Source organism: Lontra canadensis, unplaced genomic scaffold (genome assembly GCF_010015895.1).
Source record: "Lontra canadensis isolate GAN:19392208 unplaced genomic scaffold, GSC_riverotter_1.0 scaffold22, whole genome shotgun sequence".
NCBI lineage: Eukaryota > Metazoa > Chordata > Mammalia > Carnivora > Mustelidae > Lontra > Lontra canadensis.
The window spans coordinates 21,253,538-21,397,716 of record NW_022631016.1 but is presented as its reverse complement, the minus strand read 5'-3'; positions in this window follow the sequence as shown (position 1 = coordinate 21,397,716).

Genomic DNA, 144,179 nt, shown 5'->3' with positions numbered 1-144,179 from the left:
ACATTAAACATTTCAGGCACAAATAATAATATTTAATAGAGAGAATTTTATTCATTTATTTTTATGAGAGAGAGAGAATGAGCAGGGAGAGGAGTGGGAGAGGATTGATGTGGGGCTTGATCTCAGGGCCTGGAGTTCATGACCTGAGCCAAAACCTAAGTTGGATGCTTAATAGACTGGTGCCCCAAAGAGGTTTTACCTTGAATTTAAAAATGCATTATATCAGTTGTCAAAAAAGATAAACTTTCTGGATAATTGCTCAACTTTTCATTTGATTTTTCCTCTGCAGACAAAACCAAAATGCTGAAATCTTCTCATACATGTAAAACTACCACAAATTTTTCATTAACAAGTGTATTGAGACTTGGAAAGGACGATTTGTTGAATGAACTCAAAACAATTTCTTTTTTTTTTTTTTAGGATTTTATTTATTTATTTGACAGAGATTACAAGTAGGCAGAGAGGCAGACAGAGAGAGAGGGAGGAAGCAGGTTCCCTGCTGAGCAGAGAGCCCAATGCGGGGCCCCATCCCAGAACTCTGGGATCATGACCTGAGCCGAAGGCAGAGGCTTAACCCACTGAGCCACCCAGGCGCCCCTCAAAACAATTTCTAATCATTAAAATCCATATTTTAAAAATGTAGTCTGACATTATTTCACCTCACACACAGAAGCAAATTATAAGTCTATTAAGAACTTAAGTAAATAAGGCAAAATCATAAAACATTTAGATTATAGTTTATGACTGAGAAAAGAAAACCCTGAAAGAGTCAAAAACAGGAAATGTAATGACATAAAAAATAAACAGAAAACCCTAAAAGACACAAAAACATAAGCCTTAAAATAAAAGACTGGCACATTTCAATAATATTTCAGTTCATCAGGATTCACTATGCAGAAACTGAAAAGATAGTCTACCAACTAGAAGCACATTTATTTTACACTGTCAACGCTTTTCATCCCCAAAAATATGAAGAATTACTACTAAATTGGAGATTGAGGGGTGCACTTGTTGTGTACCGGGTGTTGTAAGAAAGTGTTAAATAAGTATATGGTACATCTGAAACTAATGTAACACTGTATATTAATTGAAATTAAAATAAAATATTAAAAAATAAAAAAATGCTACTAAATAATAACACAAAGATAACCAGTCAAACAGAAAAAGATAAGCAAAATCTTAGACAGTCATTTTTGGGAAGAAGCAATCTGAAAAGCCTACAGTCTTCTGGAAATATACTAAAAATATCAATGTGGAACATGGAAATTAAAAACAAATAAATTGCATAGTCCTTTCAAACAAAATGTTTAAGTCTGATAACATCAGGGGTTGGTAAGGATTAGAACAATGAAAATCTTATATGTTGCTGGAGAAAATCTATACTTTATAAGCATATTAGAAAATAATTTATTACTATTTGGTAAATCTAGATATTTGCCTAAGAAACACATTTCAGTGTTAAATATCTGCCTGAGAGAAGCTATTGGGCAAGTGAATCTGAAGACAGTTCAATAAATTTACAACAATGTTTATTATAACAAAAATTTGAATTAACCTAAATGACTAGCAAGAGAATGAAAATTTTTTTGATTTATTCAAATATCTATCTGTATCTATCTATTTCACTTAGATAACATTCAAAGGTATATAAATCTATCCAGTTTAAGATTATATATCTTTGTGGCATATTTTTAAAAGGAAATGAATAATTAATGTAAAATTTGGCAAAATTGTTTCCTCCTGAATAGGAGTGAGATGGGATCAGATTCATAGATGGTTTCCATTCTTCAAATTTTTCTCTGTGTGTGAATTCACCTGTTCATTTTACTTCTATTCTTTATCCAATATTAACTATACATATTCTTTTGTATGTATTCATATTTAGGTAAACAAAAACAGAACCCTCCAATCAAAAGGCTTTAAATAAAAAAAGTACATTATAGTGCATAATACATAGATATGATCACTGTATCTATCTATCATCTATCTATATAATTTTAACGCACCAAACTAGGGATTACTTTTTCACCTAAATTTCAATCAATAAAAAATCTATCACAAGCAAGGGAGACATAATAAATAAATATAAGAACAAATCATTGAATGAAACATTCTTACAGATTTAGGATTTCCCAATTCATGATTTAATTAAAAAAGAAAACATCCTAGGCAGAGGAAAATATAAATCTGTATGTGTCACTTAATCCAAATGTTTTGGGAGATCATTTCCTGAGAGAAACATTTTACTTATGTTATATGGTCATTCTATAAATATTTATTGAGTCATTGTTGTGTATGAGGCACTGGTGATTTAACAATGACCAACCATTCCAAATATTCTCAAACTATTATACTGTAGGATTAAACTCTAGTCATGTAATGGACAGTTTCATTACAGTGCAGTTTAGTCACTGAAAGAAGAAAATTTAATTTTCTTGTAAAGTACAAACAAATTTGGAAATTCACTTAATTTTATCTAGTAGAAATAATTTCTAAACCAATTATTGAGTTAGAAGCAGTATTTAACTAGATGAAAAATCAAGGGGGACTATTTGAAATGTGCATATAATATTCAAAAGCTGTAACTGACAAAGAGAAGTATGTACATTGGAGAAACTAATTCAATTTGCCTGTAGAATGAGGGTAAAGGGAGCATTTGCAGGAGATGATGCTGAAGAAGTAAGGATTAATGAATATAAGATTTAGATAGTTACTAGTGTGTTTAGATTTTATCCTGAAGGTAGTAGGGATTCTTTGTAATTCTTTACATAATAGAAGTTCAGGAGCAAATTTGGCTTATAAATCACATTGTACATGTAGAGCCAAAGATGGTACAGTGAACATGGAAGGTAAGAGACTATTACTGTAATGGAAGGTAGTAGGTAAGAGATTATTGCTGTAACCCAAGCAACCTTATTGCAAACAATAACAATGGGGGTGACCAGAACAAGAAATTGGAAGATTAGGAAGATGTTTTAAATTTACAGGAGATTAAGAGGATACGGGGATGGTGAGCAAGAGAAAGCACTCCAAAATATTGTCTTTCTGGCTTGAGTTAAGTGTATGATTGTGGTTACATTAACTCTATAGAGATGGGACATTCCAGGAAAAGGATTGCTTAATAAAAATTTAAAGTTTTACAGGTAGAACATACAAATAAATATATCAGAAATAAATTAGCAATAGAAGCCTAGATTTCAAAACAGACATTAGAAATATTGACATTGTAATAGGGTGGATATAAGAAAAAGAATATGCAAAAAAAGATTAAGGAAGGACTACATAACAAGGACTTACACTATAAAAGAGGGGTCATAGATGTGACAAAAAGTGTTTAGAAGGGAGAAGGACAATGATATCTAATGTTTTTAAGGACTCAAGTAAGGTAAGGATTTTGAAATCCCATCCCACTGAAGTTGGTCTTGGAGAGAAAAATTTTAATAAATACCATATGATTTCACTCATATGTGGAATTTAAGAACCAAAATAAATGAACATAGGGGAAGGTGGAAAAAAAGAGAGAGGGAAGCAAACCATAAGAGACTCTTAACTACAGAGAACAAACTGAAGGTTGATGGAGGGAGGTGGGCAAGGGATGAGCTAGATCGGTGATGGGGATTAAAGAGGGTACTTATTGTGATGATCACTGGGTGTTGTTTGTTAGTGATGGAGCACCAAATTCTACTCCTGAAACCAATATTACCCTATATGTTAACTAATTAGAATTTAAATAAAAACTTGAAATAAAAAGTAAGAAAAGGAATAATTTTTAAATTGACCAAAAAATAATAAAGTAAGTGAAGATTGAAGTCAAATAACAGTGAATTGAGAAGTGATAAAAAATGATTCAGTGGCTTTAGACACCCCCCATGCCAATTTAGACTTGTAAGGAGAACAATTCTTTTGCATTACTGGGGATTTTGGAACTGTAGAAGTTTTTTCTAAGAGACTTGAGCAGGATTTGAACACAAATTTGAAGTTTCCCTGTGAGAGCCAGAGTTTGAAAATAGAGGGCAACTGGTGATGGATGGAAAGACATCTGTGTGAAGTCTTTATAGAATGAAGTCCTTAGCATAGGTGAAAACCCAGTCTCTAACAATTAAATAAATAAATAAAGGAGGAAATAATTGATGTAGAATTTTTTTTAACTCCTCTCTGTCTCTCTGTCTCTCTCATATTAGAGTATGTACAAGATTTTCATATATCACAACTATCTAATTCCAGAATATTTTGTTCACCACAGAAATTTTATAATCATTTATAGTCATATAAATTTTATAGTCACTTCTGATTTCTTCCCCTTACCCAGCAAGCACATGATCGACACTACTCTACTTTCTATCTCTATGAATTTGCCTATACTGAGCATTTCATAGAAATTAAATCTTTGATGTCTGATTCTTTTTTTCACTTAGCATAATGTCAAGGTTCATCTATGTTGTGGCGTGTATCAGTATTTCATTTTTAAATGGTCTTTGTTAGTTTGCTAGAGCTCTGATAGCAATGTGCTAAAGACTGAATGGCTGAAACAACAGAAATAAATTTTCTCACAATTCTGGAAGGCTGGAAGTCCAAGCTGATGTGTCAGCAGAATTGGTTTCTCCTGAGGTCTTTCTCCTTGGCTTGCAAGTCAGGTGGTCCTCTCTTTCTGTGTCCTCATTTGGGGTTTCCTCGACATTCTCGCAGGAAAATTTCATCTTCTTGTAAGGACACCAGGGCTCACATTAATGACTTAATTTTAACTCAGTTATCTCTTTCAAGACATTGACTCCAAATACAGTCACATCTCCAAGGTATTGGTGGTTAGGACTTCACATAAGAGGGGCCACAATTCATCCTATAACATGGTCAATTACCATAATATTGTCTGAATAAACCACATTGTTTATCCATCAGGTGCATGGGGATGGTTTCCATTCTTTACATATATAATTACTGCTACTAAAAATATCTGAGGACAAGTTTTTGCATTACATTTTTTGCCACTTCACCTCTGGATGGAAATAATTTCCTGCTGCTCTATGTCTTGATAGATGCCTGGATAAGAGAAGGCTAAATCTCTCATATTGTGCTTTGCTTTTGATTTTTATTAAATTTAAATCTTTTAAAATTTCAAATTATGCTTCATCAAAATATCACATTTTAAACACACTTAAATTTACTTTTGAGGTAATTTAGGACAAAATAAAAATCAAAAATATTATGATCACATATATTAACTTTAACTTCATAGAAACTGACTTCATGCATCTGTAAGCTTTCTTAATAGTCTCTATACAGAATCTTTTTTACTTAGTTATTGTCATTTTCATTTTATTTTAGATGATTATATTTAATTTATGTGGTATGTTTAAGTGACCTGCATGAAAACGTTGTAGGACTGTTAACACTATTTATAATAAGCTACCACAATGTTAAGTGCCTATTAGCAGCTTAATAGCTACTTTAATGATATACTGACATTTTTAAAAAGTAAAATTATCAGTTAATGTCACAATGAGAACATATTCAAATATAATTTAGAGAGGTAGTGGGTTTAATTTTCAGTTTAAAAAGATAATATTGTACTAGCCTTTGAATACCCTGTATTTTCCTAACATCTATAGGATATATTAATTTACAATAGGTCACTACAGAAAAGTGGACCATGTAAAATGCAAAAATATTTTTCAAATTGATTTATAAATATAAAATAAGAAAAACAAGTTAAATATTCTGTTAAGGTAATTACTTGAAACATAGAAGGCCCATAAATTTGTTATTTATTTTTTCATATCATTTAAGAAATAAATCTCTACATCTACTTGTTCATATTTATACCAGTTTATAAATTATAGATGTTACTATGTAGATAAGGTAATTTAGATTGCTTACTCACATTTTAGCTTTTCCTCCACTTATTTAAGTAAATTTAACTACAACCTTATATATTGCACAAAGATTGTTTTGTGTCCTAATAATTTTAGACAATTTTAATAATTAGGTATCAAAATATAGGGACAAAGAAGTATTAAGAAACTCAATGAATATATGAAAATGATAGTTATATACAGGGTGTATTCTTGGGTCATATACTGGGACATACAAATGAGCATCTACCTCAGGGCATCTAGAGAATGTAACACTTGAGATAAGTTGTTAACAACTAGCATGGACTAGGCACAAAGGAAGAATGTTTGGTTATGTAAAAATTATAGATTATACTCTGGAAATAGAGAAAACATTTGTATAATTGAGTTAGTTCATTTTGGCTAGAGCTGGGGCATGTTGAGAATGGTGGGAGATGAGGCAGATAACTCATGAAAGGTTATGCCAAGCTACAGAGTAGAAAAATTAATCCTAAATGAGAGTAATTAGATGATTTTTAAATGGGGAATGTTATAATGCAATCTGTATTGTTTTCTTGTTTTATCTAATCTATTTTCCCATTTATCCATCCACCCCTCCATTCATTCACTTATCTTTCTATCCATCCATTGATTTATCTACTTATTAATCTGTAACCAAATGCCCCCCCCCATGCATACATAGTTAAGGAGCATATGAGGTAAAATTAGCAATTGAGAGCAAAAAATTAGTGACAACTTTGGAAAATAAACAATGGAGTTAGTATTTTATAAGAAAGGGAATTCACTTTTCTGTAGCTTCCTCAGGAATGGAGAAATAAAACCAGTGGGTATGTCTTGAAGCAAACTCTGCCTCTGGTGTTTGTAACTCTTTTCAATGACCACAGATATGTGAAACTTAGAGAAGTATCCATTAATGAAAAGACGAGAAGCTTGCTATCCAAATACAGCAGAGGAGAAGGACAGCTATTTCCCTGATTTTCATTGCATTAGTCTTCAGGAAGTATCAGTCTCTAATGAGTGTATAATAGTGACTTTCTGTGGTATTCATCCCATTTGCTTTCCTCAGTTTTGTTATCACTTTAATTAATTAATTTATTTACTTTTTAAAAAATTATTTATTTATTTATTTGAGAGAAAGAGAGAGCAAGAGAGAGAGAGAGAGAGAATGGAAAAGAGAGGGAGAAGCAGACTCCCTATTGAGTAGGGAGCCTCACTCAGAGTTAGATTTCAGAACCCTGAGATCAAGACCTGAGTTGAAGGCAGACGCTTCACGGACTGAGCCACCCAGGTGCCCTTTGTTTCCACTTCTCAAAAAGAGAAAAGAAGCAAACTTACCTTTGGTCATCTCAAGATAGCCTTTAATAAATGATTGAAAAGTTCCAAGAACATTAGTTATATCACGGCAATCAGATAATGCAAGATTTATATATTACTCTGTGTAATAGTCAAAATGATGTATTACACGGGTACTGTAATTGAGGGGCATAAATATAGAGTTCTGGGAATGAGTTTAATTTGATCACATAATTTTAAATGTTGCACATTAATAATTAATGTATTATGCTCAAATATAACTTGAGTTATATAAATTTCCACAGAAATGCCATACTAAATTATCATGATTAGCATTACCTTAATAAATATCAAATAAATTATTGTCAGACCAATTACTTTTAAAGCATTTATGATTCATAAATACTGCATAGAGTATGTCAATAATTAATAAATATTTTAAAATAACAATTTCTTGGTGTAGTAGAGAGTTTCCACAGCAGACCACAATAATTCCTCTTTCCCTTTGTAATGTAACTTTATAGATTCTCCCATCAAAGAATTGGATTTTATATTCTCAGTCCTTGAACCTGGGCTGGCTCTGTGACTTGTTTTGTCCAATGTAATGCAGCAACTTGACTCTGTAAATTTCTGAGCCTTGCATATTTGCTCTTAGCTTTGTGGAATGTTTCCCTGAAATCAAAAGGATTTTTACTCTCTTATATTAGAGGTTTAAAAGTCTGATGGAACAAATGTCAATTGTTGGAAGAGCTAGTGTAACTGTAGTTGACCACTCAGCACAGGTGAGTTGTGGAAAACCCAGGAGAGATGACCAGAAGTGCTTAGCTGAGCCCAATCTAATTGTTAAGAAATCATGAGCAAACCGATAGAGTTGTTTAAAGTCTCTAAATTTTAACATTGTTTCATATTCAGCAATATAAATGATGGATTTGTGTAGCATTTAAATGATCATTTTCCATATTCATCTTTATTTAGATAATTTAATAGACAATTTAAGTATGGAAACAAAATATCAGGCAAAAATGAGATAATATAATAAACTATTTAGAACAGGTACTAATATTTGGGAGTATTACTATGTGCCTAGGATATTACTAAATGTGCTTATTTATTTAATTTATTTATTCATTTGAGGGAGAGAGACAGAGAGAGCACAAGCAGAGGGAGTGGCAGAGGGAGAGGAAGAAGCATCTCCCCACTGAGCTGGGAGCCTGACATGGGGCTCTATCCCCAGACCTGGAGATTGTGACCTGAGCCAAAAGCAGATGCTCAACCATCTGAGTCACCCAGGTGCCCCACTAAATGTGTTCTATATATATGTTGAATAATCGCATATGATATAAAATAAACATATAGATACAGTTGTATATAATATGGAAAGCTACATTTAATTTACTTATTCAGAAATGAAGACACCGTAAACATGAATAAATTAACCAATGTCATAAAACCAGAACTGAAAAATATGCCCAATTGTGTCTGATTTCAGAGGATATGTTTTTCTCAGTAAACCAGAGCAAATTCAATCATATTTTTTTGGTATAACTTTATATAAAAATGATTTCTCACTCAGCTAACTGATAAATATTGTGAAATAATAGGAAAAATATATATTGCTCTCTCCCCTCCAGTTCCTGATACAAAGATCTTAAAACCCTTATAATTTCCTAAGTGATGAGTACTAGGAGTAGCTTTTATTCTAATATTTGATCTTTAATCCTAGTTCCTGACAGTTTCTAAATTCCTTAGCATTTCCTGGGTGATAGGAATGTCTTCTGTTCCAATGAGGTGACTCTTGAAATAATAATATTATTATGTTACTATATCCAGGATGGACTGCTGGATAGCTCCAGGATGGGGGCTGGTCACCAGAAACATTAAGCAACTATTAGAAGTGCTGAACTTTCAGCCCTGCTCCCTACCCCTAGCCCATCTTCTGGGAAGGAGGGAAGGATTGGATATTGAGTTTGTGATTCATCATGCCTGTGTGATGAAACCTTCATAAAAATCTCACAAGTACAAGGTTCAGAGAGCTCCTGCGGAGAGGAAAAACAAGCAGTGTGCTTTACCCCAGCTCCATGGGAAGAGAGCTCCTCCACTTGGGACTTTTCCAGGTCTGGCTTTCTGTATCTCCTCATCTGGCTGTTCACTGAATCCTTTATCATATTCTTTATCATATAATAAACTGATAAAAGTTAAGTGTTTCTCTGCATCTGTGAATTGTTCTAGCAAATGATCAAATCCAAAGAAAGGCGGTCATGAGAACTTCTAATTTGCAGCCAAATCAGACAGAAATTGTGAATAGCATGAGACCTGCTACTTGGTGTCTGAAAGTGAAGAATAATCTTGTGGGACTGAGCCCTTAACCTGTGGGATCTGATGCTATCTCAAAGTATTGAGAGTAATTGAGTTAAATTGTAGGACACCCTGCTGGTGTTTCAGAGAAAGATTTGATGTGAGAAAAACACTCACACATCTGGTGTCAGAAGTATTGCGAATGTGGTAATAACGTACAAGTGAAGGAGAAACCTAGGCAGAGTTTCCTAGGTTTTTCAGGTTTTGAACATTACCGCATAATAGCAATCAAAATCCAAGGTGATTGTACCAATTTATAAACTCACCAAAACCACATGAGTTATTATTATCTCAATTTCCTGTCAGCAATTAGCATGATGAATAGTTTCTCATTTCTAGTCTGACAGAAATTAAATATCAACTCATTTTTAATATTTATATTTTTCTAAATGAAATAGTGAGAAGTTCTTAATATTTTATTGAACATACAGGTTGTCTTTTAAATTTTTCTCACTAGAAATATTTTCATCAAGAAGTGCTTGATACATATTTAGTACTTAATCCACATAGGAATGATCTTTGTACACAGTATGAGGCAGAACAAAATTTTCCTTATTTTTTCTGCATTGATAGCCGATTTCTCCAGTATTACTAGAAGAGCTGTTTTCAACTATATTAGTTTCTATTTCTCTGTAACAAATTACCAAAAAATTTTAGTGGCACAAAGCAGCACACATTCATTATCTTACAGTTCTAGAGGTCAGAAATCTTACACAAGTCTCACCAGACTAAAATAAAAACACTGGGTTGGCAGGAATACAGCTGAGCAATGGCGCACTGTTCAGACATGCCTCCCTCACGCCACCCACAGGTCGAAACTGTCTAGAGTATCTCTGTGGTTTCTCAAAGAAACCCTAACCCTAGGCCCTACCCTAGAGCTGGCTTTGGAATCACTTTAGCCCAGCAGTACCTTAGAACCTGTTCACGTTCCCTTATCTGGTGTCAGCTGATGAATTCTTACACATGGAACCAAAAGTACGATCCATTTTTTTTTTAGAGATGGATAAATCAGTCTTCAACAAAACTAAAAATGTTTCCTTTGTGAAAGACAGTGTTGAGCAAACAAGGAGGCAAACCACAGACTAGAAGAAAATACTAACAAATAGCCTATCCAAGAAAGGTGATGCATTGAGAATATAATAGACCCTCAAAACCCAACAATAAGGGGGGAAAAAAACACATTAAAAATGACTAAAAGATACAATTTACCAAACAGAGTATGAAGATAACAAGCATGTAAAAAGACATCCAACATCATCAGCCCTTATGGAAATGAAAAGTTAAAAAGAAAGAGAGAGAGAAAGGAAGAAAAAAAAAAAAAAAGACACGATGAGTTAACAGTACATGACCCAACCCATAGAGTAACTAAAATAAAAATAATGCTGACAATAGTAAGTGCTGGAGGGTGTAGAACAACTAGAATTCTTGAACATTGCTGCTCAGGTTGCCAGAAGTAAAATTAAGTCTATACAAAAAACTTCACACGAAGATTTACAGCATATTCATGTTGCTGGAAACTGGAAACAACCCAAATATGTTACAAGAGACTAACAAATGAACAAGTAAAATACTATGGACAATGGAATAGAATAGAATACTATTCAGCAATAAAACAAATGCATTTTTCATAAACACAACAATCTGGATGAATTTCAAATGGACTGTGCTCGGTAAAATAAAGTTGGTCTCAAAAGGTGGCATGGTTTCACTTATGTTACATCTTTGAAAATAAAAAACAAAGTAAAAATTAAAACTAGAAACTGGAAAGACTTCAGTGTTTGCTACAGGTAGGAGAAGGGGATGAGAATAAAGGAATAGCACTAGGTTGCTTTGGAAGGTGATGAAACTGTTCCATATCCTAACAATGGTGACCATTCACATGAATCTATACATGTACTAAAATTCACAGAATTTTACACAAAAGCAGTCAATTTTAATCCACGATATTTGAAAAAAAAATAAATGCAATATTTCAGATCGGGCATTTAGGTTGCCCCGTTGAAATGTTATTTTTGAAGTTGAAGTTACAGCCCGTTATTCCTCTGGATTCAAAGGCTTTTGTGAAGAACGTTTTTAATTAGACTAACGGCTTGCAATCATCTTTTGTGAAGTTTCAGCCACAAGTTCCATAATCTTGAAACCCTTCTTAATAACAAAAAGGTCAGGCATTTAAAGAGCAAAAGAGGTGAGGATGAGGGTCTTGGGTGAGACCTTGGATGAGAGCTTTAGGTTTTGTTAGTAAAGCAACTGCTTCAAAGCCTTTATTATATTAACACTGCCTAGTCCACTCATTAGATTTTTTTTTTTTTTTAAAGCTACAGCTTTATTTTTAGATTCTTGGTCATTTTAGTAATCGACGGTCACAAAGCAGGAGTGACTCTTTTGGACTTTTTTATCACCCACTTCTCTTATTTTAATTTTTAGACTGAAATATCTTTTTGGTTTAAAATGTTTCCTAGTTTCCCTGAGGATTGGCAATGGCTGTGGGCTGTATTCCTTGGCCATTTGCCTTGTATTCTTTGTTCATCTCTACTTCTCTTTAATTTTAGTTTATGCTATACTATTTACCCCAAACTTCTTGTCCCAACATCTATATTTCATAAAAGATAATACCAAGGGCGCCTGGGTGGCTCAGTTGGTTGGGCGACTGCCTTTGGCTCAGGTCGTGGTCCCGGAATCCTGGGGTCAAGTCCTGCATCAGGCTCCTGGCTCCACAGGGAGTCTGCTTCTCCCTCTGACCTTCTCTCCTCTCATGGTCTCTTTCACTGTCTCTCAAATAAATAAATAAAATCTTAAAAAAAAGGTAATACCAGATATTTATAGTGTACCTATAATCCACCAGTTTGTCCTCAAAATATAGATAGAAGCATATTAATTTCATATTTTACCTGTAAGGAAACTGAACACAAAAATATTTAGAATTGATAGATTATTGGAGAAAATATGAAACATATTTGTTTTGAAAATATAAAATATATTTGGGTTATAGCAAATCATTTTCTTTCCATTGTTCACTGATATATAACTAGAGAAAGCAGAATAGAATGTTATTACTCTATATTACTTACAAGACTTAGAAAAAAATCTATCTTTGTACCAGAGAACTGGAAAAAGAAAGTAAGAACAGAGCAAAGCAAAACATTCATCTAAGGAAAATGTTTTAAAGAAAGTATAATAGTTAGATAAATTTTATTTAAAAATTTTAGTATTTCTCCACTATTGATCTGAGGTCCAAAATCTGTTCATTTTGTAACTGCCAAAACTTATTCCATGAAAAAATTTTAAGTGATGTAAGATTGCTGAAATGAGGATGAGCTGGTGCATTTCTTGAGCAGTTTAAATTGAGCTTTCTAAAATCCTCTAAGCAGTTCAAATCTAAAAATAACCTAAATTATTCAGATCTTTAATAATGTGCAAATACGATTCCATCCTTTCTAAGCTCTAGGTGTGTGATAATTCCTATCATTTTTCATTAAAGTCTGCTGGATTTTGAACATTTAGAATTCTAATCTCATTTCCACAAAGGGCTGAAATAGCATTAATATCGATCTCAAAGGAGATCACACATTTCATGTGCTTAGAGGAAGAAGGCACTTCAGGAGCCTTTGGCAGAAGGAAAGAAGGGAAAGACAAACACCACCCTTACGTCACGAGGCAGATTCTGTCTGGTTAAGATGTTTGGGCATCTCCAGTATGAGACATCAAAACAAAAGTGTACCAAAAAAAATTTACTTTGACAATGGTAAGTTGCTTTTGTAGTTTACCTTCAAGGGGTTACCTTTTATAAGACCATTCTATATTACAACCTATAGAAAAACTAACTACTGCATAGTTTATTTAATAATATTTGATAGTCTAGATAAGAGGGAGAAAAATGTTTTCTATATCTGAAATCAAGGGATTTAAGGAATATAATATTACCAAGTTAAATAGATAGGAAAAGGGCACCTTGCTGGCTCAGTTGGTAGAACAATATGACTTTTGATCTCAGGATTGTGAGTCCTAGTCCCACCTTGGGTATAGAGATTACTACAAAAAAATAAAATCTTTAAAAATAAATAAATAAATGAATAGGAAAACAAGTAATGATTTTGCATCAGACATAAATTTCCTTTAAAAAAAGTTAGATCCTTAAGACATATCAGTTATGTAAGTTAAATATGGTTTTTATGGTAAGGATGAACTTAAGAAATACTAAACTATAGAAATCATAGTAGAGAAGATCATCAAATTCTCAAACTTAGAAAGTATGTACATTATTTCTTTGTATTTTGAAATTTAATTGCACAAATCTTCAGCCAATTCAACTCACAGTTATGTGAGTAATGTATTTATATTAGTGAAAGATTCTTTATGGTTACTTTCCTGAGATTCAATTCACAGTCCTTATGTTAGAAGCAACTTCCCTTACCCTGCCAACTTTTGAAACTATGATTCCACTCTTTTTCAAGAGCTTTCTTTCTTTAACCAGATGAAAGGTAATGTGAGGCCACCATAAACTCAGTACAACACAGAAAAATGTAGTCAGTTCAGCTTGCCTGCAATTTTAGTGCATTCCACTTTCAAACCATGGAAACCTAAATACTTGGGAATTTTCCATTTCAGTTAACTTTTGTCAGCCTATACGATATGGCCTCATTCAGTTAACACCTATTATTGACTTACTATTATGTGCATGTTAGTACTGGCCACAGCCTCCAAGACGAAACAGTAGCTTCTGTTAGCTTCTTCAAATTTTACATCACAGATATTATGCTTTTTGAAATATTCTGACTACGTGAAGAGACAGGGATTCTGACTGTCTCACAAACATTTATTAAGGGCAAAACTTTTGCAAATGCTTCAGAATTTTTAGAGGAGGAGTTTGATGAAGCTTTACTCTAAATAAGATTAAGTTGGTCTATTTGTTATAATGCACATTTCTGGGCATCACAGTAAAAGGGGCTAAGAGGTGGATTCCAGAAATCATCCTAGAGGGTTGAGAGATCCAAGAGACACTTTCTAGAAATTAACTTCCTGATCTGTGACTGGAGAGGTCTGGTGGATTATAATTCAGGACTTTCAACAGGGGTCACCCAAAGGAGTTTATCAAAGTGGTTACAATTTTAAAAGCCCTCTAAATGACTGACTTTCACAATATCTTTCCAGTCCCTCTCCCTGACACACACACGTACCAAAGGACCTGCCTTTCTCTTTGTCTCAGTGAGAACCACTGTTCTATTTGATTCATAAGCTTCCATTCACCTCTAATATTCTCCGGCGGTTCCTTGTCACAATTTGTTTTGCTTAGAACCAAAACAATGAACATGGACATTGCAAAGACATTTCTATTGCAGATTAGTTAAGACTCAGAGAGATTTAGTGGGCCGGGATCAGGTTTGGGGTTTAAACCACTCACTGACTCTGCGACCTTGGACAAATTACTTAACCTCTTTGAAACTCAGTTTCCTGTCTTTGGAAGTTGAATAATGGTACCTAGCATTCAGGTTTATTGCACTGATTTCACAAGATAAAATACAGGGAGTTGTTTTGCAGTGCCTAATACATAACATGTCCTCAAAAGTAACAGCTATTTTTTTGTTTACTATTATTATTTCATTTTTTAAAAAACATGTTGTTACTCATTAAACTATAAAAAACAACAAATATATAACCATGATTATAATAAATTCTTAAAAATGATTATAGTGTTAACTATTTGAGTTTTCTTTTGTCACCTATTTAAAAACCACTTTTATCTTCTGAGCTGCCATCACTAATTATTACTTTGAAGTTTACACATACATGGGGGTGGGTCTCATTTAATCCCTGAGAAAGTTTTCCTTTACCTCTATTTTTGCCTTGTCTTTCAGATTAAATATTTAACATTCTAATTAAGATGCTATAATTGACATAGTAATTTAAAACCTGCTGTTCAAATGCTACCAGTATTGAAGTCCTACTTTGCCTGATATGCATCTGAGGATTGGAAACCAGATTCTTGCCCCGCGCTCTAGGGAAGACTGATTCCCACAATCCACTGCTATTCATTTCTGGGAGTTACAGGACATGTTCTTCCACCTGTCATATATATCCCTTCTGATATCTGCCATGTTTTGCAGGTCTGCTTGTTTCTAGGTACGTGATGTCTCTCTTGTAGACCTCCGTGAGTTTCAATTTTGAGAGGTCTATGTGATGAATTCTATCAACAATTTTTGGCCTTGGTGTACATCTCAATCAGAAGCTCAGCAGTCCCTCAGACTATAACAGCTTGAGGTTAAAGATTCTTCATTTTCAGGTTCACAGGAACATATCAAATTTAAGACAGTGTTTGGATAATTCCCAGGCTACATTGATCTAAAACTTCTTCCTACTGTGTATTGTTCAACCTGGCTATCCGGGTTTGTTTTTTTTTTTTTTTTTTTTTTTTTTTGCGGGGGGATGGTGGTCAGCCCTGGGAACAAGATAAAAAAGGATAGAAAAATTATGAAGCTCATTTCATCACATTGAAAGGCCAAATTGAAATGGGTGATGGGTCTAGTAACTAAGTAGAAGGCTTGGCTAAGCAATATATTGACAGTGAAGCTGTCTGCTGTTGTCTGTAGTCCACCATTACTGCTCCTCAAAGCAGCCTGTCACATACTAAAGTTTGTGTCCCCTTCTGCCCAGCAAAATTTGAAGGCCTGACTTCCAATGTGATGGTGTTTGGAAGTGGGGATTTGGGAAGGTACTTAGGTTTAAATAAAGTCATGAGGTTGGGGCTCCAACCTCATGATAGATAATCCTCATGATAGAATTAGTATCCTTCTAAGAAAAGAGAATTCTGAGCGCTCTCTCTCTCTCTCTCTACCACTTGAAGACACAGCAAAAAAAGCATCCATCTGCAAGTCAGGAAAAGGGCTCTCACCAGACACAGAATCTGCTGGCACTTTGAATCTTGGACTTCCAGTGTCCAAAACTGCGAGAAATAAATATATGTAGCTTAAGCCATCCACTCTGTGGTATTTTGTTATGGAAGCCTGAGCTAGAGCAGTTTACCTAGCATTTCCCTCTTTCTCATTCAAATATTTTACGATCTCCCCTTGTTTACTGCAATATCTTCTGACCTGGTCTCTCTGCTTCTCGCTTCATGACTCTCATTCTATTCTTAATCCAGTCAAGATTATCTTGTTAAAATATCACAGAACATATCATTCTTTGCTCAAAGTCCACTAGTGTTCTTAACTGATATTCTAAATAAAGCCCAGCTTCTCTCTGCAACATCTCTGACTTCATCTCCTACTTCTTTCCCTTGCACTCTTCCATCCACATTAGACCCCTTCATTTCTGTGAATATGCCAGGTATTCTGCTACCTCAGGACCTTTGCACTTGCTGTCCCTATTGGCTGGAGTGTCTTTCACCCAATTACTTACATATTTTGTACCAGTTCTTAGTTCAAATGTTATGTTTTCAGTGAGGATTCTCCCAAAGTCTATACTAAAATCAACCTCCTTTAGTACTCCCTTTCATTTGCCTGCTTTATTAATTCATATCAGTATATGACACACTCAATGTAGTTAATTATTTATTGTCTGACTTCCCCCAAAATGTAAAAACAGAAGGGAAGGGATTTGTCTCTTTTGTTAGCTGTTATATTTCCAGAAAAAAAAAGAGAATTAAAAATTAGTATTGAGAAAATTTAGTTTTAATTAGTGACTTCTTGAAAATGCAAAAGCTGTTTATTCATTTGTCCTTCTTACCTGATAAGCTTGTGTATCCATGCTTTTGGTCAAAATTGCCTTAAAGAATATCAGCTTGACAAGAAAGCTAGGGATACTGTGTTGCATATGTGAAATGGAGGCTGGGGATACAAATTCTTTCCATCTTTCTATTCTGCCATGTTCAGTGTATAAAAATGTCTATTTTTAGGGTTCCAATATGGCTGCATAAGACTTTTTTTCCCTTCACATCTATTTATTTTCTAAGATATAAATATTTCTATTGTGAGAAATAGATCAAAGTTCACTGGAGAACAACACCATGTAAAGGGGTAAGATAATTATGACTAGATTAGATAAATTTTGAGTCATCCTATGGTGCTGGATGCCCTAATCTCAGGGAAAAAAAAGAACTTTTATTTGGAGGACAACAATAAGGAATAGATGTTGGTTAGATAACCTACAGTGTCTAGCAAAACTTGTAAAATATTAGGGCTCACTCATTGGCCAGTATATAACCTCAGTTGTGGGGTAAATATGAACATTCATATCTGTTTTAAAAATTTGGCCAGGATTCATTTATTCATACTGTTATTCAATAGTCCATCAACTAGTAAGTCTTGAAAGGAAGGGATTTAATTAAGATATTGATGTGATATAGTGACTAAAAATTGAAAGAGGAGGTCTTGATAACAATGGAATCAACATTACCACTAGCATTAGTATTTATTCCATGCAATCTATTGACAATGTAGGATAGTGACAATCATTTTGTGTTTTAGGTTTTGAGTGAGACAAGCATGCATTAATCTTAATTCTGACACTTTGGAATCAAGTAATCTTGGGCAAATTACTTAACTTCTCTGATCTCCTCCAAAAAAAAAAAAAATGAGTTTCAATCAATACTCACCTTTTAAATTTAATGAGAACGAATGAGTCAATACGTTTTTCCAAACATGGGGAAACCAAATACAAATAAATAAGCAGTAAAAATTCCTGGAATAATTATCAAAGCACTTCAATGCACAACTTAATCAGTAATCAAGTTTTAAAATCCCTATTCTCATTATAATTTTGCTCTGAGCACAGAATATATATTATGTTGAGTGATGTGAATATTTTATTCTAATCAAAATATTATCATATATTAGAAGAACTGCAGGACCCAGTGGTCTTTGTTAATAATGAAGTTACATTTTAAAAAAGTGCTGGTTTTGATTGTTTTACTACCTGTGCAAATGTGTGTAAGAGGTAGAATGGCAGAGGTGAAACACAAGTGATTTTAGAATTCATAGTGTTCTGAGTTCCAGTCACTTTTTCCTGTTCCTAGCTCTACATGTGTGGTAACTCAAAATTCCTGCACTTCAGTTTTATCATTTTTAAAATGGGAAAGGATTCTATAAGTCCATTCTTCTAGCCAGATCTATTTATTTATCACCTATGCATCTATTTATAGATGTATATATCTACATACCTACCTGCCTACCTACCTATAATAAAGCATCCCAACGTATTGTAGAAGTCAAATAAATTGTAGCTTTATAGATTATTTAATATAGCTGTTTTAACAAGGAAATCCATTAAGACATATAACAATACTGGTAACAATAATCATAATGATAAAAATATTTGGTGGGCAGGGATAATAGTGTTTTAATTGGGAATAAAATGTATTTTGAAGGGATTATTCTCAGAGATTATTTTCATAATTAATTTATAACTTCATGATTATATTATTTTATATTATATATTAATTTATAATATATCACATATATTATTTTATAACATCTATTATTTCATATTTTATATATAAAGATATTATATACAATTAATATTAATATATGTTAATTTATAACTTCCATCCTGCAAATTAGGAGAGGCAAAAAAGCTAAACTGTCTCCCTCTCTTTCTTTGTCTAGAGCACAATATCTGGCAGATAGTAAGCAAAACATATTCACTATTTTTATTTCATTCCTTTTCTAGCATGTCTATTTCAACGAGAAATCTTCTTTTCTTAATGACAAGACTTTTTGTTGAAATATTGTAGTTGTCTTTGGGAGGAAGGCGGCCTGTTATAAAGTGTTAAGTTACCTTGATTTGGGTGGTTTCATCTTTTGCATCCTTGCTGTACTCTAAGCTTTGTTTTATGCCACTGAAACCTAGGTGTTTTTTATCTAAAGTTCCATTTGTTTCAGACTATTGAGGTGAGTTTTGTAAAATTTGAAAACTTGACAATTGTACCTCAATAAAACCCAATGATAAGGTAATTGTATTATTTTTAAAACTTAAATTCAATTAGCCAACCTATAGTATATATTTAGTTTCAGATGTAGTGTTCAACCATTTATCAGTTGGTTATAATACCCAGCACTCATCACATTTCTCAATATGTTAAAAAGAGAGCTACCTTATGACCCAGCAATTACACTACTAGGTATTTACCCCAAAGATACAAATGTAGAGATCTGAAGTGGCACCTGCACCCCAATGTTCATAGCAGCAACATCTGCAATAGCCAAACTGTGGAAAAACCTGAGATGTCCATCGACAGATGAATGGATAAAGAAGTGGAATATTATGCAGCCATCAGAAAGGATGAATACTTACCATTTACATAAACATGGATGGAACTAGACAGTATTATGCTGAGTGAAATAAGTCAATCAGAGAAGGACAATTATCATATGGTTTCACTCATATGTGGAATATAAGAAATATGGAATATAAGAAAGTGCACAGAGGCTCATAGAAGGAAGGAAGGAAAACGGAATGGGAAGTCATCAGAGAGGGAAAAAAACCACAAGAGACTCTTATCTATGGCAAAGTAATTTTAAATAGCTATTGGATAGACTAATTGATCTAATCACTGATACTATAAGTCTATTAAAATAATTTTGATATCCCCAATGAATTCCCTGCAAGTAACTGCCTGCTTAATTTTTTTCATTTTAAATTCCATATTAAATTTTAATTAATAGCTTACATTTCATGTGCCTTTATAGAATTACATGATAAATTATGCAAGTTTTGATGTTTTAGATAAGTTTAGACAGGCTAAATCAAAATAGTTAATGATTAAAATGACTTCTGATTGTCTTCTTCTTCTTCCTAACCTCCTTCTCCTTTTCTCTTTTTTCTTCTTTCTCCTTCTCTTTCTCCTTCTCCTCCTCCTCCTTCTTCTCCTTCTTTTCTTTTTCCTTCTTCCTTCTTTTTTACTTTTCTGGCATTTTAAACTCATGAGGGCTTAGGATTTTGATCAGACTTATTTTGTGACTATTTTCTTGGAAAATATGCACATTACAAATATTAATTGAATACCCACAATAGCCCAAGTACTTTTCTGGAAGATGAGTGCATAATAAGAAAAATGTAAAGTAGCCTAGAAGAGTACAGCAGAGTGATCTAAGTTAATTGGAGTCAGAGAAATCTATGGCTTGAGGCTGAGTATGAACTCTCCAGATGAGGAGAGGGGGAAAGGGATACTGTTTGGAGAAAAACTGGGAAAATAAATAACTTACCAATTTATTAATTATGAAATAAACTAAAATAATAAAATAAAATTTGAATTAACATGGCTGAAAGTGAGATAAGGGGAAAATGCATTGAGGGGAGATCATAAATATAGGCAGAGACAAAGATGAAGTCTTCTTGAACATGTTGTAAAGATTTGGGATTGTTTATATTAGTGCATTTAAAAAGTTATTGAGTAAAGAATGGGAAAGTGATTTTACTTATGCTATATTTTAATTTTTTCTAAATCAAGGAATAGCGAAGGGGGGGTTGCTGTTTGTTTGTTTTTTAATTAATTAATTTATTTGACAGACAGAGATCACAAATAGGCAGAGAGGCAGGCAGAGAGAGAGAAGAGGAAGCAGACTCCCTGAAGAGCCTGATGTGGGACTCTTTCCCAAGACCCTGAGATCATAACCTGAGCTGAAGGCAGAGGCTTAACCAACTGAGCCACTCAGAAGCCCCTTTAATTTTTAATCAGAACATTACCTAGTAATATTTTTAAAAATCAAAAATTGGGGAAAAGAAGACAGAGGAGTCTTGTGTAAGAGTAGATACAAATTTTCAAAAAGAAACTTAGTTCTTGTTGAAAATAAAGGAAGATATTTGACTTTTCCCACCCTTTCCCTAAATAATTTACATTATAAAGTTTGTAATTATAGGTTCTTTGTCTCTTGAAATGTTTGGGAACTTTTTAAAAAAACTAAATAAACCTCTTAGCAGGTTTACTACTCAAGATTGTCTTTTTCAAGTAACTGGGAACCATCTTTTTGAAAGGTAAGCATCAAGGAAGAGGGAGACCCTGTGTCCTAGTTAACTGGGTGGGTAGGAGCCTAACTTCAGCAGATGCCTTGCTTCCAGGTTGTAAAACTACATTATCTCATAACGATCTAGAAGTTTATTTTTCCTGTGAAGAAAGCCAATTATCTAACACAGATGGTCACTCCAAATACCAAGTGAATTTAGGATGAACTGTTTGTGACAAATGGTGCTGTCAAGTCTTCTCACTTAAGGACATATATGAAATGGTTTGTATCTTCTTTGTTACATAAAAGGATGGGATTTCTTTCTGTCTCAGCTTGTGATGCACATTGCATTCAAGTCCAAGGCTTATTTAATAATAAAGTTGCTTTCTTTCTCTTCTACTCTTATGGAGAGATTTTATGGATTGGGAGGAGATTTTGTTTTTAGTTATCTTTTTCCAACACTTGTGCCTCGTCAAATCATACTTGACAAGCAGCTGATTAATGTCATTTCCTCCAGAAGATAAAACTCCTCAAACACTCCTTTACTCTGCATTAGTCTGTAATAGTTGTTTTCTAGGTTTGATACACAGACCCTCATCCATGATATCATTTGGCTGAACAATGTATCACCAGATTCTATATATATTTTCTCTACTGTGGTTCAGTTTTACAAACAATATGTAAACCAATCAATTAATAAATAAGCACATCAAATAAGTCATGTCTTTGGTCCCTACCAGAAATAACTTTCAGTACTGGTTATTAGTATTCTGGGGCTTATGGGAATAGGATTTGGAGCTATTACAATTCTGCCTGAAGAATACTGTTTATGATCTTATTCCTGTCCTCCATTTTCCATGCGTTTCTAAACATGGTTAATTTTCTCCTAAAACAAACTCCTTTTTAGTAATTCCTCACCATATAAAAAATGAAATGTCCTGATTCTTTTTTTTTTTTAAGAATTTATTTATTTGACAGACAGAGATTACAAGTAGGCAGAGAGGCAGGCAGAGAGAGAGAGAAAGAGAGAGAGAGGAGGAAGCAGGCTCCCTGCTGAGCAGAGAGCCCGATGCGGGGCTCAATCCCAGGACCCTGGGACCATGACCTGAGCTGAAGGCAGAGGCTTTAACCTACTGAGCCACCCAGAAGTCCCTTAAATTGCCCTGATTCTATTGACTATATCTTTCTTTTGCCTGTTTGTTAACTTTAAGTAAATTTGTTAAGTATGGACTTATTTTTTAATTAGCTTCTTTTGATAAAAATCATTGTTTTTTCATTGAGATATAATTAACATATAAACATACTAGTTTCAATTGTACAACATAATAATTTGATATTTGCAAATATTGCAAAATGGTCATCACATAAGTCTAGTTACATCCACCACCACACAGTTACAATTTTTTTTTTCGTGACGACAACTTTTAAGATCCACTCCCATAGCTATTGTCAAATATGCAACTTATTATTAATTACAGTCACTATGTTGTGCATTACATCCCCATGACTTACTTATTTTATGATTTGCCCCCTCTGATTCCCTTCACCCTCCTTGTCCACCCCCAACCCTTCACCAATTGGTTCTCTGTATAAGTTCCACTTTTTGTTTTGTTTTTCAGATTCCACATGTAAGTGAGATCAAGAAATAGCAAGTGTTGGTGAGAATGAGAAGAGGGAACACTTGTGCACTATTGGTGAGAATGTAAATTGGGGCGGCCACTATGGAAACAGTATGACGTTTCCTCAAAAAACTAAAAAATAGAAATGCCAAACGATCCAGCAATTTCAGGTTGGGGTGTTTATCTGAAGGAATTAAAATACTCACTTGAAAAGTTATACCCACCCCCATGTTCAGTGCAACATTATTTACAGTAGCTAAGAAATGAACACAGCGTAAGTATTCACTGATGGATCAATGGATAAAGGAAATGTAGTGCAAAGTTCAATGGAATATTATTTGGCCATAAAAAGAAGGAAATCTAGACATTTGCAAAAACATGGATCCACCATGAGATTATGTTCAGATAAATAAGTCAGAGAAAGGCAAATACCATATGATCTCACTCACATGTGGAGTCTAAAAAAATAGTAATATTTTTGAAACTCATCCACATTGTTGCATTTATTGGTACTAGCTGGTTTTTCTTTGTGTTGCCAGGGGTACACCACCGTGTAACAATAATTTCAACATAAGAGGCATTTGGGATGTTTAATTTGGAGATTTATGAAGAAAATTACTACAAACACTTGTACAAGTAGTATTGTGGGCATGTTATTTACCTTACAAAGATACTTTGAAGTTAAATCATGGGGCCATAAGGTAGTTGTGTTTTTAACTTTATAAGAACTGCCAAAATATATCATTTTACACTCTCCAATAAAGACAGAAGATATTTCTTTCTGTTCATAATATTCTGAATTTTTTCCTAATTAGGCATAGATGTTGATTTTCTCAAATATTTTTCCTTCATCTTTGAAATAATTTTGTGTCATTGCTTACCTTTATTCTGTCAATATAGTGAAGTATTTTAGCTTAACTTCAAATAATAAAAATGTAATTTCCTGGAATAAACCCCATTTGCTCTTGATGCATTACACTTTTAATAGATTGCTGTATTTGGTTTGCTAACATTTTGCCAAGAACTTTTCCATCTAGTTTTATAATGGACTTTTTTGTGTGTGATTATCTATCCCTGTAATTTCTTCTTCAGATTTTGATATCATAGTTATCCTGCACTTAGTCTCATAAAATGGGGTGAGAAGGGTTTCATCCTCTATTTTTGAGTTTTACTAAGATTGATATATATATTTTTTTCCTTAAATGTTTAGCAGAATCCTCAGTGAAGCCATAGGAGTTCAATGGTTTTGTTTTTAATTCATTTTCTGTTTCAACATTTTTGATTATACAATCCATTTGAACAACTTAGTCTAGTTGCTCTGCATTTTTCTTTACAGGTTTATAAGATATGTAGCAATATGTCCTCTTTCTAGTCTAGTTGCTCTGCATTTTTCTTTAAAAGGTTTATAATGTATGTAGCAATATGTCCTCTTTCATTTCTGATATTACTCATGTGTATTTTATTTTTTAAAGAATTGTTTAGCATCTCTATTTGTCTCTAAATTTACATTAACCTTTCAAAGAATCAATTTTGAGTTTTAATTTTTTCTCTATATTTATCTTTCTCAATTTCATTATTATTTCTTTATTTCTCAGTTGTTATTATTTTTCTAATTACTTTGGACTTAATTTGCGTTTCTTTTCCTGTTTCCTAAAAATAGAAACCCACATGTTGATTTTAAACTTCAAAAAAAAATGTTTTTACATGACCAGTTAAAGCTATATTATCCTCCTCAACATTGCTTTACTTACATCCTACTTTTTTTTTTTTTTTTTTTCAGGACCTGACTGAAATCAAGGGTTGGATGCCTAACTGACTGAGCCACCCAGGCACCTCCTCCCACTAATTTTTAATTTTTCTTTCCATTATCATTCAATTTGACATATATTCTAATTTTCCCTGTGATTCCTTCTTTGGCCATTTATTATTCAATTTTTTCCTAAAACTTAAGGATTTTTCTAGATTTCATGTTAATGACCTCTTATTTAAATTTGTTAAGTATTTTTGAAACTAAATGCTAATTGTTTTAAAGTCCATCATATGATTTTTGAGGGGAAACATTCCATTTGCAGTAATAGAAATTATATCTTCTAGTTTTACCTATAGTGCTAAAAATGGCAATTAGTTCAAACTTATTGATAATGATGTTTAAATCCATATTTAATTTTTTGGCTACATGTTTTATCAATTACTAAGAGAAAGATGATAAAAATATCTTCAACTATTAATGTGAATTTATCAATTTCTATGTTTAGTTTTGATGGATTTGCTTCATGTGGTTTTAACTCTGCTATTAAATAAATACAGGTTTTTTTTTTTTTTAAGACTTTATTTATTTGAGATGGAGAGAAAGCACAGAGGGAGAGTGGGAGGGAGGAGAAGACTCCCTGCTGAGCAGAAAGCCCTACAGGGGACTCAATGCCAAGACCCTGAGATCATGACCTGAGCCAAAGGCAGAAATTTAACTGACTAAGCCATTCAAGTACCTCAATAAATATGTTTTGGTTGGCTTTATTTCCCAGACAAATCACTTGTTTGTCATTATAAACCATCTCTCTTCCTCTCTGGTAATATTCATATTTTTGAAACCCACTTTTTTTGATATTAACATTTCCATTCTGGTTGTCTTACAATTTGTCTGATAAAATTTATTTTTATTTTTTACTTTCAAAGTCTGTATTTTCGTAGTCAATGTGTACTTGTTCAGACAACAGAGAGCCAGATCATGCTTTCCATCCTGGCTGACCATTCCTACTTTTTCTACCATGACAGTTCATGTTCATGTAATTAGTCATATGGTTTTAGTCAAGTTTTCCTATTGATATATGTTATTTGTTCTAGCAGCCTTAGCTTTTCTTTTTAATTATAGGAGGAATTACATAACACTTGGTCCCCTAGACCTTTCACTATTTCCATCAGTACTTTCTCCTCAGCTTCCTGCTCTTTGAAGAGTATCCAGCAGAGGTCTTCCTGTGATGCTACAAATAGAAATAGGATCTTGGAGTCAAGTCACCACATGAAAGAGAGTTACTAGATCAAGAAACAATTGCATTGGAATTTGTGTAAGAATCAGTTGAAGCCACTGAGATTTGGGGATTGTTTATTATAATAGCCAGTATTATTTTACTATACATTACTAAACACATTATAAACTTATTTTAAAAACATTAGCCCCTCCCCCACAAAAAATTTAGTCCCTTTGAGGTGAACCTAGAGTGCTCCTTTTCTATTCCCATCTAGTTTATATGCTGGCTCATCTGCCCAAAAGCTTATTCCTTTTCCATCTTTGAAGTTTACATCAAGATATGGTTTATTTCCCTAAATATAATTTAAAGTTGAATTTTTAAAGTATTTTCATTTTCAAATATGCCAACCTTTTGAAAACATAATGGTCTTAAAATTATTACATACAATTAGCTGTATTTTAAAGTGATACAAGGTATAAATACTGCTGTCTTGTGTTGAAGATTGTTTGTCACTTCTTCCATTTTTACACAGGATTAATTATCCTGTTCCAAAAATTTCTTACAAAAGTTTTTAAAAAGGTGAGTCTTTGCCACTAAGCTTGTGAGACATTTCAAAAATTTTCCTTGCACATTCTTCATTCCTTGAGGAATTGGTAAATTCCATCTATCTGAAAATATCTGGTCTTATAATTAAAAAAAAATTAGTATAGTTGTCTAGATTTCACTTCATTCATGCTTTTTAAGATTTTATTCATTTATTTGTCAGAGACAGAGAGAGAGAAAGAGAGAGCGAGAAAGCACAAGTAGCAGGGAGCAGCAAGCAGAGGGGAGAAGCCAGATTCCTGCTGAGCAAGGACCCCCATGTGGGACTTGATCCCAGGACCCTGAGATCATGCCTTGAGCCAAAAGTAGACACTTAACTGATTGTTTTACCCAGGCACCCCTGATTTGACTTTCTACTTTACAATGGTATGGATATTTTGCTTTTGTAAAGTAATGAAATCAGCTTTCAGAATGCCCTGCTGTAAAACTTTTAGTGGAGTATGGAATTTTCTCCAGTAGCTTAAGTATCCACAAAGATAAACTTAGCAAAAACATGGGAGAAAAAAAATAGTGTTCTACTTGTTAAGACCTCTACTTTGAAGTAAGGCAAATACAGATTCAAGTTTTCTTCTTCCATTCATTAGCCGTATGACTTAAGAGAAATTGTTTGATTCCTTGTCCCTCATATACATAACAGAAATAATTATGTCAATTATTTTTTGTGAGGTTAAACATAATAGTAATCCTAAAGTACCTTGTATAATTCCTGAAACATATAAGAAGTAATTAATATTCATTGTCATCATATTTATGAAGTGATTTTTTAAAAATTTACATCAAAATTTGTAATTGAATACAGCTGTCAGATGATCAAGGGCAAATAGTCTTTCCCCTATAAGGGAACAACAAACCTGTTACAGATGAATATATGCTCTTTACCATTTCTAAGTAACCATACCACTAACACAATAGAATGACAAAAAGTTAAAATATTAAAATACGTGCAACTGGTTCATTGAATGGGTTGAATTCATTGTAGATACACACATAGAAATTGATTTTTCTCTAGCTTCGGCTTTCAGACGGGTAGCTTAAACCATGGCTTCCCATTCCCTGGGTGTCCTCTTGGGCAGGTCTGATAGCTTTCTGTCCAGTTTAAGTTTTTTTTAGCCAGAGATTTTTCCAGTCCAAAGTTAAACTGCAGTCTCACATTCAATTCACAATTTCCCTGCTTCCTCAGCTCAGGCCACTGAGACTCTGAGAGTAGTGAAGCCTCAGTAGCAGTACTGACTCTTTTACTCTAATTCCCCCCATCGACTGGCTCTTCCAGAGTTGAAAGGAAGGCAAATAACAAAAGATGTTGTGGTAAACAGAATAAGGATTCCCCATGGATATCTGCCGCAGTTCCCCATAACCTGTGACAGTGAACCTTACCTCACAAAAGTGTGAATGAAGTAAAAGAAGCTTACCCAACCTCTGACTGAGGTAAGAGACTTTGGCATTAGATTATCCTAGATTGTTTGAGTGGGCACCATCTAATCGCAAGGACCTTTAAAAGGAGAGAAGCTTTCCCAGCTGTGATCAGAGATGTTTTAGAGAGAAAGTCAGATACATGGCAATGTATGAAGAATTTTATGCCCCGTTCCTTGTTTTGAGATCTAAGGAATTCTGGGAAGAGACCGGAGAGAGACTTCCAGGAGATAGGGCTGCCTCCAGTGGATTGCTGAAAGCAGAACCTCAGGCCTGTAAGTGAATGGAACTGAATTTTGCCAATGCCTGAATGAACAAGAAAAGAGATTCTCTCTTAGAGCCTCCAGAATGAAATATGGTCTGTGGACACCTCAGTTTTAGTCTAGTGCAATCTTAGGGATTTCTAACCTACATAACTCTAAGATAACAAATATGCGTTGTTTTAAGCCACTGGGCATAAGGTAATTTGTGACAGCTACAATAGGAAGTTAATATGGGGGATAACTAACAGTTCATGCTGTTTGTAATTCCCTTTTAGCTGTCCCTCCTTTGCATAGCAGGCATTGAAATTCTGAAGTGTCTTAGAACGAATCTGTGAATTTTTAGAGCCCTCAAGGGTCTTCTGTGTTTCACAGTTCCCAGACATGCTGCAGTATTAAGCAGAAACTGCTTGACCGTACTTATTCAGTTCATCCCAGAGCAGTATAAGGAATTGAGGAAGTCCCCACTTGGGCTGGCTGCTTTCCTAGGAAGAGTCCCATTGAAATCATTTGAGCCTGGCTGTCTGCCAATGGTGCCACTTGACCTACAGGCCACTCTTCACGGTCTTGCCATTCATACGCCAAGGGATATACATCAAGGGCTGCCCCAGCTCCACGGATGTACTCTTGCTTCCCCCCTGGCTTAGTGTGAAGGTGAGGGACTAGGTGGGGAGGAGTAATACTAAAGTAGTTCACACTAGACCTACAAATTCCACGCTTCCCTTTCTTGACAAACTCTACTTTTATATGTGTTGGTGTTGGGGGATTATTGTGCGTAATGTTTACTGTCACGAGTTGGTATTTTGTATAAATTTGAAAGCACCTTTATCTCCAATGCTCAGTTTCTCTAACAACCAAAGCCAAAAACAAACAAACAAAAAACACCCTACAAAAAAACACATAATGTTACACATGCAAAATGTTACATTAACACTGACTTTAAGTGTATTTTAAAGGTAAAAACTATAAAATTAATATAAATAAGATAGAGTTTCAGATTCTTTCATTGTGGCCTCCTTGGTTTTCTCAATGGCTACCCAGGCTAGGAGGCAGATAGGAACCAAACATTGATAATGAAAGGCTCACATTAAACCCAGCTCTCTCCCTAGCATCTTACTTTGCAAGTTCTTCATCCAGGTAACAGAAATGAAATTACCCTACCAGGTGGCCTTCTTTAGCCTTATAAGAAGTGATATTGAAAATCACAAGGCATCTTCAGGGAGAACACAACCGTATGGAAGAAGGAGCTAGAAAACTAAGACCGTGGTTGCCTCCTTTAACCGGAGTCATGTGAATGCAAGCATCATAGGAAACTGACAAGCAGTTGTCACATTTTCATTAGTAGAAAAACTCTCAGTTGTCAGGAAGGAGCTTTCCAGGAAAGAATGAAAGAATGGAAACAACACAGATTGTATGAATTAAAGTGATAGAAGCTATATTATTAGTCTCAGACAAATCTTTATTTTTTCTGTGATAACTCCTATGTTCATCACTGGCTTATATACCACAGAACATGGAAAAAAATCATTCTAAGAAAGTTGAATCCAGGCTTTCATGAATCCCTCACATGAGCTGTTCTCTTCCATATAAATCCCAGAGCTCACATGAAAATTCCTTATACTGGGGCACCTGGATGGCACAGCAGATTAAGTGTCAGACCCTTGGTAGCAGATCAGGTCATGTGAGGTGGAGCCCGTGCTAGGCTCCTGCATTTAACATGTAATCTGCTCAAGATTTTCTCCCTTTCCCTCTCCCCACCCCCCACACTCATGTTCTTTCTCTCTCCCTCTAAAATAAATTTAAAAAATCTTTTAAAAAAAAATTCCTTTTACTTTTTATTATAAAAAGCTGAATTGTTAAGCTATTTTTTTCCATTGTCTACTACCACAAGATGACTACAATGGAACTCAGTAAAACAATTTTCAAAGGCTGTAATAAACTTGTCACATAAATGGATGATGTAAAAATTCCATTTCATTGGCTTTAAGATTTTCATAACTTTCTTGTCCAGGAAGAAACCAATATTAGCACTGCTGGGAATCAAACTCCTTACTTGAAAGAACAGTAGAAACAGCAGCAAAGACTGTGGAAAGATTGAACATGAAAGAGAAAGATTTAGAGAATCAATCAACAGGAAACTGTCCAACATTCTTTCCCTGAAGAAAAACCAGCATATAAACCTGCTGTCTTTATTATCTAGCTTGGAGCAGCTCTCTCAGTGGGTTGAAACTTTGTTTACTTTTTTATTCCCTCTACCTTTCTACCTGCAGCTAATTCCTGGCAGGATGCCATCAGGGTATTTAAACCCTTTTAGATCTCTGTCAGAAAAGAAAGAACAGTTGACTTGTATTGCAATAGATATTATTAAGACTTCCTTCATATGAAACAAGGTTAAAAACACACAGGGATAACGAATAAACCATTTGGGAGATAAATATGACAAATTTTTCAAGATTCTATAATTTTTTTGTCTTTAAGAAAAACTTAATGATGTCTATATATTCTAGGTTATAGTAAGCTAAACTTTAAAAATGGAGCACTAAGGCTTTGTAACATCATGGAAAAAACTATAAAATAGTTTCTCATTGTTTTTCTAGTTATCCATAGGACTATTGAAATAGGTTAAAACAATTTCTTTAATGTTCAGATAATATCTATAAACAAGGTTGTTATTGTTCTAAGAAACACAAATCTCTTGACCTGTGTGAGTCTGTTACTATTATTGCTCCTCTATAATAGGATAAAAATATATACTCACATTACATTTCAATACCAAAACAAAGCAAAAGTCCTTTTTTTTTTTTTAATAATTTACCAAATGATTCTTTGTAACCATTCCTCCAACTACCAAGTTGTAACAATCCCTCCACTATTAGTAGTGGTAGGATTTACAATAGATAATTAACTATATCTGAATTCTTTCCAGTTAACATACTATGTATCTTTTCAGTTTAATCAATCTTTTCTTATGTAAATAGTAGATATTTTTGACTCTTCATTTTTACAAGGATTTACTCTAAGTTATACATGGCTTCCTCTTCCAGTATTAAACTTCAATGCTTAATTTTAATAATTATACATGTTCTCTTTGTTCAAAGCTTGAGGAACATCATTGGTCTTGAGTCTGGATTTACCAAAATATGACTTTTCCTTCAGCAATGTTATCTTGTGAAAGGAATCAAGAAAGGCATAATCAATAATGATGTCTTATTCTAGATGATTTTTCTAGTATGCTTAGACACTCCCCCCCCCCCAGAAAAATGTACCATAAAATTAATTGGAGTGAGACTGCTGTCATCAAAATGGAGACACAGGAGACCCCAGCCTCCTGTCCTGCAACAAAGATCAACAGACAGCTACCCATGACCAGAAACAGCTCTGGGAGACGTCTGGAGTCAGCTTCAGAAATTATAGTAAAACATGGAATAAAAAAAACAACCTGAGAAAAGTCACACAAGAAGAAAAGAAAGACGGCTTCATTTTGCTGCATCACTGCATCCCCCCAACAGTCACTGTTCAGCGCCAAGAAGGAATTTCCCAATGAAAAAGAGTTCTCTTCACCAGGATATGGAATGCTGAAGAGTGACCAGCTTCTCCAGACTTGCAAGGACTGCACAAAGGATCTGCTTCAGTTTCACCTCACCCAGGCCAGCAGACCTGAGACAGCTGGGAACAAGGAAACAAGCAGGGACTACTAATTGCAGCCATGGCACATGCAGTCACAGTTCACAGTGACCAGCTGTGCAGGCAAACCCAGCTATGCAGGCAAACAGCAGTTATCACAGCTGTCCCAGACCCACTGCAGGTCTCACCAGTCTTGTCCCACAGGGACTTGCATTTTCTGACACTAGCTTCCTCAGTCCCTCTTTTTCCCTCCCTCACATCCTCCTGGAGTCCAGGAACTTCATCAAGAGCCCGCTCAGGCCTCTATTCCTGCTCAAGTGCAAGATGTCCCCACATCTGGCACCCACAACTGTGCGTGCACTCAGAGATAGCCTTCCCAGCTGGGCACTTGCATTCTACCAGTCTGACATCTGTCACTTGCCTCTGCTGTGATGCACACACCTGAGGGGAGAGTGTGTGGCCACAGGAGATCACACTGATAGCAGGAGCCTTGAGAGCTACTTGGGGGCCTAGATAAGACATTCTTTACTACCACTAGACTGTCCCTCTCAGCTCACCTTTAGCTTCACCCTGAAGCTGTGCATTTGCATGCTCCTGGACTGACACTTGTCATCAGACTCCAAAGTGGTATGCACAATGGGAGTGGTGGTGGGGAACTGTGCAGCCACAAGAGAGCACACTGAAAGTCAGTGGCTCTTTACTACCAATGAGCTCTTAGCTGACCCTGCCCTTTGCTGCCAGCCTATGTATACCTATAACCACCGAGCTCCTGTCCCAGCATAGGCACCTGTGACTGACCCCCAAAGATGAATGGGTACACACCACTAGATCTGACCACCACAGCTGACTGTTCTAGTCCTTCACAGCTGGACCTGGATGCATGGCTGAGTATCCCAAAATCCCTTATCAGCAAAGACGCTGTGGCCCCACCAGAGTGTTCTCCAAGAATCACACTTTTGATGCTGTGGATCCCAGTGGCCTGAGCCAAAGAGACATCACACCCCACTCAACCCAGGGCTGCCATATATGCTCACACTTGGTGTCCTGTATCACCATACTTGAAGTCACAGATCCTCCTAGTATGTCCTTACCCACCAGTAAAATTCTCCCCTTACTGAAGTTAGCCCAAAAGTGTGGAAGAGGTGACTGCTTATTCAAATGCGCAGACACCTAGACAGTTTATAAGGATCAGGAGGGATCAGAGAAACATGACTCCACCAAAAAGATACAGTAAACCTGCAGTAACTGACCCCAAAGAAATGTAGATCCAGGAATTGTTTGATAAAGAATTCAAACTAATTGTTCTAAATATGCTCAGAGAACTAGAAGAGAACCCAGAAAAATAATTTTACAATATCAGAAAAAGAATACAAGAAACAGAAGTTCAGCAGAGAGATTGAAAATATAAAAGAAGAACTAAACTGAAATATTGGAGCCAAAGAATACAATGAATGACCTGAAGAATTCAACAGAGAGCATCAACAACGGACTTGACCAAGTAGAGGAGAGAATTAGTGATACATAAAACAGATCAGTTGTAGTTATCCAACCAGAGAACAAAAAGAAAGAGTAATGAAAAGGATTAGAGAAAGCTTACCAGACTTATAGACTACCATTGGGAGAAGTAATGTATGCATCCCTGGAGTTGGAAGAGGAGGAGAGGGGAAGAATAGAAAGTTCATTTTAAAAAATATTAGCTGGGAATTTCCCAAACCTGGTGAGAAATTTGGAAATCCATGTTCATGAAGTTACTAAGTCACTCCAAAAACTTCATTCTAAAACAATCTTCTCCAAGATAGATTATAATAACTCTGTCTAAATACAAAGATAGAGAATTTTAAAAGCATCAACAGAACAAAAATATCTCATACCAGGGAACCCCATAAGGGTATTCATAAATTTCTCAGCAGAGACTTTGCAGGCCAGGAGAGAAATGGGGTGGTATAAGCCAGGTGTTGAAAAAAAGAAACTGCCAACCAAAAATACTTTACCCAGCAAAGTCACCCTTTAGAAATAAAGGTGAGATACAAGCTTACCATAGTAAACAAAGGCTGAGGAAATTCATCATCACTAAATCTGCCTTATAAGAAATGCTGAAATGAAGTCTTCAATCAGAACTGTAAGGACACTAATTAGTAACATTAAAACATGAAAATATAGCACACTGGTAGGGTAAGACACTAGTAACACCATGGTAGTTTCATGTGTACAACATGATGATTCAATATATGTATAGATTATGAAATGATCACCACATCAACTCTAGCCAACACCCATCACCACATATAATTTTTTTTCAAAACAGTATTGTTTATAATTCCAAAAATAAAACCAGGGAACAATCCAAATGTGCAAAGCAAAAAAAAAAAAAAAAAAAAAAGGATAAACTGTAGTAACTCAAGACTGTGAAAACAATAGAATAGACACATAAATATGAATCTTAAAAACAATGTCAAGTTGAAAAAAAGTCTCAGAAGACTATATAAAATATAATACTATTTCTTTTTTAAAAATATTTTATTTACTTATTTACCAGAGAAAGAGTGCATACAAGCAGAGGGACGCAGCAGAGGGAGAGGGAGAAGCACACTCCCCATTGAGTGGGAATGCCTGACACAGGGCTCGATCCCACTACCCCAGGATCATGACTTGAACAAAGGCAGATGCTTAACCAGCTGAGCCATCCAGGAGTCTCAATATTATACTATTTCTATAAAGTTCATAAACAAGGAAAAATAAACATTTTATTTTATGAGCCAATGGATTTAGGTAATTGAGGTGAAACTTTTTTTTGAAAAGAAATAAAAGGAATGAAGAAATAATTAAAACAATCAAAAGATTGCTGGAATGTAGCTACAGAGAAGGATCAATGAGGGACACACAAGGAGTTTGAATGGTTTCTAGTAATGTCCTGGTTCTTAAATTAAGTGGTAAGTGGTTCATTTTGTTATTTAGTCTTCCTATACTTTGTATCTATTGCATATATCAAATAATATCCATACAAAACTTAGAAAAATTTGGGCCCCAGATGGGATTTGTCAATAATTATTGTTTTTATATGAGAACAAAAACACAAGCAACAAAAACAAACAAACAAAAGTGGGACTATATCAAACTACGAAACTTCTGCAAAGCAAAAGAAACAACCAACGAAAGAAAAGGTAACTTACAGAAGAAAATATTTGCAAATCATATATCTAATATGGGATTAATATCCAAAATATATAAAGAACTCTTACAACTCAATAACAATTAAATAAATAAATTATCCAATTTTAAAAATGAGCACTGGAACTGAATAAACATTTTTTCTAAAGAAGACATATAAATGGTCACGTCCATGAAAAGATGTTTAATACCACAATCATCAGAGAAATACAGATTAAAACTACAATTAGGTGTCACCTCACACTTATTAGAATGGCTATCATCAAAAAGACAAGAGACGAGTGTTGGTGAGGACCTGGAGAAAAGGGAACCCACTTGATTGTTGGTGGGAATGTAAATTGGTAACAACCATTATGGAAAACAGTATGGAGGTTCTTCAAAAAATTAAAAATAGAACTCCAATATGATCCTGCAGTTCCAGTTTTTGGTATATATTCAAAGGAAATGAAAACAAAATCTTGAAGAGATATTTGCATCCCAATGTTCATTGCAGCATTATTCAAATAGCCAGGATATAGAAACCAGTTAAATGTCTGTCAACAGATGAATGGATACACAAGATATGGTATATATACATTACGGGGTAGTATTCAGCCATAAGAATGGCTGAATTTGCAACAACATGGATGAAGTTTGAGGGTATTTTGTGAGGTGAAATAAGTCAGAGAAAGACAAACACTGTATGATATCACATATGTATGGAACTTAAGGAAGCTGAACTCATAAAAACAGAAAGTAGAATTGTGGAGGAAATGGTGAGATGCTGTTCAAAGGATACAAACTTCCAGATAGGAGATGAATAAATTCTGAAGATCTAATGTATAATATAATGTTTATAGTTAACAAAACTGTAATATATGCTGAGAAGTTGCTTAAAGATTACATTTTAATTTTTTCACTATAAAAAATGGTCATGATGTGATGGAGGTGTTGGCTAACACCATGGTAGTAATCGTTTGCAATATATATGAACCAATGACATTTACACCTTAAACTTACACAATGCTATATGTCGATTACATCTCATTGAAGCTGGGAAAAATTAATTACCAAAGTTTTAGAAAGTAAAATAGACTAGTTACTCCAGTTCCATAGAAAATCATTAATTATTTTACTTTCTTCTATTTTTCCCTTATGTTTGTTATAAACATAAAACCCTCCCACTTAGATCGGTTTCCTGCTTGAATAGCTTCATGGAGTGTTTCAAAAACTATGCCCCTATATCTTAATGGGTACATAATTTCCATTTGGGTTGATGAAAAGACTTGGAAAATAAAGAGTGGTTATGGTTACCCAACATTGTGCATGCAATTAATACCACCACATTGTACACTTAAAGTGATGAAAAATGTCAAATTTAAGGTTTTATATAATTTATAACAGGAAAAGTATGTAAAAATCAGTCAAACATTTCTCAATTGCAAATAAATCAATTTTTATGAATCAATATAACAGACATTAGAACTCTAATATGCATGGACAGCAAGATCAAGACTGTGAAAATAAGAAATTGATTATATTGAGAAAAATAACAGGATGATTATATTTTCTCCTATATGAATTCAGTATGGGTTTCTTTGCAAATTCTCCTTCATATGATAGGTCTTATTGTAGCTGGGTGATTTGAGACTGGTTAAGTTATGTCTCCTAAGGGTATCAAGGTTTAATGCCACCTCTTTCACTCTCCTCAGAAGTGTTTCAGCGATATGCATGGTTCACTCAGTTTAATGATCTGGGACAACGGGAATGTGCACATCTTGCTTTGTGGCACTGCGCAAGTAAAACATTCATGAGTATTTTGACATTCATAAGTAAAATGAGGCGAGCACTACTGTTTTCCTTCTTATAGAAAACCACAAAGCATAAACAGAGTAAATTAAGACATATATTTTAATATACTGTACATCTGTCCTGGATCTACTTCAAAAGGTGAAAGCTGAACAGAATAATTTCCTACCAGTATATCTTAATCAAGATTTATTGATTTTTTTTCTGCTTTAAAACATTTTAAATGGCTCCCTTTCAATATACCAATGAATCTAATATTGCCAGTCACAATTATGCTATGAAAGAAATATAGATTAGGAAACAATCATAGAATTGCTTTTTATTATTCTTCACAAAAGAAATCTTGACGTCTATCAGAGATAGCTTTGAGGTTAAAAAATGAGGCATGTGGTAATGCAATACAATAGTTCATGTTTGTTTTCTATTTAAAAATAAACCTGGAACTAAGGTAGAATCTGGAATAGAACTATTCTGGGATTACAGGATTGTAGAGTGCTGAATGAGTCTGAAGGCAATTTCTCTATCTTTTAACTAATATTGTTCAAATCACATTTAATTTTTCCATGAAGAGGAAACATATAGTCATGGCTACGATAACTTCAGAAAAATCATGTATATTTTACAAATTTCTTCACTTTTATGACCAATGTAATTTAATTTGTTACCACAAAAATACATTTTAGATTATTTGAAAGAGTAGAAAAAGAGTTTTCTTCTCTCTTGTTTGGGAGAACGTTTTGGCAACTGCATAAATGAACAAATTGGTTTAATATGCTTAAAAACCAAATATTCTGTTAGCATGAAGTTCTATTAACCTGTGACCTTTAATTACTCATCAGTCTCTCCTGTTCTTGCTTTTAATGTCAAATTCTAAGCAAACAATATCAAAAATTCTTTTATATATTAAATATTTGATATATCCATTAAAGACTATAATATGCTATATTACATGGTATATTTAATTTTTTGTTTAAAGGTCCAAGTTCAGGGGCACCTGGGTGGCTCAGTGGGTTAAAGCTCTGCCTTCTGCTCAGGTCATGATCCCAGGGTACTGGGATCGAGCCCTGCATTGGGCTCTTTGTTCGGCGGGGGAGCCTGCTTTCTCCTCTCTCTCTGCCTGCCTCTCTGCCTACTTGTGATCTCTGTCTGTCAAATAAGTAAATAAAATCTCAAAAAAAGAAAAAAAGGTCCAAGTTCAGCAATCAGTCCACCATTTACCATCTTGGGAAGGTTTAGTAATTAATAATAACTGTCAGGTTTCCTTGTATCATAACATAATTTAAAGTAAATATTTGTTGTTAAATACACACACACACACACGATTTTAAAAATCACAACATAATAATAAAAGGGGTAGGTCCTTTTATTGTCTTGTATTACAAATGACTAACATGAGATTAAGAGGTTCACTAAAAGATATTGCAATCGTATGGGTATATAAGATACAGAGAAAGTGTTTAGGTCATAGAACTTAGTGACGACTGCTCCTACCTCTAGAGAGAACTGAGGAACATGAAGATTAATAAAGAATTTAATTTTATCAATAATTTAAAAATAAGAATAAAATAAATCTACTACAACTGGCTAGAGAAAGTTAAAGTCAGAAATTCTCCTTAAGACTTGTTTATAGAAAAGAGGTCAGAGCAAGAAAAGAAAATGCAGTCCCAGGCTTTCAGTAGGGTTCTCTGACAAAAATGGGCCAGAACTGTATTCATTTCCAGCAATCTAATGTGAGCAAATATGGTCAGCGAATTGTAATTACAACCAGAAAGGTCATTTACAGTCATCACTCATGTAGTGAAGAAGGAAATGAAAACAAACAAACATGGACACTGCAAAGATGGGGACATACAACTGTATCAATAAATGCAAAATTTGAAGGAGAGACATCATGTGAAGTTTCCTTGCAAATCTACTATATATGATTGTATTGTACAAAACTCCTGACCACTTCTTTAAGAACAGCTACATGAATGACCTACCATTTAGTGTGACATTTCTTTAAGTCTTACTTTAGTTTTATTAAATGTAACTTTCTGTAGAAACCAGGTCTTTTTCTATATTACTGCTCATCAGGATGATATTATTTCTGGGGGGCAGGGTTTCATTTGTGATCTTGGGGTTAAATTAATACAGTGTATTAATCAATATTGTGGCTCAAAAGTCATTTTTCCTAGATTTTAACTAAGGCTTTATATTTCCAACCATGGGCAGTCACTTAACTAACATACTTGAGTGGTGAACACTATAAACTCAAATAAATAATGTGGAGATGAAGTTCTGTGTTTGTATTAATCATCTATTGCCCCAAATATCATGCATAGGAAAACATTCCAAAACTCAGTGGATTTTAATAGAAACATTTATTTCTCATTGTCATTAGGTAGGTCAGTTGGAATTGGATGGCCAGCTATGGTTTGGATTCAGGTCTCTTTCACGTAATGTTCTCCTCATGATAATAGTAGATCAAGATGGCAAGCTTATTTGCATAAACACAGTGCAATTTTTTGTTTGCAGTGCCTGTTCCATCATCCTATTGACCAAAAAAGAAATGATATGGCTGAGTCTGTCCTTACTGGGAGGGGAAGTGTACCTCTCCTATTATGATGGAAGAAAGAAGTATTTGCTGAGCAATATCTAATTGTTGGATGGTGCTCTCTTTTTCATAAATGTTCACAAGTTTCTCATATGAAAACAATCTCACCTTCTTCCCAGGACAACCAAATCTCTTCAGTAACAGCTTTCAGCTCCAAGTCTAGGATATCATGATACATATCAGGTCTGACTGTAGATTCTCTTCATTGATAGATTTGTGAATGAATTTTCTGCACCCCCTCTAAAACATTCATAAACATTTATAAAAAGTACACTGGAGATATAGGGACAGGATAATCATAATATAGACATCATATTTAAAAAAATTAAAGAGTATATATGACACATAGTAATTACTAATTCAGAACAATTCTGAAATTTCACTAGGCAAATATTACCAGGTCCTTCTGCAACAAGGATAGATACTGTTTCTTTCTAAGGTCCAATTTTACTCTTAGGAAGTAGCTCCCCTGTCCTTTGTTTTCCACAACTCTTGCTTCTACTCCTGTTCTTTTTCTGTAAACTTTCTTGACCACTTCTGCATTGGTAAATAAGTCTTCTGGGTGGCAAGTGGCTTTCTCAACCCACATTCTGCCTGTAGGTGGCTGTGATGCAAGATATTTGTTTATTTCTCTGCTTTTGAATCTTGAAATATTTTCATCTTTTTTACGTAAAGATTTATTTTATTTTAGAGAGAGACACACACACAGAAAGAGAGAGTGAAGGTATGCGTGGGACGCAGGGCAGAGGGGAAGAATTTCAAGCAGACTCCCCTCTGAGCACAGAGGCTGACCCGGTGTGTGTTCCCACAACCCAGGAGATCATGACCTGAGTCAAAAACCAAGAGTCAGTGCTCAGAGGACTGAGCCACTCAGGCATCGCTCTATCTCTTTTTTCAGGGCTAAGGTCACATTTGCCATCACAGATCTCTAATGCTGTTTTCTATGTATCTATGTGTCATAGACTACATTCAATCCTTTTCAGCATCTTGCTTCTTTTTCTTTCTTTCTTTGTTAGATTGTTTGTTTTAATCTTCCAAGTGTGCTACACATAGAAATGTAGATGAAATAAATAACATTTGTGGAAATCAAAGGATATAACTATTAACTAACAAACATGTATTTCACTAGTAAACTTGCTATCTGTGGGGGAAAGAAAAAACATTTCTCAAAACAACAACAACACCACCACAGACCTATTTTGGTTAATAGCTTAAATATGATTTGATGACATTTAAAAACAAATTCAACTGAAAATAGAGGAACAAAATTCCTCCATGTCACCATAGTACTGTAAGGAGAATTGAATATCACTTACTGGATAAGAGGCAAGGAATATACAGAGAATAAAGATTAATGCAGAGAGTAACATGCCTGTATATGCCTCCAGTCAAAGTGAAAAGGATATAAATACATGTATTTATTTTCTATTGCTGCCATAACAAATTATTCAAGTGGCTTATAAACAACACAGACACATTAATTTACAGTTTTATAGGTCAGAAATCTGACAAAGTTCTCACAAGGCTGAAATCAAAGTGTTAGCAGGGATAATCTCCATTCTAGAAGCTCTGAGGGAAAATCTACTTACTCACTTTTTCAGGTTGTTAGAAGAATTTAATTCTTCCAGTTTATAAGGTTCTGGGTCCCCCCCACCTTTTTTTTTTTTTTTACTGCCTGACAGGTGAGGGCCATTCTTTGCTAACAGAAGCTGCTTGAACTCCTCGACTCATGGTCACCTTCCTCCATCTTTGAAGCCATCCAAACAACTCAGTCCCTCTCATGTTCCAAGTCTCCTCTTCTGTAGTTGAATGTCTTTGACCTACTCTTGTGCCTTACTCTTCCACTGTTAAGGACACTTGTGATTATATATGTGGTTAATTAATGATAGGCCCTCTAGTTTAAAGTCCATGCAGTTAATGACACCTGCACAGTTTCTTTTGCCATGTAACAAATCCATGTGTAACACCAGAAACCTCTTTGAGGACAGGAGGTGATTATGTTGTCAAGAACAATACATGTAGTCTTCACAGAAGCAGGCAATTACTTATTAAAAGTTGAGATTCAGCAATTGGTAAAAATGAAAAGTAATATGATGTGGACTTTCACATTGGGGATGGCTATATGAGTATTATCATCCCTTCAATCTAAATTTTTAGCAACATTGCCCTGTCATAGCAACAAATGCAAATGGCTTTGCTCAATGATTTCACTCTTTCTGTATGTATTTTAGCAATTTAGTAATTTTAATACTTTAGCAATGACCTATGGTCTTTCACATTTACACAGGACTTAAAATCCTCTCACTGTTGAATCTTTTGTTTTGAAGACAATATTTTAAAATTCATATACTACCCCTTCAACAAAAGGAGAAAATCAGTAAATGTAGACAATTTTGTAAAATAATTCGCTAATTATCACTTGATATCATTAAAGAGAATAATAATTATTTCAGAAGATTATATTCATGATACTCCAAATTTATGAAAAGAACATTTCGATGTATGCAGGCATAACAAAAAAGCAGTATAAAGGCCCTAGATATGTTTGAAGATAAAACCATTAATTTTCACAGTTAACTGATTCTAGAATCCAGGTAATTCTTATCTTTCATTGACAGTAAACTTACTAAACATTTTTCTCACTGAATGCATGACTAAACACCAAGATAATTTCTAAAGTTTAAACACTAAAAGTAAAATCTAAAGTACCTGAAAATCAAGGTAAAATCTAAAACTAAAGAAAAATCTATACTTAAATTGAAACTTGTAAACACTGGGTAATACATAATGCACTAATGTTAGCAAATTATATTAATGTCACGGCTGCCAGCCTGCCTAGTTTTTTTTTTTTTTTTAATAAAATAAGTTTAAAAATTCCATATGGAAAATATATTCCTGTCTATTTGGAAGGTTGAATGAATGACAGAAGAATAATTTTTAGAATAAACTGAGTATTTTCCCAGGCCTTGTTGGGAACTCTTACAAGGACCAGGCTTTATAGTCTTGGGTACCTCAGGTTCATATGATTGAAGTTGTTCAAAAACAGGTCAGACAATTGAAAGCAGAAATAGAGCTTAAGAATCATGTGTATAAAAAAACCCACAGTGTGGATGTCAGACAGACACCCATTTTACATTTAGACTTGTCCGTTGAACTTAAGAACAAAGTGATCATGTTGACAAGGATGGGTGTTATTCATGCACTCAGTAAAATGGAGTTTCCCTGACCAAGGCTGATGTGGCGAGAGCCACTGTTGAGAATGGACAAGACCAAAGCAAAGAGCACCTCTGAACACACAATGTGGCATAATTTCCTAGGGTATCAGCATATATCACCTTGTACATAAGTCACATTCAAGAACTATTATTGTGGAAGCGGCAAAACTTTTTTCGCGCTTAACTAGAAACTTGTCTGGTTAGGTTATTTCCATTTTTCTCCCAATAACACTTCTGCTACACAGCATTGTTTTTAACTGAGGAACTCATTTCTTTTTTTTTAAGATTTTATTTATTTATTTGAGGGAGAGAGAGAGAGAGAGATCACAAGCAGGGAGGAAAGGCAGAGGGAGAAGCAGACTTCCCACTGAGCAGAGAACCCAATGCAGGGCTCAATCCCAGGACCCTGGAATCATGACCTGAGCAGAAGACAGACCCTTAACTGACTGAGCCACCCAGGTGCCCCTTAGGAGCTCATTTTTGCAGTAAATAAAGGTAAAAAAAAAAAAAAAAATTCGGCCCATGGTCATTAAATCCAAGGATTTCACTACATTCCAAATCAGGTTGAAACAGCTGGCCTGAAGGAATGATTCAGTTATAGTGGCAGAGTGAGGATGATGCAATTACCCCTCTATAAAAAGGCTCTCTTCAACGTGGTATATTCTCAGCATCAGTGACCAATACACAGAGTTGTTTCTACCACAGCCAAGATTCACAGCACCAGTTATCAAAGGATAGATATGGGATGGATGGCTCCTTTTAGTATTACCTCAAGCAAGGAAAGGAGGTATACTGGCCAAAGTAAAAGGTCTCAACTACCAATGGGGAGTTATCTTCCTTCTACCTGTTGGAGATAAGAAATTTGTTTAGAATGCAAGGTTTACCCTGAGCCTACTTGTATTCTTGTATAATAATGTTCAGTGGAAAACTACCCTGAGAGGCAGTTTTGCTTATGATCAAGAGCCATCAGGAAGTAATATTTAGGTCACCCAATTAGACAAGGAACCATAACGAACAGGGTTTATAGATCATGACAAAAGGAACACAAATAAAGAGTTACAACCATAAATATCATAAATAAGTTATAATCATGTGACTAATTGCAGAAATGAGGACTTTCATGGTTGTATTTCTGCCTTATTTTAATATAGATATATTTATAAATATATTAATGATCTCTCTCCTTTTTTGTGGCTCCTCATTCCTACTTTGACATTTAACATAAGAATAATTGATAAAAGTTAACTCGTGTTCATGTTTCAATAACCTGAAGGGAAGTAAGTGTGTCTCATCTAGAAACAAAATGAACATAAGTGTAAGAAGAATAAATTGTTTCAACTTTTGGGGAGGTGATTAGTGAAGCTGTGATTTTGTTAAAGATAATTGCATCATGAGAATTCATTTAGATTAGGTTGTGGTGACAAGTTTTGAAAAATTTAGGCTATGGGTTTCACATTGTGTATAGATGTACTTACATGAAAAAATTGTTCATTTATACATTTGTGATAAAAAGCATTCTGCTATTTATTATAAATAGTAAAAAAATTCCTATTTATTACAATTTACCCATATTCAAGGAGATAGTTTCATAATTGTGGCAATAGATTTCTTCAAATTCAAAATTTTGCTATTTCTTGTGCTTCTTTTAAAAACATGGTCTAACTCTAAGGTGGCTATTTGTATAGAGATTTATGTCAGTTTATTGCATTTTGTGTTTTTTCTGAACTCATTTGTATTACTGCATGTGTTTTTGGCTGATGCATTTTATAAGGAACTTGATTATTATGTAATTTAATGTGTTTGCTTATTAATTTCCATTAGTCACTACATTAGAGTATGAACCCTGATTTAGCAGGAAAATCGCTAGGTTTTTCTGCTAGTCTATTTGTAAGAAAAAAAAATCCAGGAAAATAGTATTAAAATTTGCATATTGAAAACCCCTTGGTGTTTTGTACTACTGGGATGCATGTTAAGTAACAGCATAACTTACATAGAAATTGTATTTTATGTAGGTAGTTTAATATCAGTAAAACAAAACTCTGTTATTTATACAGGTCATAAATCAATTTTTAAAAATAATTAACAAGCCAAAATTCTGGCTAAGTCTAAGGGTGAAGGACTAACATAAAGTAGGTTTTGTGGATGATGGAATTTTTCTAATCATTGACTTAGGTAGTGATGATGTAGGAGACAGCACCATATTTATTCATTAAACAGGGAATTTTATGTATTTCTTTGTATCTATGTTATATTGCACTATGCACCTAAGAAGAAAAATTATAATTATTATTACTAAGAATAATAGTAATATTTGCAGTTTTATATTTTAAACTTATTTTTATTTGTTGCATAATATTATTACTATCTCTTAGGACAAGTGCTACTACATCAATATTTCCTTCTTGGATTATAAAAACTAATTTTAAATATAATATAAAATATATAATTCATTTATACTGAATTTATAATTGTTTGTACATATATACTGGTGTAAATATACTACTTGCATGTTATTTTATATTGATTGATGCATAATACTCCACATTTTATACCCAGTGAGTTATTTTCTCTAACTTATTAATAAATTATCATTAAAATGAGAAAATTATTATTCAGTAGGCACTTGTCTTAAAATTGAGTTATTTTCTGCTTTCCTAAGTGTTAATTTTGGTTTATTTAAAATTTATTAACAAGCTTTTCTAAGGATATAGCTATCTAATCAACTAATATGACATACTCAGTCATTTTGTTCACAACACTTTTGACAAGGATTTTTTTGATATTTCAGCATTTCAATATGCATCTTAGAAAACTTGAAAACTCTACTTACAAAATACATGGGGATTATTATCCTAGAACAGATTTATAATATTTTTATTTAAATTGTTGCTTAGAGATAGTTCATTTTAAGGGTTAGAAATAGAATATGGGACTATTTCTTTTATAAATTATATAAAATTATAGATATTAAAGTGTTAACTGTTTTAGAGATTGTCTTCATCAGTGCCCTCAATTTGATAATGAGAAAAGCAAGATCCAAAGAGAGGAAGTGATTTTTATAATTACTACACTAAATGCAAGAAAACTGCATTTTAGATTAATAATAATTTTTGTGCATTGTGTATTATCTAGCAGATGAGTATTTTGGTATGTTTTATTCTTCTATTCAAAAAGCCCCAAGCATTTTGAAATAGTTGAGAGCAGTGTTCTCTCAGATACCCCAATGCAGTCCTCACCTTAAAGTTACCAGTTTAATGAGCTATCAACTGCTAATCAGCAGTTAACCTATTTCACACCTTCTCTGGGACACCGTTTTAATAGAATAATAAGTTGGTGAATCCATAGGGAGGTTACTATGACAATGTCTTATAGAAAACCTGTAGAATAGGACCCTAATAGATCATTTAGGATAACTATTAGCCAACTTCCTTTAGGCTCTGATAAACAAGATTAAGGCCAAATAATTGGAAAACATAAGCAGATTCATATATTCTTTCAATTTTCATGTAGGTATTTATTCTTCATTACATTTTGTTTGCCTAGATTTCAGACTATGCCTAACATATAGTAACTATACAAAAATAAGTTTTTGTAGTTCTTTGATGCCCTTTGTTTTCTCTCTCAATAGACATTTTTAAAGAAAAGAAATGTATCTGGCTTAATTTGAATAATCTAATTATGTAATAAACATTAAGGAAATGAAACACAAAATCCTGATTTTTAGTTACTAATAGTAAAAGTTAAATGACTGAAATAGATTTTGCCAACTTATGTTTCTTTGGATTGACTGTAGAAACACATTTAGGCATTTGAATAGATTCTGAGTCTTTTGACTAGTGGATAGTGGACAGAAATTACCAATTTTTTTCTGTGTCAGAGAAAAAAAAACAAAACACAAAGTGAACTGGCTTTCCATTTCAAGTAATTATATTTAGAGTTCAAACTTTTCTTCTTCTTGATATAACAAATTTTTGATTGATAGATACACAAAATATATTGATAAGAAATTGCAGAGTTTCTCATTTAATGAAAACATTTGCTTTATCTTATTTAACAAGTAGAAATTGAAATACTGTCAAATAAAATGTAACTAATATCAGATCATTTGCCATTAATTTTGAAATTAAATGAAATACTTGGGATATTATCTAAAATGATAACAAAATTATAGGGGGTAATGAACCTCTGATTTAGACTTTAAATGTCCATTTTTATAACTATGGCCATGTTCTCTGCCATAAGACATAACATTTACTCTTTTAAATTTTTAAATATTTAATAGTGACTTTACTGCATCCTTGTTCTTCAAGTGTACTAACAGAAATAAGCACAATGAGTACTTTATTTGGTGCTTGAAGTAAATATGGACAGTGTTAAATATAATTTTCTGTGTTTTTAACTTGTAAAACTTTTTTAAAATGTTCCTTCAGTTTGTGTCAGGATTTTTATATAACAGAATAGAAATATATAAATGGTTGGCTGCAATTTTTTAAATTATATTCTTGTAGACTGTATTGTATGGTTTAGAGAAGGGGGTTTGTCATGTTCAATTTTGAATCCCTGATACGGTGACAGAATGCTAGTCATAATGAACATTAAATAAATGTGATGATGGATTTCATTGTTTGCACACACCTTAACCTGAGATTCTTTATAAATGTGAAATAAATTGAATTTTTTATTAATGGTCTTTCTAGCCTTTAGATGGTGAAATCCTTTATGAAAGGGAGGTACCACATTTATCTATTGTTCAATTGATTTAACCACTCTCCCAGCTACTTACTATCTATCTATCTATCTATCTATCTATCTATCTATCAATTTTTCTATCTACCCTGGTTATCTACTCTATCTATCCATCTATCCATCCATTCACTCCCAGGAATATTTCCTGGCCTAAATTCCATACTAAGTGAATACTTTATGGAAGGAGAAACCAATGAATAAATCAATTATTCAATGAGTAAATAAATACACTAGCTAAGAATTTAATATTATAAAAATATCTTAAAATTTTCTCCTAAAAAAACTGAAATACTAAACACTTACCACTATAATTTTAAGTTCAAAATATAAAATTTTGCAATGATAAAAACTTTCTTTAGACTATAGTTAAATACTAAAAAATTAGAACACAATTTGTAAATATTTTATGTGTGTGTGTGAAAGGGAGAGAAGAGGGAGAAAAGGAGAATGAGCAAAAAGAAAATCTGCACAAATCTATGTTTTGCATTTCCTATATTAAAACAGCTGAACAAAATTGTGGAAGTTCATCACAAAGAATTTCCTATGGCAATTAAATAATCTTCTTAAAGATTTGTAGTCAGTTATTGGGATGTTTCTCTTTAAAAAAAGAAACTCCACTTGTATAGAACTAATATTGTGTAGATTACTATATTTTCAGATAAATCTCTTTATTTCTGCCTATTTTTATAATGATGTTACATTAATAATCTATTACTGCATAGAAAATTACCAAAAATTTAGTGGCATAAAGCAACACACATTTATTATTTCAGACTTTATGTGTGTCAGGAGTCTAGGCACAGCTTAGGAAATTTTGTTTGTCATCTCACAAGATCATAATCAAGCTGTTAGGCTCTGTTCTTGTCTGAGAGTCTGAAGAAAGATCTACTTTCAAATTCTCTCATTTTATATTTCCTAGCACATATTTAAAACTCAAGGTTATTTCAAGTATCAAATACAAAGGTCCTGCTTCTCAGGTCAGCTTTATTTTATAACCCTTCAGAATTGATCACATATTCTTATATGGAAAATGTAATTACAGTTATTCTTGAAAATCAGTTTCAAGTGTGCCTGGGTGGCTCAGTCAGTTAAGCATCTGCCTTTAGCTCAGGTCATGATCCCAGGGTCCTGGGATTGAGCCCTACAACAGGCTCGCTGCTCTAAGGAGATCCTGTTTTTCCCTCTCCCTCTGCCTCCTGCTCACGCACTTTTCTCTCTCTCTCTCTCTCAAATAAATAAATAAATCTTTAAAAAATGAAAATCAATTTCATATTCAATATTATAACATATACCAAGTCATATTGTTTTTATTTAAATCAGGAAAAAGTAAATATATAAACTGTTCCATGTGTGTATGTGTGAAACAAACTAAACTTAAAGCCCTAAAGACAGGGGAAAATCCAGAATGACTAATACAAATTTTTCAATACTGATTCTTTTCTAATAAGTGGCTTTAACAAAACTACATATACATATATAGTAATCCTAAACAAAATATGTGTGTTTTATCCTCAACAATGAGTAAGCTTCTCTTAAGATTCCCTTTATTTAATCTTGAGTGTGTTTTGTTGCTATAATACATGCATTATGCTTTGTGTTTTATGCATATTTTAAAATAGTGGCATCTAATCCTTTTAGTTTAAATAAAGGGGAAGTCTTGGCATGTATGTATAGGTTTATAAAGATTTATACAAAATTGTTTGTTTCCTTAATTAATTTTTTTGTCTTTATAGCTTGGCTGATTTTACTCATTATTTAACTTTGAGAATCTGTTTGTTATACAGTGAATGTAAAGAAATATTTTACTGTGTATCATCATAGAAATTATAACCATACTAAATTTGATGCAAGCCATATGGACGGAGAAATTTCTTACAGCAGGGAGAAATATGTCAAGAATATTCAAAATATTTTTAGCAAGATCATCTTGCTAAAAAATTAGATTTTAAAAGTTTCACTTTAGATTTATAACATGTTTATTAACAGTAGTATTTTTCCCTTATTTTACTGATGAGGATGATACAAAGAAAGATGTTAAGGCTAGCTAAGGAATATAGAATGTGGGTCAAAAGAATGAGAAATTTGCATGCAGCTCCATGATAAGACTCTGATGCTAATGTGAGCCTGATATGAGGCAGCCATACGTGGGTACTCTATTATGTGCAGAACAGATGCATGTAAGGCCTTTCAAATGGTACCCTGGAGGTACCACAGGAGGGCCTGTGGGGAGCTGGAAAACATTGGAAAAAGCTTGGCCTTAAGCCAGATAAACTTTTGTCGACATATTTATGGATGGTTGTGAGACTAAGTCTTTTATATTTTATATTTAACAGAAAGATTTCAAGCAGTCCTAAAGGTATCTAATATCTTGAAAGCAGCAACAGTGTTATTTTCAATGTGACATTGTAAATGCCTACTATAGTGCTGAGAATTCGTAGCTGTTCAGTGTATGATTTCTGAATGGATTGATACTTACCTTCTATTTTCAACACCTCTATAGCTTTTCTAGGGATTAGTAATGCTTTGAGTCTATTGTTGCTGCTGTTGTTGTTGTTTTAGGAAATTAATATTCTTAAATATAATTACGAATTGATGAGTTTTGAGGGAAATATGACTAGCCCTTGCTTAGGCATGCATTGGCATGTAATAGGCTGGGGTAACGACCAATGCCCTTTAATAAGACAAATGGAGTTGGAACATTTTTTAAAGGATATATATATGTATATATACATATATATATGTATATATACATGTATATACATATATATATGTATGTATACATGTATATATACATATATATATTCCCTTTTCATATACATATATATACATATATACATGTATATGTATATATATGTATATGAAAAGGGAATTTCTCTGAAAAAAATAAAGAAAAAGTGTTTCCAATATAAAAATATCGCTGATTAGGGATTCACTTCTTAGAGCTCTGACTCTGTTTTAGAGCCATACCAGATCAGGGAGGTTATCTAATTACTACAGATACAGCTGTTGAGACAGGATCTGTGTCTGATTTCTTTCCACCACCAGTGGAAATAGAATACAAATCATTCCTATAGATTCCATTCTACCATATCACCTGTATTTGTATTTGTATTAAAATAAAATAAAACAAAATTTTGCAGCCTAGACCAAGATTGGGTTTAGGGGAGGAGGAGGGGATAGTGAAAAGGAATTGGAGGCAAGTTTTGTAATGTCAGTGTGTACTTCCCCCCCGAAAAATGTGTACTTCACTGTTCTTGCTTATTTTAAGTGCCCAGGTGTTAAAAGAAAAATTAATTTTGCTGGCCTTATCCTGGTTGAATAAGCTAAGAATAAAGTGAAACTTTTGTATATTTAATTTTCTTCAAATTAATAATTATCCCAAAGTTGAGAGGGTTTTTTTTTTCTATAGTTATAATATTCCTGCTACTTTTTGTCCACACTAGAAGGAGGGAAACTTAGCTTCATAGAGAACTTAGAAACTGATAGGTCCTTTTCTCTGTTTTCAATTTGAAAGAATTCTAAAACAGTTCATAAAATAAAATGTCCTGTCTACTTTTGAAGGCACTGATATCAAATTTCACCAATTATCCCAATAATATATTCCAGGATTTTATCATTGATATCATGAAGAAAATCATTTGTGCAGCCAAAAAAAAAAAAAAAACCCTCCTGTTTATTAAAGTATATTTTATCCCTTTACTGGTCACATACATTGATTAACCTCCTTCTCTACATTTACTAAATATACATTATATCAAACAATTTTCTTATCAAAATTAAATATATAGTTTTGGAAATATTTCAGTTCATGGGACAGACTAAGCAACAATATATGGTATTGAAGATGCAAATAATTCCATCCTAAAATTACCATTTCTTAACTGAATATTTACAATTCTCTTAAATCTCTGAGTTTAATGAAGTTTATTTAATATTTATTTGTGCTTTATAGTATTGTTGTAATAATTAAATAAAATTGTATACTCACATCTACAGTCTGATATTTCACATGTGTTCAGTAAATCATGTCCTTAGTATCACCTCAGTCCAGTTTTGTTGGTTCACTTCTAATGGATTTGACATATTAAAAACTGTAGTCAAATTGTTTATTTAATTATTTGGGTATTCCAGAGTATTCATTATTCAGTAATAAAATGATAATGAGTAACCTTCTCAATTCTTTTGTATAGTGACTGACACCTAACTCACTGTCTCATCACATTTTGGATTCCCTCATTTTCATCAGCTGTGGAACTTATTCCCCAAAAATCACACAATCAGATCAATAAAGATAACTCAGGGTATTTGATATATTTTTCTAAAATTTGAAGTTTATTGTTCTTTTCCCCCCAAATGACAGTTATGAGACAATGTAGTATGATTCAGTGTACTCTTCTTAGCTAAGTGTAATGGCATTATTTTACATATTTATATGAAGTTGCATTTAGTTTGACTTAAATATTCCATTTGTCAGTTTGGCTCTTCAAGTTAGTATTTATTTATCTATTTATTTATTTAGACTTTATTTATTTGACAGAGAGAGCTAGAGAGCACAAGCAGTATTGGGGCAGTAGAAGGAGAGGGGGAAGCAAGCTCTTCAAGAAGCTTGATGAAGGGCTTGATCCCAGGACCCTAGGATCATGACCTGAACTGAAGACAGATGTTTAACTATCTGAGCCACCCAGGTGCCCCTCGAGTTAGTATTTTTTTTTTCTTAAAGATTTTATTTATTTCTTTGACAGAGACAGATCACAAGTAGGCAGAGAGCCAGGCAGAGAGAGAGGGGGAAGCAGGCTCCCTGCCAAGCAGAGAGCCTGATGTGGGGCTTGATCCCAGGACCCTGAGATCATGACCTGAGCTGAAGGAAGAGGCTTTAACCCACTGAGCCACCCAGGTGCCCCGAGTTAGTATTTAAACAAACTTTGATCCATTTCTGTATGAATGATTGTTGTTAAGGACCAAGCAATGTACACTAGAGTATAGTAGGATAACACGTAAAAGCAGCCAGAATTGGAGAAACTGAAAATCACAACTTCCTTCATATTAGATAATATAATTACAGCATATCAAACACAGAGACCCTGTATAATTATTTTGATATACCAAGCTTTTCAGAAGAGCAAGGACAAAATCTTAAGTAATGTGATTTTAAATTTGCAGAAAATTACTTTAGAAATAATGTGTAAGGGGGTGTAACCCCTGGATGCCTAGCCATGATGACCATTGTAGGGTTTCAAGTAGCTGAACACTCATTCCTTACTAAACTCTCTTGATATCTATTCTTAATTTTGATTTTTGTCTTTTCTTATTTCCTTGTTTTAGAAGGAAATATGGGACTATCAGACCTGACAGGTCAAAGACACTCAGTTACAGCTAAATGAATGAATGCAGGAATTATTAAACTAAGAGTAAATCTTCTTTTAAGATTTATTTATTTGAAAGAGAGAGAGTGCGTGCATGATCAGGGCCAGGGAAAAGGGTAGGAAATCTCCAGCAGACTCCCCACTGAGCACAGAGCCTCAACATCTCCCAACCCTGAGATGATGACCTGAGCCAAAACCAAGAGTCAGATGTTCAACAGACTGAGCCACTCATGTGCCTCTAAGACTAAACCTTTTTAAGAAGTATGTCTCTGTACCTCTCAGTTCAGTTGTCCTTTCTCAACTTTACTGTTACCTCTATGTTGGGATAATATCAACTCACAGATTTGTGGAAACTGAAGTATAGAGAACTTGTATAGTTCTGAAAGTATAGTATAATATAAAAGTATCCCATTTATTCACTTATACCTTCACTCATTAAACAAACAAAAAAATCTATTGAGCAACTACTGCATGCAAATCATTGTTCTGCATGCTTGGAATATATTAATGGACAAAGTAAATTTACAATCTTTTGTGATAACAATGACAGTGACAAAGATGATGATTATCATCATCATTATTATAAAATAGTTAACAATTTTACAATGCTTAATATGTGCTAAATTATGTTGTATTTTATATATATAACTTAAAAAGTTTTTAAAATGTTTTTAAATATTTTAAAATGTTTTATGTTTCCATAAAAATTATGAGATAGGTATTTTGATTTACCCTACTCTATAAATGAGGAATTGAAATATGGTAAGATTAAGGACCTTGCTCAAGATCATGGAGTTAGTAGGTGGAAGAAATGAGGGAATGTGGCTCCAGGACCAGTTCTTAACCTTAACACCCACCAACCTTACAGCCACCTAATTACACTGAGTAACTAGCAATTGATTCTTTCAGCCAGTTATTTGAAGAACTTTAACAGCATATAAAGCACTAGTGGGAATTCAATACTTTAATTGTATCCAGGGAAAGAATAGATGAGTGTAGACAAATAATAAAATTATTTTTGAACATGAATTTTAAAACTTTGGGGATTAAAAAAATAGAATGCATTTGATCTAAAGGATTTATGAATGTAAAATTGATTAGCCACAAGTATTCTTACATATTTAGTAAAAACCCCTTAGTTTGTAGAAGAAAAATCTGACCACATTAGAGTCTAATTAATTTTCTAGAGTCATGCGGATATATGGTGTAGGACTTGAACTATGGTGGGTGGGGATAAATAAAGGGTCAGTGTTTTTACACATTGTTCTACACCTATTGTTATTTTTATTTAACTATAATTTATAAATGAATAGCTTATTTAATTAATGAATATAAATATATGTACAAAAATTATATTCACTATCGTGACCTAGGTAATGACCCAAATCCCAAAATTTCAATTCATAAGTTAACAATTCAAACATTTGCCTTTGTCACTAAAGTGCCCTTGAAGAAAGTAGTTCTGTAAATATTATTAGATGCAAACTATGCACAATGTCTAGGCTAAAAACTGGTGGTAGAGTTGCAAAGAAGTTGGAAAAATAATAATTAAACCAACACTAGAGATTGCACTAACCACACAACCAAAACTGAAATAAATGTATCATATTTTAGTAGCATAATTCTTTAAAAAAAAAATCAGGTCTCCTGCACACTCTTAATGGGAATGCAAACTGGTACAGACACTGTGGAAACAGTATGGAGTTTCCTCAAAAAATTAAAAATAGTAATACAATATGATCCAGTAATTTCACTGCAAGGGATTTACCCAAACAAAATGAAACACTATTTCAAAAAGATATGTGAAACTCCATGTTTATTGCAACATTATTAATAATAACCAAGATATGGAAGCAACCTAAGTGCTCACAGATAATGGATAAGGAAGATGTGGGGTGTGTGTGTGATATATATACACACACATACACATATATAGCACACGCACATATACAAAAACAAATGGAATGGAATATTACACAACCATAGACAAGGATGTGGTCATGCCATTTGCAACAACATGGATGGATCTAGAGAGTATTTTGCTAATACCACGGAATCTAAAACAAACAAACAAATGAGAAAACAAACAAAATGCAAAATCAGATCCACAAATACAGAGAACAAACCGGTGGTTGCCAGAGGGGAGGGGTGGGAAGAGGGAAAAATGGATGAAGGAGAGTGGGAGATATAGGCTATTAGTTTATGGAATGAATAAGCTATGGGAATACAAAGCACAGCATAAGGAATATAGTCAATGATACTGTAATAGTGATGTCTGGTGACACACAGTATGTATACTTGTGGTAAGCATAGCAAAACGTATAAAATTGTCAAATCACTATGTTGCACACCTGTAATCTGAAATTAGTGTAACATTGTGTGTCAACTATACACAAATAAAAAATTAAAAATATAAATGATAAATAAATTAATTAAATGGCTGCATTTTTAAGCAAAACTTAAATGGATGTAAAATATACATTTCTATTGCCAGTTATGTGTATATTTTCCTTCAGCATGAGAATTACATTTAATACATTATGTTAAAGAAAAATGAGCAAAACATGTTTCTTTTCAAGATAATTTATAATGTTAAGTCATGCATGCAAATAATGAGATTAATAATAGAAAGTTTAGATTTATTCATTCTTTGGGTGATAAATCATGACAAGTCATTTAACCCTGATGCAATAAAACCGTGTGATGGCTGAGAGAATGGATGATACTATTTGGAATGGTTTATGTCTAGTTGAGGTAAAATGAAGTCAGAGTTGTTAGCAATATTCTAAAATTGTTTTACATTGATAGAAGTCTGGTAACTTTGAATGGAGTGTAAATCATACGAGAACTAAATGCTCCCTCTGAAGATTCCAATGGCACACGTGAACAGAATGTTCTCAGCTAGTATCTCTCACAATATATGGCTCATACTGATTAAGCACTTAACATGAAACACACTACTAGCCCCAACAATTAAGTTAATATATAATAATAAGCATAAAGAATGTGAACTTTATGTCTGTTTAAGCATGCAAACAACTTTTTGTGTATTTATCATCCCTGGAAAAGCTGTTATCATAACTTTATTTTTATAATTATTGTTTTAAAGTTATACAAACACCTGGTTCACAATTCAAAAGTTACAGAGAAATTTCTCTTGCTTGCCTCTGCCTTTCACACACCTGGTAAATCCTTCTGAAAATTGCCCAGTTTTATTGAATTTATTAAGTGGTCTTAATCCTTAGCTTAATATAAAGTGTATAACGTATTTGGATTTGTGGACTGTGATCATAAATTAAGGAAATGTTCAATTTTAGAGCTTAACAAGAATAAAGTTTTGTTTGTTTACCTAATTTTGTTTATAACTAAAGTTCTTACATAGCAATCTTTCCATGGATCTGTGGAGTCCATATGAAGACTCTTTGCTTATAAGAATGTTGAGTCTCTACATTGTCTTTAAATATGTCATCTTACAATGTATTCATATTGGCATCAACATTTCAAAAATTATGAATTACTAGTTTCTGAATTATTTTATTTTTATCAAAACTGAATGAATTTTTTTAATTGCACATATTAATCTGAATAAAGTTTCAATTATTCTAATTTCACTTTATGATACCTATTTACCTTCCATTGCACATTTAACACTAAAGAGTCATTATTAGTCTTAAATGGATACTAAAATAATGATACAAGATTGAGGTCATATAGAACAATAGCTACACCATATCTATCAAAAATTAGAAAAATTGTTACCATTGTTAATCATCTGACTTCCATAGTATTTCCCAGAATCAAATGAAATAGCATTTCCCAGAGGTCTTTTGAAAGATTGCTAAAATTGTGTACATCTGTATGTGGTTGTTGGAAGCTGTTACAAATAATAATGTTAACAGCGACACAGAGACTCCTTCAAACTGAAATTGACCTGTAATGACTGGATATGTCAACCACCGCCATCCAGATATAGGTCTAACTTTACAGATATTGAAATCAGAGCAAATTTCACAAGTTTGATACACTTATATGTGGACTTTGTAATACATTCATAAGGGAGCCATTCTATTGCCATTCTATTAGGATGTATCAGATTTATTGAAGTATGAATTTTCTAAGAAGATAATCAAACATTCTTCCATGAAAATTAACACATTCGGGCGCCTGGGTGGCTCAGTTGGTTGAGCAACTGCCTTCAGCTCAGGTCATGATCCCGGACTTCCAGGATCGAGTCCCGCATCAGGCTCCCAGCTCCTTGGGGAGTCTGCTTCTCCCTCTGACCTTCTCCTCTCTCATGCTCTCTCTCACTCATTCTCCCTCAAATAAGTAAATAAAATCTTTAAAAAAAAAAAAAAAAGAAAATTAACACATTCTTCTAAGTTTAAACTAAGAAAAATAAAATGTTCTCCAGATAAGTTAAAATAAAATTCTCCCTCACCCTTTAAAGTGTATACTCAAATGCTTCCTTCTCAGTGAGGATGGTGTAAGCCAAATTTTTAACACTACAACCCTTTTCTCTTGTGTACTTAATTCTGCATAGAACATTATATCTTTTCCCTTTCCTTCCTCCCTCTCTCCATTCTTTCTTTCCTCTCTCCCTTTCTTTCTTTCTTCCTTGTCTTCCTTTCTGTTCTGCCATCAAGAATACACACTCCATTGGGGCAAGCCTTACATTATTCTTGCAGGTGAGACCTTATGACTTACCTGTCACAGAGGAGGAACTTGGCTTACAGAGGAGGAACTCCATAAACACATGCTAATAGAATCTAATTACTGCTGACAACTCCACTAGTTTGTCCAAATTTCATAAGCTTCTTTTCTTCGCTACCTGTGTTTCTGCCTGGCCATCTCTAGCACACGTATTAGCATACATATGAAAGCTAGTATACTTTAGAGTTAACTATGTCCCAAGCAATGGTGCTCAGACTGTAGTGTCTAAAAACCCTCTTGCCACTTACTAAGAGCATAGGTCCAGTGGCATGTTTCCAAAAGTTCCACCTCAAGATGTTTCCATAATCTCCTGATTATGGACTATCCTAAGGGGCCTAATTTTAATGATTAAGATCTCTTTATATTTTTAATTTTAGGATAATTGTGGAATTACATGTAGTATTAAGATATAATGCAAAGAGGTCTTATATACCTTTTACCCACTTTCTCCCAAAGTAATTTCTTACAAACTGTAGTACACTATTACAACCAGGATTTTGGCATTGACACAATAAATATACTGAATATTTCTATGACCACAAGGATTATTCATATTGTTCTTTTATACCTCCTTCGACACACATGCTTTCCTGCCTCCTAATCCCATAATTGCCCACCAACCACTAATCTCTTCTCATTTCCATAATTTTGTCTTTCTGTAAATGTTATATAAATTGAATCATACCATCTCTAACCTTTAGGGAATGACTTTTTTTTTTTCAACCCAGAATAATTATCTGGGGATTCCTACAGGTTTTTGCACATATTGTCATCAGCTCCTTTTCATGTCTGAATAGTATGCCACAGTATGGTTGTATTAGCTCTTGTTTAAGAATTCAGCCATCGAAGGGTATGTGGGTTATTTCCACTTTTTGGCTGTTATGAATAAAGCTGCTATAAACATTTGTATACATTTTGTTTTCCTGTGATGTAAGCTTTTATTTCTTCGTGGTAAATACCAGTGAGTGCAATCGTGGGGCCACACGATAGTTACATTTTTAGCTTTTAGCTACCAAAGGCCAGGTAGGTATCTTGATGGCCACTAAAATAGAGCAATATTTAGAAATAAGAAATCACAGTGGGGTAGAATATTTTAAAACTTACAATGAAAAGAAGACAAAACCTTGGCCCAGATTGACTAGCTCAAGCCTAACAAGGAAACAGAGCAACTTTCTCCTGCTTTTGTTAGACTGTCTTGCAACCTGCAGCTTTTGCTCTGTGGTATCTGGAAACTAGGTTCAGGTGAAGCGTGTGTTGCTAAATTTCACTAGTAATTAATTTGAAAATGCTGGTTATTAGTAAGTGTTCCAACCTTGATTAAGAATGACTAGGCTTTGGGGCGCCTGGGTGGCTCAGTGGGTTAAGGCCTCTGCCTTCAGCTCAGGTCATGATCCCAGGGTCCGGGGATCAAGCCCCGCATCGGGCTCTCTGCTCAGCGGGGAGCCTGCTTCCTCCTCTCTCTCTGCCTGCCTCTCTGCTTACTTGTGATCTTGTCTGTCAAATAAATACATAAATTAAATCTTAAAAAAAAAAAAAGGAATATAAAGGGGAGCTTGGTTGGTTCAGTCGGTGGAGCATGCGACTGTTGATCTCAGTGTTGTGAGTTCAAGCCCCATGTTGGATGTAGAGATTATTTAAAAATAAAATCTTAAAAAGGCAAAAAAAAAAAAAGAATTAAAGGAAAATGAGAAACATATGAATTGATTTATTTCTGATGGGCTATGAATAATATGCGTCAACTCTTTCATAACTAACAAAAATCCATGAAAGTTAAGGCTCAGATATTGCAAATTTTCTGGAAAGAAATGTAATTTTGTTTCAAACAACTTCAGAAATATTTTATATTTTCAAGTCATGTGTTGTCATGTATTGCTGGGCATCATCATTGCGGAAATATAAATGCATGCTTTATTCCTAAAATATTCCACTCATTAAGATGATCTCAAACTTACGTTATGTTTGATTTTATAGTTAGTCTTTGAAAAATCAGTGCTGTCATTTTTTAGAAGCTTTTAGAATGTGAATTTTAATTTTAAACAGCAATTGATAAATTTTTTATAACACAATAATAAAATAGAGAATTTACTACCTCTGTCTCTAATTCAAAGTGCACACTTAAAAGAGTAGGATCATATAAATTATAAACTACTTTTTATATTTAACAAGGAAATTAACTCCGGATGAGGAATTATCAAAATCGATGAGCGGGATAAATTTTGGTATATATTTAACAATATCAGTGACATTTAAGTTATCTGCTTCACCACATGATATATTTTAAAAATTTCTTACATTAACCTTAATATTCTGGCCAGGTGATGTATAGGATTAACTTATTTTTAGTGACCTAGAAAATTTTTTTGACATTTTCCATGCATCCATGCATGTTCCAATAAGAATGATATCAGAAACATTTTCTCCATAGTAGAATTCACTGTGAAAATGTTTCATCATTCATATAATTTTATCTTTACCTGGGAGCACTGGACTTTCTTTCTTTCTTTCTTTCTTTCTTTCTTTCTTTCTTTCTTTTTTAAGATTTTATTTATTTATTTCACAGACAGAGGTCACAAGTAGTCAGAGAGGCAGGCAGAGAGAGAGAGGGGGAAGCAGGCTTCTCGCTGAGCAGAGAGCCTGATGCAAGGCTCCATCCCAGGATCCTGAGATCATGACCTGAGCTGAAGGCAGAAGTTTAACCCACTGAGCTACCCAGATGCCCCTGGTCTTTATTTCTTCTAGGTTTTACATTGCTACTTTCTATCACAGAATTTTTAACACTGTTGAAATCACAAAATCAGGACTGAGCTAACGCAGAGTGATTCTCTCATGTATGGGGATAAAGTTAGTGCAGGGATGAAGCTCATATATCTTTTTAGTTTAAAAAAAAAAAAGAAAAAAAAAGGAAGAAAGAAAAGGAAAGAAAGAAAGAAAATAAAAAATTTTCATAGCAATTTTAAAAACATTTTAAGATACCTTAGCAAAAATTTCACTGTGTCAAATGTCAAAGGCAAAATGTCTAGGCTGAAATTTACCTTTCCCCTTTTGCCCATCTTTTTTGTTTTTTTAAAGATTTTATTTTTACATAATCTCTACACCTAATGGGGGCTCCATCTCACAACCTGGATATCAAAAGTTGCATGCTCTACCTACCAAGCCAGCCAGGAACCCCTCTTTGCTGCATCTTAACCATTTCTGGGAATTTAATTTTTTTTTCATATTTGATAATTTCATGGGGAAAAAGGTAACTCTTGGGTTATCCACTACTAATAATTCTATCTTTAAATATGTAGATAATTTATATTTAGATTTTATGTTGTATTTTTGAGATCTTTGTTCCTTTATTTATTGTTGTGTATATTTGTGCATATGTGTTTAGAGATTTGAAAGTTGAAAATATTTAAGCAGCTCAGCTTTTGCTTTTAAATGAATGTTGTGTTTATGTTACTTATCTATTTTTTAAAAAGATTTTATTCATTTTTTTGAGAGAGAAAGCAGGGGTGGAGGGGAGAGGGAGGAGAAGCAGGACTCCCTGCTGAGGAGGGCTTGATGCCAGGACCCTGAGATCATGATCAGAGCCAAAGTCGGACACTTAACCAAATAAAGGCACCATTAATATTTGTTGTCTTGTTTTATTTATTTATTATTTTTTATTTTTATTAGCATATTCTGTATTATTTGTCCAAGGGGTACAGGTCTGTGAATCATCAGGCTTACACGTTTCACAGCACTCGCCATAGCACAAACCCTCCCCAATGTCCACAACCCAGACCCCTATTCCTACACCCCCACCCCACAGCAACCCTCAGTTTGTTTTGTGAGATTAAGAGTCTTCTGGTTTATCTCCCTCCCAATTTATTTTTCTTAAAGAACAAATTAGAATTTTAAAGAGTCAAATATCAGTATTTTTCCTTGTGTATCTTACTTTGATGTCATGCTCTGTGGGTGTTTTTCTCTCTTCCAAATATATATAAAATATAACATACAAATTATATATAAAAACATATAGAGTATGAGATATTTATTATGATGATGGTATGTAAATCTTAAATTCACATGGGCTTTAATTTGGTATTTTATATGCTTGCTGGGACTGGCCAGGATCCCTTTACCAACCAATGAAATATTACTCCTAACTTTGCTGTGAAAGAGAGAAGGCAAGGGAGTGCACGCTCAGAGGCCAAGGCGCTTTTTTCTTCCCCGTTCGCACTTTTATTGGTCCTTCAGGATAATCACAAACCCTTATCAGTTTCTCAAGCGTGTGATGTGTGACTAGGGGTCTTATTGGAACTAGGAGGATCTGTTTATGGGAAAGATACATCCGTGTGTTCAATGGGTTCTGCTAAATATAGCCTAAGGGACAATGCATACATCTCTTAGATCACAGGGCAGCTGTTTGGTCTAAGAAAGCCTGGGGAAGGCAACTCCCTGCAGCATTCCAAGGGCAGACTGCAGGCCCTGGCATTCCAAAGGCCTGTGCCTTTCTGCTGAAACCTTCCTTCGCCCCCCAGTGGCCTCTGTGTTAGATTTTAGCAAGCCAGGTATTAGGGTTGATTTCATGCTCTACATTAACCCCAACATAACATAATTTAACTTATTTTTTCTATTAACCTTCTTTTGGAAAATACTTTTATCCACCTATTTTAGATATATCCATAATCACATAAAATAGGTTCTTTAAGTTCTTTTTTTTTTTTTAATTTTATAAGACATTACTCCAGTTCTTGGAATAACAAGACTATTTACAAAAGTAGGGTTAAATAGTCAATAACAAACTCTCAATATATGAAATTATGCCCCATTCAGGCATTCCCTGTCCATATCTAATTTTACTAATGCAACCAACATCTTTGAAGGCTACACATATATTTGGCTACAATACAAAAACAATAGAAAAAGTGAAAGTATATAGGATTTACAAAAAAACACCTCTGAATGATTATGTTTAGAAGTCAGATATGAAGATCAAAAGGAAAAGACAGAGTTTAATTTGTGCTCATAATCAGTTAATTATGTTCCCTTCTGCTAACGAAACTCTAACTTAACACACATAAATTACATTACAAATCAGTACGAAATAACTTGAATTAATTTAACCCTCTATGGAATTACATAAAGTATATATCATTCTACCCAGAAATTTTATAAACATAAATATTAGTATTTAGTTATGAATATGTTAATCATTTATACTTTATGTGTTTGCTTTCTCTTGAGGAAATCCCATCTGTTGCCTGTTACTGGGAATAGAAGATGAGCACTTGTGCCCACTGCATCTTAGTATCAGGAACATCAGGGAAGAGAATTCCAACACTGGATGGAACAATGCTTTACTCACATGGGGAAGAGGAAGTGCAAGATCAGCTTCAATAGTGAGCATCAGTCTCCCATGTCCATTGGGTTCCTAGGGCAATTGGATGCCAACCTAGGGCAACTGGCATGCATACATACATCTTGTGCTAAGCAGAAGGACTTTCTCTACACCCTGCAAGGGACAGATAGAGCAATGGGTTGACTAAGTGCCACATGACACAGAGACTTAAGCAGAACAAAGGAACACTATTTGAGTCTGAAATGGAAAGACTTTCCCACACAAGGCGATGAGTCTAGCACAAGCCCTGAGAACTCCCTCTTGGTATGGAAGGGCTCCAGTCCCAGCACCCATTCTTAATGTGGTTGAAAGGAGGTCAAAAGACTACACCATAAAGACTGCCTTTCCCAACAGTTTCATGGGCATTTTGCCTTCTCCATATTTTTACCTTAGCACTAAAAATAGAATATATCCCCCATGGAGGACTCCACCGAGCAGTCATTAGATAATTAAAGCATGATTCATTCTCTAGCCATTTATAACACAACAAAGAGGCCAGAAAACAAAACAGCAGAACAAAGTAAAACTCTAAAATAACAAAGAGACTTCAAATCAACCCAATTATTTTTGTTTTAAATGCATACTTATTACAAAATATAGTGTTACCTGATTTATACATCCTGTTTTTGCTCTTCACAGAATTCCTGAATATCAGAAAGGTAGACATTTTTATTAGCACTTCACTGAAATGAAAATTGGAATTTTGATCTATTCATACAATGTGTCAGAAGCATTTTAACCACAAATTGCCTCTCAGCCCTTTACTCATTGTTATTTGCTTTCAATTTCTACATTTTTTGTACTTCACTTTCCCAGCATATAGCCTTTATAAAGTAATGAAGTAGAATATACGTGTGACTCCTAAAAGTCAAAATCCTGCCCAGTAAAAAGAACAACACTGAATGACAAATTAGACATTTATTTGACCCAACATGGATATATAACAGGAGAATTTCACAACTCAAAGCAGTTCAAAGAGATGAGGACCTAATCAACATATTCACTTCAATATAGCCTAAATATTGTAGTATGGCAGAAAAAATTAATAACAATATATCATGATGGAAAATGGATTATGTTCAATAATGTTGGGTGATAACACAAAATTGTAATGTATTTTATCTATCACAGCAAAAAAAAAATGTTGACATTCATGGAGAAAGCTATAGTTTCACAATTGTTTCACTTGAATAGAACCTGCAATTTTTCCAATATGCTATATACATCTAACATTCGATGCAAAAATTTAGAGCTGAATGTGTGCATATCTGTATGCAGACTATAGCTTGTCTATAGACTGGATTTCAAAATCTATTAGTAAGTTTGTTGATTAAAACTTATAACAGAGTTTCCCTAAGGATGAAAATAAAAGATTTCATTGCAGATAAGCAATCGCTCTTATACAAGGGAAGATTTCAGACTCTGTTATAAGAAATATAACTTTAAGGGCGCCTGGGTGGCGCAGTGGGTTAAAGCCTCTGCCTTCAGCTCAGGTAATGATCCCAGGGTCCTGGGATTGAGCCCCGCATTGTGCTCTCTGCTTTGCGGGGAGCCTGCTTCCTCCTCTCTTTCTCTGCCTGCCTCTCTGCCTACTTGTGATCTCTGTCTGTCAAATAAATAAAATCTTAAAAAAAAAAGAAATATAACTTTATTTGAGATTTTCCTAAATAATAGTTAATATTGTAATCAGGTATGTTGTTTTTTTAAGGTTTTCTTTTTATTTATTTGACAGACAGAGATCACAAGTAGACAGAGAGGCAGGCTGACAGAGTGGGGGAAGCAGGCTCCCTGCTAAGCAGAGAGCCGATGCCGGCTCGATCCCAGGACCTTAAGATCATGAACTGAGCCAAAGGCAGAGGCTTACCCCACTGAGCCACCCAGGCGCCCCTATAATCAGGTATCTTTATTTAACAAGAATGTTCTCCTAGTCATTCTTCTCTTATTTATCATTGAATCTAAAATATCAAAGTCACTTTTCCAGAATTACTCAAATCATTGTATATATGTTAATGTAAATTTAATAACTACCATTTTGTTGGATGATTTCAAGTTTATTTTCTTGAACAAAATTTATTGTTCCTTGTTATATACTAAGAAAGAAACTTTACATATATGCACATTTACAGTGTATTTCTTTTACCCACAGATATGTAAATTAGTTATAAAAAACCTATTGTCTAAGGTTTAATACAAACACAAAAACATTAATTGTTGTCTCATTGATTAGTAGAATTTCTAGGTCATTAAATGCATGGCATTTATACCTGTTAATATCTTCATTTAGACCTACATGAATATTTACATAGACATCTCCAATCTAAGTGCAAAATAGTATCTATTTAACTGGAAATATATAATTTTGAAACTGTGAGAAATGTCAACAACTAAAATTTTATTGTTTCTCCAACAAAAGATTACTAAAATGTTATAATCTTAATATTTTGTTAGGAACACAGCAGTTAATAACCATTATAATGAGTTACCCTAATGAGTATAGATGAGAAATAAATAGGTCAGTAGACTAAATAAATGGGTAGAGTTTTGCTGCAGTATAATGGACTATTATGCACCAATGGACACAATTAACATATTAAATATGTTATAGGGTAAACTTAAAATAGAATGAAATTCATCCCCCTTGAATGCATTCCTCTTTAGGATAAATTAGCTTTTTCCCTCTCATTGGAAGCTTATTTAAATTTCATCACTCTTTTTTTGCTGCCTGTTCTCATTACCCCTGTCCCTTTCCACTAGCCCAGCATCCAAGGCTAGTATGTACTTTTTAACTACATACAAACCCTATCTAGTTGCTATAATCTAGAGAAATAAATGTACTTCCCTCCAGGTATCATTTAACAATTCTTTAAGCATGGATAAGATAGGGCCCAGGAGACTGCAATCCTGCTCACTAAATACTTTTCCTTTGAATGGTATAAAGAACAATCACAGAACAGATTGTTGAAAAAAAAAAAAAAAACAACTAAACAAACAGAAAAAACCTCTATATATTCTTTGAATAACCAGCCATTTTCACATATGACTCAAATAAGAAAAGATTATATAAATTCTTCAGTATAAATTATCTTTGTCATTCATTTAGCAAATATTTAATGAATGTATCTGTAACACTCATCTAGTTTCTAGTTGTGCAAGGAAAAATGTGACAAGGTGCATGGAAATTCCAATTTTTGTTCTAAAATGTTTAATTTACTTAAATGTTGTCTTTTTATACTGTTTTAAATTATCAATGTAATCTTAGATATGGAACACTTTGTTCATATACTCATTCATATTAGAAATTCTTAGAAGGGCACCTGGGTGGCTCAGTTGGTTAAGTCTCTAACTCTTGATCTTGGCTCAGGTCGTAATCTTGGGGTCATGAGGTTGAGCCCCAGCTTGGGCTCCATGCTGGGCATAGAATCTGCTTAAGGTTCTCTCCTTCTCCCTTTACCCCTACCCACTGGCTTGCTCTCTCTCTCTTCTCTCTCTCTCTCAAAACAAACAAAAAATCCCAAAAAAAAGCCCACTAAGAAATGCTTAGAAAAAATGCTTAGAAAACATTCTACTTGCAGGAATTATAGTAAACACTGGACATATGGAAGTGAATTTAAAAAACAAAAAACCTTTCTCTCTGGGAATTTAGAATTTGGCATGGAAATAGATACATGATCAATAAATTATAAAATTTTATTATAATATATATGGAAAACTATGAATTCCATTGAGGAAAATAATGCATATTAATGGCAATGGGATGTGTTAAGAAAGTTGTTAAGATTCATTCAGTCATTTATTTGTCATGTATTTATTAAGATTACATAACAGTAATTTTGCAAAATACTGACATATTACAACAAATAAAACAGCTGAAGTTTTTTATCCATACAAAGCCTGTAATCCAAAAAGGGGGATAAATATTTTTTTAAATGATATATTGTAGTGATAGGTGCAGCGAATAAAATATGACACAAGGAAACATGTGGAGAAGAGGCAAGAGGTGGGTGGTCATGAAAGTCTCACTGTGAAGATAACTTGAGTAAAGATTTGAATGATGTGTGAGAACCTGTCATGCAGATAAGTGAGGCAGAAGGAGAATACATGCACTTAATGTCCAAAAAATATTAAAGAGGCTGGGCTGGCCAGTATGAAGATCTACAGAAATAAGAGAAGAATATATGAAAGGTAAATGATTATATGAGGAATGTAGTTTCCTATTGCTATTATAACAAATTAACACAAACCAGGAGCTTAAACCAAAACAAATTTATCCTCTTACAATTTTGAAGGTCAGAAGTCTAACATTAAGGTGTTGGCAAAGCTGAATTCCTTTCGGATACTTCAGGAGAAGACTTATTTCTCCACCATTTCCAATTTCTAGAAGCCACTTGCATTCCTTGGTTCATGGCCTCTTTCTTGCTTCATGCCAACCTCTTGTTTCTACTATTTCATTTCTTCCTGATTGAATCTGGCTCTTCACATGTTCCTCTTATAAGAAGCCATGTGAATACATGGGGCACACCAGATTTGATACAATGTCTCAATCTCAAAACTCTTAACTTGATCACATCTGGACAGTATCTTTTGTCATATAAGATAATACTTAACAGTTTTCAGGGACTAGATATGGACATTCTTTGAGGGTATATAGGTATTATTCAGCCTATCATATGGGTTCTTGTAGATCATACTGTATTTTTACCTTTTGCTCTGAGTACTCTTTATATATGGGATTGGGAAATGCCACACATGATGGAAATAAGTAATGAGGCCACACAGATATCTAGAGGGAAGGAGTTTCAAGCAGAGAAAACATCAAGGCAAAGAACCTGAGGTATAAGCATGCTCCATGCTGAGAAATAGCAAGGAGGAAAGGGTGGCTGGAGTGCCCCGAGCTAGCTGAACTGTAGAGGTAGAAATCATAGAGGCAGACAAAAAAGAATTCTGGATAGAATGCTTTACAGACCATTTCAGGAGGCCTGGATTTTACTCTCAATGAGAAAGGAAAGCCATTCAAAGGTCTCGCTTCAAACAGGTAAGAAGATAAACCTGGGAATATTAAATCTTAAAAACATATAAATGGTGTTCTAATCCATAAATTAATGAGCTCTTTAAAAAAATGAGTGCAATCAGAGAGAAGGAAAGGTCTTTAGCTGAATTAGAGAACAGCTAAAATGTGCAGGTCAGGGAAATAAAGAAGAGCCACCAAGAGAGACAAGATGGACTAGCAAAGGGGAGAGGGAAGAACCTGACCTGAGAAGGGTTTAGAAGAAAAATGAAGAAAGTTGTTCATGACAGTGGGTGTGAGCAATTATTTTGATTGTTGCTGATAGCTTAAATAAAATAACTGGAGACTATTTCCATCCAGATTAACTTTGGGAGATGCAACATGTGAGTCAAGTGGCCAGGAAAATCAACATGAGTGTGCCTTTCTTACCCCTGGACAAATCCTGCTCTTCCCAGACAAGAGAGTATTTGGTGAAATTCCCAATGCTAATTTAGCAGGGGAATGAGATAAATGTCCTCTTCTCCACCCACTTCATCATTCTGACATTTTCTTCCACAGACATTTATCCCGTTCTCCTTAACAGTCACGGGCCCTAGGGAGACGTGTGACACACCACATGAGGACAGGGATAGAGGAAGGAGGAAGACTTCAGGAATGAAGTCACCCATTATTTGCTACAGCTGGGAAGCAGACGAATTGTTTTCCTATCTTCAGGAAGGAAAACACCTCTGGGCTCCAGGATTTCTCATCACTAATTTTCTATATAATTACATTCATACATGTATTTTATGCAAACATATCTGTGTGCACTTGTTTGTGTAAAATAAATCAGTTCTATTTTATTTCACAGAAAAGAACTCCTCATTTGGATGAAACAGGATTTAATTTTCATTAAAAAAGAAAAAAGTCGAAGTTTTAAAAGCCTCAAAATGTATAGTGGTCAAAACACAGTGCTTTACCCTTTGAAGGAAAATCCCCATAAGAATTGCTTTATTTTGTCATCTACAATCTTTTGGATGTTTTGCATATTTATAAGCTCACTAAAACTCCATCACATAACTCAAAAATGATACACTCCATATAAATTATTTGCTATATCTATACTGAGTAAAACTATTTGCTGTAAAATAAATATGATATATATGTGCAACTCATCATGCACCTAATATCAATGGTTCTTGTTAAAAAATAAATAAATTTAAATAAAATTAAAATAAGAAAACATTTTAAATTCTGCTATTCAAACATCAGACTACTGCTTTTTGTTTAAGAAATTGAGCAAATATTCAATTTAATATTTTAATATTTGTATGGATATTTTAAAATTTTTTGAAGATTTTATGTATTTATTTGTCAGAAAGAGAGAGAGAGAGCACGAGCAGAAGGAGTTGCAGGCAGAGGGAGAAGCAGACTCCCCTCTGAGCGAGGTGCCCAATGTGGGACTCGATCCCAGGACCCTGGGATCATGACCTGAGCAGAAGGCAGAGCCTTAACCACTGAGTCATACAGGCATCCCGATGTTAAAATTTTTTTAACAGCAAATAAAACTACTAAAAAATATTTTCCTTAAGCTCTTATATTGCATATTCACATAATTCAGAAAATTAAAATCATAAGAATCTGATAAAACAGTTGGATGTTCCTCTGAGAAAATGGCACATTCACATAAAATTTTGTCTGCAATTGCAAAGTTAATACGTTCGTCTGAAATCCAACATTCAATCCCCTCCAGGAGCTCTATCCCTTCATAAGCTCCACTTAAAACCCCCTGACTCAATTTTATTTGCTTCGTATGTTTAACGTAAATGGTTTTCTTTAGAGGAAAATTTAGATGTTTCTCCACAATTAATATGCCTTGCCTCCAGCATAACTTTTCTGTACTTCTACTATATGAAGAATATTCCGGGTTATGAAAGATAGTGAAAAGCATTTGTTTTGTTGATTATTACTCATCATATCTTCTTGAGATTAGTCAATATATCTACACCAGAAAATGTATCTGTGTTTATTTTAAATCAATGCACGGAAAAAATATATGTTGTTTAAATGCTGATATTCAAAGCCTCAATGCATCTGCTTATTTTGAAGTATTAGGATATTATGAGTACATTTAAAAAATGAGTTAATGCATTAATGTAAAGTAAAACTGAGAGGAAATATTGATTTTTTTTTAAGTTCGGGCTTATTAAATAGCTTTGGGAAAATGTAAGGTCCAATAATATAATATTTATGAATTAAAGCATAATGGAAATTCATTTTTACTAAGTTCTTATTTTGTGGTTGTATCCATTTTACAAGGTAAGAGCTTGCAATATGATTAGTAAAACAGGTAAAACAAAGGCAGTGACTGAATGGAAAAGTCAGAATTGCTTATTATAGGAAGCATTCAATCATACTTTGTCATTGTATTTTCTTTCACTGAGAATTTTGGAAAAGGAGAAATATATGTATTTTTAAACTTAAATGTAAACATTCACATAATATTTTCTTTTATCTTTGAAAATGTGGAAACTCAGCCAAACGTTAATATTTCATAACATTGAAAAACATGCTGCCCATACGCACATAAGTACACACAAACACACACACATATGTATATAGAACTTTTAGGTGATAATTTCTAGAACTTTTTAAAAGACCAAAGAAAACTATAAAATGAATATTTATATACATGTTTGCTTGTACTCAGATTTCTATGAATATTTGTTAACTTAAAAAAAAAGATCTTTAAGACTATATCATGACTTTAAAGAATTACAGAATGAACCCTTTCATACAGATGATTTTTTATTTCACAAGGACAAATTTTAGTCATTTAAAATTCATCAGTAGCACCTTCCTGAAGATGCATCAATAGTGTGGTGAAGCACTGAATTCATTTAGAATGAACTAATCACAAAATCATACCATGACGAAACACATGTCTCAAAATGGCATAACCGCACTTATTTTAAACCAAACAGTCATCCAGAGCCACTAAAGATACTTAGTTTCTTATACGAAAATTGCATTTAAATCTGAATATCCTTATTAACTGCATTGACACAAATATAATAATAAGAACATGAATCAGTAAATATAAGTTAGCTAGAATTATGATGAAACTGTGGTATGATGTTGGTAAAATAGCAAAGAAAGAGAGGGAATAGAAAAACAATGGAAGATTTAGTCATTTTAACCTGAAATCTGCTATTGACTCAAGAAGCATTACAAATCCATGGAAAAATTCTTTCAGTAACTGTTGTTAGAAAATTAGTTATCTATGGGAAGAAAAATAAAGTTTGAGCCACTTACAAATAAAATTGCCAGGTAGATTAATGACATACATGTTTAAGGAAAAACTCTCTAGTGATATCTTGATTGAGATATTTGGTTATATATTAAATATTTTTTTCCTGAACAACAGAAGATAAAATAAGTAATGCTAAAATATAAGCCACAGACTGAGGGTAGATATTGCAAAACATGTAACTAATAAGGCATTATTATCCAAAATATATTACAGAATTCCTGCAAAACAATAAGAATTTTAACAACTCAAAATTGAACAAAGGACGTGATAAAACACAAAGGTAAACGATTCCAAATTCCCAAATGATGTGAAAAGAGGTTGAATTTTTATCTTTTAATTCCAGTGTGGTTAACATACAGTGTCATATTGGTTTCAGGGGTACAATATAGTGACTCAGCAGTTCCATAGAATGCCCTTTGCTCATTGCCAGTGAACTCGTTAAACCCCATCAACTATTTAACCCATCCCTGATGCCAATTTCCCCTCTGGTAACCATCAGTTTGTTCTTATTGTTAAGATACTGTTTCTTGGTTTGCCTCCATCCCTCCTCCCTCTTTTTGGTTTATCCTTTGCTCATTTGTTTTGTTTCTCAAATTCCACATATGAGTGAAATAATATGGTATTTGTCCTTCTCTGACTGCCTTATTTCACTTGGCATAGTAATCTCTAGGTCCATCCATGTTGCTGCACGTAACAAGATTTCATTCTTCTTTGTATCTGAATAATATTCCATTCTACCTATTATCTATTATCTACCTACCATCTGTCATCTATATCTGTCTATCTATCTATCTATCTATCTATCTATACCACATCTTCTTACCCATTCATCATGGACGTTGGACGTTGGAGCTGCTTCCAAATCTGGCTCTTGTAAATAATGCTGCAATAAACATAGGGCTGCATATATCCCTTCAAATCAGTGTTTTTGTATTATTTCAGTGAATACTCGGTAGTATAATTACTGGATTGTAAGGTAGTTCTATTTTTTAAGTTTTTGAGGAACCTCCATACTTTTTCCTACAATGGCTGCACCAGTTTGCATTCCCACCATCAGTGTACACGTTTCCTTCTCTCCACATCCTTGCCCACATTTGTTGCTCAAGTAAGTATTAATAGGTATGTATTTATTGCCATTTGGTACTTGTTTTGTGGTTGTTTTTGTAGTTCTCTTTTTTCTTTTATGTACTTCTCTGATCTTTTCTTCTCTTACTGTCTTTTATGGTTTTCTGGTTTTCTTTAGTGATATATTTGGATTCCTTTCTCTTTATCTTTTGCATATCTAGCACTGTTTTTTGATTTGTGGTTACTATTAGGTTTGCATCTAACATCTTCTGCATATAGCAGTCTATATTAAGTTGATGGTTGCTTAGGTTTAAACCCATTCTTTACTCTTCCTTTCCCCCTGTCCCCAACCTGTGTCTTAGGTATATGGTGTTATATTTTACATCCTTTGATTTTGTGAATCCCTTGACTGATTTTATAGATATACTTATTTTTACTGCTTGTGTGTTTCCTACTTTTCTTACTCTTACTGAAGATCTTCCCTTTCTATTTAGAGTCCCGTATAGCATTTATTGTAGGGCTGGTTTAGTGGTCATGAATTCCTTTAGCTTTTGTTTGCCTGAAAAGATGTTTCTCTCTATATATATTCTGAAAGGTAGCCTTGCTGGATAGAATACTTTGGCTGCAGATTTTTTTTTTTTTCTTTGAACTTTGAATATATCCTGCCACTTTCTTTTGGACTGCAAAATTTTTGCTGAAAAATCTGCTGATAGCCTTATGGGGTTCCCATCATTTGTAACTCTTTTATTTTCTCTTGCTGCTTTTAGAATTGTCTCTTTATCATTATTTTTTTTTTTTTTTTTGTCATTTTCATTACTATGTGTTTTGGTGTGGACCTCCTTGGGTTGATTTTTCTGAGAAATTTCTGTGCTTTCTGGATCTGGATATTTTTTCCTTCCCCAGCTTAGGGAAGTTTTCAGCTATTATGTCTTTGAATAAATTTTCCACCCCCTTTTCTCATCTCTTCTTTTTCTGGGATTCCTATAATGAGAATGCTATTACACTTGATGGAGTTGCTGAGTTCCTAAGTCTATTCTCATTTTGCATATTTTTTTCTCTCACCTGCTCAGCTTGATTAGTTCCCATTACTCTGTGCTCCGGATCACTAATTCACTCCTTTGCTTCTTCTAATCTACTATTTATTCCATCTAGTGTATTTTTAATTTCATTTATTGTGTTCTTCATCTCTGATTAGTTCTGTTTTATCTCTTAATTAAGGGTCTCACTGATGTCTTTCATGCTTTTCTCAAGTCCAGTGAGTATCTTTATGATCATTACTCTAAATTCTCTATCAGGCATACTACTTATATCTGTTTTACTTGGGGCTCTTGCTGTGGTTTTATCCTGTTCTTTCCTTTGGGTTGCAGTCCTCTGTCTCCTCATTTGTCTAACTCTGTGTCTGTCTCTGTATACAAGGAAGTCACCTCCATCTCCTACTCTTGAAAGTAATGGCCTTATGAAGAAGAGGTCCTGTAATCCCTTGTAGTGCTGTGTCATCTGTTCACCAGAAACTGGCACTTCAAGGATTATCTCCTATGTATGTTGCATGTGCCCTGCTATTATAGCCTAGCTGCTTTTTCCTTCAGTCTAGTCACATACAGAAGTTCTCTTTGCCTATTGTGGGCAGTGTTTTGTCCTAGTCCTGTATCTGGTGTGCAGTTTTAACAAGGTGCATGCCTGTCTGTTTGTGAAATGATTCCTATATTCACCACAGCAGAGACCTGGGAAGCCTGAACATATCTGCAAAACATGAAAAGCAGGCAGGGTATGCGATTTTAACAAGATGCACCTTGGGCTTTCATAGAGTCTGTTACCACCATTGCCACAGCCCAGGCAAGGACATCACAAAACACATGGGTCAGTAGATGTGTAGATGTGTCATTGGCAAGGTTTTTGGTGGTATTCTGGGGTAGAGGACCTGTAGGGCTGAGACTGAAGAAAACGTGACTGGAAATCACAGATCTGCTGAAGTCCGGCGGGGAGGCGGTGTAAGCAAGTAAGGTAGTGAGTGTGGGTGCTACACTGGTTCCCAAAGGTGGCCATGTGTTTATGCTGGGAGGTGGGGGAGAGAGATGGTGCCCTCCAGCTCCTTTGTTGCAGGAGAAGGGCCTCAGTGACACCTGTCCCTCCAGGACATACACCAAAATGAGTAAACTGTTCTCTCTCTCCCAAATGCCTCAGGAGTTTTTCAGTCTCCGTTGATTGCCTGTCATGCTATGTTCTTAAGGGCGGGGACACTAGGCTTTGTATCTCTGCATTCTTCCAGATCCAAGCCCACTGATGTTCAAAATTCCAGGCTTTAAGTCCCTCTGGCTATAAGAACTCACGAAATTCAGTCCCTCTCACTTTCGAAGCCCAATGTTACGGGGAGTCATATTCACCATGCAGGTCCCCTGGTGTGGGGTCTATTTCTTTCCCCTTACCATGCCCTCCAAGTCCCTTGCCTGACTTCTCCCTGGAGATAGTCCCTTGAGTCCATTTAGTTCCCAACCTCGTCTCTGCCATTGCTAGCCTCTTTAGTGTGCTTCTTCTCTAAGTAATCTTGTGGAGTTTGTTCTGTCAGGCCACAGGTCATTTTGTGGGTTATTCACACTGATAAGAGTGTTATCTAGTTGCACCCGTGGGATGAGGTGAATTTACGGTCCTCTTACTCTGCCATCTTCCCAATGTCTTCCAAAGAGAGGTTGAATCTTGTGCATAATCCAAATTAAAGTGCCTGAAAACTACAAGAATTTTAGTAAGGTAAAACAAAGGTAATCTTTATGTACTACCTAGCGAAAATATAAATTATTGCAACTACTTTGAAGACATTATTTTTTTCTAAAGATTTTATTTATTTATTTATTTGTTTGTTTGTTTGTTTTAGAGAGAGAGACCATACACAACAGGGGGAGGGGCAGAAGGAGAAGGAGAGAGAGAATCCTAATCAGACTGTGTTGAACACTGAGCTTGATGTGGGACTCAATCTCACAACCCTGAGATCATGACCTGTGTGAAACCAGGAGTCAGACACTTAAGCAACTGAATCACCCAGGCATCCCATGAAGACAAATTCTTAATAGATTTGTATATATTTATATACATATGTATATAATAACTTAGATATTCTATTTCTCATCACTCATTCACACACATACACACACACACACGCGCTGTTTCAGAGGAAGGGGATAAGATGAGATTCTATCCAACTCATATTTTCCCAACTTACTCCTAATTATAAAGATGGTTAGAAAACTTAATTCCATCTGCAACCTTATTTCCTCTTTGCAATATAATGTAACATGTTCATAGGTTCCAGGATTAGGACATTGACATCTATGGGGGTTATTATTCTGCCTTCTACAATTATTAAAAATTAACTATATTATTTGAATACATTTATCACTGGTAAAACAAGAAAGAAAATTAGAGCAATGATTTTCACTAAAGTTAGAAGAGTGATTACCTCTAAGGAGGAAGACCGGAGGTGTACCAAGAGTGGGGCAAAATGGTACAAGCTTCTCATTCTGTCAATGACTGATTTCTTAAACAAAAGTTACAAGTGGCTTCATGTTGTCTTTGTTTATCCTGCATCAGTGGGTAGATTATTGAGATAAGACATGTTCTATAATTTAAAATTATCAGGATTTTTTCCCTTGTAATTTTAAAGGTCACTAACTGTTTTCAAAACCAATTTAAGATGACTTCAAAATAAAAAAGCTTAAGCACACACAGAGACACAAAGTAGTTATATATTATTTATGTACACAAAGATATACAGCTCGATTAAAACAAAGCAAAATTAAATTCTCTGGAGCAAAGGTATTGGATTAATATCACTTTTTACTTTAGTTTCAATCTGCACCCTGTTTGACCTGTTCTGTGACATAGGAGTGAGGCTTTTATCAACTTGTTTCCTTTGCAATTTGTTTTCAGGTAAGGTCTAGTGAATGGAAGACACTGGCAAGAGATTGGGAATTCAATAGGGTAGAGTGAGAAAAGAGTATTTATGCTATTTTATTGACTCAATATTTGAAAAAAGAAAACATTCAGTTATGTTATTTTGTTATATATAAAAAGCTCAGTGAATATGATTGAACATGAAAAACCATTTTTTGTGGTTGTTATTGTTGCTGCCATTTATAATTCTTTCCTCCTCCTTCCCCATCCTCTTCCTTCTTCTCCTTGTTTGATTTCTTCTCCTTCTTCTCCTCTTCCTCTTTCTTTTTGTCCAAATTCTTCTTCTCCTCCTCCTTTTCCTTTTTCTTACATTCCTCCTCCTCATCCTCCTCCTTCACTTCTGATTTTCCTTCTTCTGTAGTTTGTTTCCTTCTTTTCCTAGTGGTGTTGTCCCCAGTGTTTCAGGGGGATTTGATTTTCTTACTGGTCTTCCCTTGAATCAAAGGATAAAAGATTAGAGGACAGCACAATTGGGTCAAATAATTTTACACTTGCTTACACAGTGTAGTATACAAACAAGTATTCTAGAACTCTCAGTAATTACAAATATTCTTCCATTGCCACCTCCTCTCCATTCTTAGCTTTATTAATGCCAAATAATAGTGTAATGTATAAAAGAAAATAATAGAAAAAAATAATTCAAGATCATAATTGAACAACTAATGATATCTTTTTTCATTCTGGAATGAATGAAAACAATTTACTACTAGCATGTGAATTTTTAGGTACAGAAAATACAAAGCAAGAAAAGAAGCAAATGAGCATTTGATTGTGTTAGAGCATCACATATGATCTTGAATCTGAATTGAACCATTCACTCTTTTTTCTTTTGCTCTAATTATTATTCAAAGCTTATTACCTGTATGTTTATCATCTGTCATATGTAAGAGAGAAAGAGTAAAGGAACTTGACTTTGTGGATTGCATTCAGTTATTATATCCTGACATAAATATTTTGATTTTTCATCGAGACATGGATTTTTCATCTAGACAAGTATGTGGGTATGCATGTAACAATCATTGTAGTATTTCCATGAAAGACTGTACATATGAAAGACTTTATGTTATAAAGATAAAATATACTGTCCTTGAGGTCAAACTGCCTGAATGCAAAGTCTCAATTATTTTTTTTTAATATTTTATTTATTTATTTGACAGAGATCACAAGTAGGCAGAGAGGCAGGCAGAGCGAGAGGAGGAAGTAGACTCAGAGCAGAGAGCCCGATGCGGGGCTCGATCCCAGGACCCTGGGATCATGACCTGAGCCGAAGGCAGAGGCTTTAACCCACTGAACCACCCAGGCGTCCCTAAAGTCTCAATTATTAACCATGTGATCATTTATAATTAATTCAATCTTTATAATCTTGTGTTACTCATCTACGAATTTGGGATAATAAAAGTGACTTCAAATATTTTATAAACCTTAAAATATATACTAGACTATCCTTTAAAATATCTAGATTAAATTAAGCATTCATACATATTAGTTATTAACTTATGACAAAAAGAATAATCTATAAAACTTCAATGTATTTAAAGTATACTTATAGTTACATATATTAGTATCAATTAAATGTGTATTAATATTGTATTTACTCATTTATTTCTAAAAATAATTGTAGATTGATAATAATAAAAGATAAATAAAATAAAACATTTAAAATAAAAATTGAAGTGTGGTTCTTTAGTGTTCCTGCCTATATTTTCTGCTAAAATTATTTAAAGGTTTAGCGATAATGGTCATAAACATATGATCGTGATCAGAGAAACCAACCAGAATATAATTTTTAAATGAATCTTAGAATGTTTTCATTGATTTTGATATGCTTTCACTCTTTTGATTCTACTACGCATCAAACTTTATGGTGTCTGTTTTATATCTGTATTGATATGGTCAGTAGGTAATTGAACAAATGGAATGGCATTTCAAGAAAGAGATACTAGAGAAATTTTTTTCAAATTCTGTCCTTAATTCTTTTTTTCTTTTTGTAATCTTTTTTAATGAAAACTCAGACGGCTGTCATTTTAACTTTCCCAGTTGTGAACATGTCTTGATTTTGAGTGTGGGACTCTGACTTCTCTAATCATGTTCCACATTTTCAACAGTTGCTAGTTATTTCCACATGTGAAATACTTCCATTCAAAACATTACCCAAAATAAGAGAACTAAATAATAGTCATATATTATGGATATTTTATTGATAAGATAACTGAGTTTCTTAGAATTTATGTGATTTACTTTAAACCACAGATGTAGTAACTAGAAAAGCAGAGACTAAAACAGATCATTGGAATCCAAATCCATTGCCTTCCTGTATAGGACTCTCATATATAAATGCATTCCAATGTATAACAGTGTTACAATCATTCAATTTTATTATATTATTGTACTTATATTATGCAATATAATCTGTGGTCTGCCCTGAGTTAATTTATTTCATTTGCTTTATCCAGCATTGAATATATAGAAAAGGCCCCTTACACTAAGTTATCTGAAGGAGCTGCTTCACATTATGCTCTGATGATGGCATTATTGCTTTGTGCTCCTTCAGGGTATTGCAGATTAAAAACATAAAGCTCATTAACATGAAACAGCTCCCAGAGGAGATGTGTTATGTAGAATCCAATGTTTACAAACATTTATAGCCCTATTTATCTAAAAGTTGTCCATTAGTTGACAGTAAATCAGTGTGATTTGCATTGAAATACACTATTTACCTTTAGTAGTCATGCAGCTATATGTATATTTTTTATATATATATATATGCATATGTATATATATATATAAAACATGTATATAACATAGAATGAAACAGTTCTGCAATATTATATTTTAAGTTAAAGAAATCCACTGAGCTGAAAGAAAGATACATATTTATTTTCATGTTTAAACGGCTGACAATTTATGTGTCTGATTTTCAACAGAGGTCCATAATTCAGATGTTTTTAAACTTAATAAGTATTACTTTGAATTCTGATGCAGAATTAACATAATCATTTTAATCTTGAATGGTAATATTTCATATTTCTAATCACAATGAAAGGACCTCAGCTATAACACAGGAAGAAAGTCAGGATTTTATATTAAGGTATTCATTAATCAATTTATTAAATATATGTAAACATATTCAATATCTGATTTCACTAATTTATTCATTTATTTTAAAAATATTCATTAAGTTCTTAAAATGTGCCAGGGTCTTCGCAGGAGACACAAATGTGAAAGGAAGAAATGTCTTTATTTGTATATATACATTAAAAAATGGCACAAAAATAAAAACTAAGTGGGTAAAAATAGGACAGATAGAAGGGGTATCTTTGGAAAAGAAAGGACTACACCAAATAAGAACTACAAGAAACAAGAGATAAGTTGTTTTCTCAGTAACTATCCCATACATGAAAACCAAGAGACACTGCATTTAGAAAATCCTATTCACCATAGTGGAAGGAAATTCATTATAAAGAAAAGGAACTCTGTACTGCTGACGGTGACTAGTTGAGACTGAAAGACCTTGCAGCAAGAACTGTAATCTAGCAAATGTGATCATGCTTAGGAAAATCAAGACTAAACATGTTGTATGTTTTACACCTAAACAAGTATATCAGAATCATCTTAACTAAAGAAATTTACAATGTCTTTTATTAGAAGATTTTACAGGAAAAATGACTAATTCTTCTCAAATAACTTTATAAATGTAATCATATTTAAATTAAAATCCCAATAAAATTATTAAGATTAACCTTATACAAAACCACATGTTCTGGGGAGTTATAAGGACTTAGGTTAAAATTTCGGATCACTTATTAAAGGAGTTATGTGTCCCTGGGCATTTGACCAACTTCTCTGCTCCAATCTCTGACAGGAGGACAAAATATTATCTCTTATAATAATAAAAAGAGTAAATAAGAGCAATTATAAAATATCTAGTATAGCATCTGATATTAAAAAATACTTTCTGAATGTTGATTTTTCCTTTCTCCCTCATAGGCTTTGTAATTGAGAAACCTATTTAACTACCAAACTACGGCTTCCTCTTCTGATTTGCCACTTGGAATTATTTGCTCAATGAAAGACTATATTCTCCAGATCCTTTCATATCTAGTTATGGCCATGTTAGTAGTTCTTGCAAATGAAATATGAATAAAATGATATGTTCTCCAGGACTAGAATATTAAAAATCAGTGTTCTGGACTTAGAGTTTTAGTGACAACATATGAAGAGATTGGAAATTATCACTTCTGTTCCAAACAAAGAAACAATGGTAATAGCAACCAAAAAAACTTAATAAACTGAAAAATTATTACAATCATTGGACCCATGAAAGAACTGAAGATGCTAAAATCTGGAGAGAACAGTGAATAGCAAGAATCATAACAAAGATCTATTTGCCTGGAGCAGGCTCTTCCGGAACCATCAACCATAAGGTACAGTTAAATGGGAATGTTGTGAAATTGCTGTGGCTGATTATGCACTAAGAAGAACATGAGAAACTCCCCAAGACCATAGTCTTATGGGCACATAGGGAGGTTTCTTCATGAGTTTTATCTCTACCTACCCCACTAGGTTCTCACTTTAAAGTCAAGAAAGACTTTGTGACTTTGGTTCATGAAAGGAAAGAAGAAAAATTACAAAATATTTTTGGATAGTTCTACTTAACAGTCCTACTCTGCATGGGAAAGAAGACTTTACTAGAGCCTTATTTCTTCTAGAGGTAGGACATATACCTAACTCCTGTGCTCTTTAACTTCCTGGTCTCTAGTTCTCTAGTTGGTGAAAATAATTATACCATGCTAGAGCTTATTTAAAAAAAAAAAAAAAAGGGTGCCTGGGTGGCTCAGTGGGTTAAAGCCTCTGCCTTCAGCTTAAGTCATGATCCCAGGGTCCTGGGATTGAGCCCCGTATTGGGCCCTTTGCTCAGCAGGGAGTCTGCTTCCCTTCCTCTCTCTCTGCCTGCCTCTCTGCCTACTTGTGACCTCTGTCTGTCAAATAAATAAATAAAATCTTTAAAAAAAAAAAAGCATGAAAAACTGTATTAACTTCAGAAAAGCAGGTAAGATAACACCATCTTAATGGAGATATACCCATTAAAGTTATGGTAGGCTGTTAAAACACAATATGCTGGTTTTATTATTGATCTTATTGTAAAGTCACAAATAACATTGGTCAAAATATATAAGCAGTATCCATTTCCATATAACGAATTCAGTTGCAGGCAGTCCGGGACTAACAAATCATCAAGTTACAAGATTATGTTCTTCCCATCCCAGCAACGGTGTCACATGGGACTTTTTCATCAATATGCCTTTCACTTTCTGGATACCAGATGTTTGTTGCAGTTCCAGTCATAACATCTATTTCTTTATATTTTTAAAATATGTATTTATTTACTTTAGAGAGAGAGAGAGAGAGAGCACACAAAGTAATGGGCAGGGAGAGGGAGAGAAAGTTTCAAGCAGTCTCCACCCACGCTGAACATGGAGCCCAATGTGGGGCTTGATCTCATGACCCTGAGATCACGACCCCAGCCAAAACCAGGAGTCAGACACTTAATTGACTGTGCTACCCAGTAATCCCATAACATCTATTTCTAAGCAGGAAGGTAAAGGATGAAGGAAGGCAAGTGTAGGTAACAGAAACAAATTACTGGTCCTCGGTTAGTGAACTGAAAAAAATTCTAGCATTAAATTAAGTTGAGGACATAGTCAGAAGTAAAATGAAGAACTGTCTGTAATTTAAGGTGAGTATGATGATAAGTAAGACTTATTCTTGATATAATGTGAAGCCATCTAATGATTTTTAAATGAGGAATTTCATTACCTCAGTTATCTTTCAAAAATACAATTCTGGCTTCCTATGTGGGGAGTGAATTGATAGCAATAAATGGAGATAAGAAAGATCAAATTACATGATATTAGAAATGACTAAGGTTGGCTACTATGACTAGAGTGGCAGTGATTGAGAAATAGAGAGATGGATGAATTGGGCATGTTTTGGATGCAGATCTTTTAGGATTTTAGGATTTATTGAGGACTGGTAGGTAATGAGTAAAGGGGATGAGCAAAATGAATCCTAACTTTTGATATGATCTGCATGGTTAATTAATTGAGGGTGTTGTGGAAAGAAAAATTTGGGGAAGTGATTATTGAAATTCTATTTTGAATATGTGAAATTCAAGATGGCTTTAGACTTTTGAGTGGCTGAATACAGTTGTAAATGGAGGTGTTCAATTTAGGAATCACCATATGCAAGGTCTTCACAGATTTGAGAATATATGCAGTCACAGGTGGGAGTAGTTAGGTATAGAAAAGGGCCTGGGGCCAAGCCCTGAGAGACCCATTGTTTTATAATACACAGAATGAAGAGATGCTCATAGGAACAGGCAAATAAGGAACAGCCAGTGAGCTAGAGGAAAACCAGGAAACTGCTACAGAGTCTATATAAGGAGAATGATGAATGCAGCAATAAACAAAGAGCTCAAGAAAATGCAGACTTAGAAATGTTATTTTGGACTTGGGACCTGGCAGAGTTCTGTCAGTTTCCATAAGAGCAGTATCTTTGTGTCCCAAATTCACAGTCACAACAGGAAGCACTCAAATAATCACTCAAAATAAGGTAAGGTGAAGCAGATTCATTTATTTACAATGAGACTAATTATAAATATGCAGGTGGGATTTAGGGAAACCACAACAGACATTGCGTGAACCTGGGGCTAACAGCAAGCAAAGCTGTTAAGATCCCTAGTCCTAAGGGACAGAGAGAGTGACTGACAGAAGCAAAGAGCCCACAGATGGGCGCTGGACCAGTGATTGCTTGTTAGATGAGCTAGGTACAGAAATTAATAGTAAGCTTTTGCAAATTTTGATAACAATTTGATAGAATAATTTTATGTTTGTTGTATCTATTAATAGAAATGGTTTGGGTTAACTGGGGGAAAAGAGCAGTATCTTCAGAAGGGTAGGGATGAAAGTCATCTTTGAGAGGGATGTAAAGGGATTTGACAAAGCATAAATGCCAAGAGTTAACAGATTTTTACAGAAGTTTTCATATGAAAAGAAACCACAAAATAATAGAGTAATAGGGAGGCTTTTGGTATCCAGAGAGTAATTGAATTTTGTTGTTTCAGTGGTTAGTGTTAGTGCTGTTATTGTTGTCTCTATTTTTGTTATTTCAAGATGGAATGGCTGGGGCACATTTTTGTGATCCCAGATTGTTCTAGTGACTAAGGAGAAACGGATAATGCATAGGAAAAAAGGCACAATTTGTTAGATCAATGGAGTCCCAAGTTCTGCATGGAAGGGCCAGAATCAAAAGAGTTGTATAAAAAAAAATAAGCACATTAGGCTAAGTTTAAAGGTTGAATAGAGAAGTAATTCTTAACTGGTGAAGAGAAAATAAATATTAAGATACTTGGAATAAAAATTAATCACATATGTTATAATAAAGATTCTTGACTTTTTCCTGGGTGGGGAGAGAGTTCCACATTCATCTCTGGAATCCCACCCTATCTTGCTAACAGGCACTGATTGCTTCTATTCCATCTTTTCTTTGCAAATATGTGGGCAGGGGAATAGTGGCCATAAAACAAACAAACAAAAAAAAAAACCACAAAACTGAAGTGGCAGTCAGAGAGGACTGAAATACAGGAGATATGGTAGGAGAGCAAAAAGAGAAGAAATCTATAAAATCTTCTTAAAGTCAATTATCAGCAGTGTCCAATGCTTCCCAGATGAAAACTAAGTGAGCCTTTTGATCTTGGTAATCAGAAAGTGACTAGTGACCAGAGCCACCTTAGTGGGGATTAGATTCAAGTTGGCTGACCAGAGAGTTTGGAATAAAGGGAAGGCAATGATTTGTAGCAATGCTTTAGTGGAATCAAATAGCAAGAAATGCATGTCCAAGAAAGAGCATTGTTTTATTTCTTTAAAATTTTAAAAAGATTTTATTGTTGTATTGATTTATTTTAGGGAAAGAGAGAAAGTGTGGGGAGGGAGGAGGAGGAGGGAGTGGTAGAGAATCTCAAGCAGACTCTGTGCTTGAGCGTGGAGGACATGAAGCTCCATAATCCAAGACCATGACCTGAGCCAAAACCAAGAGTCGGATGTTCAACTGGGTGAGCCTTCTAGGTGTCTGGATCACTGTTTTAAAATAGGGGGAAAAAATAGAGTCTATTCTTATGGTACAGAAAAACACCCCTTAGAACATTTGGAAATGTACATGACAGGGAATGACTCTGGGTAAATATTTACAAAGACAGAGAATCTTTTGAGATTGGAAGGAAAAAAACAGTGGGTACATATGCAAAACAGTTTGTGGAAAATGGAGGGATTCTAGAGGTACAAATAAAGTTCATTTGAGAGATAGTTGAGATAGTTCTGCATTGGAAACTTGAGGATGTAGTTGGAAATTGGGAGGGTTTTTTTGTTTTGTTTTGTTTTTGTTTTCTGAAGCCCAGTCACAAGGATCCATGATAATAGTTAAAAGCGTTTCTCCATTTGCATTCCAAAGAGTCCTTCAACTGATAATAACATTTGAATAGTGGAAGAATAATACCAAATATTCAACAAGACTACGGAAGGATATTCTTAGGCAGGGGAAAAATAGATATCAACAATAAGACATTATTTCATTTATCTCTTATCTAACCATACTATTTCATAAATTCATAAAATCCTCATAGAACAGAAAGAAAGGGTAACCACTTCTGAGAAAGTAGCCGCTAGAGGTACACATCTCTGATAGGCCCAGCTAATTGCCTAGGAGTGTTCCTTCGGGCTGACAGCAATAAATCAGAGAACATTTGGATGGGATAGCAGTGCCATATTTTATAGCCTTTGTCTATAAAAAGTTTATTAGAATAGATGATTTAAATCATTTCTCAGCTAAAAGCATCTATGATTTACATAGATTATCATTTGTATTATAGTCCTTGTATGCTCTACAATCCTATATTCAGGACTCAATTTTATGCTCCCTTTGGGCAAGAAGTAGGTGATATTCATTTTTGCCTTAGTCCAGAGCATTTTCTATTTCCATATATAAAATATATGTTCGAAGTCTAAAAACACAGACATAGTAGCAAAAAAAAAAAAAAAAAGGTAAAGAACCAAAAACGTATTTTCATAAGGAAAAAGCACCCAAATAATATCAAATAGTCATCATTTCTACCTTAGGACTGAAAAGACAAAGTTCCATGGAAGTTTGAGATTGATTGTGTCCCCTCTAGTACATCTAGCACTTCCAGAAATAATTGAGAGAAATCCAGAAGGGAAAGCTCAAAGCGGACCTAAAGGATTTTACAGATTTGACCTCTTTTCATCAAAATAGTTTTAGCAAATAATTTTATATTGCATATATGATATAGAATTTGTGTAGATTTTTATACTCCTTTATTTATCATACTAACACCTACCACCTGAAATGATAGCTGAGACATATTTCTCATGCAATATCAATGATCCTCCCCTGTAGAGGTGGAAATTAACTCCATTAGTTGCTTTGTACAAATTTTGGCACAAGATGAAAATATATTAGTTTGCTAGGGCTACAATGACAAAACACCACAGACTAGGTAGCTGAAACAACAGAAATGCATTTTCTTACAGTTCTGGACCTAGAAGTCCAAGACCAAGATGTGGGCAGGTTCTTCTCTGCTGAGGCCTCTCTCCTTGCCTTGCCTTTCCCTATGTTGTCACATGGCCTTTTTTTTTTTTTTTTTTTTTTTTACCTAGCATCTCTCCCACTTTTTATCAAGACACACCAGTCATATTGGTGTAGAACCCATCCTAAGGGCCTCAGTTTAATTTAATAATCTCTTTGAAACCCTGTCACCAAATACAGATTAGGGCCCATCCGTATGATTTCATTCAACCTTAATTACTTCTTTAAAAGCTTTATTTTCAAATTTTAAATTCTGAGAGACTAGAGGTTGGACCCTCAACATACAAATTTTGGGGCATAAGCAAGTCAGCCCAGAACGGCTTTTATTATCATTACTGTCATATTCAAATAGCTTGGCAACTCACTATTCATTTGCTATCATCAGGTAGAGAACTCCAAAGTGTTTCTTTGTGAGTAGTTTGTTTTCTTTATATTCTTGTGTCAGAAATCACTTCAAAACACAGTGGCTTAAAACACAAATTTTCCTTCACAATTCTGTGTGTCAGCAATGTGGGAAAGGTTGGGCCAAGCACATAGACCTTGGTCAACATTGTGTCTAGCTGGGGTGACCTGACCTGGAGAATTTCTAGAACAGCTGTACACTCTTAACTTTCAGTCTCTCTCTGGAAACCTTTCCACCTGAAGTCTCATCTTCCAGGGCCTTTCCACATGGCCTGGGAGCCTCACAACATGATGATTACAAGGTAGTTGGCTTCTTACATGACAACTGGCTCACAGGTACAGGAAGAGGAAGCTGCCAGATTAGTTAAGGGCAATGCCAGAACTAGCACAGTCTCATTTCTGCCACGGACGAAGGATTTAGGCAATCACAGAACCTGTATACATTCAAAGCAAGTTAAAAAATAGATTGCGCTTCTTGGTGAGAAAGTAAGAAAGTCAGATTGCAGAAGAGTATGGGAAATGGAAATGTTTTTGTGACCATTTTTGGAAAATTGGATGGCCATTAAGTGTGATTTGGGATGATTCATTACAGTGGACTCTTTCTGAAAGGAGAAATACTTCCAAAAATAGCAGCTGAGTCTACAAGGCAAAGTTGCAAGTCCCGCAATGAAATAGAATAGGCTTATTTTGGAATAATTAAATCAGCCTTAACTGAAACCCCATCAGTTTCTAATCTTTTGTTCATGCTATTTTCCAGCTTTGAATGTTTTTTCCTCTCTTTTGCACACACACACACATAGACACAAACACGAAACACACACTCTTTTCCCAGCAACTTCAATTTATCCTTTTTGTGTCAGCTTCCAACAGTTCTGTCCTACTCAGAAAAGGTTATTTGCCTCTTTTCACGACACTTTCTACTTTATTTTAATAAAAAAGTGATTTGCTTAGGTTTCCTGGAAGATTGGAAGGTCTGAAAAAAAATTCTCTATTATACATTATTTATCCTTTTTTTTTTCTCAAGTGACTAGAATATATGCTCAATATATATATATTTGTTGACTAATTTTTCTGGTTTATAAAAGTATTCGGTTTCTGAAACTGAAGGTTGTACCATGAAATATATTAAAAGCTTAACTTTTTACATTGAAATAGTTCTAGCCAATAATTCCACATCTCATACAAAATAAAAATAATATATTTGTGGTTATATAAACAAGAACCAACTTTTTATGAGAGAAAAAGGAGATAGAGTAATTTAAATTTCTAAATTCATACCTAACTTTTCAAACCATTTTTTTTAGAAATAATATAAATATCTGTTTTCACTGAAGAACTATCAAGGGATACAGGGAAAATAAAAATTGTGCAGAATTTTGTGAAATTTTATCAATAAATTTTAAATATATATCCACGTGCACAGTATTTCATATAATGTCACACAAAATAATTTACATAGACATGGCCCCTCTCTCCTGGATTTTTATAATAGTAAGCAGAGAACAGACTGCCACAGAGTAATTAAATACAAACCAAAGCATTAAAAGTGTACAGTTATTTATTACATTTATATAATATGTTTACTGACATATAGCAATATTGATTAATCTCAGGGTTAACTCTTCAATATATCTTTTATTCATCTGTGTAATAGAAAAATTAATAATCTATAAAATGCTCAGACCCTCTACAGTAAGTATGAGAAAGTCATAGGCTGTGCCCTGCCATTGCAGATGGGTTACTCTAATAACATTTATGTCTGTTAATAACCCTTATTCTGGGAAAGACCCCCAATTTCGATCCTTATGTGTAATTAATGGAGGGACAAAAGTTCCTCTTGAGCCCACAGGGTCTCAAATGCCTTCAGCTCCAAATAATCCACATTCCAACATGGCATATTCTGGGGATGGTGATTCCTATCCTGAACTCCTTCACTTAGATATAAATTAAAATGGAGGATCAATTTCAAATAGCTAAGATTCCAATATTTAACTTTGTTTTGAGAGCTTAAAATGTTATATAAGTCTTAATATGGGCATTGAAAACTTGAAAAAGTTTTCTATATTCTACATAGTAGGATTTGACAGTGTGATTTCTTTAAAAAAATTGTGTTTTGCACAGTTATTTTTTCTCAGTTAATATTCAAAGAAAGTTTTCTTTAAAATTTCATGGGAGATGTCACCTATGATTTTCCAATATCTCCAGATCAAGACAGTCTTTGAATTTCTGTACTTGATTTAATTGACAACACATTTCACATAATGCAAATCTAAATATTATTCAACAATGATAAAGCTAGATTGAAGGCCATAATTAACAATGGCCATATGAAAGAAACATTTGAGGATTTAGTAACAGTGCAAACATATTAAAACATAGTGTTCTTTTTAATTTTATAAACAACTTTGATATAACAAAATTTCTTTCTATAACACATTTTGATTGATGTTTTTCATGAAAAGAAAGTAAGGGCTTTATCTCCTAGGACAATTTAATATATTTGACTTCCTTCACTTAATTTTGTTCACCTTCAAAATACTTTCATTAATGTAGTAAGTTGACTGCAAGTCTTAGTTATTTTCAATTTACAATATTATGCATCCCATTTGAGATAAATAAAAATATCTCCATTTTAAATTAGTTAAAATATAAGGCTATTTGTTAAGAAGTCAACTTGTAGCACCACAGGACTGTGTGGCTTTAGATTACTTTGTCATATACAGACAAGTTAAGACAAGATAGTACCCCTTCCATCTCTGGTACTCTGTAATTTCGGGTTAAATAAATATTCCTCAGTACTTTATTTTTAATTAATAGATTTTTTTTGAGCAGTTTTAGGTTTACATGATGGAAAGTACAGAGAGTTTTCATGTGCTCCCTCACCACCTACCTCCCACACAGTTTCCTGTTTGATATATTTGTTAAAATAAATGAGACGATATTAATACTCTATTATTAAGGTGTAACTTACATTAGAATTTACTCTTTTTAGTGTACATTCAATGAGTTTTGACAAATGTATAATAATGTACCCACCATTATAGTATCCACACAATAGTAGTTTTACTACCTTAAAAGTCTTCTATGCTCCAGCGTTCATCACCACTCACCCAGCCCCTACAACCCCTCTTTTTACTGTCTTCATGGTTTTGCCTTCTTCAGAATGCCATATAATTGGAATTACACAATAGGCAGCCTTTTTAAACTGATTACTTTCATTGAGAAATATACATTTAAGATTCCTCAATGTTGTTTTGTGGATTGACAACTCATTTTTTTGTTACCTCTGTTCCATGTGACTATGCCACAGTTTGCTCACCTATTGAAGTATATCTTGACTGCTTCCAAATTTTGGCCGTTATGAATAAGGCTGCTATAAAACATTCATGTGTAGACTTTTGTTTGGACATAAATTTTCAACACACTGGGATAGTAAATACCAAAGAGTACAATTGCTGGGTCATATGGCAAGAGGAAATTTAGCTTTGTAACGAAGTGCCAAAGTATTTTCCAAAGTGGCTGCACTACTTTATACCCCCACCAGCAAGGAATGAGAGAGTTCTAGTCACTCTACAAGCTCAATAGCATTTGGTGTTGGGTTGTAAATTTTAGTCATTCTAGTAGCTGCATCCTGGTATCTTGTTTAAATTTGCAATTCCCTAATGGTATCTGATGTTGAACATCATTTCCTATGTGTATTTGCTTTATGAATATATTATCTGATGAGGTGTCTTTTCAGATCTGTGCTCCATTAGTTTTAATTGGGTTGTTTTCTTAATGTTGAATTTTAAGAATTATTTATAGATTTTGGATTTCAATCCTGAATGAGATACGTAGTTTGCAAAGGTTTTTCCCCCCAGTCTGATGCTTGTCTTTTCATTCTCCATATCTATAACTATATATTCTTTTTATTTAAGTTTAATTATGGAAGGAATTTTTTTAAGGTAAGATACTATTACTACTGTCCATATCATTTACAGTTTAGAGAGACAGCTGGCTTCACTGTGGAAGCAAATTTGTTACATGAGGATCAAATTTAAATCTTAAGTTAGTATGTGCATGATGAATCAGGAATATAACATATCTTGTGGTTGGTTTGATGTACATTTTAGGAAAATTTTGATTCCCTTTCCAAAAATAATGCACACATACAGATGCTTATATATCATGTCAGGTGGTTCATAGTCCCTCCTGGGCCATGGATCAACACTTAAGAATATTTTCCCCATGTGATGGCCCATATAATGACAGAACATCAGAAATAAAGTATGAAAAAAATGCCTGTCGTCCACATGTGAGTTGGACATCTCAAAGAATAATTCGGCTGGAATTGTCTGGATTGTTTGTTTTGACATCATGTAGAAAAAAATCCTATTTTTACTCTAAGGGTTTAAATGATCAAAATATTTATTCTGTGGAAAAGTCTGACCCTTTTATTATTCACTCTGTGCTTGAGCATAGTCATGTCATTTTGGTTTGTCATAGGGACATCTGATTTAATAGAAATGAGGTAATCAGTATCAAATTGCTTTTATGAAAAGTAGATATGTATTAAAAATATGAAAAGGTCTTCCACAGATAATAGAAAAGTTTCTACTGACTTAATTATGTAGTCCAAGTAAAGATGTGCACTGTTTTGAAAATATCTTTTAAGATCCTTGTTCATAATTAAATAATAAGAAATGACAGCTAAAGATGATGCAAATGAAGATTAAATGTGTAGTTTATAAACTGGCTATCACAGTCTGGCTAGTGTGGTAGGATTTTCCATTTTTATTTTCTCTTTAAACTTTTTTATTAGGGGGATTTTAGACATATAATAAAGTAGAAAAAATAGTATAATGAAACTTCTTGTACTTACCAATTCATGGCCACACTTCCTTTATATACACCCTCTCCAAAACCATTTCTCATTGTTCCCATTTTAGCCCTAGATTATTTTGAAACAAATTCTAGGTATCTCTTTTCTTCTAAATATTTTGGAATATACACTAAAGACAGTTTGATGTTCCCTTTTTAAACATACAACAATTTTTTCCAATCTTTACTATTATTAAACAGCCAGTATTCATATTTCCCTGAATGATAAATTTTTTAAGCTTCCTGTTCTTTTCAGTTCATGAAGTCATAAAGATATGCTTTCCTGCTTTCTGAGAGCTCCCTACTTTTATCTGAACCTCGCCTTTTCATTTCATCTGTTGTTCCTGTCTTGTTCAATTTGGATTCCACTTTAACATTTCTTCTTAGTGCAGGCTTTATCCTTGAATGATGCTTAGGTCTGTTGTATTCTTACACTGATCATACTCCAAGAAATCTCCCTGTGGTCCCCAGATACTCCCTGTGAATTTTGGTTTAACTTCTGGTGATGTTCTTGGACTTTTCTAGAGTATATGACAATAATTTGTAGCCTTTCTGGACCCAGGGTCTATAAAAAGTTTCCTTTATCATTCTTCATTTCTTCTATCTCAGCTTTTAATACCATGAGATTCTTCCCAGTTGTGGTGATTTGTCCTTCCTCACTCATATTATGAGGTTTTGTGGGATATATTCTTATGAAACATATTAGGCTAATTACTATAACAAGTTACTTGTGGCTTAAAACAATATAAATTAATATTTTAAAGTTCCCAAGTTCCTTTTGCTATATAAGGTAACTTCCATCAGTTCCAGGAATTAGGACATGGGTACCTTTGGGAACCATTATTCACTTTACCATGAGAAATTTCCTAGTAGCTCTCACCCATGAATTTTTGCATTTTGTATCTTAATTTGTACTTTGTAATTTTTATGATAAACTTGATTAGGTGCAAATACATTCTGACCCACATCTTCCCTATATCTTGTTCCTTTCCTATTTATATAACAGAAATTATTTATAATCCTGGGATAAATTACTCCTATTTTTGACAAATGAAGTATTTACTTAGCTTAGTTCTGCAATAACTGGAGAAAAAATGCTTCAGAAACATACATAATTTATCCATAAAGAGACAATTTATAGAATATTTTTTAAATAAATATGTTTCAGGAACTCATAGCTTGAAAGGGAAAATTTAATTTATTTCATGCACATTTATAAATACCAAGGTAAATCTAAAAGTATTATGCATCAGTAAATAATAATAATAATAATAATAGTAAAAATAATTGTTTAGTTTCTATTTTCTTAGCCTCAATATAATATTAACTTTAGGTTATTATCCTCCCAATGACTGAGGCTGATAAAACTTACTTTTACATTGTTAATAATATCAATTTTTTTCTAGACATCTGTAGACAATATCATTTGTCTCAGTGCTGCAAAATAATTTCAATAGACATTTTTAACACCTCCCCAAATTCTACTGTATTATGTAGGAAATGCCAAAATTTTAGTGTTTAATATTTAATAGCCCAACTGACCAAGGTACAAGGTGTGAAGTTACCATGTTCAAGAAACTTGGTGAAGGGAAGGCTGTCAACTATGTAATATATGATATGAAGAATGCACACATTATAACAGAAAACTTGTTTACACATAGCAGTAGCAAAAAGGCATTCGGGTGTTTGGCTTGTAAAAACAATATTCCAGATTTCAGGGTAAATTAGCAAACTTCAACTCTTTTTTGTAGGACAGCCATCTTGTTTTTATCCTTTCAGTTCTTCCATCCCAGCCTGTGTCAGGAAGTTTACAATGTTGTTTATTATAGGTCACCAATGAGAATATTCATGTCATCAATTCTTCCAATGATCTGGTCAGACATGGTCTGAAATTTATCTTGCATCTTTTGCAAAAGTGTCTGCACCACTGAGGTGAAATCCTGCATAGTCCTTACCACCTCCTCACTTCCCATTTTGGTGGTCATGTCTCAGACCTTCTCAAGGACAGACGCCAGTCACAAGACTGTGGGGTGTGTGAGAGATGTAGTTCAGCTCCTGCACAGAAATGATCTGGAGGTTTCATGCTTCCCTTTCATGGTTGTTGCTATTTGTTTGTTTGTTTTGTTTTTAGTAATCGTGGTTTTTTATCTGTTGTTCATTTCCCGTCTCCACCATTAGGCATCATCTTCATCAGGAAAGTCCTTGTCCATCTTGTTCTTTGCTCCATTTCCAGGGTCTAATGAGCATATACTTATCAAAGAATGAGTGAATGAAGTGAGCAAAAGAAGGAATTGAGAAGTGAGTAACACCAAAACCATTCTATAAAGATCATAATATTGCACTCATTCCATAAATGTAAGGAATTCCCATGCCTGACCCACAGCGTGGAAAACAAGTGAAGGCCGTGGTGGGGATGAAGCTGGCAGATATCCCTACTTATTTTTTTTTCCAGATTAAGTATTTCCCCTATTACAAACTCACTGCGAAATTATAGGAAACGAACTATTTTGGCCTTCAAACTTTGGGTTCTAAAATAAATTCTAAGACCATTTCAGTATTTGGAGTAAAGTAATTTGTTTAATATGTTGCTTAATAGAAAGTCACAAAGATTTACTATGTCTTCTAAAAGCTTAGTGGTTTAAGCTCTTACATTTATGTCTATCAACCTTCTGATGGGTCATTATAAATGATCTGGAGGAAGGGTTCAACTTCATTCTTTTACATAGGAATATCCAGTTTTTCCAGCACTACTAGTTCGAGACCATTCTTCACCTATTGAATTGTCCTGGCATTCTTGTTGAAAATCAAAAAGTTATAAAAATAACCGTTATTTTTGGACTTTCAATTCTATTTCATTAATATGTATTTCTTATCTATATGCCAGTACAATACTGTCTTAGTACTATAGCTTTGTATTGTTTTGAAATTATGAAATGTGCATTCTTTGACTTTTCATTTCAAGAGTGTTTGGCTCTTTGGGGGTCTCTTGGATTTCCTTGTGAATTTTAGGACTATCTTGTCAATTTCCACAAAATAGTCACCTAAGATTTTGATAGGAATAATGTTGAGTTTAATGTCTTTCTCTCTGTGAACAGATGGTGTCTTTCCATTTTGTTGGGTCTTTAATTTCTTTCAATAGTGTTTCATATTTTTCCATGTTGTCTTCCACTTCTTTTGTTAAATTTATCCCTAAGTTACTTTATTCTTTTATGTGCTATTTAATGGAAATGTTTAATTAATTTCATTTTCAGATTGTATATCACTAGTGTATAAAAATATAATTTACTGTGTATATTAATATTATATCTTGAAAAATTGCTCAACTCATTTAATATTTCCAAAGTTGTGCATGTGTGTTTGCAGGTATGTGCATGTGTGTGTGTGCATGCAAATTTCTTAGGATTTTCTATATACAGGATTATGTCATCTGCAAAAAAAATAGTTGCACTTCTTCATTTCTAAGTCATAAACCTTTATTTATTTATTTATTTATTTTGCCTAATTGCCCTGGCTAGACCATCTAGTGACACACTGGGCAGAAATTGTGAGAGCAGACATCTGATTCTAGTAGGAAATCATCCAATCTTTTGTGATTAAATATGACGTTCGGCCATGGAATTCTAGTAGATAGCCTTCATCAAGTTGAGGAATTTCCTTTTTTGTCCCAGTTTGTGTTTTTATCATGTAAGGATACTGAATTCTGTTGAATGCTTTTGCTGCCTCTATTGAGATGGCCATGTCATTTTTTTGTCCTTTATTATATCAGCATGGTATATTATATCAGGTGATTTTCCAATATTAAAGCAACCTTGAATTCCTGGGCTAAATCTCACATGGCTATAGTGTATAATTTTTTTTTATATGTTGCTGTTTTTGGCTTGGTAAAATTGCTAACAATTTTTCTGTCTATCGATATATCAGTCTGTAGTTTTGTTTTTGGTGTGTGTGATGTCATTATCTTGTTTAAATAGTAAGGTAATAGTGACTTCATGGAATGAGTTGGAAGTACTCCCGTCTCTTCTAATTTTGGAAGAGCTTTTGAAGGGGTGTACTAATTTTTTCTTAAACATTTGGTAGAATTTACCAATAAAGTCATCTTGACCTGGAATTTTCCTTGTTGGATTTTTTTCTCTAAGAGAGAAAGGGGTGCATGAGAACTGGGAGGAGAGGGACAGAAGGAGAGAGATATTAAGAATCCCAAGCAGGCTCCTTGTTCAAAACAGAGCCCAATATGGGGCTCAATCTCACAACCCTAAGATTATGACCTGAGCTGAAATCAAGAGTTGGATGCTCAATGAACTGAGACTCCCATGTGTCCCTCTTTGTGGACATTTTTAAAATTGCAAGTTAAATATGTGTCCTAGTTATAGATCTACTGGATATTCTATTTCTTTTTGAATCAGTTTTAGTAGTAATGTCTTTCTATGAATGTGTCTACTTTATATAGACTAAAACCATACCTTAAAACAAATATCACAATAAAGTAAATCAAATGAATTATTTGGTTTCCTAGTGCATGTGAAGTTGTATTTACACTATACTATAGTCTATTAGGTGTGCAATAGCAACACATCTACAAAACTGTACATATCTTAATTTTAAAATACTTTATTGTTAAAAAAAGTAGGCATTTTCTGAACTTTTAGGAGTCATAATCACTGATCACAGATACCATAAAAAATAAAATGTAATGGGAAAGTCTGAAATATTGCAAGAATTATCAAAAGGTGTCACAGTGACACAAACTGAGCAAATGCTGTTGGGAAAGTGACACAGAAAGTTCTGTGAAGTGTTGCCACAAACCTCTCGTTTGTAGAAAATTCAGTATCTGTGAAATGCAAAAAAAGCAAAGTGCAATTAAATGAAGTATTTGTGTATCTAATTTCTTTGCATACAATTTTCATAGTATCCTCATCATTATTGATGTTATGGAAATAAAAAAGAATATATCATCTCTTTGATTCCTGATTTAAGTATTTGATATCTTTTTCTTTTCTGTTAACTATTTTTTTTCAGTATTATGAATTTTCTACTGATTATTTCTTTTAATGAAGATGCAATTCTCTTTATTGATGGCATTAAAATAACTAACACCACTTAGCACTGGCACTAACCTGTATGAATTATATAGGCCATAGACTGAGCAATCGTTTAGAGTTTCCTCGCTATGCCAGATGTTAATCTTCTGTTTCTAAACCATGGAGATACTCAGAAGAGATTGGGAAGGAATCCAGACACTTGGAGAAGACGTTAGTACCATCTGGTACAAAAGTATTTCAATATTGTAATGACTGGTACAGCTGTATTTGCGCTCACCTACTAAATAGCAGCCTTATTTATAATTCTCAAAACTGCATCTTGATGAAGCTTTCCTTTCGGTGTGAGTTTTGGAATTACATAGTAGTGATGCTCATATAATTCTATGAATATAATAAAATACAACTGAATCTTATACTTTAAAAGGGAGGATACTATGGTATATAAATTATACCTCAACTAAGTTACCATAAAATCTATTAAGATAATAAATCAATGCACTTTAAATAGGTTTCATATTGAGAATATTGATCTATAATTTGTATGAATTTAGAACATTCTGGTTTGAATGGTGATCTATAATTATTAGGTTTACAATTAGATTGATCTGTTTCTCAAAGAGGCAAAGTCAAGAACAATTAAAAAATTAAATATTATTTTAAATGTTTCAAAACTCTTTTTGCAAAATTCTAGTATATGAATGTGCTTTTAAAAGGTACACTATGCGATTGGTTTGACTCCATAAAAACTGTAGAGATGTTGGCAATAAATCATGCTTAAGAAGCTCTAAGGTGTCTTCCAAAATTGTGAATGATTTACTTGTAAAAGGATGACATTTACTATGCACCTTTCAAGGGTCCCTTGAGTAAAATGAAACACCATGTTCTTTGTTGATCTTACTTGGTACCCCTGTGCAGATTAGTGAAAAATTATTATCTTTCTTGACTTAAAGAGCTATTTCTTATGTTAATGGTAAAGTGAAAGTAACATACTTCATATGGGATATAAAAAATGTCAACCTTTTTTTTACCCTCAAGGAATTATAGTCAGTCATAAACTCAGTAAAAAGAATGAGATCATTACTTAGGTTGAGACCATTTCAAGATGAAAGAAGACATGAAAACTTGCATATGTCAAGATTTTTTGAAAAGTTAACATTAAATTACACACTTTTTAAAAAGTATCTGTTAAGAAGTCAATTTAAGCTAATCAAGTAAAATGCATAAAAGCTGAATAATTTCCCATATTTGTCCTGGTGAGTAGATACAAAAATTCACAAAAATATTTAAATTATAATACCATTATATTGAAAGGCATGACATATATACGACTTGGCTATTAATTAAAATAAATGATAAATTGTAGGTGAATATCTAAATTTGAAGCTTTAAATAAGTTCAGTCTACACAGAATCCAAGTTAATTCTAAGTTATCAGATGATAACTAGGTACCATGAATTAATAATTTGGACACCTGGGTGGCTCAGTCATTAACTGACTGCCTTTGGCTTAGGTCATGATCTCAGAGTCCTGAGATTTACCCTGGCATCAAGCTCCCTGTTCTGGAGGAAGCCTGTTTCTCCCTCTCCCACTCCCCCTGCTTGTGTTCCCTCTCTTGCTGTGTCTCTCTCTGTCAAATAAATAAGCAAAATCTTTTTAAAATCAATCAATTAATTAATAATTTGCCACTCTTTTATTAATAACAATAAATGAGATTATTACATTAATGATGTTTCCCTTTTTCCTGTATATCGTAAAACAGAATTCCTTAGAATCAGTATTATCTTTATCATCATCTTCGTCATCAGCATTACTAATGTTTTTTAATTGCATACATACATACTATGCATACATACATATATATGCATACATACTAATGTATGCATAGTTATATGTGATTTACTGTATTATCATCTGATAAAATCCATAAAACCTTATATGGTGGTTTGTCTCTTCACCATTTAACTTCCTTTAAAGTAAGTTTCCTTCTTATTTAAAAATGAATCAGTTTGGAAAAGAAATCCCAAAACTCATCCAGCTCTCATTGTCTCTAGCTTAATGGCATGGGCAATCAGCTCATCATTTAAAAGTGCATGTATAACACTACGTATTTTGTAAATTTCCTTTAGTCCATAAACTGTGACTACCGTATTTCTTGTTTCCAACAAAAAACCTTCCAACATATTGACTCCTACTGATTCGTCACATAACATATTATATAAATCTCTATTGTGCCATAGACAAAACTAAGACTGAAACAAAATCAACAAAGGTATTATGTTCATAAACTTGCAGGAAGAGAAGCTACCTAAGTCACCTTTGTTTCAGCAGCACTCTAAGGTGTTAGATGGGGAAATCTGATGTCTTTCTGTTTTACAGTCCTTGGTAGCTGATCTGCTCTTACTCTCTGGAAGCATTTAGAGTTTTCTCAACATCTTTGCTATTAGTCTGTATTTCTCTATAATGTATACAGCTATAGATATTATTCTTATCTTCCATGTTGAGTATTCCATGGGCTTTTCCATAGGAAGAGGTGTTTTTTCATTCTTAAAATTTGGAGATGTTATATTCATTTTTAAAAGACTGTCTGATCTCTGTTTTGATGTTTCTCTCTTGCTCAAATTCTTGTTATCCAGATATTAGCATTTCAACTTCAAACCTTTTTATCACTTAGGTTTCATTTTATATTTTCTCTCCTCTTGCCTTTTGGAGGTTATTTCAATTTGATCTTCTCACTTAACTAATGTGTTTTTTGAATGGATACAGGCAGCCTCATATCCCATTTACTATATTATATATTTTATTTGTTATATTTTTCATAAGGAGTATTTCCATTTCCTTCTTTCTAGCTGTTTTTCTTCTGATACGGCTAGGAGTTGCCTTTATGTCTTCCGATAGTTCTGATGCAGCTCTCAGTGTGGTTTGGTGTGACTTTTAAAATTTGTCTTGTATTCTTCAGATGCCTAATTATTCTGATTAATTCATGGTCCACTGAAGTTATTGATTTTTCTACTTATTAAAATGTGTTGGTTAAAACTGTTGAGCCTCAATCTGTGGGCACTTCAGTGACCTTATGCTGAACCGAGGAATCCACATCAGTGGAGAATTCCAGCAAACACTCCTGCTTGTTACAACACCATGGGTGATTACTCCCATCAGGGATTCACATTTATCCCTGTATGGAGAAATATCAATGGGAGAAGGTAGATTTGATTTGTCGATTTGAATCTACAAATGCAGTAAATGAAGAGAAGAAAGAAATGAAAGATTGAATATCCAAATGTAATGACTACCATAGAGAAACACAAAGAAAGACAAGTGTCTGGATTTAAAAAACGTGCGTTGTATCTCTCCTGTCAATATTACTTCTGCCTGTAGTGACACTCCCCAAGAAATAGACACACCAATTCAAAATAGTCTTCCATTTCCCCCATGGGTTTTCCAAGTTTGTTAATGTTCTTGGTGGTGGCTATTTGGTGGTAGTTCCTGAATTCATGTTCCTACACCCTTCCCACGCTCTTTCAGAGCTAATTTGGAGAAGTTGTCCAGCAGCTCTTATTTTTTACACATCTGTGAGGAAACTAAATTATAATTTACCTTTATATTTTCAGCTTTATGTAAATACAGTGGACGTGTGGGTACTTAATACATTCTAAATTAACTGAAGGATATGTGGATATCAATTTTTATGATAAATATGTTAAGTATTAAGGTATTGCATTAATAATAAATAATATTAGATTAAAAAAAACCTTCTTAGCAACAAAATATCCTTTGATAATCTTAAAAACATTTGTAGCTTTAAAAACATATAGAATGGTCACTTAGTCATCTGGGAAACTTTTAAGGGCCAATCTCTAGTCTAAATCAGTTTTATATGTTAACGCACACATTTCTTTGGTGATATAGAGAATGTAAGAAAGCTCTTCTCTTCATATACAGCAAAAATGCAAAACAGCATATAGATTCCTTATTAAAACAGAATTCAAGAGTCCTTCCTATTGAAATTGACAATGATTATAAATGATGGCCCCCAAAATTGAACAAAATCAATGAGCAATGCATTTTAAGATTACCTACAAGCAAAATGAGGTTTTTTTATTATATAAATAAATGTGTACAAGTGCATAATTTATGGACATATTTTTAAATGATTTTTGTCTAACGTGCAACTACAGTTTTCCTTTGTAAAATAATTTTTAATAGCCAATTATTTAAATAAAAATATTACTCTGATTATTAAGTTACTGTGGACAATAAGACAAGATATAGTTAAAAGATAGAAAAACTTATGGAATATGAGATATAAAATCACAACTTGAATGTTGCAATAGTTGTGCTAACAGCAATATAATATAACAAGTGTAGAATTCTGCTCAAAGGGAATTTAGCTTATTTTAAAATGTATCTGCCATTTTCTGTGATATCACATAGTCAGGTTAGCTTATATTATATGAAAAGGATCACTTCATACATTCACCATAAGCATTACGCTGGCAAAATACTTCATTCTCTAAGTCAATTCTCACTTTGATAACAAGGTGATATTTAGGGTACAAAACTGTATAAAATATTGTTTCATTTTAGAACTTCAGAACAACTGCTGTGAAACATCCAACTTAATAGCAAACAATGCTTATGTAAATTGTAAAACCCTGTTCAGGAACAGGAACAGGGATAGGTGAGTCGGAGAAGTAGAACCTTACATCTCATTTCTGCATTGCACAAAATAATTAGTCTCCAACCTTGCTTAACTAAATGAACATGTATATAAAATAATTTTTAGCACTCATAATTTATGTTTGACGAGACGAGTAAATTCTAATAGCCCCAAAATGACTCTGGAAACAATATAGAAACCCATTAAAAATGTAGAAGTGAAGCACTTCAGGCCATATCTCATAGAAATTAGAAATTCTTTTCTGCCCTTTTGTGGTTCTGTATTCTTCGTATTAAGCTCTTCTGGTAGGGCTTTCTTTCAGAACTAACAAATGAAATTCCAGGGCTTAGGCTTGAGAAAGCTGCTAGGGTAAAAAGAAAAATCAGAAAGATAAAAAAAGAGAAAGTGTTTCCTTCTCCTTTATGGCTGTGGAAATGCAGACAATATTCCTCATCAAGGAGCCGGTTTTGATAAAGCGATGAACTGAAAATATTAACAAATGCATCAATCTTAATCACCTTTTAAAGGTGAATGGTTTTTGAATATGTATAATCCTCTTCATGTTAGTGTTTAATAAATGCGTATTTTAGGCAAATGTTTCACAGAGTTTGTTATTATGTGTGCCAAAATATAATCTTTAATCCCTAAATGTCTGTGCTTCTCTTTGGTTGTCTTCCTTAACTAACAGTTGTCATGTTAATAATGTTCAGAATTCCTTTTGTATTTTTATCAACAGTTAAATATTTGTCAATCCCTTTATAAAAGCAGAGAAGAAACTAGATTTACCAACCTATTCCTCTATGATTGAAACCATAAACTATGACTTTCATAGATGCCTTACTAATACAAAGAATTTAAAGGTCTTTCATATTTAAATTAACAAAATAAAGGATTCCATATGAATGTGGCCCCAGAACTTGGACAAAAATCACTGAATGGTGCTTTAGTTGTTGACTATTTGTTATTGACTGCCTTGCCCTTTCCAACAGTATAGATTTTCTTTGAGGTGCAGATTTTCTTTCTTATAACCACAGCAGCTAAAATATACACTCTCTTAAGGATGGGCCCAACCTATTCAGTCCACCACTTTATCATTCAGGCAGTAGGTATCACAGTTCCTGAAACACAGAAATCATGTACCAAATATTTATTGGAACAAAATGGATCATGTAATGGATAAATAATGATTCACTGAGGATTTGGGTTTGAAATTGTATTCCATACTGTGTCGCATATATAGAAAACAGGAAATGTTTAAAATAGATAAGGTACTCATCAGGATTGTGCTGGCAACTTAAGTTTGAAAACAAACTTAGAAAAAATATTTTGGAGAGCCTTGACTTCCAAACTAAAATGGTTTTGAACTTTGGTATATAAGAGCAAAATACTTCAAGTTCTGGTTTCGAAAACTGTACCTTCTAAGTAATATAGAAAAATCAAGGACTAGCGGTAGGAAGCTCCATTAAAATGGCAATTAAAATTTAAATGTATCGGGGGATCCTGAGTGGCTCAGTCAGCCAGGGGCCTTGAGATCAAACTGGTGGTGCTCCCTGCTCAATGGCGAGTCTGCTTCTCTCTTTGTCCCTTGCCTCTTCCCCTCCTCCTGCTTTCATGCGCTTGTGCGTGTGCTCTCTCTCTCTCAAATAAATAAAATCTTGAAAAAATTTAAATGTATTGAAAACATTCCTTTTTGGGTTTTTTGTTTTTTTTTCAAGATTTTATTTATTTACTTGTCAGAGCAGAGGAAGGAGCAGACAGAGGGAGAACCAGGCTCTTGGCTGAGCAAGGAGCCCCACATGGCACTTGATCCCTGGACACTGGGGGCATGACCCGACCAAAAGGCTGGTGCTTAACTGACTGAGCTACCTGGCGTCTCTGAATTTGTAAAAGCTAAATAATTTCTCAAACACAGTGCTGTAATATATAATGTACTAATAAATATGTAATGGACTAAATATATAATGGTATACATAATAAAAATTATTTTATAAAAATAAAATAATGAGTACTAAATCATATAAAATAATAACAAGTAAAATAAAAAGTAATAAAATATGAAATGCATGAACTAAAGCCTCACAGAGTCAAAATTAGGAAAAATGTATAACTCATAAACTTATGAAAACTTAAAATAACTGTGAAATTTTTTGGACAGCTAAAATGTCAAGGCAGCCAACACTGTCTTAGTGTCTGAGGTATAAAAATCAGGAGATGATAGAATTTTCCTTGTTTAGAGATTATCTCCAGCTCTTAGCTCATACCAAATGTAAAACAATTATTTGTTAAATGAGCAAACAATTCTTACAAAATTTGACTATTTGTTAGTTGTTACAGGAGTTTCCAGTGATATTTTACTAAAATAGCAAACATCTTGATTTACCAAGACAAATGCATGCAGTCTACAAAACCTATAATCAAATTCTTCAAAATCTAATTATAAATTCATTAATGAGTCATACATATTAAAAATCTTAACATGCAGAACACCTTGCTTTCACTAATTTAATCTATTTTTTGTTAGGCAAGTAGGCCCAGGCTGGTCTGTACCACTTCTGTTTGTCCCTCAGGCATATATCTTTTCTAATCCTTTTTAAAATGTCTGGAGGTTTATGGGGAAAGAGAAGTCTATTAGCCTGAATAATATTTAATTAGAAGGTGGTTTAGGTTTTGTAGTTATTCTCCAGTGTATGAGTATCAGAGCTGGATATCAGCATAATGTGGAAAGTATATATCAATAAAGGAAATGAGTACAGACATTGATAAATCAAGATATAGGCTGTTTGTTGGTGGTTCCACTTTCTCAATTTAACTGCCCAAAATGGCAAATTAAATCTTATCTATGCAAAAGAACTGAGCCCAAAACTGGACTGAACTCTGATACAGTGATATAGCCAGTGCTTCCATAAACCAATTGAGTTATTGTGCTGGTGGCCACAACTAGTACTAACATATTGTCAGGGAACACTAAGAGGCCAATTACCAACTTGAACCCAAACGGGCAGTTGAAAACCTCACATCTCAGTAAATGAAAGCACCTAGTCCAGGAAAATCTGATCCAGCTTAATATCACAAGTCACTCACTGAATTTAAAAGATTGTATAAGATGGAAAGATCACACATTTAAGTAATTAGACTATTAGATGTCTTTCATGAATTAGATTTTTTTTTTAATATGGAGTTCCTCGTCAGACTAAAACAAATGGAAATTTGGTGAGTATAATCACTAAACTGCAAGCAAGTGGCATTAGTATTCCACAAGTACACTCAAAAACAGAGAGAGGCGATTATTTAAAACTAAAAAAAGATATGTACAAATCAAAATAGAACATCTGTAAGTGGGGGTGGGTGGTGAAAAAGCAGGATATCCAATATCCACAAAACCAAGGGTAGGACAGAGCAGAAGATTGAAAAGCCAGACAAAAAATTTTGAGACTGAGAAACAGGGTTTCTCAATCTTGACACAATTAACATTTCACACCAGATAATTCTATGTTGCAAAAAAGTGGTCCTGTGCAATCAGCAGTATCCCCAGACATTGCCAAATGCTCCATGGGTGTCAAAATCACCACTGGTTGAAAACCAATGACATAGAGAAAGGAGTTATGCAATGAATTAAAAAAAAAAAAAAAAAAAATCCATCTTTTTTTTTTTTTTTTTAATCCCATCCTTCTTTTATGCATACTAGTCAGGAATGTACCAAACTCAGGCTAGGCAATGGATACACAACACTAGTGATACTTACATTATGTCTCCAACAGGTAATTATACACGGTAATTATGAAATAAGGCTTATTGTTAAGCTGCTTATTGGTTTTATTTTAACCTCACAAGACATGACATAAATATGATTTTGCCCATATTTTATAGAAATGAAAAATAAGGTTGGTAAGATAGCAGTTCCCCAAAGTCATATATCTAGTAAAGATTATTATTCAGATTTATCTGAATGTAAAATCTATGAATAAGGATTAGATTATGCTGCCTTATGTTTCTTGTATTTTTCCTGCTTCAAAAGGAAGCAGTGTTTGAACACCTTAGATATAAGAGTTAAGAGTTGGTGTTAGTCTGTTATAAACTGTTATAGAGTAGTCTCTTTAGGATTCACAGGAATAATAGTCAGGTTTCTGATGAACTAGTTTTTTTAAACCTATAAGTATTATTCATAATCTGCATTAGCAATATAGGAAAATCAGAGACAAACCTGAAGAAAAAAAAGTTTTGATTTTTTTTGTATTGACTTTAACTCCATCTTCATCATGTTGTCTGACCAATTTTTCTGTTTGTCTTTATTGCTACAGTATTATTTTACTGTGTATACTTCTACATGTATTTTTGTAAGCAACATCAAAGCCACCCTTGGAATCTGTTCAAAGGAAATGGGTTATTTGTAAATAGCTAAGAAGTTCAACAGCATGGATTGCCACACAAACCCACGTAAAAATCCAAAGTAAATGTAAATTTAAATAGTATTCAAAATCTGTTCAAATACATCAAACAGTTTCCTCATTCACAATATAATATAAATACAACCTCTACTATGTTTTTTGGTCTATTTAATCTTATAACATATTTAATGCACAGAGCTTTGTTCCAGCCACACAGAAAATCTTCCAAAATTAAGTGATGTATCTCCATTAATTTTATAGCTTTACTGCTTATGAGTAAAAATCTATGTTTTAGTCATATTTTATTTAACTTTGTTTCAGTTGATGGGGATTGTGTTTGTCATCTGTACGATAGGCATGATGAAAAAAGCTGGAAAGAATTTTGCTTTTCTTTTTCTTTTTTTCCTTTTCTCAAAGTGAAATGATTATCTTGATTCATTCTTTCAGGCTGTGTCTATACAATGACTAGTTGATTCACTCAAACAAGAGGCTAACTCAATACGCAATATCCAGCTGTTCATGTAACAGAAAAAGTAGCCGCGGGCATACATCAGCGTGGCATGAAAAAATATATATATAAATGTACATCTGAAAAACCACCTAGTCTCAAATTACTAATCAGTGTGCTCTATCAATAAATAAGTTAATAGACATTTATGAAGCATTTCAAATATGGGGGGAAATTGACCTGATTGAGTATAGGCTTTTAATAAATACTTATTACAAAACCAAAAATAAACTATTTGGTTGTTGAGATGGGTGGAGAAGTCTGATGTGTGCACTTGTCTGAAGAAGTTTATGTAAATTAAGTAAATTATACTGTAAAAAAACCTGGGGGACCCATAAGATGTGTCTCATAATTGTTACAAACTATAAAAGTTGTAGGGATTTGGGAGGGAGAGGTTCAGAGGCAAGAACAGTATAAATTTCTTGCAATTATCCAAACATGAGAGGCTGAACTAACCAAATGGCAGTAGAATAGATGACAGATGTATGAGATGTTGCACGTGATGAATCAACTCTCCTCTTTTCAGGCTCCAAAATAGCCTAGATAGTTAAATATGCTGATAATACAAATTTATGGGAGTGGTAAACACAAGGCAACATAAATGAGAATTTGAAAGGGCCTGGAATGTTTTGATAAACAAGCTAGTTGGCAAGCACATTTAAATGACAGCTCCTGTGAAGAAAAATATGTTCAATAATAATTAAGTCCCACCAAGAATTAATGGTTTGATTCATGCACGAACAGTGTTTGTCTTATAAGCAATAGAACCCATAGTTATCATTTATCATGCACACAAAATAATACTTAACCACATTTTAAAATTTATAAAATATTTTCACATATATTATTTCATTTGATATTAAACGGTCACTATAAGGAAGATATCATTTATATTTTGATGAACATTGTGTAAGTCTAGTCATCCATTCCTTTCATTGTGTGGCCACCCCATTGCATGGGTATGCATTTGAGGCTGCATGGAGGGGATATTGCTAAGTAGAAATACACTTGTATTTATATGCTTAAGAAGGTGTATCAGTTATGGTCCTGGCAGGAAAAAAGATGTCATTGTGGTGAATTTAAAATTTAAAAATGTGGGGGCACCTGGGTGGCTCAGTCAGTTAAGTGTTTGCCTTTGGCTCAGGCCATGATCTCAGGGCTCTGAGATCGAGCCCCGCATCAGGCTCCCTGCTCAGTGGAGCATCTGCTTCTCCCTCTCCCTCTGCCCCTCTCTCCACTCATGTGAGCGCTCTCTCTTCCTCTCAAATAAATAAGTAAAATCTTTTAAAAAATTAAAAATGTGGACATTAACCAACAGCTAATAAAATAAAAAAGAGCTTTTGTCTCAAAGCAGGAAGAGGAGGATGTTACATGATCCCCACAGAGTAGTAGAGAAATACAGCTTATTTTAATAGAGAATGTCCTTTAATAGAGAAATGCAGCTAACCTTTGGAAACCTGGAAGGGTTTGAGCTAGGAAATAAACAAGTCATTCTTACCCATCTCTTATACTTTGCTCTTCTCTTGCTGCCTGTTAATGGCCAAATCCAACCATGAACCAGAGGCAAAGGACCTGCTGACCCAGTCTGCATGAGTCAGCCTCTTAGGACAAGAGAAGAGGAAAGCCACATGGCAAGTGGCTCTGGAAAGCAAAAAGAAAATATATAGCAAAAAAAAAAGTGGCATTTTTTTTTCTGACAAAGAGTCAAAATAACTGGAGTAAATTAAAGGAGACTACATATATCTTCTCCACTTACAACTTTATTCTAAGCAAATAATAAAAACAGAATTCTGCTCTGATTCATTTCATGTTTGTCAAGTGAAAATTTCTTGGCCTAACTTAATTGGACCATGTGAGTTACCTTTGAAATATATATGGGGCTGGGTCTAATGGAAACTGACCATTTCTTAAGTGACTACATGTTCAACATGCCCCAAACAGATCTTTAGCAAGCACTATGTGTTTAAATAGAAAGTAATTTCTTCAAGCTCTGGATAAATCCTGTGTAAAAGTGACTGGGTAATTTTCCTGGCTCCAAGAGTCTTTTTTAATAGCATTGTACAAATTGGGATGCTGTTTCCCCTTCCCTTATACATTTGCAGCAGAATCCAATTTCCAGAGATGATTTAGGGATGATTTAGTCTTTTAGCATTTATGAAGTTAATTAAAATGTAGGGCTTTAATAGAGTAGTTGAGTTCATCAAGTTATTCCTATAGCTATTTCATAAATAGTTTTAAACTGAATATTCAAAATGTCAAGACCATGACAAGATTCTCTAGTGATTCTTGAACAAGGTGGCAGACACTATTACCACTGACTAAAGCGGAGAGTTGGCCTCTCCTTTGGTACTCATCACACTGACTTTGGATCTATCATGTCTCTGGCTTTGGCCATTTAATCATGAGGATATTGATGTGTATCATATCTGCCAGGCTCCATTTAAAAGCTGGTGAACATTGATGTCCCTCACCAGGAAGGCTACATAGTATGAGGTGGTGAGCCCTACATCAGCTCTACTAACCATCTGACTACAATGAGAAGAGCCCTCCCTCCATTAACCAGCATTAGACACATAGAAAGAGTAAGAATTAAGACCCAGAGATTTGGAGGATCATTTTGTACTGCAGCATAAATTAACCAGTTGTCTTAATTGAACTGCTCTAACCACCATAAACTAGGTGATTACAAACAACAGAAATGCACTTGTCGCAGTTCTGAAGGAGGGAAGTCTGATATCAGAGTGCCAATGTGATTGAGTAAGAATCCTTTTTGGAACTATGGACTGTCCACTTTTCATTGTATCCTCATAATGACAGAAAAAGAGCTTGTTAGCTCTGACTTTTCTTATAGAGGTCCTAATTGCATTCATGAGGGCCCTATCTCGTGACATAATTATTCTTCCAAAAGCCCCACCCCCCAAATATCATCACACTGAGATTTGGGTTTCAACATCTGAATTGGGGAGATGGGGGAGGAGCACAAACTTCCAGTCGATAACCACAATCATGCATGATACAGTCTATCAGGAGAAGGTTGTAATTGTTAATATTGTATATGAGTCCCTTAATAATTTACCCATTTCCTACTTATTGTAATCTGTCAGAAGAACATTACTCTTCATATACACAGAACTACTTTAAGTCCATCCATCATGCTATGTTTATGTCTCTTAGCATGTTTACATTCATGCAGAATCCTACCAAAGTGAATTTCTTACCATTCCTTGCCTCATGGTCTTAGTGGTCTCACTATATCACCTTATTCATACAAAAGCAGTGCTGTCCTAGAGCTAATCCACATTAGTCCATGAAAGTCTAGTGTGAAATTTTCAGCAACTTTGTACTCCAGTTTTTAAACAGCTTAAGAATTATATAACTTATAATTAAATAAATTGCATTAAAAATAAAATATATACTCAAAACTCTCCTTTTGTTCTAATTTTACTATTTTCCACATCTTCAGGTTGTGTCTGTTTTACATGTATGTTGAAAATAATTATATGGTCTATTACTGTTCATCTCTTCCCAACTCCCGGTTCAATGACATCAGTTTGGCAGTTTGAAATTAGTCATGGTGATAATATTCACACCACAGATATTAAACAAATACTAGAGAACAGGGATAATTATAATGTATTGTCTAGGCTTAGGGAGGTGTTGGAGAAAATGTTAATAGAGTACATTAAACTTAAAAGCCTTCAGTTATTACAATGCAAATACACACAAATATACCCAAAGTGTTGGAGACATATTCTCTCAGTAGTCAAAAAAACATTATCCAGCTTTGCAAAATAGTTATTCACATCCCTGTGAAAAGTCATTCACATTCACATACCTGTTCATTGTTTCATTTTTATCTTTCTTGTTAACATAAAGAACAGTGTAAATCAATACTCATAGCAGAACCACACATTGACTGTCTATCGTTAAACATTAACCAGCACACTACTGCACAAAAGTTGCCCCCACTTAAGTTTTTCTTCATAATCTTCTTTCAAGAATTTCTTCATGACAATCTGTTGTTGACTGAATGAATGTGTTACCCCAAAATGTGTGTGTTGAAGTCCTAACCTCCAAAATGACTTTTTGGAGGTAGGGTCTGTGAGGAGGTGATGCAAGTTAAATGAGATCATAAGGGAGGGCCTAATCTAGTAGGGTTGGTGCCCTTATAAGAAAAGAGGGGTATCTGGGTGGTTCAATCAGATAGGTTTTTAGTCTTGATTTTGGTCCAGGTCATGATCTCAGGGGTGTGGGATAGAGCCCCACATCAGGCTGCACACTGGGCATAGAGCCTGCATGGGATTCTTTCTCTCCCTTTCCCACCATTCTTCCTTTCCCTTTCTCCATCTATTAAAAAAAAAAAAAAAAAAAAAAAAAAAAAAAAGTCACCAGAACCCTCTCTCTCTACCATGTGAGGGCGTAGTAAAAAAGAAGCTGTGTATAAGCCAGAAGTGAGGTCTTGCTGGGAACCTAACTGGTCAGCACTTTACTTTCAGACTTCCCAGGCTAAAGAATGGCAACAAAGAAATATCTGTCCATTAAGCCACCCAGTCAATGGTATTTTGTTATGGCAGCCTGGCCAGACTAAGAAGACAACCCAATCTGAACAAATGTGCTTCCCAGCTACTCTTCTTGCTCCCTTGCATAACATTACCAGAAAACCTACTATGCTCCAGGATAAATGTTTCTATTAGTCACAGCCAGTTCAAACAGTTATTGGTTATATACTGTGCAGGAAGTACTTTCTAAATGCTGGAGAAGCAGCTTTAAACAAGTAAAAAATTCTTTGCTTTATGGAGATTATACTCTAGTGTAGGAAGGGAAAATAAATGAGTAAGATCAATAAAAATCAGATCACTTATGGGAATGATAAGGAAATAAAGTAAAATTCGGCAATGTTAAAGAAAGTGTGAAGAGGGGAAAATTTATATATCCAGTGGTAATGAGCGTGAAACGAACATAATGGTTTGTTCTTCAGATTCCCACCTTTCTGCTTTCAGTATGAAACATCCCTTCTTTTGGTTTTTGAGAATGTTAGAAACTACCTTTTCACAGCTGAGTCTCCCTTGAAACATTAATATTCGCTGAAGTGAATTGCCTCCATATAGGAAAACTCTCTTCCTTGTGGGCAGCACACATACAATGAGCAGAAAATGGTTGAAAGGGCCTGGCTTCCTTGTTTCAATTTAGGCAATTCTTAAGGGTTGTCCCAGCTTCACACCTCACTGTGAGACTGGCTGAGGCTTATACATTATTGCATCAGCAGCCAACTTTATCTTGTATGACTACATCAGCAGCTGACTTCTTCCTCTGCCCAATCTTGCTTCCTTAATTCCCCACAGCTGTTAATCCTGAAAATATTTCTCACCAATATTCCTACATGCAAATATCTCTGTGTCAGAGTCTGTTTTCATAGGTAATTCAACTATCAGTAGTTAAAAACAGAAGTGATACCAATAAGCAGGAGCTAAAAATGGAATATCTGACCTTGATTTATCACTGACCAGCGGGCAAAGAGGTCGCCTTCTCTGGTGGCAGGTCGACCACAGACAGTTGTTGGCACGGGGTGGTGTTGATATGCACAACTATTGAAACTTCCATGGTGGTGAACTAAGATCATACGCCAGTGGAAGAAAACTCACTAGCTTGTGTGAAGTAACAGGTATCCTGAAATACAGGGAAAATTGTCATCCTGAGAACAATAGAATTGGATGTCTGTTCCTGAGGACAATTGACATAGTAAAGAAGGATAATAAAAGGCTGAGGGTGACTGATCGGCAATTAAATACTAAGTGTGGATATTATGAGCAGCATTAAGAACAGACTCTCAAGAAGTCACAGCACAGAAAAAGCTGAGCATCAAGCTTTCAACATTAGAAAATGCATGAGTTATCACATCAGAAAACTCCTGAGAAGGTTGAATTTTATAACTAGGCATATCTGCAATAAAAATGAAGGCCCTGGGGCACCTGAGTGGCTCAGCTCGTTCATTGTCTGCCTTCAGCTCAGGTCACCATCTCCAGGTCCTGGTATTGAGTCGTGCACTGGGCTCCCTGCGGAGTGGGGAGTCTGCTTCTCCCTCTTCCTCTCCTCCCATTCATGCTCTCTCTCTCTATCTCTCAAATAAATAAAAATCTTAAAAAAAAAAAAAGTCAAGGCACTAATTGGAAAGGAATAGGGAACTAAGAGATTGAATGAAGACTTATGTTTGAAGCAATTCCAAATCACAAATCTCAAAGATTTATCTGTCCCCTTCTGTCTGCAGAACTGCCCCAAGCCCTATGGGTTAACTGTTATAAGAGTTTAACCTATATGAAGAGATTTCCTTCTATAACAACACTCCTTGCTTAGAGTCTGCCCCTATTTCCTGTCCTGACCACCAGAATAAAACTAGGAGAAGATACAACATAACCCAGAGTATGCTGAGAGAAAACGAATTACTTCCCAAAATAGGAGCAGTAACAGGTCACCATTCCTCAGAAGAAAGTGAGAGAATATGGTTGCAATTGGATTCTGAGAACTCTGCATCAAGGGGGAAAAAAATGTAAAGATAGATAGGGAAACAGTTACCACATTAGGAGTACTCTCCCAGAATAGAGTACTTAATACTGTGGCTAGTACTCTCAGACGCAGTGCTAATTCATTCTAGGATTGGTCTTAGAAATTTGGAGACAGCAAGTGAAGTAGGAATCCTATGGCAGATATTAAAATTATGATTAAAAATACTTGGAGATATTGTTAAAGGGTACACGTTTGCAAATGGAAGATGAATAGCTTCTGGAAATCAAATCCTTTGCATAATAATTACAGTCAACAATGTTATATATAAATAATAGAATAGAATAGAGGAAACTGCTTCTCCCTCTGGCTGCTGTTCCCCCTACTCTCTGTCTCTCTCTCTGATAAATAAATAAGTAAAATCTTTAAAAAAATAAAATAAATGCTTAGAGAAATGAGAATGCAGAAGTGAAATACTGTGCAAAACCAAGAAATTTTTTTCATGGAAAAGCCCCAAAAGATATTCCATTTGCCAAAATAATAAAAAATGCAACAGTGAGTGAGGCAAGAGCATCACTGAGAAACTCAGGGGTTTCCGTCTTCTACAGATTAAGAGTGAGAATGGAGATTATCGATACACAACTCTGTTCTATGGTAGCAATGAGAATGGTAGTGTCCTGGTATCTCAGAGGCTAGATGGCAGCACTTAACCATCAGAAAAACGTGTAAACACAATTACCAAGATGAGAAAGGGAAGATGGAAGGGAAGGAGGTGACCCAGAGATAACTACGGACATGGTTAACAGAATACAGTGTCTGCTGGGGCAAAAATGATGGCTCCAGTTTAAAAAAAAAAAAAAAAAAAAAGGATTGCTTGGGGAGCCTGGGTAGTGCAATCAGTTACACAACTGACTCGGTTGTGGCTCAGGTAGTGATTTCAGCGTTGTGAGATTGAACCCTACATCTGGCTCCATGCTCTCACAGAGTCTGCTGTAGATTCTCTCTCTCCTTCTCTCTGCCCTTCCTGCTCATATTCTCTCTCTCTCTCTCTCTCTCACTAAAATAAACAAATAAATCTATTTTTTAAAAATAAGGATTGTTCAATCTACCATCTTTTTTAAAATTAAGTGTAAAAAATGGGAAGATCAGGAGGCTGAAAATAACCACTCTAATTAAAAGTCATATTCTTCACCCAGTATTCCAATCATATTATAGACTCAGAATCCATGACTAAAAGAGAGACCAGTCCCCTAGATGAAAGAAAAAACCTGCAACACTCTGTGAAAGTCTATATGGTCATACTCCTTCCTGATAGGATCCTACAGTTAATTATTTATGTAACCAGCACTAGTAAAAGAGCAATGTCCAAAACTTTTGGAAAATTGTTCAGTTCTCAAAGGGCCCAGTTTACATTGAAAACCAGAAATCCTACTGTTAGAATATAGCTAATGGGGGGGGCGGCGCTTGGGTGGCTCAGTGGGTTGAGCCGCTGCCTTCAGCTCGGGTCATGATCTCCGGGTCCTGGTATCAAGTCCCACATCGGGCTCTCTGCTCATCAGGGAGCCTGCCTCTCTCTCTCTCTCTGCCTGCTTCTCCATCTATTTGTGATCTCTCTCTGTTAAATAAATAAATAAATAAATCTTAAAAAAAAAAAAGAATATAGCTAATGGGAGTTCAAGTAATAAATAGTGACTTGGAACAAGTTGGGCTCACAGTGGGTCCTTCAGGTGCAAGGACTTACAGCTTTTCCCACTTTACACACACACACATAATGTATAATTTGCATGGACATTGATAATAATGGAAGAAAGCCCCTATAGGTTCCTTGGCTAGTAGGGTGTAATCTCTAGTAGTGAAGAGGGGCAAGTAAAAGCATGAGTAACCCCTGCTTCCTACCCATGGTATTGTATCAAAAGTAAAATAGTATTGTAGAATAGGAATAAATGTGAGAGATTAAAGATGTTCTTAAAAACATAAGTGACACTGCTTATATTTCCCATGAAATCTTATTTTTAATTTGTCACTATGACCCTTACAAAAAACATTCTGGAGAATAAAAGTAGATGAATGTCGACTCAAGGAAATCAGGGAGCTAGTTACAGCCTCTATTCCAATATATTATATTTGCTAAAGTAGGTTGGCAATACCTCAGCTGTATGTTAGTTGGATGGACATTGGTCTGGAAGCAGCAGCTTTTTTCCCCCATACCTATGATAAAACCAGGGTTTCAAAGATTACATTCACATGGAATATAAAACACTGTAAATTTATGCTAATTCTCATGCCCACTGTCATAAAGGAGTCAAAAGATCTGGATCAACTGTATGTAAGAGAATATCACATTGTTTCACTGTGGTGTAGTGATCAGGTTAATTGATCAAACCAGAAAGTAGCAAGCATGTTCATGAGATAACAAGCAGAGGTCATGAGATAGAGCTTACTGTTTTAGGGACCATGGGGCATGCCTGGACTTACCTCCAAAATAAAGGACAAACTATTGCATTTAGCTCCATCTACCACAGAGAAGGAAAGAGTGCTTAAGTAGAAAAATCAGTATTTGCTTACTAATATTTCAGGATGCATCTCTTTAGATTTTGAGGAGAATGGACTGTAACATAGAATAATGGAAACTTAGAGACCAATTATTACATAATTCTATTTTATTTTTTAGACTTTTTTTTTTTATTTGACAGACAGATCACAAGTAGGCAGAGAGGCAGGCAGAGAGAGACAGGAGGAGGAGGCAGGCTCCCTGCTGAGCAGAGAGCCCGATGCGGGACTCGATCCCAGGACCCTGAGATCATGACCTGAGCCAAAGGCAGAGGCTTTAAACACTGAGCCACACAGGCGCCCCTATTTTTAAAAAAAAAAAAATATTTATTTGAGAGAAGAAAAGAGAAAGAGAAGGAGAGAGAGAGCATGGGTGTGGAAAGGAGGGGCAGAGACAGAGGGAGAAGCAGACTCCCCACTGAGCAGGGAGCCCCATGCAGGACCCTGATATCATGACCTGAACTGAAGGCAGATGCCTAACTAAGTCACCCAGGTGCTCCCACAATTCTATTTTAGAAATATTGAGGAGCTGTCTAGGATGGCAACAATGAAAATATAGAGAATTGGAAAATGCATGATACATTTTAGGGGTTTAACTGAAAGGCTCTCTATTATATTTGATACAGGAGATTAGATAAATAAGAGATCAAGGATGCTATACGAATTCTTAAATTAGCATATTCTGTTGATACAGGTGATACCTTATAAAACATAGAAAACTTCTGAAGAAATATTTAGAACATGTTAAATTTAATTTACTTAAGCACATCTAAGTGGAAATAATATTGAGAAATTCAATTGCTAAATATAAATCCGGGTATACATATATATGATGTGGGAACCTAAGCCCATATTTAGTACTGAAATTCAGGAGCCTGAAAGAGCCCACTTTACGTAGTGAAAGGAGGGAGTTCAAGAATGACTTTTTAGTTATTGCAACAAAGTTTAATAAAACAAATAGAATGAGCAAAGGATTCTAAGAAAGGACAGCCAGTAAGAAAACAATGCAGGGTTATAGAATCCAAGACAGATAATATGTTTAAAGATAAATGGAGTAATAAACTATATTCAGTTTAGCTGACAGGAGGAGTGAAATAGGAACAAAAACCTGGTCATGGGATTTGACATTGAGAATTTCACTTTCAAGTTCAGTTCAATGGCGGTGAAAAAACTCAGATTATAAACATTTAGAGAATAGTTATTGACTGAAGTCAAGTTAAAGACAGCAATGACCATTCTTCGGAAGCTTTTCAATATAAAAGGGGAAGAATGATGAAATTGGAGTTATTGATATGGGAGATTATATAAATGTGTTTCAGATGTGGAGAACCAGCACTTGTGTATATGCTGTTTGAAATAATTCAGTCAATAAAGGCAAAGAAAGAAAGAGATAGAGAATAATTATAAGAACCATATCCTTTCAACAGCTAAATGGGATGGTATCCAGAGAAAAAGAATGGAAATATCACAACTCCTATTAAAATATTAACAAGAAATAGATCAACTGCAAGTTAATCTCCCTCCTCCTGGTCATACTTTCTATAATGAATAATTTTCCTGTGGTATTATGTATATATTGTTCAGTTTTACATTCACTGACTTAAAACCCCCACTGAAGGAACTTAAACATTTGGTCTTTAGTCTACTTTCGAGGATTCTATTTTTTTATAGTTCTCTGAACAAACAACAGTATCTACTTACACACTATATCAAGACATTTCATGTCACTAATGAAACTACTTTTTATTCTCAAAAATGCGTAAGGTTTTTTTCTACTTTCATTTCTCTTTCCATTAATTGCAGTGTTTTATTTCTTCCAATTGTTCCTCCAGATATTTGAATATTTTTTCTGCTTGCTTGCACCATATTCCACTTCTCAATATCCCTCTGTCCCCATATATAATAGAGTCGCTACAGACGACTGTCCCATACAAGTGATTTGTAATGAGTGTGGCCTTCACATTCATGCACTATTTTCTAGGTTCTCACCGTCGGAACCCTTTCACTTGCCGTTCAATTTTGTGCAAGACATACTGATGTCAAAGAATAATGTTTTCTAAAAAGTTAGACTGTCAAAGTTGTGGAACTTTCAATCTTAGAAAAGAATGGACAGACAACCATTTGACTAGGCGGCTTAGTCTAAAATGTAATCTTGGAGATTTATGCTACAAGGATAATACAATATATGAAGACCCTGGATTTCTTTATATGCTCTTCTGGTAATATAACTGCTCGAACTTCCAAACATGGTAAACTCTCCAAAAAAACAATTGACTTTATCTTGTTCACAGTAAAAACTGCTTCTTCCTCTCGGCACATTGCTGGTCATTTTCTTAAATAAATTAGTAAGAAGCCAATTTTGCAAGCAAATAAAAAACACAGGGCTTCTTCCCTAATAAATGTTTTCTAGAAATAAAGGATTTTAAACGGTACATTATACATTTTTATGAGATTTAATGCATTTCATGACTATTCAAAAACCTTTACTGAAATAGTTTATTATGACTTAAATAATTTGATACTGTTGTTTAAATAAAGCATTATCTGTAGTCTTTATAAATGTATCTATACATTTATAGTCATGCAACAAAAATATTAACATTAATTTCACAGTGAAATTTTGAAATTTCAGAAAGATCTGTAATTCTAAATATATTTGAGGTAGTCAGAACGTTACATTTTCTGACAAAATTATTCCCACCTATACCAAATACCATCTAAGATCAAAGTTAGATAAATTAATTTTATTCAAAAATATGTGCAGTACTATGTAAGTAGAGATATTTAAATGGACCAATATTTTTTAAAAAAATGGCTATCAAAGATCTTTACTTACAAGAAATGTCCTGGATCACTAATTGCCATAGTTTAACAACATAAAATGGCATTTATGGCATAATACATTGTTAATATGTGAATTCAGATCACATTTTAGATATTCATTCACTTTTTATTTCCCTGGTTTTTATTCTTTTCTTCCTCTTTGTGGCACATCTTATTTATCTTCACAAAATCCCAATGAATGTAGAATTCCTTAAGGCAGTGGTGCTCTGAACCAAGAAAATCTGGTTTTTGAGAAACACTGCATTCAATATCAATTCCAGACAATCAAAATGATTCTGGTGATAATGATTACATTACAACTAATTCTAAGAGCAAGTTTCAATATAAATATTGGACAGTGAATGACTATATAATTCTAAATTTAATTGGTATTGGTTTGAGTGTGTATGTGTATGTGTGAGTCTTCATCTGCATCTCAACACTAGGAATACCACATTACCTGCTGTCCATGTATGATAAATAAGCTCTGGTCAGTAATCTCTTTGAGGACATTTCTCTCACAGGTCTTTTAGGAGCTTTTCTACGATACTAGGGAAAAATATTATTTGCTGGCATAATACAAATCATGGAAATCTTCAAAGGTGATGTTTCCCAGAATTAAATCATAGCTAAATGCATCAGACAATATAACATATGAGGAAAAAAAGCAGTATTTAATATCTAATATTCTTGGTATGGTAAAAATGAGAGGTTTATATCTTCTTTCCTCACCATAATATTAAAAGTGCCTTACTCCTTAAAATTATATAGTTTTGGGGTGGCTCGGTGGCTCAGATGATTAGGCGTTACCTTCCACTCAGATCATGGTCTCTGGTCCTGGGATTGAACTCCAAATCGGGTGCCCAGCTGAGTGGGAGGACTGCTTCACCCTCTCCTTCTGCCTTTTCCCCTGCTTGTGCTCTGTCTCTCTCTCTCAAATGAATAAATAAAATCTTTTAAAAACTTATATATGTTTTTAAAAATTTTTTTTCTTAAATTGTTATGTTTGGTGGATTTGATTTCAATTTAATAATTTTCTGACCATTTTGTCTGAAGTGACATAACTATGAAAATAAAGAAGTTTCTAACATTTTCTTCTACTACTTTCAATAAAGTAGAATTCTAATTGATGTGAGAGATAATTAAATTAAAACAAATACTGTAATACTAAATCCTGTGGAAAAAAGTCTTTGCTAGGTTAAAGTAAGAAGGACTTAGGTATTTTTAATGCTTCAGACTTTGGCAACATATAATAATCTGGCCCATATGTACATGTAGGGGCTAATTTTGTAATCCAGTTTTCTTTTGAAATTGATACATACTTCAAGTTAGTATTACTGAAATAATCAATGGTAATTTCTACATATCAAATCAGTTTAAAAAATAGTTCATTAATTTAACAAATATTTCTAACTGTATCCCAGTAAGAAATCATCTCCCAATAGAACAATTTCAATTCAGTGTAGTCTTTTCCCTTTACTTTCATCCTTTCTCTTTCTCTACTTCCCTCTCTCTCATTCTTTCTCTCCTTTCTGTTCCCTTTTTTTTTTTTTTTTAAGATAGGTTAGAATTCTTGACAGCAAAGGGGATAGGCAGCCAAGTCAAAAATGTATGGAAAATGAAGAGAAAATATTCATATTCAGATAAATCCTAAATGGCATTGTAAGCTAAATTGGCATTAATTAGACAGAAGGTGATGAGGACATGGGCACGTGGAAACACACAGAAATGAGAAAACAGGGCAGAATCAAATAATTTTGTGGGCTAGCATTGATGGAGTACAGTTTGCATTGGCAGAAGGGTCACATTGAAAGGAGGGTATATGTTAAAACAAATTCTGGTGCCATTATAAGGAATTTTGCTTTTATTTATTTATTTTTTAAAAGATTTTATTTATTTATTTGACAGGCAGAGATCACAAGTAGGCAGAGAGGCAGGCAGAGAGAGAGGGGGAAGCAGGCTTCTCGCTCAGCAGGGAGCCCGACGTGGGGCTCGATCCTAGGACCCTGGGATCATGACCCGAGCTGAAGGCAGTGCTTTTATCCCACTGAGCCACCCAGGAGCCCCAGGAATTTTGCTTTTAATATGAAAAGAACATGGGAGGGGTGGGTGGCTCAGTAGGTTAAGTGTCTAACTTCAGCTCAGGTCATGATCTCATGGGTTGTAGAATACAGCTCTGCATCAGGCTGTGTGCTCGTTGTCTGCTTGTCTCTCTCCCTCCCCCTCTGTCCCCCACCTCACTCATGTTCTCTCTCAAAAAAACCAAATAAATAAATAAATATTTTTTTTTAAAAAAGCCAAGAACATGGGAAAAATATAAGACTGTAAGAAGGAAATTGCAGGATTATAACTGTTTCTTAAGAAAATCCCTGGCTCTATTATTTAGTAAATTTTAAAGTGCCTGTTTTAAATTGTTATAAAAATAGAAACATTTTGGAGACAAAATATTACAAACTAACAAAAAAATCAAATAAAGATTAAAAAATAATTTTAAAATAGGTACAAATATGCACACACATAGGTGTATACACATATCCACTACTGTATTTCCTTTATAGGGAAATAAAATTATTTTCCCTCTAACAAGTAAATTGATTCAGTTTTTAATTTTTAAAAATAACACGAGTATCTTTATTGCCTTCATTTACAATAGTATACAGTTCCAAAATCTATTTGTCCAATAGACTTCTCTACCAAGAATGATTTTCCAGCTGCATAAAAGTGTTTTAACTTGCTTTTCTCAGATTTCAAATACAATTTGTTCCAAACAGATTCTCATTCATGACATCCACAAAAACTGTGTATTTCCAACAATTTCTTATATCCTCTACTACAGTCATCCCAGTCTAGAAGCAATAAGCCTTACAATCTTCAAATTTTCTCTTTTTCTTAGTTTGCTATAAGTTCAGTCAGGAAATCCTATTGAATCTATATCCTTAATGGATTTTAATCATCTCTTTTGTTCATTCACACTTGGTGAATTAGAACAGATTTATGTTGTCAATATACTATTTTCCATAGCTTCTATAAGTATTGACGGAATTGGGCTAGACTTAGGATTTTCAGTTCTACCACTCCTTCACTCTGTCCTCCATGTTATTGTCCATCCAATATGCAAAACACAGACCACCATACCTCCTATTTACATCCTTTCAGTTCTCTATTATTTGCTGAAATAAGATTTCTTAGAGTATCCTTTGAAGTTTATTATTGTCTCGAACGCTCTAACCCTCCTTAACTTTATATTGTCACTATTCTTCCCATGCCTGTGTTTTCACAGTATTAAGCTAGCTGCAATTTATCTAATTTGGTAATTGTTTTGGCTTCATTTCTTAGCTTATTTCCTTCCTTTAACCAAAATCTCCCTTTATGTCCTACTTTATTCCATTTAGCTAAAGGTACTTATCCTCCAAGGCTCAGTTATAAATATATTCCCCTCTCACAATATTTTCAGAACCACTTCAGCTTAAGTATATTTTCTATGTGCTCCAATCGAACTTTAGCGCTACATAGAAGTGGAGCTGTTCAATATCTTACTAAATAAATCACAATGCAATTTTAAGCACCCTTAGGCCATTTTTTCCTTATCATTTATTAATATTTTGTAGACTTCTATCATTTCCATCCTTTGAAGTCTATTCTGAATCAATTATAAGGGCACAAATATCATCCTTTAAAGTACCTTCAAAATATTTCTTTTAAAATTCTTAAGACAAACACAAGTCAGCCTTTATGCCTGCCCACAACCCTGTTTTCAAGCGTTCTGACATCTTCAGAAAGCGTTTCCTGCAAAAGAAAGCTTGAGACAGTGTTTAATAAGAAAAGAAGGAAAATGCAAGCTTATAAAAGATGAAAACTGCCTGCAGTTAGAAATAACCTCTCTATTCTTTGTAGTCTGTTGGGCACATAGACAATCTCTAATTTGCAATGTTGTGTCCTTTTTCCTAGAAGACATACATTTCTTGATAGACTTCATACTACTAGTCACAGATTAATAATCTATATAAAATATACTTATGTCTACCCTTGAAGTCCCATGATAAACCTTATACTGAATATAAAAGTTTTTTTTTTTTAATTTTATTTATTTATTTGAGAGAGAGAGTGAGAGAGAGAGAGCGCAAGAAGGGATAGGGTCAGGGGGGAGAAGCAGATTTCCCACTGGGCAAGGAGCCGGATGCGGGAGTCGATCCTGGGACTCCAGGATCATGACCCAAGGCAAGGCAGTTGCTTAACCAACTAAGCCACCCAGACACCCTGAATATAAAGTTTTATATCTGCATGATCTTAGTAAGCTTAGGCCATTCAAATTTAAGCATTAAATGATGACGCATATCACAAAATGAGACATAAGAAGTGAAACTCATTATTTTGGATATCATGCTCTATTTAAAATATTTTGTTAAAAATTCTACTAAACTAGAATAAAGGCTCATTGAATTTTAGTCAATAATCTAAAAATAACTAAATATTTTTTTAGTTGAGATATAATTGAAATATAACATGTATAAGTTTAAGGCATACAGCCTGATTTGATACATTCAGATATTGTAATACGATTACCGCCATAACATTAGCTAACATATCTTTCACATTACATAATCATTTCTTTGCTGTGATGATCTAGTCTCTCAGCAACTTTGAAGTTTATAACGTGATATTGTTGACTACAATCACTATCCTGTGCATTAGATCTCATAACTTAAAATTTATTTACTAGTTGCTAGTCTATATCCTTAAACAACATCTCCCCCATTCCCCTGCCCCTCAACCCCTGGTAACCATCTTTTCTACTCTCTGTTTCCATGAGTGTGGCTTTTTTAGATTCCACATACACGTGGTATCAGAATTTTTTTAAAAGATTTTATTTATTTATTTGACAGACAGAGATCACAAGTAGGCAGAAAGGCAGGCAGAGAGAGAGAGAGGGTGAAGCAGTCTCCCCGCTGGGCAGGGAGCCCGATGTGGGGCTCAATCCCAGGACCCCGAGAACATGACTTGAGCCAAAGGCAGAGGTTTAACCCACTGAGCCACCCAGGTGCCCCTTTGTAAGGTTGTAAGATTCATTTTCATTATATGTTATATTAGCAGACTGGACATTCAGCAGCCTGGGATCCCTTCAACAACTTGTTACTTACAGAAACTTGCATTTTAATCTTAAGACCATAGCAGTGTTTTATGGATATTTCATCCTGAATCACACTGAGCCTATGAGAGCAAATAGAGAATTTATTACAGTATAACTATGGTCAGTTAATAAATCTAGACTATTGCTCTAATAGTCTTTTGAAGGACCAACTACACTGAGCAGTGTCTTCCTATCTCATACATTTCCTGGTTGACAAAATCCACATTTTTAAATTGTAATCAGCTTACATAAAATATTCTTATATCTAACCCTCAAGCTGCAACCGAAGAGACCTAAGATATATTACACATATATGGCCCAAGTGAACTTGATCCTATTAGAATATCCAAATGTTAAAATGAGTTAGTGCATAATATAAGATGGATATTTTTGCACACAAGTCACTATGGAGCCAGTAGAGCTGAGGCTTAATTTTCTTTCCTTATTCACATCTATGAAATCTCAGCAAGTTACTTAACCATCCTGTGCTTCAGTTTCCTCATATGTAACAAAATAATTATACCTGACTTAGATTTTTATGAAGATACAATGATTTATTACTTAGAAAATTTTCTGAACAGTTTGAAAATCTTAATATGTGCATGAATATGTCAGTGTTTCCATTCTCTTTGCTGAGGATAATTCAGTCCAGGCTCAAACATTTAGATCATTAATTCTTGAACTATATGGAGTTTGTGGGTAGAATTTAGGAGTTCTGTGAATTTGGCTTAGAAAAAAGTACATTTTTGAAGTCAGATACTTTTATTTTACATTATACTTTTGCATATATCTAAAAAATGCCATTTATAGCATCATGATTGCAAAATCACAGTAGTTATCTAGATCAGGAAAATAGTAGTGATTGTCATTTTGCTGTCTACAGATGCTTGTGCACTAAAACTGGCCATCCGTTGAGTTCCTTTGAGCCTAGCAGTCATTTGGTCACAGAACACTTAGATTCTGAGTTCCGTTGTTGACCTAAACAAAGAAGATGCTTTGTAGCACTGCCCATTGACAATCATTTGTCAATAGTATGTAGAAGGAAGGTAATCAATGACCAGCCTGGAGTTTAATATTAAGCAATTACAGTCTACACTGATCTGTCTTAAAACATAAAATGTAACTTGATTAAATTGAAAGTTTTCTTATTTATTCTGTTAATTAAGAAACACATATAACATCATGATTTATAAAATATGTAACTAGCTCAATAAACTTGCCTTCCTTTGTAATATGTTTCATTTTTATTTTATTTAAGCATTTAAAAATATTATTTTGACAAGTAGTCAATAGACAGCAACAGATTTCCAGAGTGGGCCATGATACACACATATATACACACAAACAAATATAATCAGAATACTGCTTCTGTGTAGTTTGTACAAGCTCAGATGAAACCTCCTTCATAAATTCTTCACTGTTTTCCCCATACAGATGATAACAGTAGCTATTATATGTTAGGTGACTTAACTATGTGCCAGGAAGGCACTTATCTATACTCTTCTAATAAACCTGCACAGCAATTTTGCAGGCAACTTATTTTCATCCTCAGTTTAAAATGTAGACCAAAGAATTTAAATAAAAACTCAAAGCTGTCCAGAAATCATGATTTTCTTATAAAACATTTTTCTATATATTCTATTCCGGTTTCATTTCTCTGAGGCTGTTTTGTCCTTATTACTTCTAGTCAATTGTAAGACTCCATATTCTTTATCTCAACATGCCTTAAAAAACAAACAAACAAACAAACAAACAAAAATGCCCTGTGGCATTTGGCACAGGTATATATACATAGTGGGTACTCAGTACATATTTATTAGCCAAATCAAAGCATAGACTTTAAAGGGGAGAAGCAAAGACAAAGGAAAATAATAAAAATGACAATAAAAACTTAAACTCCTACATTAGATGTTTAGAAATTTGAATTGTTTTGTTAACTCATGTATTATGTTAATTATTCCAAGTTTTCTCTTTTTTTTAAGATTTTTTATTTATTTATTTGACAGAGAGAAAGAGATCACAAGTAGGCAGGCAAAGATGGGGGGAAGCAGGCTCCTTGCTGAGCAGAGAGCCCGATGCTGGTTTCGATCCCAGCACCCTAAAATCATGACCTGAACCAAAGCAGAGGCTTAACCCACTGAGCCACCCAGGAGTCCCCCAAGTTTTCTTTAAATCCTTGTTTTTGCCTTTTGCATTTTTAACACCTTAGAGAATCATCAGAAACATAGGACAGGCCCCTACAGACTTATTTCCTTATAATAGCATTTCCTTTCTCAAAGAATATAAAGTATGTTTTGTTCACTGCATAAAAATTCAAAATAACAAGAAATATATTATTTTATAAAATGAGTTATTCTATTCCTAGATTCCATTTATTTTCTAAATTAGCCTACTTTTCTCTCTAGGACTTCTTTCAAATATGCTTAATGTAAATAAATAATAAATTAGCTTTTTTTTTGTAGAAGTTGCTCCATAAGAAGCAATTTTTTTTTCCTTTTTTCTTTTAAGGACACTGAATAAGAGGTGAAGTAGGTCACAATGGTCATACAAGCTCACAGACCTTGATGTTAAGTCTTAGAAACCCAATCTTTCTGGCATAAATAGCAAATTTTTCTAATAATAGTATTATTTGTTGATTTATTTGCTTTCAACTGGTCACTATTAACACTGTAAATTAAGCTTGACAAAACGAAAATAAAAACCCTATGCTCTATTATTTCTTAAACTTTTCATACTAAGAAACTAAGGAATTGGTAGTTTTAGAAAATTGTTCTGGTTTACAAATTTATAATTCTTAATTTTATTTGTTTTCATTTCACATATTTTAAGGCTCTCTTATTAAGCATATAATTGGTAATTGTCACTTGATTCTGATGAATTTTTCTTTTCATCACTGTTTAGTATTATTATTTATCTCTGGTAAGACTCACTTCATCAAAGAATTTTTTTTTCTCAAGTTAATGTGCCCACTTCAAGCTGCAAATATCTTCTCTTTGTTTGTACATAATATCCCTTCATGAGTTGTAGCCTAATTGTGTCTTTATGTTCAAAATGAGTTCCTTGTAGGCAGTAAAAAGTTTTATCTAACTTTCTATATTCATGCTATCAGTCTCTAACAATCTCTTTCTTTAGTCCTTGAAAGCTGAGTTTCCATTAAATTTCCACCCATTTGAAAAACTTCCTTTAGCATTTCTTTTAAAGCAGCTTTATGAGTTTCATGTTTTTTATTCCTGATAATGTGTACTTCACATTCCTGAAGAATACATTCATTAGGTATAGAATTCTGTATTGACAGTTTTTTTTTCTTTTTCTTCCCTTACCTTAATTTTCTTCCTTTACCTCTTTTTTTTTTTTTTTTCTCTATCTTTCTTTCTTTCTTTCCCTCTCTCTTTCACCATTCAAAACTTTTCCCTATATATAATTTTTCATTTTTTTCTAGTTGCTGTCAAGAGTTTTCTTTACAACTATACTAAAATATTCATTAGTTAATAGAAGTGTTTTAGCTATTCCCCAAAAGTGATGTCACCTTAGACTTGTATTTTAATAGTTGATTTTATGAATATAGGTAGGTTGTTTTTTTTTTATTTTATCTTATTTAGCATGTTCTGAATTTTTGACTTTGTAAATGTATGATATCCACTGCCTTTGGAAGTATTTGTATTTTATTTTTTTAATAATTAATGACCTAATCTGTCCTTCTGGTACTTAGGCTACATATATTTTCATTTCAGAGAACATATTTTCTATTTATGAAATTTCAGTTTGGTGCTTTTGTACCACTGTTTTTTTTGTTTTGTTTTGTTTTTGTTTTTTGTTTTTTGTTTTTTTTTTTAAAGACTTTCTTTATTTATTTGACAGAGATCACAAGTAGGCAGAGAGAGAGAGGAGGAAGCAGGCTCCCTTCCAAGCAGAGAGCCCAATGCGGGACTTGATCCAAGGACTCTGAGATCATGACCTGAGCCAAAGGCAGAAGCTTAACCCACTGAGCCATCCAGGCACCCTTTCTACCACTGTTTTATCTCAGTTATATTTGTAGCCTTTTCACCTACTACAGGTGTGTTCTTCTTAAACTCATGAAGCATAATTAAAGAGCTGCTTCCATATCTGCTAATTCCACTATCTGGGCCTTCTCAGGTTGATATCTCTGATGTTTTCTCTTGAAAGTGGGTCATCTTTTCCTAATTTCTCTAATGTCAAGTAATGTTTGAAATGTATTCTAGATATTTTAAATACTATGCTATACACAGATTCTGTTATAATCATCTGGAGGATATTAATATTTTTGTGTTGGCAGACATTCAATCTAGTTGATTCAGCCAGTGATGATAGGTCCCATCTTGTCTTTTGTGGCCAGTGGTTCAAATATCAGTTAACCTTCTCTAAGTCTTTGATATTAGTTTGTATGTACCTCTTGAAATCCCATTTTCTTCTGTGATCCAGAGTGTCCTTTCCTTCTTATAGTTGGCCAACATACTTTCTAAGCTATCGTCACCTAGGTTCTACCATTCCCTGAGAGGAGAATAACAACACAGGAAAGAAAAAGAGTTAAAAATCACCATAATGACAGTTGCTTCTCCAAAATTTGAACATCTTCCAAATTAAACCTAATTTGCTTTCTTTCCAGTTCTTTGGTAGGTTTTTAACAATTCATTATTTTTATTTTTAAAAAATTGTTTGAGTTTATAACTGCAATTAGAATGATGCATTAATTATAGGAGGCTTACACTGTCATAGAGCAACCAGGATCTCAGGATGTGATATTGGTTTTGTTTTAAGGTTAATTAAAATTTAAAATAAACCTATTAAGTCTCCTCTTTGATACTTCACTTAGTATAAATCAGAATTTCATTCGAGCAAAATAATTCTTAAAAATTAACAGGTTTATAATACTTACTTTGTTCATATTTAAAAACCAGGTATAAGTTTTATTTAGTCTTATTGACCTATGTTTATATAAATATATACATTAAAAAAAGCCCTTTAATTATTTGGGTATCCAATTTGGGTACATAATTATCTCATAGGCCCTCCTCTTTTTATTTTTTCTTATATTTTTGCAGTTGTGAAAGACTGTGATTTACGATTTACTCTCTAAACTCTTTACTGGCATAAGGCAAGCTTGTAAATTTTGTATATATTATATTTAGTAGGTTTACTAATTTTTAAGATTTCTAATACTCTTAGTTGATGATTTCTGATTTGCTTTATTTGCCAGATATAAAATTGTGTCATTTAAATTACTTTTATCAGGCTTTCCAAATTACAATGTTTAATTTTTTAAATTTGATTTTATATAATTTTCTTTTTCCATGATTAATGATAATTGACCAATTTTATACAATTTTATTTTACCTTTACATATTATATTGGTCTTTATGATATCTATTAACATCATAATTTATGTTATCTTGTTATTTCTTATTGAGATATATTCATATTAATGGTTTGCTTTACATTGAATAATTCTCTCATGCTGGGAAGAATGCTCAATCTGCATTACCGGTGCTTCCTTAATATAACACTTTATCATCTATCCACTGCTAAATTCATTCTGCTTAGAAAATTCATTGATTAGTTGGGAAAGAATTTCTCATAGAAATACAAATCTCTTTCTTTTTTTATTTGAGGTGGGAGGTCCTCAAAGTTTATATGCTCTGCTTTTTACTCTGTAACATTCCATGCCAAAGCTCATTCCATGTCAAGGCCCATTTTAAAAGGACTGTTTCTGAGGAAAAATCTCTTTATAGCATCCTCTAAAACACATTTACAACTTTTCAATTCTCAGGCCTAATATTTTAAAAACTTCTTGCCTACAGAAAATCACTAATAAAGTGCACATTTAGTTTCACTTCATATTTTTCTGGTCCAGTTTCTCCTTTGGATCAGAACTTGGGCATATAACAGGGGTGTTATTTACTGATTCCCCCTATTAAAACCAGTTTTTATTATTTTTAACCTTATTATACTATATTATCGTAGTCCTATGATCACTAGTTAATAGTTTGTGTAATAGTCTTAGTTCTTTAGTTATAACCAACAAAATATTATTTATGTTGAAAACAAAATAGAATTGTATTTTATTACATTTTGAAATAGCTTCTTGGCTCTTATTGATTATTCATTGAGGATTTTCAAATGTAATCAGATTATTATATTTTCCTCTCAATCTTGAATCACCTCAGATTTTTCTCAAATTATTATTATTTGTATGTTCTCAAATTATTATATAAACACCTCTGAAGATCTGTAAGCTATAAGTCACCATCAATCTTCTACACCTACCTGGGATATGTAAAATACAAAAGTATGCTATTGGTCTATTGTGGAAACATGCTAGAATAAATTCAATCTAGTCTGACAAAGTATAAAATAGCATTATAGATAATTGTTATAATGGTGGCTATTTTTTCTTCTATCAATAATAGTCATATTTCACATGTTTAACTCTAACTCAATTTGAAATTCAGGTTAGTAACAACTTTCACTGATTATAAATGCTATTTTGGTTTGACATTTTTCATTCTTTCAAATTAAAGCAATGGAAACTAAAAATCAAAGCATTTGATGTGTTGAAATTACTCTAAAGTGTGCATAGTGATTAAAATCACTGAAAGGCTTTACATTTTATGGATACTCCACTGTGGGAGCACTTCAATAATTTTAAATCACTCTTCACTATACAAAGCAATTTAAATTTATTGGAAACGAAATCTGGAAGAGTTCAAATTCTGGGCAATGTTGTGCATACAGCCTGAAAATTACTAAGAGCATTTAGTGTTTTTTATAAGCACTCCATTAAAGGTGATCTGAGCTTTGGCATGGAATGATACAGAAAGATTTGGAAGTGCTAGAGTCACTCTAAATCCAGTTCTAATTTGGAAAACTGATGTTCTTTGATAAGTAAACAAATTTGTTATTACTTCACTCTTCAAATATTCATATCAGAGATTTAATATATAAAATGTATTTTGAAATATTTTTGAAAAAGTTTTATTTTCCATAACTTTCACAACTTATTTCAAGAAAATTAATGGAATTCCACTGATTGTAATTTGTAATGTTCAGACTAAAGGCCAAGGAAAGTTCAGCAGCATTCTGATTCTATTAAAACCCTGGCAGTAAATGATTTTACTATATCTACTATATGTTATATCAGTATATACTACTACAAGAAATCATATTATTATAATACAATACACATTTTCAGTTTATTCATTATTTCATTAAATATTAATTTAGATACAAAATTAAAAACTAATTTTTTTTCAAATGTGACTATCTCTTGAGTTAAGAATTCATAGTCTTAAATATGAATAACATTTTCAGGGAGTGATAAAATTTTCAGAATGATAGTTTTGTTTAAAAAAGTATTATTAAGAACATGCTATCTTATACTTTATCAAAATCTTAGCAATGTGTTTTCCTTCCCTAATGTAATTTCATGCACATAACAGCAGTAACCAATGCATGTTTTTGCCTACAGATTATAAGATGTGTCTTTTAAAAATGTACCTACCTATGTACAATACCTTCACTAACCTTAAAGAATTCTCTTGTTTCACCTTAGTGAAGAAGTAGGCCCTTAAGCATTTTGTCAGCATTTCAGGAGTGATGAATAAGCTGGCTTGAAGTACTTCATGCATGCATTTTAATGATTAGAAGGGACTATAATTCTCCCTAGTCTACCTAAAGTTCCATGGGAACCTAACTCCTGAAACTGAACCTGCATTATCTGGTAGGCATCTTTATAAATTAATCTAGAAATGCTGTTCACAGTATTTGCCTCCAGTGACATTCATCCTAATTGAATTGTAAATGAAGTAGTCAGGGTGTAAACCAACCTAAAGCTTTCTTCATTCCTGAGAGGCAGGGAAAAGCCTTAAATATATCCCTTTCATTGTTAGTGACTCTGAAATGACATTGAGAATTGTCCATTCAGAGCTTTCCTTTTTATGGGAAGAGCTTCATTTTAAATCACCTGCATCTTCAAGATATTCACTACCAAGTCTTTGAAACAAAAGTAACCTGAGAGTCAGATTCACATATATCACAAGTGATCACTACTAACATGGTCTATTTATAAAATAATATCCAGTAGTTTAATAAGCTATCATAAGTAACCATGGGTTAAGTGCTTTGACTAAATTTGGAAGATGTAAATACCTGTCAAGGCATCTGGAGACATCAAATTTATCTTGATTCTAATTTCAGGTGGACAGTCTTTTTTAACACTATATGAATATATAAATCAAATTGGCAGCTGTATTGAGAATTAGTGATGTTTCTGAAATACACATATTTCAATGCTAGAAATCCAACCTGATATCAAAAAATTGTGATAAGAAGGAAAAAATGAATATTTTTTGACTTAAGTACCAAGAAATAATTTTCATAATCAAACAGAAAGTGATTAAAGTGAAAAATAACTATGGAATATTTACTGTAGTTTTTAGAAAAGAAAATCACCATTGTTATATTTTAGTGAACAGAAGACTCAGTTTGATGGAGAAAGGGGCATAGTTTAAGAACAACTAATATGTATAGACAATCAATTCCTAGAAATTTAGATTCCCTTATTTGCCAGACTGGACTATATCTGACTAGACCTGACTTATACAGTCTTGTTAACACAGCCTAACCTCTGCCATTTTGACAAAGTCAACAATTTAAAATAATGACAATAACAAATACAAAAGTATCAAAGGGTTAGAGTTAATAAATTAAATCTCATGTAATATAAAGAAGAAGTAGAAAAATTGAAAAAATGAGAGAGATATTTTGACACTAGTTAGAAAAAAATATTGTGGGGCACAGGGTGGCTCAGTTGGTTAAGCAACTGCCTTTGGCTCAGGTCATGAACCTGAAGTCCCAGGGTAAAATCCCACATCAGGTTCCCTGCTTAGCAAAGAGTCTGCTTCTCCCTCTGACCCTCCCCCTATTCATGCTCTCGTTCTTTTGTCCTCTTTCTCTCATTCTTGCTCTCTCAAATAAATAAATAAAATCTTTCAAAAAAAGAAAAAAATACTGTAAAGATTCTTCTGCTATAATACAATAAGATTAGGGAAAGTGTGATATGCTTTAAAATTATTTATGGACTAAGAAAGTAAGGTGAAAAGGAATTAGGTCAAACTGAAGTAAGAAATGCTATGGACTAAGTTCTATCCTGCCAAAATTTATAGGTTGAAGTCCTAACCCCCATTTAGCAGTATAGCATGCCTGCTTTCAACTAAAAATTATAAGGCATAATAAATGGAAAAGAACACAATTTAAAGAGACTGAACAAACATCAGAACCAGGGGCACCTGGGTGGCTCAGTGGGTTAAAGCCTCTGCCTTCAGCTCAGGTCATGATCCCAGGGTCCTGGGATCGAGTCCCACATCGGGCTCTCTGCTCAGCAGGGAGCCTGCCTCCCCCTCTCCCTCTGCCTGCCTCTCTGCCTACTTGTGATCTCTCTCTCTCTCTCGCTCTCTCTGTCAAATAAATAAATAGAAAATCTTAAAAAAAAATCAGAACCAGTCAGATATGGCAGAAGTGGTGGATTTAACAAACTGGAAGCTAAAACAAATAAGCAAGCAAACAAAAGCTATGATTAATATGCTAGGGATTCCAGTGGAAAAAGAGGACAATAGGCAAAAATAGATGGACAATGTAAGTAGAGATGGACATTCTAAGAAAGAACCAAACAAATAATAGAATTCAAATACACTAAACATAAATGTGAATGTTTTTGATGGGGAAATGCCTTTGATGCCTTTAACAATAGACAAATATGACTAAAGGAAAAAATCTCTGAGCTTGAGGATATTTCAATAAAAACTTTCACAATTGAAAGGAAAGAGAAAACACACCCAAGAAAAAAAGAGAAGAGAATATACAAGCACTGTGGGAGAAGTATAAAAGGTAAAACTATATATATATATTAGGAATACCAGAAGAAGATAGAAAAGAATAGAAAAAACATTTGAAGCAGTAATGACTATTTCTCCAAATTAATGCCAGACACCACAGGTGCGGAGCTCAGAGAACACTGAACAGGACAGATGTAAAAAACAAAACAAAACAACACACCTAGTCATATCATATTCAAACTTCAAAAAAACAAAAATTAAAAAATCTTGAAGAAAAGCCAAAAAATAAATAAATAAAATAAAATAAAATAAGCCAGAAGGTGAAGGGGAAGACATTTTATCTATAGAGGAGCAAAGATAAGAATGACATCTGATTTCTTCTCAGAAAACATACAAACAAGAAGAGAGTGGAATGAAATATTTAAAGTGTTGAAAAAAATGAGAGAAAAAAGAAAAGAAAGAATGGCACCTATCTAGAATTCTGTACCCTGAAAAATTAGCCTTCAGAAATGAAAGAGAAATATGAGCTTTCCCAGACCAAAAAAAAAAAAAAAAAAATGAGGGAATTTGTTGCCAGTAGATCTCCCTTGCAAGAAATGTTCACATTGAGAGAGAAGGCAAATAATAAAGATCAGAAACTGAAATCTTTATAATGATAGGAAGAGCATCAAAGAAGGAATATGCAAAGGTGTAATAAAAACCTTTATTTTTCTTATTCTTAATTGATGTAACAAATAATTAATGGTTAAGTAAACTTTAATATTAAAATTCAGCCTTATGCAAAACTTATGCCATTTTCTTGCTCTAATCAGAGAATGTGAAGATACCATTTTTGTATATTTCAAATTTTAAAATAAGCATGCATTAATTTTAGCAATTCACAAAGAAAAGTGAAGGTCTTCCTTAATGAGAAATTATTTGAGCATGATTTCTGATGACATTTATATTTTTAAAATCTTCTTAAATATATTAAGAGGATAAATCATATGTCAAGTGTTCTTAACACACATACTTAAATGCACGGAGAAGAACAACAAGGAAATTTTTGGAGGTGATTAATATGTTTAGTGCTTTGATGATGGTTTCATAAGTGTATATTATATGTCCAAACTCATCAAAATGTATGCATTAAATATGCACAATTTTTTGTATACAAATTGATTTTAATAAAGCTTAAAATAGGAACATTAAAATATTATATTCTCCAAAAGAACTTCTAAAAACCAAAATATAAAAAAATATTATGTACTCTTTAATGCCGGTAAATCTTAAGTCATTATTTTCTGAAACAGAAAATTACAAAAATTAACCTAAGAAAAAGGAATAGATAAAATAGGTAATAGAGTAAACTGGACAAATAATATTACCATACCCAAATTTTTAAAAGTTCTAAAAGTGGAGTTTAACAAGTGAGTTATTTCAAATATCTAATAAATAGAAGTTACAGAAGAATATCTTTTAAAAAGAGATTAGTGTTAAAACACCCCCAAGTTGGTACATATCAAAAGAGTGAAAACTAAAGATTGACCTTCCAGGCAAAACTTACATAATTGCCACCAAAATATTTTACTAAAATGTTAGTTAAATTATGTACCACAAGCAAGTGAAGTTTATTCTGGGAATAAAATAATAACACTTTACTTGCAATAATGAACTGAACCATAAGTTACTAATAAATATGGACCAAAATGGACTTATTTAGTATTATTTCAAAGCATGTTACTATTCTTTTTAAATAATGAAAAAAGTCAACTTAATGTTATATTTAATTAGAAACTTTTATGAATTATTTATCTTTTTATCCATCAATTACTCTATCAACTTATCTACCCAACCATCATTTGGTTTCATTTAGGGATAATTAAAATAATTAAGTGTATCTTCTTTCCAAATTTTTCTTTTATCATGGTCAATAGCAGAATACAATTTTTTTTAAATCTGTGCAAAATTATTTTAGAGTTTATCAAGGAAACAAGGCCTTTAGATTAAAAAGTAGAACACAAAAATAAACATCAACGCAGATACACATTCTCACACACACACCTACAACACAGATCATCAGCAACAACTGGACTTTTGAATAAATAAACTAATAATATTTTTGGAGGAAGGAAGCTTATCTATTGAATGAACTTAAGAAAACATCAGGGATAATTAATGCCTTATATAAATCCAGAACCTATGAATATGGTTTCCTAGAAAGTGACACGTACACTATTTTTTAAAACGTGGGGCACCTGGGTGTCATAGTCAGTTAAGTGGTAGACTTGGTTTTGGCTCAGGTCATGATCCCTGGGTTGTAGGATCAAGCCCAATGTTGGGCTTTCCACTCATCATGGAGTCTGCTTGAGATTCTCTCTCCCTCTCCCGTTGTCTCCCCCACTCTCTGAATGAATGAATGAATGAATGAGTCTTAAAGACTGGCACCCCAGAATGAATGAGTCTTAAAAAGGGAAAAAACCCTATGGAATTAGAGTAGAGATATTCCATAACTTCAATGCTCTCTGCTTTGGAAGAGGTAATCCCATGATCCGTACTTAACAGATATCATGTATGATTCTGGGTAGGAGGTACATACCTAGATAAGGATTGGAGCAATAGCTCCTGATCATATGTAAGATCTCTAATTTACATGTGTGTGATTTCACAGTCTGATCATAAGTGGTAGCTCATGTGAAAAAGTGTGGCATTATTTGTTCATCCATGTGAAAAAGTGTGGCATTATTTGTTCATCCTGCTTGAGTTTTGTATTACATTTTTTGGTTCAGTCAGTTCACATATTGTTTCATCCCTATCCTCTCTCTGTCTCCTATTACTCAGAGTTAAACACATATGAGGATGTCATACCATGTTCCCCATGTTTCCTATATAGTTCACATGTATTTAATGTGTAGCCCACTTGTAGTTCAAATGTAGCTCACATTGTAGTTCACATCTTTTCTTTCCATGCTTCTATTTGACCAGCATCGGTTGATATCTATTTCCGAGATCACCAACACAACTTTTAAGTATCTGTTAAGCTATTAAACACATCTCAATGTCCTTAGATATAATATTCTAGAGAGTCTATATTCAATATAACATATTCTCTAATAGTCAGCATTCTAGTAGGTTCCATGTTTCTCGTGAAATTCTCCATTTGTCTTTTATTTTCTTTTGCATGTTAATCAACTCTTTCAGACTGTCTGCTTTTAACTCCAAAATAGGGATTCATTTTTGCTCTGTTCCTATTAACAATTAAATTTCTTCATTTTTTTCCCTGTCTCATTGAACTATTCTCATTTTTTAATTGAACTTCATGTTAAGTATGAAAAATTATAGAGAAGTGTTGGCTGATAGATGCAAGTAATCTTGATCTAGTCAGAGCCTGGGATGACTTGAGTCTGGGTTTCAGCTTTGTAAGGGCTGCTCTTTTCCCTGTTTGCTTTACTCTCAGGATATAGCATTTCAGAAGGCTCAACTAAAACCCTGGGGTGTTTAATAAAGCCTCTCCTCTTTGCCTGTTTCTGAGTTCCAATTTTTATGTCACCAGCACAGTGAGACTGCCAGTATTTCTGCTTAGATGTTTAGTATCTCAGCTGCTGTTTTCAGCATGATCTCTAGTCTTCTCATTCCTAAAATTATATTTCAGTTTGGGTCCTTGATTTCTGAAGTTTTGGCTGCTTTGGTTGCCCTTCAATGCCCTAAAATTTCTTTAGTTTTATAATAACTTATTTTTTTTAATTTATTGTGCAGCTTTTGTAGTTGTCCTCAGTAGAAATTTTGCTCTGACAAATGTAGGTCATAATAGCCAAAGTGGAAGTGTTTGTTTTTAACCAATTGTTTTCCTTTTTAATCAATTAAAAACCTATTTTTAATTCCCTTAAAAATAGGGCGCCTGGGTGGCTCAGTGGGTAAGCCTCTGCCTTTGGCTCAGGTCATGATCTCAGGGTCCTGGGATCGAGCCCTGCATCAGGGTCTCTGCTCAGTGGGGAGCCTGCTTCCCCCTCTCTCTCTGCCTACCTCTCTGCCTACTTGTGATCTCTCTGTCAAATAAATAAATAAAATATTTTATTTAAAAAAAAGAAGAAATGTAATTGCATTCTTTTTATTTTAAACTTGTGGTTATCATTTACTTTTTCTGTTAAGATAAAGATTCCTGCAAAGAAAATAAAACAAAATAAAAGCATAACTAAATATAAACTTTGAGGCTAAGATTTGATTTTCTTAGAGTTGAGCTGGTTGGGGACTGAAAAACTTCCTCACATTATATTTTACGTTGAAAAGATACTTAACAAAATACAGTACCAATAATGTAAAAATTAAACCTCTCTAATGTCTAAGAAAATATATAACTCTGTCCCAGTGATTGCTAATCCTTAGCAAGATCTCTTTTCATTTCCTTGAACACACAGTTCAGTTAGATTTCCCATCCCTCTTGCTGGCAGGTAGAACAATATAATTAATTTTAGCCAAAGCAATGTGCATAGAGTGAATATATGATCTCTAAACATTGCCCATACATATTTTCCATTGTTGTTCCTATGAGAGGTGATTTGGAGATAAGTGGTGATGATGGTGACCCTACAAAACAAAGGAAGTATGGACCCCTCTGTTACCACCTGTAGAGGGTTCACTTGACCTGCACTGCTATATAACATGAACAAAGTCATGAACTTTTATTGGGTTCAGACACTGAAGGTTGGGAATGCATTGCTATAACACTTAGCACAATCTGTTAACCTATTTATAATGACAAATACTAACTCTTCTAAATGAACTTATATAGATGCTAATACTTTTCTGTACCTCTTCAGAACTGCTGACCAATCCCAAAACATTAATACTGAGTTAGTCATTCTAAGAAAAACAGTGATGTCAAAATACAAAATTGAATTCATAAATGTATTAATTAACAATATTTATTAAACAGTTACTATATAAGAGATGCAAGTCAAAACACTAGAGATTTAGCATAGACAAATAAAATTTCTGTCCCTCTGGAAACTACATGTTATTTGGGGAAATATAACAAGGAGCTTAGAGATTCATACATATTAGGAAACATGTTCCTGACTTAAAACATTATACAAATCCCATAAACAGTCTCTTTAAGTGAAGTAAATAGTTAAAAAAAATATTTCTAGTTATCTATTTCTAGTCATTTACTTCAAAACAGATAAATAATGAAGATTTTTTTAAGTTGTTGGTGAGTTTCAACATTTTATCTAATAAAAGATGTATGTTGTAAGTCTTCTTTTTGGTTATTTTTAGTATGAGAAGACATTAAAAATATAGTGGTGATATCACTCTTATTTTTGAGACCACCAAATCAGTATCTCAATTGAAGTGCCTCTTTTCTCTGATTTGTTTTCGGAGAATAATTTTGGTTGAATCGAAAAAATTGGGGCTCAGATTCTAATCAAAGCTGTGTAATAAAAAGATATGAATCATTTGCTTCTTTAGAGCTACATTTCCATCACTAAATAGCTGGCACTAGGGGCTTTTCTGATAGAGTATTAGTTGTTCAGGTACATTTTCCCAAATATTTAACTTCTATATTCATAGGTTTCTCTAAGTCATATATACATTATTAAAAATATATGTTTCAAAGAAACAGAATAAGAGAATTGTAACTTAATGATACATTATCTGTGTTCAAAGTGCAATCTTTGTGAAGTAGTTTTTAGCTTTCTTTGTCAGGGAAGACTTCCTCAGAAAATTAACCAGTGTAGACTTTGCTTGAAAAGACAAAGTAACATTAATAGACAGGTCTCCTTTTTTTTTTTTTTTTTCCCCCAAATGAAATAAAGTAAAAGTGAAAGAGAGAAAGAAGCATATGTAACTGGGACTAGAATTAGATAGAAGCAGGAAAAAAAAGGGGGGGATAAAGAAAGAAAAGAAAGGGGACAAATGGCCATATGTAGATAAAACTGCTTTTCAAAAAGATATATCTATAAGGAGTTTGGCTAACAGACATGCTTTCTTGGGACAGACCTTGGCCAATGACTGAGCAAAGCAAGAGTAAAAACGACCCTACCTTTCTTGAGTGACCCTCAAACACTGACTGTACAAGTCACTTGTTCCAGGACCTAATCATTCCACCCAAGGTAGAATTTTACTCCAGAATTTTTCTCCTTGGGACTGGAAGAAACTGACATGTCTATCTTGTGGTTTAAAGGATTCTCCCATACATTCCTGTGTCTTACATATTTAATCACTGGTGCTACTCCCCAATATATTTTTTGTGCCCCTAACTCTCAGTATCTACTTCCAAAAACAAATAAGCAAACAAACAAACAAAAAACACAACCTACAGCAAGCATCATTTGAATTAGAAGGAAATTAGGGCCCACAAAAATAAAATTTATTTCAAAGTTTCATTGCAGGGATCAGAGTTTAAAAGGATCAACTTTCCTTATCATTATATTCTGACATCAACACAAGAGGTTGAAAGACTTGATTAGGTATGAGTTGCTATTGTTTGTATCAATTTCAGTAATTTTAAATGTATTAAAAACAACACTAAAATTCCTGATGCCTAATGAGTTCTGTCCTAGCTTATCACTGGTGATGTTATTTTATTTTTCATATTCTTAGTTTTTAACATTATTTATGAACTGATACTTTTTGACTACAAACTAAGTAAAATGGTATGCAAAAATTATATTGAGATAAATTTCTACTGTAAATAGACCAAGTGTTCAGAAAGGGAAAACATGCACATAAGTAAGACTAGAGAATTTTGATGTTATTTAAAACTAAATACGTAGACAGAAATAAAATAAGCAACTCACACTTTCTAATTTTGGAAAAATCTGGCACATGATGCCAAATACCTCTTAATCTAGACAGAAGACATAAGTAATATTTATTAGCCAGTGTCTCTTTCTCCAAGGCACACATAAAAGACAAACTAATATCAAACGAACACCAGAGAAAAAGAATCTTGGACCTAGTTTTAAAATAGAGAATCCTGGGATGCCCGGGTGCCTCAGATGGTTAAGCATCTGCCTTCTGCTCAGGTCATGATCTGCAAGTTCTGGGATTGAGCGCCATGTCAGGCTCCCAGATCAGCAGGGAGTCTGCTTCTGTCTCTCCCGCTGCCCCTCTCCCTCCCTGTGCTCTCTCTGTCTCTCTCTCTCTCAAATAAATAAGTAAATCGTGTGAAAAAATAAAATAAAATAGACAATCCTAAGTCCCAAAGTACAATGAGTAATGTTTCTTGTGGCATTGATAGATTCATATTGATAATATTTAGATTTCATCACACTACTCCAACTAGTGATTTGAAGCATACTGGTCACATCACATAACAGTCGTATAAAAATGCTGGGAATATCAGAGAAGGGTTTTCAGTAGCTGCAATGGAAATAGCTTTATCTCACCCAGCACTAGATATGCTCTTTCAGTGTACTACTGTAAAACTTCAATAGCAGAGAAATAGACTCAAGGAATTAGTATTGATTCTCAAACACAAGCATCAAGTTGTTGTCATGACAATGAACCATAGCTACAATTGTGTTCTCATTAGAAATGATACAGCAAAGCTCCTCACATCACACCACAAGCACAGCAGCTTACTCTTCTTACATGGAAAGCCGTAAGAGAAGGATGCAGTCAATAAAAGCTTTGTATCTTGTCTGGATGCCAATTGCAAATTGGATATGGACTAGAAAAATTGACCAAAGTGTTTGTCAGCCCTTATGACCTGTGCACAAATTGTCAGATTGATACATTCATCTTGGGCCAACTTCATTGAATTCTGTCCTGAAGCCACCTAACACACAAACACTCCAGAAATCAAATGGATTATCCTAACGTTGTAAAATGTCATGTGAGATTATTTGAGTAAAACAATGTGATTCTACTACAGGAGTAATAATATAAGGATGCAATAAATTTCAACAGAGAATAAATCCATACACCAAAATACTGTAAACAGGATAATTCACAGTTTTCCCATTTGTTCGTACAAATAAATTTAAAAAGAACAACTGTTGGGGCACCTCAGTGGTTCAGTCAGTTAAGTATTTGCCTTCTGCTCAGGTCACCATCTCAGGGTCCTGAGATTGAGCCCCAGGATGGGTTCCCTGCTCAGTGGGGAGTCTGCTTCTCCCTCTCCCTTTACCCCTCCATCTCCCGCTTTTGTTCTCTCTCTCTCAAGTAAATAAATAAAATCTTAAAAAAAAAAAAAAAAGAACAACTGTTCTACAGTGATTGCTAATGTTTTTGTAAATATCCTCATATAGGTGTGTCCAAACACTATCAATTATGCACAGGCTATTTGTAGACGCACAATTACTACCTTAAATGAATGTAAATATCATTTCCTTATTTTAGCTAGAGATACATTGACTTGCCTGATAAATAGCAAGTTAAAGGAGCTTATGTTTTCAAAATTAACTACATTTTCAAAACCTAAAGTTAGAGGTGTATTTGTCTGATGTTTCCGATTACTACTGTTCTAAAAATTCCTTCTCTGGCCAGGAAAGCATTTCAGAGGTCTCTCAACACAGACTGATTTTTGGATAAAGTGAACAGGATCACATTTAGCCTGTCAATAAAAGCAAATAAATGCTTTGGCAGAAAATAACTCTGTGCTGAAAATTGTGAGTGGCAGTGCTGTTATTGAAAATAAAATAATGTGAAATCTGATTTCACTTGTGTGTCAACTGTGTTTCTATATTTATATCACAGTATTTTTTTCCTAAGTCAGTTTAAAATACTTTGGATTTCATTATATTGGAACTTCCTTATTTTTCACATTTCTAGTATCTTCCAAAGAAACAAATAATTCAGTTGGAGGTTGGAGTATGCATTTTAAAATGGTGCTTGAGATGGAAAGTGGGGTATATTTATTTTGACTCATGGGTAAATGACCAAATACCATATTATTTGGATTTTTGCCAAGATAATTTTGTTTTAATTATATAGTGATGTTAAAGAGATACTTAATGAAATAATAGATAACTTTTTAACCTGTTTTCTCACTTTAGCTTAAGTTTAAAAAATATATTGTTATCTGCTTTTTAACTAGATCTAATGGTAGATTAAAAGCACGAGTAATTTTCCTTCATGATGATTTTTCATTTAAGGAGTATTTCCATTTCTTCTTCTTGTCTTTTCTTTGTCTCCTTAAAGGGAAAAATTACCTGATTATATATATATTTTAAAATCTAATTAAATATTTTGTACTTCTGACTATTTCAAGTGACACAAAGATGCTATTTTACTTTTCTTTTTTAATGACCTCAATATGTTTCCAAAAGAAAAACGAGAGAGAAAGAAATTAAAATTCCCATATATTTAAATCTCACATGTTAGTAAATTCTTTTTAGATGGAAAAAATAACATGATTTTTATAGACATGGACTGATGAGGAACACTGACATGAAAAAAATGGAAATGAACAGATTTGCTGCAACAATTTTGAAACAAATGTTTTCCCTGTTGGGGGAAAAGAAAGATGGCATTTTTTATTTCCTAAACACAATTTTTGTCTTCATTATTTACCTGTCAAATTTATATGTTGAAACATTTATTTCTTTAGATGGAAGAGATTAATTATTTGATCATAATACATCTTGATGCCTCCACTGAAGTAAGCATGAAATAATTATTTGTTTCTTTGAACTCAAATAGTGAATCCCTCTGTGAACTAAGTCAATTCTTCTTAGTAGATCACTGTAAATTACTTTTAATTGTGTGCATCTATTGAATTATAAGGCAATAATTCAGAGAAAATGAGCATTTTAAAAAGTTTTACGATGTGTGTTACAAACATTTCCAGAATTCATCGTTTGGCATGATAAAATAAATTTTTACTGAAAATGTTACATCTTCTATCAGTCTTTTAATTATAAAATAATTCCAATGAGAAAAATAATTTAAAGCTAGCTTACTTATTCAGGACACACATTCTTTCTCAGTCCTGTAGCTTTAATGATCTTACTTTTGTACCTTAAATATGGAAACTTTTTTCTATGTATTTGCTTTATGTTGGCTCCCCCAGAAGAATATAAGCACTTAAGTGTTGACAGGAAATGTTCTTCATTCAACATTATATTATCACCACCTTGTTAGGTTCCTAGAACACAGTAGGTAGTAAACAATGTGTCTCATTTTTTTTAAAACTGAAGGAACAAGTAAATGAATGAAGGAATGAGTATATGAGAATAGCCATTCATAGTCCTTAGTCTAACAGAGAAATTTAAGACTTTGCAGCAAACATGAAATTAAGGGTGGAGAAATTAAGATTTTTGAGAGGCAAAGAGTTTTATTTGGTCTTACAATGAAGATGTTTCCCTCATCTTAGTATTATCAAGAGATTATGTGCATATGGAATTATGAATTACCTTCCTACCTCATTTATGAAGCACATTTCTTGTCTCATTTTCCTGTAAATTTCCTATATGCTACAGTGATACTTGCTCAAACCAAGGGGAAAAAACCTGATGGACAGAAGGTCTGACTGTTATTTACCTCAGGACCTCAGAACCTCAACTCTTATCCACCTCAAGTCTAAGGATTAGATGATGACAGAAATTTCCCTTAATAGGTTTTCAGCATTATTTCAGTAATTTGTTCTGTCACTAAGCATTATTTTAAACCTCAGATCCTGGTTTGTGAGTATAAAAGGGGACTGTTTCTCTTCCTGATTTTGAGACCTGACCAATGCTGAAATACTGTTCGGAACAAAATGCTATTACCCCTACCATGAAATGAACTGGTATCTGGGAGCACTTCCTGATCCAGAAGAGCTTGTTGAGTGCTTTATGTCCTCTCCTATAATTAATGCAAATCCTTAAAATCCTTTCTTTTAAAACAATACAGCTGGTACATGTCAGTAAAACAGTGATATCCCCAGTCTTAAACAGTCTTATACAGAAAAATGGGCTCAGAAGGTTCCCTGCTGGAAAAATAGAACCAAATCTCAAAGGTCGAATGGTCAGGCAAAAGTGTAAGGTAAAATTAAAGTATTTGCAGTTGGCTCACGTGGAACAAACTGGAATCCCACATTAAATATTCCCAATAGATGTCATTCATGATATATTCATGAAGAAAAAATCATCTAGTTAAAGACCTATTCATCCATTCATTCAATTACAGATTTTTACTGGATGCCTCTTATGTATGAGGTACACTTCAGAGCACAGAGAAAGAACGTTCAATAACATATACACATTTTCACCTCTTTTCAAGCATACAATCACGCTGAGGACACAGAAAATTAATAGAGGGGAAGAAAACACAAGGAATTTTCATGCAGCCATTAGTTTTATGTTGAAACTAAAAACATGGAGTATGGTAACTGCAAGGTGTGGAAAGACTTCTCTTAGCTGGTGATATTTATCAGAGACCAAGATAATAAAGAGTTATCTATGAAAATATGTGGGATAGGTCCCTTCCTAGATATGGTTACAGCTAGTGCAAAAACCCTATGGCAGAAATCAGTTTCTCTTTTTCTGGAAGAGAAAGGAGTGAATATGGTAGAATACGCTAGTGAGTGAGAAGAAAAGGAGTAGAAGGTAAATCTGGAAAAATAGTCAGGGAGCAAATGGCTTTATGTGTGACAGAAGCACTTCTAATAAATAGCTCAGGAAGCCTGGCTGCTTAGTCTTGCCTAGATTGAAAAACTGTTAGGCTTGCTTTATCTCTTATTTCAAAAAACA